The sequence below is a fragment of the Heterodontus francisci genome, chromosome 18, assembly GCF_036365525.1.
Source record: "Heterodontus francisci isolate sHetFra1 chromosome 18, sHetFra1.hap1, whole genome shotgun sequence".
NCBI lineage: Eukaryota > Metazoa > Chordata > Chondrichthyes > Heterodontiformes > Heterodontidae > Heterodontus > Heterodontus francisci.
The window spans coordinates 84,095,998-84,239,843 of NC_090388.1; the positions used below are offsets into that span (position 1 = coordinate 84,095,998).

At 44.7% G+C, this 143,846-nt stretch overlaps 2 protein-coding genes across 2 annotated transcripts; one reads left to right on the forward strand and one right to left on the reverse strand.

Annotated features, from left to right (window-relative positions):
• The first annotated feature begins 4,365 nt into the window (after positions 1-4,365).
• Positions 4,366-12,153, forward strand: LOC137379369 (polycystin family receptor for egg jelly-like). The gene has a single exon (XM_068050072.1). It carries the CDS (start codon positions 4,366-4,368, stop codon positions 12,151-12,153), a length of 7,788 nt encoding a protein of 2,595 aa, XP_067906173.1.
• Positions 12,154-47,699: 35,546 nt separating this feature from the next.
• LOC137379754 (aldo-keto reductase family 1 member B1-like) lies at positions 47,700-97,575 on the reverse strand. The gene is made up of 10 exons (XM_068051079.1): positions 97,437-97,575; positions 94,847-95,014; positions 94,469-94,585; positions 78,727-78,804; positions 78,311-78,433; positions 78,042-78,148; positions 65,112-65,193; positions 62,632-62,715; positions 62,179-62,261; positions 47,700-48,020 (listed from the first exon to the last, which is right to left on the reverse strand). The coding sequence occupies exons 1-10, from the start codon at positions 97,494-97,496 to the stop codon at positions 47,978-47,980; spliced, it is 945 nt and encodes a 314-aa protein (XP_067907180.1). The 5' UTR covers positions 97,497-97,575; the 3' UTR covers positions 47,700-47,977.
• Positions 97,576-143,846: the final 46,271 nt, after the last annotated feature.

Sequence of the window (143,846 nt, forward strand, 5' to 3'; positions counted from 1 at the left end):
TTGAGTGTTTTGTGTGTGTTTGAGTGTTTGTGGGTGTTTGTGTTTGTGGTGAGTGTGTGTGAGGTGAGTGTATTTGTGGTGAGTGTGTGTGAGTTGAGTGTTTTGTGTGTGTTTGAGTGTTTGTGGTGTGTTTGTGTTTGTGGTGAGTGTGTTTGAGTGGTGAGTGTGTTTGTGGTGAGTGTGTGTGAGTTGAGTGTCTTTGTGTGGTGAGTATGTGTGGGTTGAGTGTGTTTGTTTGTGGTGAGTGTGTTTGTGGTGAGTGTGTGTGAGGTGAGTGTCTGTGAGCTGAGTGTGTTTGTGTGGTGAGTGTGTGTAGGTGAGTGTATTTCTGGTGAGTGTGTGTGAGGTGAGTGTGTTTGAGCGGTGATTGTGTGTGAGGTGAGTGTGTTTGTGGTGAGTGTGTGTGAGTTGAGTGTGTTTGTAGTGAGTGTGTTTGTGGTGAGTGTGTTTGAGGTGAGTGTGTGTGTAGTGAGTGTGTGTGAGTTGAGTGTGTTTGAGGTGAGTGTGTGTGTAGTGAGTGTGTGTGAGTTGAGTGTGTTTGAGGTGACTGTGTGTGAGTTGAGTGTTTTGTGTGTGTTTGAGTGTTTGTGGGTGTTTGTGTTTGTGGTGAGTGTGTGTGAGGTGAGTGTATTTGTGGTGAGTGTGTGTGAGTTGAGTGTTTTGTGTGTGTTTGAGTGTTTGTGGTGTGTTTGTCTTTGTGGTGAGTGTGTTTGAGTGGTGAGTGTGTTTGTGGTGAGTGTGTGTGAGGTGAGTGTGTTTGTGTGGTGAGTATGTGTGGGTTGAGTGTGTTTGTTTGTGGTGAGTGTGTTTGTGGTGAGTGTGTGTGAGGTGAGTGTGTGTGAGGTGAGTGTCTGTGAGCTGAGTGTGTTTGTGTGGTGAGTGTGTGTAGGTGAGTGTATTTCTGGTGAGTGTGTGTGAGGTGAGTGTGTTTGAGCGGTGATTGTGTGTGAGGTGAGTGTGTTTGTGGTGAGTGTGTGTGAGTTGAGTGTGTGAGGTGAGTGTGTGTGAGGTGAGTGTGTTTGTGGAGAGTGTGTTTGTGGCGACCGTGTGTGAGATGAGTGTGTGTGAGTTGAGTGTGTTTATGGTGTGTGAGGTGAGTGTGTGTGACTTGAGTGTGTTTGTAGTGAGTGTGTGTGAGTTGAGTGTGTTTGTAGTGAGTGTGTTTGAGGTGAGTGTGTTTGAGGTGAGTGTGTTTGTGGTTAGTGTGTGTGAGGTGAGTGTGTTTGAGATGAGTGTGTGTGTAGTGAGTGTGTGTGAGTTGAGTGTGTTTGAGGTGAGTGTGTGAGGTGAGTATGTTTGCGCTGAGTGTGTTTGAGGTGAGTGTGTGAGGTGAGTGTGTTTGTAGTGAGTGTGTGTGAGGTGAGTGTGTGTGAGGTGAGTATGTTTGTAGTGAGTGTGTGTGAGGTGTGTGTGTTTGTAGTGAGTGTGCGTGAGTTGAATGTGTTTGTAGTGAGTGTGTTTGAGGTGAGTGTGTGTGCGGTGAGTGTGTGTGAGGTGAGTGTGTTTATAGTGAGTGTGTTTGAGGTGAGTGTGTTTGTAGTGAGTGTGTGTGAGTTGAATGTGTTTGTAGTGAGTGTGTGTGAGGTGAGTGTGTGTGAGGTGAGTGTGTTTGAGGTGAGTGTGTGTGAGGTGAGTGTGTGATGTGAGTGTGTTTGTAGTGAGTGTGTTTGAGGTGAGTGTGTTTGTAGTGAGTGTGTGTGAGTTGAATGTGTTTGTAGTGAGTGTGTGTGAGGTGAGTGTGTGTGAGGTGAGTGCGTTTGAGGTGAGTGTGTTTGAGGTGAGTGTGTTTGTAGTGAGTGTGTGAGTTGAATGTGTTTGTAGTGAGTGTGTTTGAGGTGAGTGTGTGTGAGGTGAGTGTGTTTGTAGTGAGTGTGTGTGAGTTGAATGTGTTTGTAGTGAGTGTGTTTGAAGTGAGTGTGTGTGAGGTGAGTGTGTTTGAGGTGAGTGTGTGTGAGGTGAGTGTGTGTGAGGTGAGTGTGTTTGTAGTGAGTGTGTTTGTAGTGAGTGTGTTTGAGGTGTGTGTTTGAGGTGAGTGTGTTTGTAGTGAGTGTGTTTGAGGTGAGTGTGTGTGAGGTGAGTGTGTTTGAGGTGAGTGTGTTTGTAGTGAGTGTGTTTGTAGTGAGTGTGTTTGAGGTGAGTGTGTGTGAGGTGAGTGTGTTTGAGGTGTGTGTGTGAGGTGAGTGTGTGTGAGGTGAGTGTGTTTGTAGTGAGTGTGTTTGAGGTGAGTGTGTTTGTAGTGAGTGTGTTTGAGGTGAGTGTGTGTGAGGTGAGTGTGTTTGAAGTGAGTGTGTGTGAGCTGAATGTGTTTGTAGTGAGTGTGTGTGAGTTGAATGTGTTTGTAGTGAGTGTGTTTGAGGTGAGTGTGTGTGAGGTGAGTGTGTTTGTAGTGAGTGTGTGTGAGTTGAATGTGTTTGTAGTGAGTGTGTTTGAGGTGAGTGTGTTTGTAGTGAGTGTGTTTGAGGTGAGTGTGTGTGAGGTGAGTGTGTGTGAGGTGAGTGTGTTTGTAGTGAGTGTGTGTGAGTTGAATGTGTTTGTAGTGAGTGTGTGTGAGGTGAGTGTGTGTGAGGTGAGTGTGTGTGAGGTGAGTGTGTTTGAGGTGTGCGTTTGAGGTGAGTGTGTTTGTAGTGAGTGTGTTTGAGGTGAGTGTGTGTGAGGTGAGTGTGTTTGAGGTGAGTGTGTGTGAGGTGAGTGTGTTTGAGGTGTGCGTTTGAGGTGAGTGTGTTTGTAGTGAGTGTGTTTGAGGTGAGTGTGTGTGAGGTGAGTGTGTTTGAGGTGAGTGTGTTTGTAGTGAGTGTGTTTGTAGTGAGTGTGTTTGAGGTGAGTGTGTGTGAGATGAGTGTGTTTGAGGTGTGTGTGAGGTGAGTGTGTGTGAGGTGAGTGTGTTTGTAGTGAGTGTGTTTGAGGTGAGTGTGTTTGTAGTGAGTGTGTTTGAGGTGAGTGTGTGAGGTGAGTGTGTTTGAGGTGAGTGTGTGTGAGTTGAATGTGTTTGTAGTGAGTGTGTGTGAGTTGAATGTGTTTGTAGTGAGTGTATTTGAGGTGAGTGTGTGTGAGGTGAGTGTGTTTGTAGTGAGTGTGTGTGAGTTGAATGTGTTTGTAGTGAGTGTGTTTGAGGTGAGTGTGTTTGTAGTGAGTGTGTTTGAGGTGAGTGTGTTTGTCGTGAGTGTGTGTGAGGTGAGTGTGTGCGGTGAGTGTGTGTGAGGTGAGTGTGTTTGAGGTGAGTGTGTGTGAGGTGAGTGTGTTTGAGGTGAGTGTGTGTGAGGTGAGTGTGTGTGAGGTGAGTGTGTTTGTAGTGAGTGTGTTTGAGGTGAGTGTGTTTGAGGTGAGTGTGTTTGTAGTGAGTGTGTGTGAGGTGAGTGTGTTTGTAGTGAGTGTGTTTGAGGTGAGTGTGTTTGAGGTGAGTGTGTTTGTCGTGAGTGTGTGTGAGGTGAGTGTGTTTGAGGTGAGTGTGTGTGAGGTGAGTGTGTTTGAGGTGAGTGTGTTTGTAGTGAGTGTGTGTGATGTGAGTGTGTTTGAGGTGAGTGTGTGTGAGGTGAGTGTGTGTGAGGTGAGTGTGTTTGTAGTGAGTGTGTTTAAGGTGAGTGTGTTTGAGGTGAGTGTGTTTGTAGTGAGTGTGTTTGAGGTGAGTGTGTTTAAGGTGAGAGTGTTTGTAGTGAGTGTGTTTGAGGTGAGTGTGTTTGAGGTGAGTGTGTTTGTAGTGAGTGTGTGTGAGGTGAGTGTGTGTGAGGTGAGTGTGTTTGAGGTGAGTGTGTTTGTAGTGAGTGTGTGTGAGGTGAGTGTGTGTGAGGTGAGTGTGTTTGAGGTGAGTGTGTTTGTAGTGAGTGTGTGTGAGGTGAGTGTGTGTGAGGTGAGTGTGTTTAAGGTGAGTGTGTGTGAGGTGAGTGTGTTTGTAGTGAGTGTTTGAGGTGAGTGTGTGTGAGGTGAGTGTGTTTGTAGTGAGTGTTTGAGGTGAGTGTGTGTGAGGTGAGTGTGTTTGTAGTGAGTGTTTGAGGTGAGTGTGTGTGAGGTGAGTGTGTTTGTAGTGAGTGTTTGAGGTGAGTGTGTGTGAGGTGAGTGTGTTTGTAGTGAGTGTGTGTGAGGTGAGTGTGTGTGAGGTGAGTGTGTTTGTAGTGAGTGTGTGTGAGGTGAGTGTGTTTGTAGTGAGTGTGTTTGTAGTGAGTGTGGGTTTCATCTGAGTTGGTCCGCGCCCCAAAGCCCCGTTTCGGATGTGGAGGGCGGGGAATGTTCCCCCCTCCGCCCGGGAGTTCCAGCCTGGATTCCGTGATCGTGGTGTCACTGAGCCCGCGACTGGAGCTCGGTATCGGCTGACGGTTTGCTTCAAACTGTTGGCGGTCACGGAGTCAGCGCCTGCCCCCTGACCCAGCTGCCATGCTCCTTCTCTGGCTCTGGCTGGTGGCAGTGGCCGCTCAGTCGGCTCCGGCTCCCCCCGTCGTCCTGGACTGTGAGCTGGGGGTGCGGCACAGGTGGGACTCGCCGCTGCGCTACACCTGCCTGTGGCAAAGTCCGCTGGAGCTCCAGTACCGAACTAGTCCGAACATCAGCACCACGGGAACAGCACCAACCCTCAGATGGTTCATCAACCAGCGCCTGGTGCAAACTTCGACGCAACGGGCAGGGAAGCAGAGTCTGCCCGGGGTACTCCCTGACTCAACAATCACCCTGAAATACCACTCTGCCGCCTGCCCCAACTGCCACTACCAGAATGTGACCGTCCGCATCACCCAGCTGAGGATCCTGTTCTTCATTCTCCACCCTAACCGAGCCAAGGTCCTCTTTCAGGACGTGGAGCTGGCCTGGTGTGCCAATCTGATCAGCACAATGTGGATCTACAGCGTGACCTGTAATGGTGGGACTCCTAATTCCACAACCCTATCTTCTAGCAAGGTGGCCCAGATTGATAGTGGGAGTTACCCAAAGGGTAAGGAGGCAGCGTGCTCCCAGGATTACCATTATGTGTTCAAGGTGCAGTACTCTCAGGTTGGCATCTACTCCTGCAACCTGGATGTCATCAACGGCCCCCCCTCCTCTCACCAGGTCTCCTTTGAGGTAAAGGCGGCAATGCTGCACCTCCTCAGCGCCCAGTCTCCTACCATCCATCAGAGGCTGAGGCTGGTCATACCGTGGCGCCTATGGGCGAAGGATGACATCCTCTCCTATCAGCTGGCTGCCAACCCAGCCAGCCAGAGTAGCTGGACTTTGTCCTACCACCCCAACGCCATTGCATGTGTGCTCTGCCCCTGCACCTGGCCCCGGAGGAATGAATGTATCACACAGGTGCTTCTGAAGGTGAGCAAGATGGCTCTCAGGACCATCACTGGCACCATCACTTTTCACAGGGGGACTGTGCATTTTGTGCATCACGGGAGGCTCATCTCGCTAACTCCAAATGCCACCATGTTAGGAACAGCCTTCTACTACATCAGTTCAAGCAATCAGCTCTACTATTCCAAGATAGATGCTCCTCCTGGAAGCCATAGGCATTTGCTTTTCATCCGAGCTACTGAAATCAGCCACCTCTTTCTAATAGATTATAGCAGCCCCAAGGAGTATACTCTTACCATCCAACTCTACTTGAACCTAAAAGGGACTATTTACAATTCGTTAAATGACCTGAATGTCAGTCTCTCCCTGTTTAATAGTGGTCCCACAGATGTAGGTCTCATGGTTAATGTAGTCTGGTTCATTCCCCTCCAGCACCCTGCCATGCAGTGTGCCTGGAGATTTGAACTGACTGTTGGCACCATGGTCACCTTGCATGATTACAGCCAGCAGGTTGTGGATGCGCAGAGCTACATCCCGGACATCCAGCTGACCTTTGACCCTAAGCTGTATTCAGGCTTCTTGGTCAGGGTGACTTGCTCGACAGCTGGTGAGATGGTGCTCTATCTTCAAGCGAGTTTAGGGAGTTACAATCCTGCTATGCAGAACTCAGTTCTGTTCTGTTCCCTGGCTCATTGCCGTTTACCCTTACCAACCATACAGAGTCCACCTCCTCCCGATACCACCATCCGCACCACCAGAAGCTCCCATCTCAATGTTTACGGAAATGCTGGCTTAAACTGTGATAATATTGTATCGGTAGCTGTCTCCTGGAATATCTATGCAGTTGCAGACAACTATTCAAAGCCAAACTGGGTCCACAGTGTACCGCTCCTGCCCAGTGTACGGACCAGCACAGCCACCCTACATCTCCCTGCACTCAGCCTGGACTATGGGTTCTATCATTTTGTTTTCAATGTGACCATCTCCACTGCAGATCCTGCCCTACCGTACCTCAACAACTCATGCCATGCCGTGGTCGAGGTTACTAAGAGTGAACTGGTGGCAGTGATTGCTGGGGGCTCTTATAGGAGTGTGAGCGTGGAGGACACCGTCGAACTGGATGCTTCTATGAGTGCTGACCCTGACTCGCTCGATCCGCACCTTGGACTAAACATCTCTTGGTACTGCACAATGAAATTCTCAGATTACAATACCATGACTCTCTCCAACAACCAGTACTGCCATCCTGGGAACCCTGGTCTGAAATGGAATTCTGCTACACCTGACACCTTGGTCATCCCTCCCCACTTGCTGATCCTCAAAAAGCACTTCTACTTCCGAGTTGTAATTCAGAAAGACACAAGAACCAGTTACTTTGACCAAACCATTTCAGTGCTCCATGGCTTTGTGCCACAGATGTTGATAAATTGCATTGAGAACTGCCAGAAGACCCTGATCCCAACAGATCGCTTCACCTTGAACGGGACTTGCTCCAATTGCCCAGTCTCCAGTGAGTTGAAGTATCATTGGAGACTGCTTTCAGGGAACGCTGTTTCAGAAGTCAGTTTCAACTGGGCATCTGATAGTTCCACAGGAAACTCTCTGTCTCATGTGTCATTTAACCCCTTCTCCTTTGTACACTTTACTGAAGGATGGTATACATTGGAATTGAGAGTAACCACTTCCAGTGGTGCCGATAGCCTCACCCGGTACAACTTCTACATCAACTTGCCTCCAAAGTCCGGACATTGCATTATCACCCCAAAACATGGCTGGGCCCTTCAGACCAAATTCACCTTGATATGTTTGAAATTCCAGGACAGAGATCTCCCCCTCAGTTATAAGGCGACTGCACAAACCTACTACCCAACTGGCCATATAGACAGTCTGAAGCACAACCTTCTGGGTACAATTGTATATTTCGGATACAAGCCCAAGTCTCCACCCTTTCTCCTGCCAGTGGGCAGTGTCTCAGGCCATCACTTTCTGGTTATTGTAGTGCTGGTGTTTGATGGTCATGGTACCTACACAAGGGTGAACCTAAAGGTCAAAGTGTATGATCACCCAGTTGACCTGAACCAAACGTCTATGGTGGACCAGCTGTCAGGCTTTGTTGAAGGAAAGATGGCACCCTTGACAATCCTGCTACACGAGACAGACTACCTGAAAGCAAGCCAGCTGCTCTATGAGGTTGCTTCCTTGCTGAATAGTAACAGTTTCACGGGTCGGGAGAAGGCCAAGGTTGATAAACTCCGTGAAACTCTTGTCAATATCTCTGCCAGCATTCCGGTTACATCCCCCAAGCTTATCAATCAAATATCTGCCTCAATCTTTGAAGCAGCACAGGTAAAGAACCAATTCAACCAACAGGCCCAGCATCTTGCTGCCACAAAGTTGGTGGAACTTTCTTCTGTTCTGCTGAATTACAGTAGTGAAGACATGATTTTCTCTGAAAGCACTGAGCAGTTGGCCTGCAGCATTCTGACTGCAACCTCCAATGTGATGGCTGCCTTTTCTTCCCAGTTCCCAAGCCAAGGCACAGAGGCAGGCATCCCACTAACCAAAGAGCAGAAGTATGTGGCAGCTGACATCTTCCCCAGCCTGAGAACTTTAACAGAAGCAGTATCTCGCAGCAAAGTCCCAGGACAAAAGGATACCTTGATGCAGACCAAGCAATGGGAAATAACCGTAAAGAAATCTGAGAAATACAAGCTTGAGGATTCCTATCTTGCCGATCTTGATTGTGTTAATTGCATTTACCCAGTGATCACAAAGGGTGGTGGAGCCATTGGATCCAGACAGCCAGTGTCCTCTGCAGTTTATAGGTTTGAAGAGAATCCTTTTCCATGGCTTGGGAAAGCATCGCACATAGCAACAGATGTCACTGGCTTCCACATGTCCACCCTGGATAGCAGTGGAGGTGTGCACAGCTTGGCCCCCAAGCAAATAGAGACATTTATGACTAGGAGAGACATTGTGTCCTCCAAACCCATCAAATTGGCTAAAGACCCTAAACGAAGAGGTGTGATCAGAGGGCAGATCAAGATTGCAATAAACTCCATCCCATTTCAAGAAGTCTTCGTCCAGTTAACTGTAGACCTGGACCCAATTTTCACAGTTAGCATCTACTCGGGGAAGGGTGATGCTGGCCAAGCTCCAGTTCAGAAACATATAGTCCCACAGTGCTATACAGCACTATCTTTACAAAAAGGCCACCATGTGCAGGATCCTTACGTCATCAGAATTCCAACCAACCTGTTCCAGAAGAATGCAACTGACCCAAAGGGCAGCAGTTACATCACTATTATTGTTGAGACAGAGTACTCGAGGCCTTACCTAGTCATTAACGCAGGGCTCAATGTTTCTGTTTTTGCTGTAAACTGTCTGACTTACCAAGGGATGTCCCACAATTGGGATTCTACTGACTGCACGATGGGTCCTCTTACGAACAGCAGGAAAATACACTGTATTTGCAACAATGTCAAGGGTCAGATCATCAAGAGGGCTCTGAGCCTGAACTTCCCCTGGTTCCTGACTGCCAGTGTCTTGGTGTTGCCCGAGGTCATTGATCTGTCTGAATTTGAAGAACAGATTGGAACCTTGCCGAGAAATCTAGTGACACTGATTACAGTTCTGACCATTTTCCTCATCTACTTCCTATTGCTCTGGTGGGCATGGAAAAAACGAGAAAGTGACAAGAAGAAAATCATCATTCTTCCCGACAATGACCCCTGTGATGCCGCTTGCTACTTGGTGACCCTTTACACGGGGGGCCGATTTGATGCTGGAACGACTGCCGATGTTTTTCTGACCCTGATCAGCAAATCTGTGGAGTGCGAAGTTCGCCTTCTGCATCATCCAGAGCATCAGACGTTCAAAAGAAATAGTGTGGACACCTTCCTACTCACCACCAATGATGATCTAGGGGAGCTCACACTCATCAGGGTCTGGCATAATAATGTAGGACACTCACCCTCCTGGTATCTCAGCAGGGTGAAAGTGCAAAATGTACTAACCAAGCAGCTCTGGCATTTTTTCTGTAGAAAGTGGTTATGTACCATGAAAGGTGATGGCCTGTTGCACAGGACATTCTCTGTCACTGACCCTGATGTCCTGCTGAGTAGGCAGGATGTCTTCCTCATTGAAACATCCAGCAAGATTGAGAAAGAACACTTATGGTTCTCTGTCTTCGCCTTCAATATTGACCAGTCCTTTACCAGAATTCAGAGATTGTCCTGCTGTTTAGCCATGTTGTTATCCAGTTTGCTGCTTAGCATAATGCTGTTCCAAAAAGAGAAACATGAGGACTATAAGCACAGACTAATAAGATCTTTGGTGATTGGGGTTGAAAGTGCATTGGTGATGGTGCCAGTGGAAATGTTAATATCCAATCTGTTTATATTTGCACAGAGGAAAAACATCTCTTTAACAATAAAAGAAGACCCAGAACTTGATAGCAACTTAACTGAGAATCACGACTCAAAGCCAAATAACTGGAAGGAGAGATTGAAAGACTGGTATCTGATGGACAAACCGGCCAGTGAGGCTGAAGAAAGTTCGAAAGAAGTGGCAGAGACACCAGACCATGACCATTATAATCGTTTATCCTTCCTGGCGGGTCTGGAGAACATTCAGGACCCCTCGACAAAAGGGAATGATAACTGTACAATCCCACAGTCTGTGGCAGATCAAATTACCAAGGAGGAAAGCATCGAGAAAGTAAATAGAAGGAAGAAGAAAGTTACAATTAAAGTCAAACCAATGAAACAACCTCGTCAACTTAGACCTTTAAGATACAAGGAGACACAAGGCAGATCTGTCAAATCCTCCAAAAATGTAGGCCTGACAAACAAGTCAAGGGTTATACTGTCTCGGTGTCTCTTGTACCTTGCTTGGTGTCTTGTGTGGCTATTATCAGCTGTGTCAGCAGTGTTTATAGTACTGTATGGGCTTTCATATGGTGTTGAAACCTCCTGGCTATGGCTCATGGCCTCTGTCATTTCGTTCTTCCAGGGTGTCTTTCTGCTGCAACCTCTGAAGATCATGGCCTTCTCTGGTCTCTTTGCCTTAAGACGTAGACGTGCCCGAGATATGAGCTGGTCCACGGGGATTCAGGTGCTGGAGATTAATGCTGCCCACCTTCCCAAGAATGACAGCGACTGCCTCCGGTCAGAAGCCCAGGTTAGGAAGCAGTATAGACCGCTAGAGGGTGACGAGTTAATATTGGCCAAGAGAAAAGGGGCCATCAGACACCGCGCCTTTGTGTTTTGCAGGGGATTCCTGTTGCACCTTGTTTTCCTTGGACTCCTGCTGTACTTAGTACGCTCCACAGACTATAAGAACTCTTACTATTACTATCGCATCATTCAGGATAAATTTTCTGAGAACCTGGAGCAGGTTAACACTGTCCATGAGTTCTACACCTGGATGGATATCACTTTCTTGCCCTTGATACATGAAGACGCAAATACAGCCTTTCTCTCTTACACCAACTCCAAAGTCCTGGGCCTGCCAAGGATGCGGCAGGTCAGATCCAAACAAAGGTCAGTAGATTGCTTTGGGCAGGGCATCATCATGGCCACCATTCTGGGCAAGAAGAGATGCCTACCCTTGTTTGATATCCGTCGACAGGACATGAGGAATTACAATGGCTCCTGGGAGCATCCCATTGGAAATGTCCTAGTAAAGGACCAATTAGATTACACAGGATGGGTGTATGAAACTATAGATTCCCCTTGGTTTTACCACTCACGTGGGGTATATCACGTGTATCCACTGGGGGGCTACTCCCTTTACTTCTCGCCAAAAAGCTTGCATAATTCAACAATAAGACTACTGGACCTCCAGAACAAGAGCTGGATCGAGAGGAGCACCTGGGCTGTCATCATTGAAACCACCATCTACAATGTAAACGTTGATTTATTCAGTACCGTCTCACTGCTCTTGGAGCCAAACCCTCTTGGTGTGGTCAGCAAGAAGTTGGTGGTGAAGCCCTTCACCCTCAGGCTCTTTGAGAGGGGAGAAACAAACTGGATCTTCATCAGTGTCCTTGTCATCCTTTTCTTCATCATATTTGGCATAGATGAGTGTATGAAAATGAAACGGAAAGGTTACAGCTACTTCCAGAAAGTCAAAAACATTGCCAGCTTGGTGATGATGGTGCTCCTGCTGATGGCCATAATTCTTTATGTGGCCAAGTTCATATTGTCACAACATATGCTAAACTTCTACAAGAACCATCCAAACACCTTCATCGCTTTCCATGTCATTTCCGCCTTGGATCAACAACTCCGGATCAATGTTGCATTCTTAATTTTTGTTGCCGTACTGAAGTTGCTCCAGTACACACGGTTCCTTTTCGATGTGCGCTTGGCTCAAAATGCCATTTATGTAAGCTTTCCTGCTATCTGCTCCCTGATTCTAATAATAGCAGTATACTCCCTTATTTTTCTGTCATTTGGCTACCTGCTATTTGGACAATTTGACAAGAATTTCAATACCTTTATCCATGCAGCACAGACCGTTGTATCCTACCAAACAGGGGACTTTAATGACACAGAGTTTCCCTACAACAGGATTATTGGTGGCATCTACATGGCATCCTTTCTCTTTATTATGCACTGTATCCTGTTAAACCTTTTCGAATCAGTGGTCATTTGGTCCTATGGAGACGTGAGACAGTTCGTCCATGAGAAGCCATCTAAAGAGGCGGATGTGGCCACCTTTGTAGTACAGGAATGCAAGCGTGTCTGGTACTCATTGTGGAGAAAAACACCACCAAAAGATGGGAACAAGATTCTGACAACTTTGTTTTATGGACGGGGTTCTGAACGTACTTATGGGTTAAAGCAAAAGAAAGTGAAAGGGAAGAAGATGAGCTACCTAGTTATCTGACTATTCAGATCTATTGGTTATGAATCTTCAAAATGAACGTAATCGTAAAAGAGAAGGAAAGCCTTTTGCTACAAAGTTCCTGCCCAATGTGTGATTTATTATCAAGAAGGTTTTGCTTTGATATGGGCTTTTCCCCAATTGTATTCATGACAAAAAGCTAGTTTCTGCTTAAGACTAAATCTTGCACACTTATATGTGCTGTGTGTGGTTTAGTGTGTCCAGATTTAGCTCCTAAGTACACTGGAGATGATACAGGATAACAACCACATTCTCACATCTGTTCCAAAGGGTGTAGAATACCACAGTTGGATCAATGTGCGCAGGCTACAAGTATAAGTCAGATTTATTTAGGCTAATTAATACACAGAAGTCAAATGGTACCACTTCAAATTTTTGTCCAATTTTCCCATAAAAGATGCAATTGTCTCAAGTACTTCCTGTGGCAAATCATCCCATGCTCCACTGACCCTCTGTAAAATGACATTTATCCTAACCTCTCTCCTGAATAATTTAAGTCAGTAATCCTTTGCCATTGAGACCCTGACTAAGAGGAAGAGTCTATATTTGCTCTATAAAAACTCTTCATAACTTTAACATCTTTAGTCTTTTCTGCTAAGTGGAATAGTCCCAGTATCTCAAGCCTCTCCTTATAACTACAGTTTCCCATCCCTGGCATTGTCCTGATGAATTGGCACTGTGCACTCTCTACGGCATAATGCCATTTCTATAACAAAACAACTGAGAAGGCACATATTACTCTAACTGTGGCCTAACTTGTACAAATTTATCGGTACCTTGTTCTCTATGCTCCTATTTCTAAGATTATTTGTTGTATGTTTGATAGGCTGTAATTGGCCAACATTGAAGGTACCAGAGAGGTAACTGGACTTTTTCTAATTGATTCATTGGGGTAATGTTAACTTTTGTTGATAAGTTATACAGGAGACATTGCATCAATTGCCTGTTGTACACTCCTGTGGGAAAGAGAATTGACTGGCGTGTACAATTGGCACTCATTGTAATATCACCCATTTAACTTTTTGGTAAAAGTTACAATTACCCCAATGTTTCTAATGTGACAACCAAGCTGACAAAAATGTAGTATTCCCATATATCAATATCTGATTGGTTGTTTTTTTAACAATAGAAACACTGAAGCAATCAGAAAATTGGGAGAAAGACTCTAGTATTAACCAATCAGAAAGATCACCTCTGAACCTATAATTAAATATTGACAAGGGACATAGAAAATGATCCATAGATAGATAGACAGACAGACAGACAGACAGACAGACAGACAAGGTGTATTAGGCTGATAGTATTTCGCTATTCCTTTTCTTGTTTCATACCAATAAGGTTTTTTAAGATGCACCTATTATATCACTCCACTTGGCACATTCTATTATCCAGAGAGTATGTCCTGAGTTGTCAGATTGTGACTTGTGATATACATTGCCATTGTTAGTATAGACAATACATAAACCTACAGCTTCAACAACAGCCTGGTATGATAACACCAACATTACCAGAGCTTGCCCCAATCCTAAGCAGTATTCAATAATGCAAAGCATTTCTTTAATGGTTCTGTGCCTATCTGAACTAAATGTGAATTCATGTTTCTTCTGCTCATGAAGCAAAATGTTGGAAACTCACAAAATGACACAATGTTCTACTCTATATATTTTATAATTAAAACTTTTACAACAATAATAATTAGTTTAAGCTAATTTGGCAGGGAGATGCACACCAGAATGAAAATTAGGGAGAAAAAACAATGTGCACAGAGGACTGGAAGAGACAAATAACACTAGAGTAAAGAAATGGGTAGGATCAGACGGGGGAAATGTGAGGCAATCTAACATGAATCTGGTGGGAAAGGAATTCCTGAAATGTGTACAAGAGAACTTTCTTGATCAGTATGTTTCCAGCCCAATGAGGAAGGAAGCAGTACTAGGTATATTTCACAGAATCACAGAATCACAGAATTGTTACAGCATAGAAGGAAGCCATTTGGTCCATTGTGTCCACACCGGCTCTCCAAAAGACAAATTCACTTCGTTCCATTCCATTGCCTTCTCCATAAAAGGTGATCTTGTGGAGGCAGAGGGCATGGCTGAGGTACTAAATGAATACTTTGCATCTGTCTTCACTACAGAAGAGGATGCTGTCAATGTCACAGTAAAGGACGAGGTAGTGGCAGTACTGGATAGGATAAAAATAGAGGAGGTGCTTAAAAGCTTGGCAATGCTCAAAGTAGAAAAATCACCAGGTCTAGATGGAATGCATCCTAGGTTACTGAGGGAAGTAAGGGTGGAAATTGCAGAAGCTCTGGCCACAGTCTTACAAACTTTCCCTTAGAGAACTGGAGGATTGCACATGTTAAACCCATGTTCAAAATAGGGAGAGGGATAAACCAAGCAACTAAAAGCTAGTCAGCCTAATGTTGATGGTGGGAAAAAATTTAGAGACATTAATCTGGGACTAAATGAATTGAGAATTGGAGAAGCATGGGCTAATAACTGAAACATCATGGATTTTCTAAAGGCAAATTGTTTTTGACTAACTTCATTGAGTTCTTTGATGAAGCAATGGATTGTGTTGATGAAGGTAGTGCAGTTGATTTATGTATCTCCTATCTCCCTTCATGCCCTCTCTGAGCACATCTTGACTATGAGACCCACCTCTTGTTTCTCTCGATTCTATTCCCACTAAACATCTGATCACCTAACTTCCCCTCCTGGTCCCCATGTTACCTGATACTGTAAATGGTTCTCTCTCTTGAGGTGTTGTCCCTATCTCCCTTAAATCTGTTGTCATTACCCCTCTCCTCAACAAACCAATCTTTGCAAACTACCGTCCCATCTCCAACCTCCATTTCCTCTCCAAAGTCCTTGAACGTGTTGATGCCTTCCAAATCTGTTCCCATCTTTCCCAGAACTCCATGTTTGAATCCCTCCAAACAGGTTTCTATTCCTGCCATAGTACCAGCTCTTACCAAAGTCACAAATGTGACTGTGACAAAGATAAACTTTCCCTCCTCATCCTTATTGCCCTGTCTGCAGCCTTTGACGCAGTTGACCACATCATCCTCCTCCAACACCTCTCCACTCTCGTCCAGCTGGGTGGGACTGCTCTCACCTGGTTCCATTCTTATCAATCTAATCAGGGCTCCCTCACGGTGACCTCTGGTGTCCCTCAAGGATCTATCCTTGGCCCCCTCCTATTTCTCATCTGCATGCTGTCCCTTGGTGACATCATCCAAAAGCACAATATTAGTTTTCACATATACACTAATGACACTCAGCTCTACCTTACCATCACTTCTCTCAACTCTTCTACTGTTGCAAAGCTATCAGACTGCTTATTTGAAATCCAGTACTGGATGAGCAGAAATTTCCTCCTTTTAAATATTGGGAAGACCAAAGCCATTGTTTTTGGTCCCCGCTCCAAACTCTCTTCCCTTGCTACCAACTCAATCCCTCTCCCAGGCCATAGTCTGATAGTAAGCCAGTCTGTTCGTAACCTTGGTGTCACATTTGACCTTGAGATAAGCTTCTGACCACATATTTGTGCCATCGCTGAGACTGCCTATTTCCACCTCTGTAACATGGCTCGACTTCACCTCTGTCTCTTCTCATCTTCTGCTGAAACCCTCATTCATGCCTTCATTGCCCCTAGACCTGACTATCCCAACACACATATGGCTGGTCTCCCACATTCTACTCTTCATAAACTTGTGGGCATCCAAAACTCTGCTGTCTGTGTCTTAACTCATACCAGGTCCCATTCCCCTATCACCCTGAGCTCACTGACCTACATTGGCTCTCGTTCACGCAACATCTTGATTTTAAAGTTCTCATCCTTGTTTTCAAATCCCTCCATGGCCTTGTCCCATCCCTATCTATGTACTCTCCAAGATAACTGCACTGCTCTAATTCTGGCCTCTTGCGCATCCCTGATTTTAATCACTCCACCATTGGTACCGCGCTTTCAGTTGCCTAGGCCCCAAAATCTGGATACCCTTCCTACATCTCTCTGCCTCACTTCCTACTTTAAGACACTCCTTATAACATATCTCTTCAACCCAGCTTTTGGTCATCTGACCTAATATCTCCTTTGGAGGATCAGCATCATATTTTGTTTTGTAATGCTCCTGTAAAGCACCTTGGGATGTTTTATTGCATTAAAGGTGCTATATAAATATAAGTTGTTGTTGTTGTCCTGACTTTCAAACCTTTTTTGATAAAGTCCTTTATCATAGACGTATGAGGAGGCCGTGACGTAGTGGTAAAGTCACTGGACTAGTAATCCAGAGACCCAGGGTATTGCTCTGGGGTCATGGGTTCAAATTCCACCACAGCAGATGGTGAAATTTGAATTCAATTAATAAATCTGGAATTAAAAGCCAGTCTAATGGTGACCATGAAACCATTGTCAATTGTTGTAAAAACCCATCTGGTTCACTAATGTCCTTTAGGGAAGGAAATCTGCTGTCCTTACCTGGTCTGGCCTACATGAGACTCCAGATCCACAGCAATATGGTTGACTCTTACATGCCCTCTGAAATGGTTGAGTAAGCCACTCAATTTCTCAAGGGCAAATAGGGATGGGCAACAAATGCTGGCCGAGTCAATGACGCCCACATCCCATGAACAAATAATAAAAAAGTATTAGAAAAATTAAAATGGATGGGTATTAAAGAGGTATTAGAAGGTATGAATTAGCTAAGGGACAGAAATCAGAGAGTAGTGGTGGACAGTTGCTATTCAGACTGAAGGGAAGTATACTGTGGTTCCCCCACGGGTCAGTGTTGAGGCCATTGCTTTTTTTGTATGCTTTAATGACCCAAACTTGGGTATACGGGCATAATTTCAAAGTTTGCAGATGACAAGAAACTCATAAATGTAGTAAACAATGAGGATGACTAACACACATCAGGAAGAAAGAGATAGACTGGTGAAATGGGCAGATACTTGCCAATGAAATTTAATGCAGAGAAGTGTGGAGTGATGTATTTTGATGGAAGAATGAGAAGAGACAATATGAACCAAATTGCACAATTTAAAAGGGGGTGAAAGAACAAAGAGACCTGGGGGTGTAAGTACACAAATCTTTGATGGTGGCTGGACAAGTTGAGCAGATTGTTAAAAATGTATATGGGATCCTGGGCTTATAAAATAGAGAAATAGAGTCCAAAAGCAAGGACGTTATGAAGAACCTTCCTAAAAAAACCTAGTTAGGTCTCAATTGGGGTATTGTTTTCAATTTAAGGCCTTGGAGAGGGTGCAGAGGAGATTTACCAGAATTATACCAGGGATGAGGGACTTCAGTTATGTTTGAGAGACTGGAGAAGCTGGGGCTGTTCTCCTTAGAGCAGAGAAGGGTAAGGGGAAATTCAATGGAGCTGTTCAAAATCATGAAGGGTTTTGAAAGGGTAAATAAAACGAGAATTGTTTTCACTGGCAGAAGAGTTGATAATGAAAGGACACGGATTTAAGAACGAGGGGAGAAAGAAAATTGCACAGTGAGCTGTTGAGATCTGGAATGCACTACCTGAAAGTGTGGTGAAAACTAATTCAATGATAACTTTCAAAGGGAATTGGATAAATACTTAAAGGGAAAAATATTACAAGGCTATAGGGAAAGACCAGGGGAGTGGGACTAATTGGATAGCCCTACCAAAGAGCTGGCACAGGCTTGATGGGCTGAATGGCCTCCTACACTGCTGTATCATTCGATGATTCTATGATAAATAGTTGTTTGGTAGTACAGAACTTGAGTATTGCTGTAAACAAAAACATTTTGCCGAAGCTTTTTGTTTCGCACTCATCAGGAGAATTCGCAAGAATACCAACATAAGGAAAAGCAATAAATTTATACTATATGAGAAGAGAGTGCTGAATGGTTGGCAAGTGGATTCTGATTGGTGGAGACATTGCCATGGAAAATGCACCAGTTTACGGTGACTGACAGTTAACTGCCAAGCTTTGTTTAAAATTTAAATCAGGCAGCTTGACTCTGATTGGTCCTGGCGTTGCCCTGAGGAATGAACCAGCGAATGGCTGTCACTTATTTTGTTTACCTGCAATGTGTATACGTGTTCTTTCTGTCTGCAAAGAACAGGGCCTGTGTATTAATATATGTAGCTTCCAGTACGCGCAAATGCGCCACACTGCGAGCCTGACTGACAATCTTAACTTGGTTGTCAACGTAATTCTTAGCACACTGAGGATTATTTAGCAAATGTTGTTCAATCATGGAATCACATCTAACGTTAGACACTGTGTTTTGAGTTTTGCATGCACGGGCTGGTTAGGTATGGTCTGTATCTTGACTGTTGCGAACAGCGGAATGGAAATGTTGTGTGTTACGATCCGCCAGTTGTTGGGACTGTTACGAACAGGTAGTTAATCTTTTTTTTCTCTCAGAACAAATTTCCCTGTTTTTCCAACCACCTGTCTGTTAATAGATTAGTGATTGAATTTCCTTCCCCCCTTAAGCTCTGATAATAAGCAACTACTACAACAATACAGTTAGAGTTAAATCAAAGAATTAGAGTTTATTTACACATTCTTAAACTTGGGGAGGTGTTTAACTTCGCCAAGCACGCTTACAAATATTCAGAGAAAGGTTAAAAGCATAAAAGGCAAGGACATATACTAAATAGAACTATAAACTAACATGAATTTCAGTTAAAACTAGTGTCCATTTAGATTATCAAAAAAAGTCCAAAAATTGGAGGTCACCGACTAGAAATGCTGAATAGGGGAGGAGCTGTTGGAAATATCTCTTCTCTTCCAAATTTCTTCTTCTTTGCACTCTCAGATATAAATGGAGGTAGCTTAATTTTGCTGAAGTCACTTTTTTCTTAGATGGAGAGGTAGCTAGCAGAAAGCAGGGTTTCTTGCTATTTGTGCAGACTGTGTCTTTAATCTTCTTTGCTGTTTGCAGTCTGGGTCTTTCATTTGCTGGCTTCTTGCAGACTGTGTCTTAGGGAGAGATGTGCATCTTCAGGCCGCTGGGTTCATCGGAACCAAAGGCAGCTGTGTATTGGAAACAGGCTGTACCCTCAAACTGTTACAGTTTAAAGTTCAGGGAGATTGGATAGGGGTTACCTGGGTCCTAAAACTATACCCTTTCAAGTTGTTGTCCCACCTGACCTCTCTCCTCCATTTTGACAATTGGAACACAGAAGTAAAAACATAAACATGATGTATAAAATGGCAGTTGACATTAATACTCAAATGCTCAAAACACAATTTACAAGGGAAATCTTTTCTGTTAGTAACAGGGACGTACAGCCTACATACCTAGCATCACACTGGCATTGAAATTCATATATCACATTACTCATTTGTGCGTCTTTTTGGCTTGACGGTAGCATCCTGTTTGTGGCAAACACCACACATGTTGCTACTGCATAGTAGCAGTGTGAAACTGTTGGCTTCACCTGTTGTTCAAATTTTTGGGATACATTACCCTTCCAGGGTAATCTGAGGCAGACTGGGTACACTTCAAAAAGAACGGCCTTAGTCCCGTTCATAAGTTTGTGCGATATACAGCGAGAATTGATCTGATCAGGTAGCCAGTGTCATGCCTTTGATTTTTAAAAATTCTTTCATGCGGATGTGGGCGTTGCTGGCATTTATTGCCAATCCCTAAATTCCCTTGAGAAGGTGGTGGTGGGTTGCCTTCTTACACCGCTGCAGTCCATGTGGGGAAGGTACACCCAGATTGCTGTTAGGAAGGGAGTTCCAGGATTTTGACCCAGTGACAGTGAAGGAACAGTGATATAGTTCTAAGTCAGGTAGTGGTGTTCCTATGCATCTGCTGCTCTTGTCCTTCTAGGTGGTAGAGGACGTGGGTTTGGAAGGTGCTGCAGTGCATCTTGTAGATGGTATACACTGCTGCCACTGCACGTCGGTGGTGGAGGGAGTGAATGCTTGTGAATGGGCTGCCTTGTCCTGGATGGTATCAAGCTTCTTAAGTGTTGTTGGAGCTACACCCATCCAGGCAAGTGGAGAGTATTCCATCACACTCCTGACTTGTGCCTTGTAGATGGTGGACAAGCTTTGGGGAGTCAGGAGGTGAGTTACTCACCGCAGGATTCCTAGCTTCTGACCTGCTGTTGTAGCCCATGGTATTTATATGGCTACTGCAGTTCAGTTTCTGGTCAATGGTAACCGCTAGGGTGTTGGTAGTGGGGGATTCAGTGATCATAATGTCATTGGAAGATGGTTAGATTCTCTCTTGTTTGAGATGGTCATTGCTTGCCACTTATCAGCCTAAGCCTGGATATTGTCCAGGTTTTGCTGCATTTCTACATGGACTGCTTCAGTATCTGAGGAGTCGCAAATGGTGCTGAACATTGTGCAATCATCAGCGAACATCCCCACTTCTGACCTTATGAATGAAGGAAGGTCATTGATGAAGCAGCTGAAGGTGGTTGGGCCTAGGACACTACCCTGAGGAACTCCTGCAGTAATATCTTGGAGCATCAATCCTGGATGGTTGACCTCCAACAACCACAACCATCTTCCTTTGCGCTAAGTACATCTGCAACCAGTGGAGAGTTTTCCCCCTGACTCCAATTTTACTAGGGCTGTTTGATGCCATACTCGGTCAAATGCTGCCATTATGTCAAGGGCAGTCACTCTCACCTCACCTCTTTTGTCCATGTTTGAACTAAGGTTGTAATGGGGTCAGGAGCTGAATGGCCCTGGTGGTATGCAAACTGAGCATCAGTGAGCAGGTTATTGCTAAGCAAGTGCCACCTAATAGCACTGTCGATGACACCTTCCATCACTTTACTGATGATCGAGAGTAGACTGATGGGGTGCTAGTTGGCTGGGTTGGATTTATTTATTTTTATTTCGAGATACAGCACTGAAACAGGCCCTTCGGCCCACCGAGTCTGTGCCGACCAACAAGCACCCATTTATACTAATCCTACATTAACCCTATATTCTCTACCTCATCCCTACCACTCTCCTACCACCACTAGGGGCAATTTACAATGGCCAATTTGCCTATCAACCTGCAAGTCTTTGGCTGTGGGAGGAAACCAGAGCACCCGGAGGAAACGCATGCAGACACAGGGAGAACTTGCAAACTCTGCACAGAGTACCCAGAACTGAACCCAGGTTGCTGGAGCTGTGAGGCTGCGGTGCTAACCACTGTGCCAACCTTTTGTTCTGTTTTTTTTGTACAGGATATACCTGGGCAATTATCCACATTGTCGGGTAGATGCCAGTGTTGTACTGGAACAGCTTGGCTAGGGGCACGGCAAGATCTGGAACATAGGTGTTCAGTACTATTGCCGGAATGTTGTCAGACCCCATAGCCTTTGCAGTATCCAGTGCCTTCAGTCATTTCTTGATATCACGCGGAGTGAATCGAATTGGCTGAAGTCTGGCATCTGTGATGCTGAAGACTTCAGGAGGAGGCCGAGATGGATCATCCACTCAGCCCTTCTGGCTGAAGATTGTTGCAAATGCTTCTGCCTTATCTTTTGCACTAACGTGCTGGGCTCCCCCATCATTGAGGATGGGGATATTTATGGAGCCACCTCCTCCAGTTAGTTGTTTAATTGTCCACCACCATTCACGACTGGATGTGGCAGGACTGCAGAGCTTTGATCTGATCTGTTGGTTGTGCAATTGCTTAGCTCTGTCTATTGCATGCTGCTTACAGGGTTTGACACATAAGTAGTCCTGTGTTCTAGATTCACCAGGTTGAATTTTATGATATGCCTGGTGCTGGTCCTGGCTTGCCCTCCTGCACACTTCATTGAACCAGGGTTGATGACCTGGCTTGATGGTAATGGTAGAGTGGGGGATATGCCGGGCCATGAGGTTACAGACTGTAGTTGAGTACAATTCTGCTGCTGATGGCCCACAGCACCTCCTGGATGCCCAGTTTTGTATTGCTTGATCTGTTTGAAATCTATCCCATTTAGCTTGGTGGTGATGCCACACAACACGATGGCGAGTATCCTAAATGTGAAGACGGGCCAATCAGAGGCCGTTCAGCTTCAGAGGAGCAGCAGGCTGCAGTAAAGGGTAAGTAACTGAGAGGTGACTTCAACATGCCACTTTTTAAAAACTTAAAAATTAAAAAAATACAAAAAGCAGCCAGGTCACCAGTGTGGAGGGAAAGGCCCCCCCCCCCCCCCCCGCACCCAGGCAGACTTGCTTTGGGAAATTGGAGGCTGACTAGAAAATCCCAGTCGTCCTACTAAATTCCTACTTAACAAGGCTCTTAACGGGCCTAATTCCTGCCTGCCTCATGGGGACGGGTGGCTGGAACATTGCCTCTGTTCCTGATCTTGCCGGTGCCTGAAAATTCAATCCCAGGACGAGATAAGCTTCATGGAAATGGCTGCGTTGCAATGGATAGGGTTTTCTATGGGAAATCTCTCCATTTGTACTCTGATTTGCAGGTTTGAATGTTGAGATCCATTTTCAATCCATATTTCAGTAGTTCAACTGACGGTGTATTGTGACCTTTAACCTGCACTCCGGGGCCAAGCAACTGTCGGGCCTTGGGACAGACAAAGAAGCAGGTTGGCTGCAGTCAGGTACTTGATGTCAAATGAAAAAGAACAAACATGCCCATCAATTATTCTCTTAGATATTTGTAATAAGGGTTAAGAACAACTTGCCATTTTTCAGTGGCACCTGATAAACACAATGGAATCCCAGTGTAAGGCCTCGCAGCATTTTCCCCATATGCCCAAAACTTACAAACCTCGAAATTACATGGGATTTTCTAGAAGTTGCCTGCCACAAATCCAGTGGGAGACCAGCAAGAAGGTGGAGATCCTGTTATAGTCTTCTAAGGAGGGGAACCTTTGTCCTAAAGGTGAACATGTTCCCACCATGGGATTGGGCTCCAGGTCAGTCAAGCAGCCTGAACCGCTGAAGAAAATATATATCTTTTACTGTTATTTTTTAATAGGACAGCCCCTTGCTCAGAAGTCTGAAGGAGTGATGCCAAAGTGGGCATTGCCTGGGCATATCTTCCCCTCTCCCCCTCCACCCCCACAATGATTTAGTGAAGGCTGAAGTTTCTGGCACCAGAGATGGACCTGAAGTTGGTTCTTGTGCCTGCCTGCCTCATTTTAATGGGGTACTGTTATGACCAGTTGAGAAGGAGTCATGGGGTTCCCTCTCAGCCTTTGCTTAGTTTAACCGCAACAGGGTTTAATTTTAGAACACTGTTTTTAGCTCCCTCCCCCCGCCGCCTCAGTGAATCCTTGTTCACTGTTCCAATTGTAAGCTAAATAAATCAGACAGGTTTCCTTAGATTTAAACAAGGTGGAAGTTTATTCATCTTAAACTTTAAACCAGTTAACGACTACGAATATGCTACGTGACCACGCTAGCATGCATACGCGATAAACACATATGCAGATAGAGACAGAAAAAGTAGAAAAGAATAAAGGGGAAAAGTTTGAGGCAATAGCTGGGTTATAATTACAGTCCTTTAAGTTCAATGTGGAGTTTTTGGTTGCCGGTAAGTCCTGCAATTCGTTGGGGCCCAGTGCACGCTTCAACTTGTTTCAATGTCAGAGTGTGTTCCCTCTTATCTTCTGTAGGTCCAGTGGCTTGGGAGAAAGCAAGAGAAAGACAGCCAGGAGAGAGGCTTCCTTGTTCCAGCTTCAGTTGCAAACTCTGAAGTCTGAATTCACACTGTCCTGTGTCTCATTCAAAAGCCTGACCAGCTGGTTAGTCATGTGACCAGCTAGTTTAACCAGTCCTGTCTTTGTGGATTGTATTATCTTAGCAGTCCCTGGAATACGCTTCCTTACACCTTCGATGTCTGGCATTCAAAATCCATTTGGGTTAATTGGCCCTGGGAGGAGTTATTTGACTCCACAAGCACCGTCAAATGTTCTCCAGTCAAAGGTCTGGTGATCTCTTTAACAAGTCATTTCTTCACTCCAGCAATAGTTTAAAATCAATGTTCATATGACAAAATTAATATGCCTCATTCTTGTCAGGTGGGGATCTGCATGACACCTCCATACCCAGTAGAATGAAATGAGATTTTTTTTTAAAAGAGCATTTCATTAAAAGGGACTAGAGATAAGATAAGGACAGGAAAACACACATGCATCTCTCTCATTCATTCAGAACCCTAACAATTGTTACAGCCTTTTTTTTCTTGGTAGCAGTGCTGCTTTAAACGGCCCTTTTAGGCATCCTAATAAACCTGTGGTTTTTGGGGTGTTTTTTTTCAGTTTACACATTTCTATGACTGCCGACGGTCTCTTTGTTCTTTGTTGAGGTCTGCAGGCGGAGCGTTAGATTTAATTAGCCCTAGGTTGAAGTTCTGTTCAGGGGCAGCGGCAGTAGGCGGTTCCACTCTGAACTCTCTTTCAGTGCTTTGATGAGTCATGCAATGGCTTTTCACCCTAGGAGATGGCTGGTTCTCTTTCTCCCTGATTGTGGGTGGGGGTGGGGGCAGGGAAATTCCTGCTAATCTTCCCTTTGTCCTCTGGGACACTCTTGCTTGCAAGTATTTGTCCAGCTTCTGCTGCACTCCCCTGCAGCATTTCAACTAGGTGAGGCCTCACCCTCATGGTTTCTCTGCCCTCTGTAGGACTTTCTTTGTCTCTGCTGGTTCCTGTAAATTCTGTTAGCAACTCTGGTGGGGTGCTTCTACTGTCTTCATTTACATAGGATGATGTGGGGTCTAACTTTTCAAATATTTCAGGGTTGGCTGACCGACAGTAAGAGTTTTCATCCGGGAATTTTCACACACTTCCTTTAACCTGCCTTCATGGGCCCTTTTTCCCCGTTCCATTCTAACCTGCTATCAGCCTTGTGCCCGTCTGTCCCCTTTTGTTCTCAGGGCGGCACAGTGGCGCAGTGGTTAGCACTGCAGCCTCATAGCTCCAGGGACCCGGGTTCGATTCTGGGTACTGCCTGTGTGGAGTTTGCAAGTTCTCCCTGTGTCTGCGTGGGTTTTCTCCGGGTGCTCCGGTTTCCTCCCACAAGCCAAAAGACTTGCAGGTTGATAGGTAAATTGGCCATTATAAATTGTCACTAGTATAGGTAGGTGGTAGGGAAATATAGGGACAGGTGGCGATGTTTGGTAGGAATATGGGATTAGTGTAGGATTAGTATAAATGGGTGGTTGATGGTCGGCACAGACTCGGTGGGCCGAAGGGCCTGTTTCAGTGCTGTATCTCTAATCTAATCTAATCTAATCAGGAGTCACTTACCCTCTACTGGAGGGTCCTCCTAATACCAATACAGGACTTAGGGGTGCAGGCTTCACTATAGGTTGGGGTTTCCCTTCAACCTGGCACATGTGGCAACTCCTGCAGTACCCCACCACATCTTTGTGGAGTTTTGGCCAGTCAAACTGCTGTCTAATGTAGGCTTTCGTTTTTTGCATACTGACATGTACAGCCACTGCAATCTCATGGGCCATTGTTACTATTTCTCTTCGGTACCTCTGTGGCACCACTAACTGGTGATCCACTGCCCAATCCTTGCTGTCAGGTCTGCGAGGAGAACTCCACTTCCTCATCAGTACCTCATCCTTTAAATAATAGCAATCAGGGACTCCCTCTGCTTCAATTTCAGACTGGGCAGCCTGTGCTAACTCAGTACTGGGTCGGCTCGCTGAGCCTCAGCTAGGGGAACTCCATTTCACTCATGCCCTGGGTCTTCTAACTTTCCAAGGAAGATCTCGGACAGTCAAACCTCATGGTCATCTGCCTGCAGTGCCAATTCAGTCTCCTCTGGGGGAGCTGGTTTGATCCTGGCCCAATTCACTAGACATGCAGGGGGACTGCAGGGAACCGTCTCCTGTCACTGCCCTGTCTCTCTGACCTCCTGCAGTCTCTCTTTCACTACTGGGGACGCTACCACCTTCGCCCACACCAGATCATTACTGAGGAGCAGGTCAACCCATTCCGCAGGCCAACTAGGGACAATCCCTAAGGTCACTGGTCCCGAAACTAGGTGTCACTTCAAGTGCACCCAATGTAAAGGTATAGTCAAACACTGCCCTGCAATACCATTCACCACCATTCTGGTACTTACTGCATTCTCTGGGGAAAAGTTCAGGCCTTTTCCCGGTAAAAGGGATCTAGTGGTCCCTTTGTCCCTGAGGATTACTATGGGCTTGCTTGCCTCACTTGAGGGGTATGGTGTTTCTCTCCCTTCAGGCACAAAACCCTGATAACCTTCAGGAATCCTATTAAATTTTCCTACACTTGCAGCAGTAAGCTTCCTGGGTCTCACTGTTACTGTAGTTAAAGCCACAGCTTGTTCAGCTGTGCTTTCCATCAGGGTCCGTTCTTCACTCAGCGGATGTACACTGATTAACCCTACAGGTTTTCCCTTTAGTTTCCAACAGTCAGCTCTTAAATGCCCTGCTTTATTACAATGGAAGCACACAGGTCTCTGGGTCTCACTCCTACTTACAGCACCTTCCTTTTTGACTGGACGAGGGCCCCCTGTGTCTCCTGCTTTTCTTTCCCTCCCAGGACTTCTTGGCCTTCTGTCACCTTCCCACCCTTTGTCCTTTTCGGATTTGTGGGGGTGATTAGGAAAGGTTTTTCCCTGGGAAACTGACTTATAAATGAAAGCAAACTCATCAGCCAGGACTGCTGCATGCTGGGCTCTATGAACCTTCTGCTCCTCTACATGTGTCTTTATGGAAAGTGGGAGAGAGATTTTAAATTCCTCTAGAAAGATTACTTCTCTGAGATTTTCAGCGCTGAGCTGCACTTTAAGAGCCCCCCAGTCACTGGTCAAAAGCCAGCTGCTAATTTCTCTCAACTCCAGGTAAGTTCAATCAGCTTGTTACTTGAGGATTCTAAACTTTTGGCGATAGGTTTCCAGTACTAGCTCATACACCCTGGGATAGCATTTTTTGTCAGTTCATAATCCAATGAACTCTCATCTGGCAACATGGAATAAACCTCATGGGCTTTTCCTACTAATTTTCTCTATATCAGCAGAGTCCAAGCCTCAGTTGGCCACTTTAACTGCCTTGCCAGTTTTTCAAAAGACACAAAAAACGTTTCCACGTCTCCCTCATTGAATTTTGGGATCAGTTGGGAGAGTTTTAACAAGTCTGTACCCAGCCCTCAATTACTCTCCTCCATTTTGGCCATGCTTTCACTGGAGTTACTCTGTCACACCCTAGTTAACTCGAGCCTCCTCAGCTCTCTCTCTTCGCATTCTTTCTTGAAGTTTGTTTTTCGTTCTCTCTCCTGTCTCTTTCTTTCTCCTCTCTTCTTTCTCTCTCTCCTGTCCCTCTCTTTCTCTTTCCCTTTCCCTAGCTTCTAATTCAAGTTTTTTCTGTCCAATTGTATCTTTGCTAACAATACCCTGTCTGGGTCTGCTTCTAACTCTGTTTCTGCTTCTTCAGATTCAAGGGAAAAATGGTTGGCCACTAGCCTTAGGAGTTCAGACTTCCTAGCCTTGCCACATACAGTGATCCCACACTGCTGAGCCATTTTTCTCAACTCCTCCATAGACAGTGCTTTTAACTTATCCCAAGTTACTTCACCCTGGCCTGGGGAGCCACTAGCTTCAGTCACAGACATGTTAGTATTCAATCACACACAACCACAAGAAAACCTGAAAGAAAAACAAGAAATGCTGGAAATACTCAGCAGGTCTGGCAGCATCTGTGGAGAGAGAAGCAGAGTTAACATTTCAGGTCAGTGACCCTTCATCAGAACCTGTATTGAAATCTTTTCCCTTTTTGTTATGGATCAGTTTGACTTCCCATTACCAATTTCTCGTTTGGCTGTGCGTCAAATCCATGATGCTGGTCCCCAAATTTCTGTTACGACCAGATGAGAAGGGGTCTAGGGGTTTCCTCTCAACCTTTGCCTGGTTTAATCGTAACAGGGTTTAATTTTAGAAACACTGTGTTTTTACCTCCCCCTTAGTGAATCCTTGTTAACTGCTCCAATTGTAAGGCAAAAAAATTAGACAGGTTTCCTTAGATTCAAACAAGAAAGGTGGAAGTTTATTAATCTTAATTCTAATCCGGTTAACTACTCCAAATATGTGACGCAACCATGCTAGTATGCAAACCCGATAAACACACGCAGATAGAGACAGAAAAAGTAGAAAAGAATAAAGGGGAGATGTTTGAGGCAATAGCTGTGTTATAATTGCAGTCCTTTAAGTTCAATGTGGAGTCTTTGGTGGCCAGTAAGTCCTGCAATTCGTTAGGGCCCAGTGCACGCTTCAACTTGTTTCAATGTCGGAGAGTTTTCTCGCTTGAGGTTTATGGCTTGGCCATGTGAGCCGCATGGAAGATGGCAGGATCCCCAAAGACACATTGTACAGTGAGCTCGCCACTGGTATCAGACCCACCGGCTGTCCATGTCTCCGCTTTAAAGATGTCTGCAAACGCGACATGAAGTCCTGTGACATTGATCACAAGTCGTGGGAGTCAGTTGCCAGCGTTCGCCAGAGCTGGCGGGCAGCCATAAAGGCGGGGCTAAAGTGTGGCGACTCGAAAAGACTTAGCAGCTGGCAGGAAAAAAGACAGAAGCGCAAGGGGAGAGTCAACTGTGTAACAGCCGCGACAAACAAATTTTTCTGCAGCACCTGTGGAAGAGCCTGTCACTCTAGAATTGGCCTTTATAGCCACTCCAGGCGCTGCTCCACAAACCACGGACCACCTCCAGGCGCTTACCCATTGTCTCTCGAGATAAGGAGGCCAAAGAAGAAATTGCAGTCCTTTAAGTTCAATGTGGAGTCTTTGGTTGCCAGTAAGTCCTGCAATTCGTTAGGGCCCAGTGCACGCTTCAACCTGTTTCAATGTCGGAGAGTTTTCTCACTTGAGGTTTATGTGTCTTCCGTGGGTCCGGTGGCTTGGGAGAAAGCGAGAGAAAGACAGCCAGGAGAGAGGCTTCCTTGTTCCAGCTTCAAATGCTAGTCTCAATTCAAACTGTCCTGTGTCTCATTCAAAAGCCTGGACCAGCTGGTTAGTCATCTGACCAGCTGGTTTAACCAGTCCTGTCTTTGTGGATTGTATCATCTTAGCAGTCCCTGGAATATGCTTCCTGACACCTTCAATGTCTGGCGAACAAAATCCATTTGGGTTCATTGGCCCAGGGAATAGTTCTTTGACTCCACAAGCACCGTCTCTTAGTATGCAAATGTCCTCCAGTGAAAGGGCTGGTGATCTCTTTAACAAGTCATTTCTTCACTCCAGCAACAGTTTAAAATCAATGTTCATATGACAAAATTAATATGCCCCAGCGGACCTGCAAGGAGACAGGCACCGGCGAGCAGGAGTTCCAGCAGTTTAAAAGAGACATACTGTCACACACTCTCACAGGGACAGCGAGAGAGTTCCACGACTGATATCACAGTTCAGAAAGTGATGCGTTGCAAGGGGAGGCAGCTGATTGGTGAGTAGGAACAGGTGGGTATTTCTACCCATTTTTACTACTTTCAATAGCTGAAGTAAAAGTAAAGGTAGGGAATTTAGATTGTAGTAGGTAGTGTTTGGAGTAGAATAAAGGTCCCTATCGTAATTAGTACTCTAAATTAAAGGGAGTAACTAAGGAGCTTAATCTAAGGCTAAGTCATGGCAGGAGAGCTCAGCCCGTGGCATGCTTCTCCTGCGTTATGTGGGAAATCAGGGACACTTCCAGTGTCCTTGGCGACCATGTGTGCAGGAAGTGTGTCCAGCTGCAGCTACTAGCTGACCGCATTGCGCAGCTGGAGCTGCGAATGGACTCACTGTGGAGCATCCATGATGCTGGGGGCATCATGGATAGCACGTTTCACGAAGTGATCACACCGCAGGTAATGGCTGCAGAGGCAGAAAAGGGATGGGTGACCACCAGGCGTAGTAGGCGCAGGCTGGTAGTGCAGGGGTCCCCTGTGGCCATCCCTCTCTCAGACAGATATACCGCTTTGGATACTGTTGGGGGGATGACTTCCCAGGGGAAAGCAGCAACAACCAAGATCGTGGCACCATGGATGGCTCTGCTGCACAGGAGGGGATGAAAAAGAGTGGAAGAGCCATACTGATAGGGGGTTTAATTGTAAGGGGAACTGACAGGCGTTTCTGTGGCCGCAAACAAGACTCCAGGATGGTATGTTGCCTCCCTGGTGCTAGAGTCAAGGATGTCTTGGAGTGGCTGCAAGACATTCTGAAAGGAGATGGTGAACAGTCAGAGGTTATGGTACACATTGGTACCAACGACATAGGTAGAAAGAGGGATGAGGTCCTGCAACAAGAATTTAGGGAGCTAGGTAGAAGATTAAAAAGCAGGACATCAAAGGTTGTAATCTCTGGATTACTCGCAGTGCCACATGCTAGTGAGTATAGGAACAGGAGGATAGAGCAGATGAATGTGTGACTGAGGAGGTAGTGCAGGAGGGAAGGCTTTAGTTTCCTGGATTACTGGGTCTGTTTCTAGCATAGGTGGGACCTGTACAAGTTGGACGGGTTACACCTGAACTGGAACAGGACCAACATCCTTGCTAGGAGGTTTGCTAGTGCTGTTGTGGGGGGTTTAAACTAATTTGGCAGGGGGATGGGATACAGAGTGGAGTTACAGTAGGGGATGATGCACAGTCAAATGTAGAAGAGAAACTGAGTCAGTCTGGAAGGCAGAGCAAATATAGACCTGTTAAGGCACAAGTGAAAAATGCAAGGCTGGATTGCATCTATTTTAATGCAAGGAGTCTTACTAATAAGGCAAATGAATTTAGGTCATAGTGGAAGCACACGGGATTATGATATTATTGCTATCACAGAGACATGGTGGAGGGAGGGGCAGGACTGGCAGCTCAATATTCCAGGGTACAGAATCTTCAGGCATGACAGGGGAGGGGGTAAAAGAAGAGGTGGCATTGCACTGTTGATCAAGGAGTCAACTGCTGCAGTAAGGAGGGGATATCTTAGAAGGTTCCTCAAATGAGGCCACATGGGCAGAGCTTAAAAACAAAAAGGGGGCAGTCACTTGGCTGGGAGTGTACTACAGGCTGCCAAACAGGCAGCGAGAGATAGAGGAGCAGATATGTAGGCAAATCTCAGAGAGGTATAAAAATAATAAGGTAATAATAGTAGGGAATTTCAACTTCCCCAATATCAATTGGGATAGTCTTAGGGCAAAAGGCTTAAAGGGGGCGTAATTCTTGAAATGCATACAGGAGAGCTTTTTGAGCCAATACATAGAAAGTCCGACAAGAGAAGGGGCAGTACTGGACCTAATCCTAGGGAATGAAGCCAGACAAGTGGTAGAAGTGTCAGTGGGGGAACATTTCAGGGATAGTGACCATAACTCTGTAAGATTTAAGATAGTTATGGAAAAGGACAAAGATGGACCGAAAATAAAGGCACTGAATTATGGGCAGGACAATTTTAAGACGATAAAACAGGATCTGGCCAAAGTGGACTGGGAGCAGCTACTTGTAGGAAAGTCGACATCAGATCAGTGGGAGTCATTCAAAAAGGAAATAGTGAGAGTTCAGAGCTAACATGTACCTGTTAAGGTGAAGGGTAGGACCAACAAGTCCAGGAAACCCTGGATGTCAAGGGATATAGAGGATTGGATCAGGAAAAAAAAGGAGGCTTATGGCAGATTCAGAGTGCTGAAAACAGCGGACACACTAGAGGAGTATAGAAAGTGTAGGGGAGGTACTTAAAAAAGTAATTAGGAGAGCAAAGAGGGGACATGAAAAAACACTGGCAGGCGAGATAAAGGAAAATCCTAAGGCATTTTATAAGTATATTAAGGGCAAGAGGAAAACCAGGGAAAGAGTAGGACCCATTAGGGACCAAAGTGGCAATCTGTGTGTGGAGCCGGAGGATATAGGTGAGGTTTTAAATGATTACTTTTCATCTGTGTTCACTATGGAGAAGGATGATGTAGGTGTAGAGATCAGGGAGGGGGATTGTGATATACTTGAACATATTAGCATTGAAAGGGAGGAAGTATTATCTGTTTTAGTGGCTTAAAAGTGGATAAATCTCCAGGCCCAGATGAGATGTATCCCAGGCTGTGATGTGAGGCAAGGGAGCAAATAGCAGGGGCTCTGACACAAATTTTCAAATCCTCTCTGGCCACAGGAGACTTACCAGAGGACTAGAGGACAGCGAATGTGGTATCATTACTTAAGAAGGGTAGCAAGGATAAACCAGGTAATTACAGGCCGGTGAGTCTAACATCAGTGGTAGGGAAACAATTGGAAAAAATTCTGAGGGACAGAATTAATCTCCACTTAGAGAGGCAGGGATTAATCAGGGATAGTCAACATGGCTTTGTCAGGGGGAGATTGTGTCTGACAAACTTGATTGAATCTTTTGAGGAGATGACTAGATGTGTAGATGAGAGTAAAGTAGTTGATGTAGTCTACATGGACTTCAGTAAGGCTTTTGATAAGGTCCCGCATGGGAGAGTGGTTAAGAAGGTCAGAGCCCATGGGATCCAGCGCAATTTGGCAAATTGGATCCAAAATTGGCTTAGTGGCAGGAGGCAGAGGGTGATACTCGAGGGTTGTTTTTGTGAGTGGAAGCCTGTGACCAGTGGTGTACCGCAGGGATGGGTGCTGGGACCCTAGCTGTTTGTAGTGTAAATTAATGATTTAGACATGAATATAGGAGGTATGATTAATAAGTTCGCAGATGACATGAAAATTTGTGGTGTCGTAAATAATGAGGAAGAAAGTCTTGGATTACAGGACGATATCGATGGGCTGGTAAGATGGGCAGAGCTGTGGCAAATGGAATTTAATCCTGACAAGTGTGAGGTGATGCATTTTCGGAGGACTAACAAGGCAAGGGAATATACAATGGATGGTAGGACCCTAGGAAGTACAGAGGATCAGAGGGACCTTGGTGCACTTGTCCATACATCACTGAAGGCAGCAGCACAGGTAGATAAGGTGGTTAGGAAGGCATATGGGATACTTGCCTTTATTAGCCGAGGCATAGAATATAAGAGCAGGGAGGTTATGATGGAGCTGTATAAAATATTAGGCCACAGCTGGAGTATTGTGTACAGTTCTGGGCACCACACTATAGGAAGGATGTGATTGCACTGGAGAAGGTGCAGAGGAGATTCACCAGGATGTTGCCTGAGCTGGAGCATTTCAGCTATGAAGAGAAACTGAAAAGGCTAGGGTTGTTTTCCTTAGAACAGAGAAGGCTGAGGGGAGATATGATTGAGGTATACAAAATTATGAGGGGCATTGATAGGTTAGATAGGAAGAAACTTTTTCCCTGAGTGTGGTGGGTGGGGGGGGGGGGGGGAAGAGGGGGGGTCAATAACCAGGGGCCATAGATTTAAGGTAAGGGGTAGGAGGTTTAGAGGGGACTTGAGAAACAATTTTTTCACCCAGAGGGTGGTTGGGATCTGGAACACACTGCCTGAAGAGGGTGATAGAGGCTGGAACCCTCACAACATTTAAGAAGTATTTAGATGAGCACTTGAAACGCCACAGTATACAAAGCTACAGGCCAAGTGCTGGAAAATGGGATTCGAATAGTTAGGTGCTTGATGGCTGGCACAGACACGATGGGCCGAAGGGACAGTTTCTGTGCTGTATAACTCTATGACTCTTGAAAGGTGGGGTCTGCACGACAGGTGCTCTCCTACTAACCTTAGAATCTCCATTAGTGTGAGTGTTAAAGGGGCAACAGAGGGCAAAATCCCAAAGTAACCATCAACATAAGGTCTCAAAGGATTTCAGCTCCAATGTTTTTGAATGTTTAGTTTGGAAACCAATGGGTTAGAAAGCTCAAAGTGAGCAGTGAGTAGTCATTTCACCTTGGAGCTAAACTGATGATAGACCATATCATTGGGCTGAGAAATTAGTATAACATCTGAGACTGAGACGGTAGAACATCTGGCTCCAGTTTTCCACTGCACTTGGCTCAGAGCCTTAAACTTTGGGCATATTAGGAATGGGTGTCCATCCCACAACCTTCCACCTACTGTTTGGAAATGGTTGGAAAACCATGGGAGTACCACTGTAATTTGCCAATGTTTTTCTAATATCACCTCCCAATGGGCAAGGTTCCGAGGAAAAAGCACTCAAGTGAAAACAGTTCTTAACTGAAGCCAAATGTTCCATTGCTCTCCCAGCCACAAATGTTTGAAATATTTTACTGATTTACCAACCCAACGATGTGGCCCTTATTGAACACAGCAACAACTTGCAATAAAAACAGAAATTTCTGCAAATGCTCAGCAGGCCAGGCAGCATCGGTGCAGAGAGAAACAGAGTTAAAGGGCTGGATTTTGTGTTTGGGGTTGGGACCGCGATATTGGAACCATTTCTTGGTCCTGACCCTGCTCTAGGAGGAATGCATCTGTCCGTGACAGTTTAGATAAGAGTGACCAATGCACAACCCTGTGGCGATGAAGTCCCATCATCACACTGAGGATACCCTCCATTGTGTTGTGTGGCACTACCACCATGCTAAATGGGATAGATTCATAACAGATCTGGCAGCTCAAAACTGGGCATCCATATGTGTTCTGGTGCATCAGCAGCAACAGAATTGTATTCAACCACAATCTGTATAAAAGTGGGCCATCTTACAGTGTTGACTTTGTTTGCACTTGAGTCTTGACTTGGATTGCATTAGAGTGCTAAAGTGGAAGTTTTGTGACTGAGGGTAATTAAGGGTTAATTTTATTTTAAGTCCAGTGTGTCTTTTATTTAGCAGATTAACTTAACAGTTGCTATTTGGGTTGGAGAAGGTGAGTTTTAGACTAGCTTTAAACAGAGTTCACTCAGGCTCTGCTTGCAGCTGCACCTTGTTAATTAGAGAATTGGCTGAAACCAGTTTTCAAGGGCTAGAGTCAGTCAGTATAAAAGTGGGCCATCTTACAGTGCTGACTTGGGTTGCATTAGAGTGCTAAAGTGGAAGTTTTGTGACTGAGGAAGTTCGGTAGGGAGGGAGGCACTCCTTTCATTTCCTCCCTGTCCTCAGAGTGAGGGGAGCCAAGAGTTTCCAAAGAGCACAGCTGACTGGTGAGTAAGCCTGGTGGCTAGTTTTCAAACTGGATTGAATTGTAAGTCATTGTTTTAGCAAGACTTAGTTGTTTTTTTTTAAATTATAATAGTCTTCTAAAGTTTTAAATTTTAAGGGTTTAGTCATGGTGGTTTGCTCCTCTTGCTGCATGTGGGAATCCGGGAACATTTCCAGTCCCCAGGACCAGCATGTATGCAGGAAGTGTGTCCAGCTGCAGCTCCTGCAAGCTCGGAATTTGGAGCTGGAATGGTGGCTGGAAACACTGTGGAGCATCCGCAAGTATGAGAGCATTGTGGATAGCATGTACAGAGAGGTGGTCACACTGCAGCTGAAGGGACTTGAGGAACGAAGGGAATGGGTGACCACCAGGCAGTCCAAGAGAATCAGGCAGGTAGTTCAGGAGTCCCCTGGGGTCCCGCTGGCAAATCGGTATTCCATTTTGGAGGCTGATGAGGGAGTGCGGACAGAGCCAAGCTTCTGGTACCACAAGCAGCCTGTCTGCATAGGAAGGGGGAAAGAGAGGAAGAGCAATAGTAATAGGGGATTCTATATTTAGGGGAACAGATAGGCGCTATTGTAGCCGTCAATGTGACTCCAGGATGGTGCGTTGCCTCCCTGGTGCCAGGATCCAGGATGTCACTGAATGACTGCAGGGCATCCTGAAGGGGGAGGGTGATGAGGCAGAGGTCATGGTACATGTTGGCACCAATGACATAGTTAGAAAGACGGATGAGGTCTTGCATCAAGAACTCAACATCCTGGGAAATAGAATCTTCAGGCGAGACAGAGGAGGGGGCATTGCAATATTAGTTAAGGAGTCAGTTACTGCAGTAAGGAGAGATGATATCTTGGAGGGGGCATCAAATGAAGCTTTATGAGTAGAGTTTAGGAATAAAAAAGGGACAGCCACATTGCTAGGTGTTTATTATAGACCCCCAGATAGTCAGCGGGAAATTGAGGAGCTAATATGTGCGCAATTTGCAGAGGTGTGTAAAAATAATAGGGTAATTATCTTGGGTGATTTCAACTTTCCCAACATTAATTGGGATAGTCATCGTGTTAAGGGCTGAGATGGAGTGGAGTTCTTAAAATGTATACAGGAGAACTTTTTAGCTCAATATATAGAGGATCCAACAAGGGAGGGTGCAGTGCTGGACCTAATTCTGGGGAATGAAGCCGGACAGGTGGTTGATGTGTTTATGGGGGAGCATTTTGGTGATAGTGACCACAACATTGTAAAATTTAAGCTTGTTGTGGAGAAAGCAATAGACAAGTTGCAAAAAAAAGGTTTTGGATTGGGGGAGAGCGAATTTTAGTAAAATAAGGCAGGATCTGGCCAAGGTAGACTGGAAAGAGTTACTTGTCGGGAAATCTACAGAAGAGCAGTGGGAGGCATTCAAAAAGGAAATGGGGAGGGTACAGGCCCAACATGTTCCCTCTAGGGTAATAGGTAGGAGCAACAAGCCCAGAGAACCATGGATGACCAGAAACATTCAGGGTACGATGAGAAGGAAAAGAGAGGCTTTTATCAAATACAAGGAGAGCAAATCAATGGAAGCATTAGTGGAGTACAGAAAGTGTAGGATGGAGCTTAAGAAAGCAATTAGGAGAGCAAAGAGGGGATATGAGAAAGCTCTGGCTGGTAAAAGTGGGGAAAATCCCAAGATATTCTATAAGTATGTCAATGGGAAGAGGATAACCAGGGGAAGAGTAGGACCCATTAAGGACCAAGGGGGAAATTTGTGGGTGGAGCCAGAGGTCATTGTTAGGGTGTTGAACAAATACTTCACATCTGTCTTCAGCCAAGAGAATGAGGATGTAGATATGGAATGCAGAGAGAGAGACTGTGAGGTTCTTGAGCAAATTATCATAGGGAGTGACAAGGTATTGGAGGTTCTGGAAGGCTTAAAAGTGGACAAATCTCCAGGTCTGGACGATTTTGTCCCAGGATGCTGTGGGAGGCGAGGGTGGAGATTGCAGGGGCTCTGACCCTAATTTTTAATTCCTCTCTGGCCACGAGGGTGGTTCCAGAGGACTGGAGAACAGCTAATGTGGTCCCACTATTTAAGAAAGGTTGTAGAGATAAGCCAGGGAACTACAGACCAGTGAGTCTCACGTTAGGGTAGGGAAACTATTGGAGAAAATTATGAAGGAGAGAATCTATCTCCACTTGGAGAGGTAAAATTTGATTAGGAATAGTCAGCATAGCTTTGTCAGAGGGAGGCCATGCCTAACAAATTTGATTGAATTTTTTGAGCACGTGACCAGGTGTTGATGAGGGTAGTGCAGTTGATGTAGTTTACATGGATTTCAGCAAAGCCTTTGACAAGGTCCCACATAGGAGACTTATCAAGAAAGCAAATGCACATGGGATAAAAGGTAACTTGATAAGGTGGATTCAAAATTGGCTTAGCTGTAGGAGACCGAGTGATGTCAGACGGCTGTTTTAGTGACTGGAAGCCAGTGTCCAGTGGCGTACCACAGGGATCTGTGCTGGGTCCCCTATTGTTTGTCATTTATATAAACGACATAGATGACTATGTGGGGGGTAGGATCAGTAAATTCGCAGATGACACAAAGATTGGCTGAGTGGTTAACAGTGAGGTGGAGTGTCTTAGGTTACAGGAAGATATAGACGGGATGGTCAAATGGGCAGAAAAGTGGCAGATTGAATTTAATGCTGAAAAGTGTGAGGTGATACACTTTGGAAGGAGTAATGTGACACGGAAGTATTCAGTGAATGGCCTGACACTGGGAAGTTCCGAGGAACAAAGGGATCTTGGCGTGTTTGTCCATAGATCTCTGAAGGCAGGTTAATAGGGTGGTGAAGAAGGCATATGGGACACTTGCCTTTATCAATCGAGGCATAGATTACAAAAGCAGGGAGGTCATGTTGGAGTTGTACAGAACTTTGGTAAGGCCACAGCTGGAGTACTGTGTGCAATTCTGGTCGCCACATTATAGGAAGGATGTGATTGCATTGGAGGGGGTGCAGAGGCGATTCACCAGGATGTTGCCTGGGATGGAATATTTAAGCTATGAAGAGAGGTTGGATAGGCTTGGGTTGTTTTCACTGGAGCAGAGAAGACTGAGGGGTGACCTGATCAAGGTGTACAAGATTATGAGGGGCATGGACAGGGTGGATAGGGAGCAGCTGTTCCCCTTAGTTGAAGGGTCAGTTACGAGGGGTCACAAGTTTAAGGTAAGGGGCAGGAGGTTTAAGGGGGATTTGAGGAAGAACTTTTTAACCCAGAGGGTGGTGACGGTCTGGAATGCCCTGCCTGGGAGGATGGTAGAGGTGGGCTGCCTCACATCCTTTAAAAAGTACCTGGATGAGCACTTGGCACGTCATAACATTCAAGGCTATGGACCAAGTGCTGGCAAATGGGATTAGATAGACAGGTCAGGTGTCTTTAATGCATCAGTGCAGACTCGATGGGCTGAAGGGCCTCTTCTGCACTGTGTTATTCTGTGATTCTGTAACCTCATGGCCTGGCATATCCCCCACTCTACCATTACCATCAAGTCAGGAGACCAACCCTGGTTCAATGAAAAGTGCAGGAGGGCATGCCAGGAGCAACACCAAGCATACCTCAAAATGAGGTCAGTCTGGTGAAGCTACAACACAGGACTATCTGCATGCCAAACAGCGTAAGCAGCATGTGATAGACAGAGCTTCGCGATCGCACAGCCAATGGATCAGATCAAAGCTCTGCAGTCCTGTTACATCCAGTCATGAATGGTGGTGGACAATTAAACAGGAGGAGGAGGCTCCATAAATATCCCCATCCTCAACGATGGGGGAGCCCAGCACATCAGTGCAAAAGATAAGGCTGAAGCATTTGCAACCATCTTCAGCCAGAAGTGCAGAGTTGATGATCCATCTCGGCCTCTTCCTGAAGTCCCCAGTATCACAGATGCCAGTCTTCAGCCAATCCGATTCATTCCGCGTGATATCAAGAAACGACTGAGTGCACTGGTTGCTGCAAAGGATATAGACCCTGACAACATCCCGGCAATAGTGCTGAAGACCTGTGCTCAAGAACTAGCCATGCCCATAGCCAAGCTGTTCCAGTACAACTACAACACTGGCATCTATCTGACAATGTGGAAAATTGCCCAGGTATGTCCTGTACATAAAAATCAGGACAAATCCAATCCAGCCAATTACTGTCCTATCAACCTCCTTTCAATCAACAGCAAAGTGATGGAAGGTGCTGTCGACATTGCTATCAAGCGGCATTTACTCAGCAACAACGTGATCACTGACACTCAGTTTGGGTTCTGCCAGGTCATGTCAATTCCTGATCTCATTACAGCCTTGGTCCAAACATGGACAAAAGAACTGAACACAAGAGGTGAGGTAAGAGTGACTGCCCTTGACATCAAGGCAGCATTTGACCGAGTATGGCATCAAGGAGCCCCAGCAAAACTGGAGTCAATGGGAATAGGGGGAAAAACTTTCCACTGGTTGGAGTTATAACTTGAAAAAAGGAAGATAGTTGTGGTTTTTGAAGGCCCAGGACATCACTACAGGAGTTCCTCAGGGTAGTGTCCTCGGCCCAACCATCTTCAGCTGCTTCATCAATGACCTTCCTTCCAACATAAGGTCAGAAGTGGGGATGTTCACTGATGATTGCACAATGTTCAGCACCATTTGCAACTCCTCAGATACTGAAGCAGTCCATGTCCAGATGCAGCAAGACTTGGACAGCATCCAGTCTTGAGCTGATAAGTGGTAAGTAACATTCGTGCCACACAAGTGCTAGGCAATGATCACCTACAACGAGAGAATCTCCCCTTGATATTCAATGGCATTACGATCGCTGAATCCCCTACTATCAACATCCTTGAGGTTACCATTGACCAGAAATTGAACTGGACCAACTATATAAATACTGTGGTTACAAGAGCAGGTCAGAGACTGGGAATTCTGAGGCAAGTAATTCACCTTCTCACTCCCCAATGCATGTACAAGGCACAAATAAGGAATGTGATGGAATACTCTCCACTTGCCTGGATGGGTGCGGCTCCAACAACACAAGAAGCTCGGCACCATTCAGGACAAAGCAGCCCGCTTGATTGACATCCCATCCACAACCTTCAACGTTCACTCCCTCCGCAGTGTGTACTATCTACAAGGTGCACGGCAGCAACTCGCCAACGCTCCTTTGACAGCGCCTTCCAAACCTGCGACCTCTACCAACAAGAAGGACAAGGGCAACAGACGCATGGGAACAGCACCACCTGCAAGTTCCCCTCCAAGTCACACATCATCCTGACTGGGAACTATATCGCCATTCCTTCAGTTTCTGGATCAAAATCCTGGAACTCCCTTCCTAACAGCAGTGTGGGTATACCTACAGCACATGGACTGCAGCGATTCAAGAAGGCAGCTCATCACCTTCTCAAGGACAATTAGGGATGGGCAACAAATGCTGGCTTGGCCAGTGATGCCCACATCCCATTCAAGAATGAATAAGAGAAAAAAAAATGTAGTCACAGCCCACGATTTTCTGAGGTTGACATCTCATTGGCTGGTGGGGCGGGGTTTGGCAGCCAATTAGCAGTGGTGAACGTGGGATAGAGGCAGGATACTGAAGTGCAGGCCCAATTTAAAGTCATGTCGCAGCCATTATTGTGGCAGCTCTCTCGCAAATCAATGGAAAGCAAAAGTCATCAGGAGGAGAGATAGAGGGCTGGCATCCCTGGTATGGCTGGCCCACAGTTTACTGATGCAGCCCTTCAGGTGATGTTGCAAGCAGTAAATGAGAGGCAAGGGGTCTTTTTCCCGGAGGGTGAAAGAAGAAGGCCACCAGCCAAACTAAACAGACCAGGCTAGATATGACAGAACATGTAAACAGCTGCAGTGCTGTCTGGAGGACCTGGGTACAGTGCCTCAAAGGCTTAATCACCTTCTTTGCTTTGGCAAGGTGAGTGAAATGTGACACTCGGATGACAGGCCTCCAGGTCTGCAGCCACCAGCAGACACACCAGCTGACTGAATAGCACTCGGGTGAAACGTGTCTGGATCAGATGTGCCCTGGAGTTCACACCATCCTGGTGATTGTTTTGACTCTTGAGCCAGACCTGTGGCTGCTGTTCTGCTGTACATCCTGCTCCTCCTCTTCCTCCTCCCCTCCTCCAATGAACTGTGTCCATCCAGCGCTTCACCCTCACTTGTTATGGAGAGCACAGTAGATCACCACAATGTGAGACCTTGCAGGAGCATATTGCAGAGTGGTCCAGGCACTGGAACTGCATCTTCAGAAGCCTGATGGCCTGCTTGATGGTTGTCTTTGTGAACAGATGGCTTTGGTTGTTGCGCTCTGTGGTTCCGTCTTAGGGTCACGCAAAGGGGTGAGTAGCCACCTCTTCAAGGGATATCCGTTGTCCCCTAGAATCTATCCATGCAGCTTTGGTGGTGACGTGACGAGCTGTGGCACCCTGGACAGCCGGAGGATGTATGAATCATGGCAGCTATCAGGAGAGTGAGCGCACACATACATAAAGCACTTGTTGTGGTCGCAGATCAGCTGACCATTGAGGGGGAGGAAGCCTGCCCTGTTGATGAATCTCACTGGCAGTTTACTCAGCGCCTTTTTTTTTTTAGATTAGAGATACAGCACTGAAACAGGCCCTTCGGCCCACCGAGTCTGTGCCGAACATCAACCACCCATTTAGACTAATCCTACACTAATCCCATATTCCCACCAAACATCCCCACTTGTCCCTATATTTCCCTACCACCTACCTATACTAGTGACAATTTATAATGGCCAATTTACCTATCAACCTGCAAGTCTTTTGGCTTGTGGGAGGAAACCGGAGCACCCGGAGGAAACCCACGCAGACACAGGGAGAACTTGCAAACTCCACACAGGCAGTACCCAGAATCGAACCCGGGTCCCTGGAGCTGTGAGGCTGCGGTGCTAACCACTGCGCCACTGTGCCGCCCCAATGATGGCCCCTTGATGGCCACATGAGTGCAATTGATGCCCTGCACCTGGGGGGATGCTGCGATGGAGGAGAATCCCACTGTACTTTGTGTCTGAAATTGCATGAACTGCCCAGCTCTCGCGTAGGGCATCAGTGACCTGTGAGATGCAATGATGTGCTGCAACTTGAGAGACACCACCAAAGTGCTGATCCTTAGAACGAGCCAGAAGCGAAAATGTTCAAGGCCAGTAACTTTAGCTGCTACTGGCAGGGCATGGTGAGCAGTACTGCAAGGTCTGAGGTCTTCCTCGATGAGGGAACATATCTCAGTTACCATGTGTCTAGGTAGGCACAGTCTCTTGTGGCACTAATTCTCTGACATGTCCAGGTAGCTTCTTCTGCAGTACACTCAATGCTGAGGGTATGGCATCTGTTGATTTCCTGCCCCTCGTTCCTCTCCTCTGCCCTCCTCATGCCCAGTGCTCTGCATTTGCTCTTGCGGATGTTGTTCCCCATCGCTACTTGTCCCTTTCTCCAAGTACTGTAATCCCATGTCGGCTGCACTCAATGATTACCGTACTTCCCCTGTGATGGCCCCATAATCCCTGGAAGGTCACATTCCTCTCCAGTGCCCGGGTCATGATGCAGCTGTACAAAACTCTGGTGAGGCCGCACCTTGAGTATTGCGTGCAGTTTTGGTCACCGCATTATAGGAAGGATGTGGAAGCTTTGGAAAGGGTGCAGAGGAGATTTACTAGGATGTTGCCTGGTATGGAGGGAAGGTCTTACGAGGAAAGGCTGAGGGACTTGGGGTTGTTTTCGTTAGAGAGGAGGAGGAGAGGTGACTTAATAGAGACATACAAGATAATCAGAGGGTTAGATAGGGTGGATAGTGAGAGTCTTTTTCCTCGGATGATGATGGCAAACACGAGGGGACATAGCTTTAAGTTGAGGGGTGAAAGATATAAGACAGATGTCAGAGGTAGTTTCTTTACGCAGAGAGTAGGGGCGTGGAACGCCCTGCCTGCAACAGTAGTAGACTCGCCAACTTTAAGGGCATTTAAGTGGTCATTGAATAGACATATGGATGAAAATGGAATAGTGTAGGTCAGATGGTCGGCGCAACATCAAGGGCCAAAGGGCCTGTACTGCACTGTAATGTTCTTAAAAAAAAAAATCACTTGCTCCGCTAACTCTGCTCACCCAATGGGACCTGCGTGCCAATGGATGAGTGCCTCTCTCAGCTGTGTACCCTTTTATGGCCCAGCTACTTGAATGGCTCGGCCATAACTGGCTCCCCACTGTGTTGCTACCTCCTGCTACTTGGACTGTTCCAGATCTGTTGTGTTAACCTGTGGCTCCCCACAAACTGTCAGTCAACTGACCCGTGGCAAGCTGACAACAAGCTCATTAACACTCTGAAATGGCCATTGATCTCAATCGGGCAGGTTGTGGGCTCCTAAGCAAAATCACTGACCATCAGAACAGCAACGGCAAACCAGCACGACAGCCAGTGGCACGTAATTATGTGCCAACCACCTCCATTCCTGTCCCCATATTGGGGCGAAAATCCTGCTCATCATTTCAGGTTGATGACCTTTCATTGAGACCATTCTGATCTGAAACGCCAACTCTGTTTCTCTTTGCACAAATGTTGCCTGACCTGCTGAGTATTTCCTGCATTTTGTGTGTTTATTTTAGATTTCCAGCATCTGCAGTAATTGCTTTTGTAACAGCAACTTGCATTTATGTAGAGCTTCTCATGCAATCAAACGTCCTAAAGCACTAGGCAGAGACGAAAATGACAGACAGTAGATTGGAGAAGTTGGGGTAATAACTGACAGGAAAATAAAAGAGATAAGTTACTTAAGATAAGGCTTTTGAAGAAATATACAAAAGTTGCAATTTGGAAACAGATTGTTTGATCCAACCAATCCACGTCAGTGTTTTCTCTCCACACAAACTAATAGGCTGAATCATATTTTCCCTTCCTTCAACCCCTTTTTCCTTCATTCACCTATTGTGGGGGTCGTGGCGAGGGCACCACAAAATGCCTCTGGGAGAGGCCCGCCACAGGCCTCGACGCTGGGAAGGCCCAGCCCGATATTGCCAGTGGCGGCAAGGCATAGTGGCTGCCCCACCCCTGCTTGGTGACTGGAGCAAAATTTAAATATTTTAATTAATTACCCCCTCCCGCAGTCCAGTCAGGAGTAATATTGCTGCTGGTGGCCAGCACTCACCTGCCTTTGGTACCCGTCTGGGGATCTGATGCAGGACACTGGTGGGGAGGCACCGATCCCTGTGGTACACCAGTGGTCACAGGCTTCCACTCTCTAAAACAACCCTCAACCATCACCCTCTGCCTCCTGCCACTAAGCCAATTTGCTAAATTGCTCTGGATCTCATGGGCTCTTACCTTCTTAACCAATCTCCCATGCGGGACCTTATCAAAAGCCTTACTGAAGTCCATGTAGACCAAACCACCCTCCTCCTCTTCTGTCCAACTGTGTGGGGCTTCCCTTGCCTGGTTCCATTCCTCTCTATTCAATCGTAGCAAGAGAATCACCTACAATGGTTTCTCTTCCCAGTTCCACAGCGCTACTTCTGGAGACCTCAAGAATCTATCATTCGTCCCCTCCCATTTCTCATCTACATGAGCCAGGAGAATCACCTGCAATGGCTTCTCTTCCCACTCCTCAAATTACATCATCTGAAAACACATGAGGTTGATGACATCCAGCTCTCTACCACCTCGCCTCAACCCCTCCACTGCTTCTGATTTGTTATGCTGCTTGTATGACATTCAGCATCAGATAAGCAAACTTTTCTCCCCAACTAAATATTGGGGAGACTGACACCCTTGCACTAAATTTTCCCGACATTGTGGGGGCATTTAAACCACTTTTGGGTCCCGAACCTGCACAGGGCATAGGTGCACCGACAGATGAAATCTTCCAGGAGGTGGCCAATTAAGGACGGAAGATAGGTTGCTGAGGCAGGAAGCCTAATAGGGCCTGCAGCATTGGACAGAGAGCAGCCCCACTGGCTGAGGCGGGCACTGCTGAGACAGGAAGATGATCATGAGAGCGCATCAACGTAGATATGCACTCTGACGCCTTGTTCAAATGTTAGATTGAAGGAGCCCACAGCAGGTAAGGTCAACGGTGTGGAGGGGTTGCCCTTCCACATGACTGGTGTTGGACATGGTCATAACCTTTTGTCTTGGGTAGCACATTTGCTGGACCATGGAGCCTCCAGATCCGATGGCCCACAGGCCTGCAGCAGGAAGGCTGCCTCTGGAGAACTGGCATGCTCCCCACATGGTGGGGGGACTTCTTTGACGATAGGAAGGTAACCATCGCCACCCAAAAATGTCCCCAATTTGTGCCCTTCAGTGGAGCAATTGGCTGCTAACTTTCTTCCCCACCTGCTCCTGAGTTATAGAGTCATTTCTGGTATAAAAGAGGTCATTCAGCCCATTGAGTGCAAGCTGGCTCTCCACAGAGCTATCCAGTCAGTCCCACTCCCCCGCTCAATCCCTGCAAGTTTATTTCCTTCAAGTGGCCATCTATTTACAGCACAGAAGGCGGCCATTCAGCCCGTGGTATTCGTGCCGGGCGAACAAACTATGCCCAATTTAATCCCACCTCCTAGCACCTAGTTCATAGCCTTGCAGGTTACAGCATTTCAGGTGCATGTCCAGGTACCTTTTAAAAGAATTGAGGGTTTCTGCCTCCAACTCCATTCCTGGCAATGAATTCCAGACACCCACCACTCTCTGGGTGAAAAGGTTTTTCCTCATAACCCATCTAATCCTTCTACCAATTACCTTAAATCGGTGCCCCTTGCTAGGGGAAACAGGTCCTTCCTGTCGTCTCTATCTAGGTCCCTCATAATTTTGTACACCTCTATTAAGTCACCCTTCAGCCTCAACTGTTCTAAGGAAAACAACCCTAGCCGATCCAATCTTTCCTCATAGCTGCAATTTTCTCCTCTGTACTCTCTCCAGAGCAATTATGTACTTTCTGTAATGTGGTGACCAGAACTACACGCAATACTCCAACTGTGGCCTAACCAGCGTTTTATACAGTTCCAGCATTACATCCCTGCTTTTGAATTCTATACCTTGGCCAATAAAGGAAAGCATTCTACACCACTATCTACCTGTCCTACCACCTTCAGGGCCCTGTGGACATGTACTCCAAGGTTTCTCACTACTTCTACCCCCCTCAATATCCTCCCATTTATTGTGTATTCCCTCACTTTATCTGCCCTTCCCAAATGCATTACCTCACACTTATCTGGATTGAATTCCATTTGCCACTTTTTCACCCACTCAACCAAACCATTGATATCTTTCTGGAGTCTATGGCTATCCTCTTCACTATCAACTACACGGCCAATTTTTGTGTCGTCAGCAAATTTCCCAATCAAGCCTCCCATATTTAAGTCCAAATCATTAATATATACCACAAACAGCAAGGGATCCAACACTGAGCCCTGTGGAGCGCCACTGGAAACAGCTTTCCATTCGCAAAAACATCTGTTGATTACTGCCCTTTGTTTCCTGTCACTGAGCCAATTCTGGATCCAACCTGCCACATTCCCCTGTATCCCATGGGCTTTCATTTTACTGACCAGTCTGCCATGCGGGACCTTGTCAAATGCCTTACTAAAATCCATATAGACCACATCCACCGCACTACCCTCATCAATTCTTCTTGTCACTTCCTCAAAAACTCAACTAAGTTAGTAAGGCAAAACCTTCCCTTAACAAATCTATGTTGACTATCCCTGATTAATCAGTGTCTAAGTGGCAGTTTATCCTGTCCCTCAGAATAGATTCCAACAATTTACCCACCACTGAGGTCAGACTGGCCAGCCTATAATTATTTGGCCTATCCTTCGCACCCTTTTTAACCAATGGTAAAACGTTCACAGACCTCCATCATCTGGTACCTCATCTGTATCAGTGAGGATCTGAAGATATCCTCAGCGCATCTGCTATTTCCTCCCTGGCTTCCTTGAACAACGTGGGATGCAATCCATCCAGCCCTGGTGATTTATCCACTTTCAAGGATGTCAGACCCTCTAGTACGTCCTCTCTCATTATGCTTATCGTATCTAATATTTCACACTCCTCTTTAATTACAACGTCTGCATCAACCCTCTCCTTTATGAAGACAGAGACAAAAAAACTCTAAGAATCCTGCCCACATCTTCTGCATCCACACACAAGTTCCCTTGTACATCTGATAGGCCCTACCCTTTCCTTAGTCTTTGCCCTTCAATTTTAAGACACATGACAAAGATCTGCTCAATTTATGCTGGCTTAGAGCCAATAAAAAACCTCAGAACTTTATCTGAATCTTTATCCTTCAAGCTTCAAAACTCCTGTTATCAGTTTCTGAAATCAATCAAGCCCATTAGTAAAAGTACAAATGGAATAAAACACAAAACAAAAAATTAAAATATTTAAAATAAAGAAAAGGTCAATTTTCTAAGCTGACGCCAACAGCAGGAACTTCAAGTGCCAAATATCCATATCAGAAAATTGTGGGCAATATGACAGCAGTGTCCAGATCTGCACAGCAAGACTTGAGGCATCCCACTAGGATTGGAAAATTGCATCTAAAATGTTTATTTGCATGATGGACATATGCAGAGAATTCAAGTCATTTCTAAAATACACCACCATACAGTTACAGAAGTAGAGTGTTTCTGTTGTTCATCATGAACACGATCAGAAAATTCAGGGACCTTCTAAAATATATCACCATATAGTTAAAGGAGGAGTGCTTCAGTTGTTTTACGAGGTGTCAGATTGATACAAATAGAGAAGTCACAAATCTTCAGATACACAGGACCAGGATGTCCCACTTGAAGTACAGGTTTAATGTTCTTCTTTGAAAGGGTAGTCCTTGTGCTTAATACACCTAAATATATAAAAATAAAGAAAACAAAGTTAGAGGTAGGTCTAATAGGGGATTCTGCCCTCAGTGGTGGGCAAATATTACACTTGCACTTGTCCAAAGACTTTCAATGGGTTTTTGCACTGGAAGTTCCCGTTTGCCAAGCATCCAAAAAGCACAGCATCCTCTATAGGGCATTTGGGACTGGTGTGAACAGGACAAGCAACTGTATCTCTTATCCAATCATACTGAAAAGTCTTTAATGATCAGCACAAAGTCAGAACCAGGAAGTAGTAGCTAGAATACAAAATTCAATGACAAATCAGCTACAGAAAGTGAAATAAAGTTGGAGTGAAAGATGGGATTGAAAGAACAAGAGACAAAGGAATATTTTTTAAAAATTTCAGTTTTTTAAAATCTCCAAAAAAAATTACAATCACATTTTAGTAGCAAAGAGGTAGCTTGGTAATGACTGTTGAAAGGGTACTTACACTGGAATGGACAAGCTGAACCTTTTTTTTTCTTTCCAAAGTGATTGCTGACAACGCACCGGCCCATAACGCAACACTGACGTCAGAGTACGCCAAGCTGCGCACATGTGCAGCTACATCTTGCCAGGACTTAGTGGCGCATGCGCGGGATGACATCATCGCGCTGCACCAGATCTATCATCATGCACGCGCGACAAAGCATCATTGGGTATCCAGCCCCTCACTCGGCTGGAGGAAGAGGCTGAATGGGAGACTTTGAGGCTGGAGCTCGATCCCTGTCACTCGCTCCCCCCCCACTAGCCGCTCTCCCCCCTCGGCAACTCGCTCCAGGCCTTGGCACCTCCTCCCACACCTCTAGCCAATTGTTCCTCGCTTCCCGCCACCTCACTCTGCGCCACCCTCCTCCAGCCACTAGCTCCAGGCGGCGCCGCTTCCCTCCTCTTGGCCACTTGCTCCTACGTCACCCCTTGCGGCCAGTCTTGCTTCTTCGGGCGGCACGTGGAGACTGACGAAATGTGGCAGCGAGTGGGCAAGAGGGGAGAAGCAGTGCGGCCTGGAGCTAGCGGCTGAAGGGCAGTTGCGGGAAGCAAGACAGCAACCGGAGAGTGGGATGGTGCGAAGCAGGGAACAATCGGCCAGTGAAGTGGCGGGGGGGGGGGGGGGGGGGGGGGCGGGAGCAGCGAGGTCTGGAGCTAGCGGCTGAGGGGAGGTGGGGGGGGGGGGGGGGGGAGAAGCGGTCGTTGGGGAGGAGGGGGGAGAAAGCGAGTTGCCGAGGGTGGAAAGCAGTCAGTGGGGTGGGAGCTAGTAGCTGCATTCGGGTGAAATCAGTCCTAGTCAGTCATATCAATGAATCACAATAACAAATTTGCAGCACATTTTGTACTCTGCCTGATTTTCTTTTCCATCCATCGGGGTGCCAATTCACTATCTTCCAATGGAAATTCAATCATAAAATTCCTTTTGTATTTAATATGATTACTGGAATATTAAATAGATCTGAGAATTAGTTATCCTATAACTACATACGAGCATATTACTGGGCTTCCATCCAACTTAATGTAAGGTTAGTTTGTGAAAACCATCTCGCCGTAAGCAATTCCTGTGATAAATTGAGCAGCTCCATCTTTAATCCTGGTAGCTGCCTGAACATTGCAGACACTGATGTTCCAGTTGAAGAGCCTGCATTTGCACATGTGCAAGTACCGTACCACCTAATGGTTGCGTTGTCAACAAACTCTGCTTTTTTATTTAGTGAATTTAGTGCATATTTTTTTTTTATTTTATAGTGCATATTCAGCTAAACTTCACGCGTTCAATGCATTTGAATAGTTGAGTCTCCTGGCGAGAGGCAGTTATTGCGCAACTACTGGAGGATCAGGACATCTCAGACAGCAACTGCCTTATTTCTGTATTTAACTATGCATGTGAGGTCACTGGAAGTTGCTGTTGGATTTCCAAAGACAACGGTAAACTTCCCCATTACTTCTAACAGCAAAATCAAGCCCATAATTTTTTTTGCGACAGTTGCAACTTCCTCCTCGATTCGGTGGATGCATTCATACTCCCTCCTACTGTGCTGAGCCATGCACACCACAGCAGTGCCAGGCATACCTTTTGTATGCTTAGTTTGTTGATCTCAATTAGGGGAGAAAAAAAATAGGAGTGTAGTAAGTGGTTTTAGCAAACAGGAGAGAGAAGAATGGACCTAATACGGGTTACTACCTACTTGCTAAACTGTTAATTGTGTCAATGGTGTGATTATATGAAGGTGAAGGGTGTTAATTGGGGTTTTAGTTGAGCACTTATAAGCAGACACTCACTAAGACTAGTGGAGGTTTTGAGTGAGAAGATCCACGTTTGAAATCTTTTTACTTTGCATAATAAATGTGAAACTGAGTAAATATAAGCTCCAGCATTATCCTTCCATAACAGACTTTCTGGAATTTTACATGGTAACAGATGATGGTTACCCAAAGCTGAATGTTGGAAAATAGGACTTTTTTGGGGATAGAAAACTAAAATCTCAAGGGCTATAGTGGAAAATATGAAAGAAAGCAAGTGCAAATTGTCAGAGTATGATTACCCTCTAATGTTCTCAAAGTCTGAACCATATGACCAGTGGAAGAATAAAGTGGATATGGGTTACATTTCTACCAAACAGGAAACAAGGTATGGCTTTGGTGTTGTCACTTACTACCAAAAGTAAAATCAGAAGTAAAGTGCTTTCTGAACTGGATGCTCGTCCCTTGGATACTAATGAAGGATTGGATCTTCTGTTCGAAATCTTGGATAAAATTTACAAGAAAGATGACTTATTGAACGTGTACGAGGCATGGTCAGACTTTGATAGATTTCAGAAAACAGATAGTTATTCAATAGAGGAATATATCACAGACTTTAACAGACTGTATAAAAGATTCAGAAAATTCAATTTGGAGATCCCTGGTTCAGTGCTAGCTTTTAAATTGCTAGATTGGGCTAGGTTGTCACATATGGACAGGCTCCTGGTTCTAACTGGGGTTCGGTTCTTGGACAAAGACCCCCTGTTGGAGAAAATGTCTGTGGCCTTAAAGAAAATTCCTGGGGAAACTGTCATTTCCCACAGTCCTGGTAGAATAAGGTGGGCACTCTGCAGTGACACAAAGAATGGAGGACTCAATATTCACTAGATTTGGAAATAATCCAGATACTGGAAGCAGGCCTAAGTACAATGGAAGAGTTAAAGACAGGAGGAATGAGGATGAAAGCATCTTTAGCAGGTCTGAATATTACAGGGGAAGACAGAATTGGAACAGCAATCAGTGGCAAATGAATCCTAGGAATGCCCAAGGAACAGTTAACAGGTGCTTCAGATGTGACTCAGTATTATTATGCAATGAATTGCCCTAAGTGGAGGAACAGAGTCTTCGAAATATCACACAATGCAGAGAATTGAGGCAGAAGAGGGAGATACTGATGGATCTGAATTAATTGTACTAGTCACAAGGAGTTTTAGTCCTGTGATGAATGTGTTGGTTGCAGATTTGTTCAATTGTGCAGTACTGGATAGTGCTTGTCGGTCAACAGTATGTGGAACTGGTTGGTTACAATGTTCTCTGGGTTTACTCAGTAGTGAGGATCGACGCAAGGTTAAGGAATATAAATGTACGACCAGCTTTAGGTTTGGCGATAACACATTGAAATCACTGAAGAGAGTTGTAATCGCATGTAAAATAGCTGGGGTAAGTCACTTTATCAGTACTGATGTAGTCTCCAGTGAGATACTTTTACCGTTGAGTAAGCCTTCAATGAAAAAGGCACAGATGAAACTTGATAAGGAACATGATAAAGTAATTGTTTTTGGGAAGCCAATGAACTTGCACTTTAGCCAGTCAAGGCATTATTTTATACCCTTAACAAAACCTGATATTTCTCGTCAGTGTTAGAGAAGTGTTGATGACATCAGGCATCATGAATCAGAGATAAAAGACAAATTGTCTTAAAGTTACACAGACAATTTGCACACTCTTCTTGTCAGAGATTAAAATCCCTACTAAAGGATCCAGATGTGATTATGAGGATAATAGATTAGTGAAAAGTGTGAAATTTGTAAAAAAGTATCTGACACCACGACGTCCTATTGTCAGCCTTCCATTGTCACGTGACTAACTAGGTAGTTGCCATGGATTTAAAGGAATGGGCCAAAGACAAGAGTCACAGAGATACAGCACTGAAACAAGCCCTTCGGTCCACCGAGTCTATGCCGACCATCAACCACCTATTTATACAAATCCTACATTAATCCCATATTCCCTACCACATCCCCAACTTCCCTCAATTCTCCTACTACCTACCTACATTAGGGGAAATTTACAATGGCCAATTTACCTATCAACCTGCAAGTCTTTGGCTGTGGGAAGAAACAGGAGCACCCAGTGGAAACCGACACGGTCAGAGGGAGAACTTGCAAACTCCGCACAGGCAGTACCCAGAACTGAACCCGGGTCGCTGGAGCTGTGAGGCTGCGGTGCTAACCACTGTGAGAAGAATATTTTCATTCTACATTTTATAGACCTAACAACTAGATTTAGTCTTTCTACAATAATAAATATTAAGGACAAAAGGGTGATTATGGACAAAATTATGGAGAAATGGATCGGGACTGGGCTTGGGGCACCAGTTAAGTTTCTGACTGAATGGAAGGGAATTTGCCAATGATTAGTTCAGAAATAAATGTGAAATCGTGAACATTATGGTTATGAACACTGCAGCTGAAAGTACTTTCAGCAATGGGCTTTGTGAAAGGAATCACACAGTGGTTGATGAAATGTTACATAAAATCTTAGCTGACCACCCAAGCTGCAAGCTGACAACTGCCCTGGCAAGGGTGGTTCATGCAAAGAATTCACTTCAAATGATTGCAGGATATAGTCCCTCTCAATTGGTCTATGGGCAGAATCCCAAATTGCAGATGCAGGGTGTTATTTGGGGTTTTAGTTGAGCACTTATAAATAGATACTAAGATGGACGGCACACTGGCACAGCGCCTAGCACCACAGCCTCAGCTCCAGCGACCTAGGTTCGGTTCTGGGTACTGTCTGTGCAGAGTTTGCAAGTTCTCCCTGTGACTGCGTGGGTTTCCCCCAGGTGCTCCGGTTTCCTCCCACATGCCAAAGACTTGCGGGTTGATAGGTAAATTGGTCTTTGTAAAAATTGCCCCTAGTGTAGGTAGGAGGTAGAAGAATTGAGGGAAGGTGGGGATGTGAGAGGGGAAAATGGGATTAATGTAGGATTAGTATAAATGGATGGCTGTTGGTCGGCACTGACTCGGTGGGTCGAAGGGCCTGTTTCAGTGCTATAACTCTCTATGACTATGACTCTAAGACTGCTGGAAGTTTTGAGTGAGGAACTCCATGTCTGTAATCCTTTTATTCTGCACAATAAATGTGAAACGGAGTAAATATCAGCTCCAGCATTATGCTTCCATAACAAGCTTTCTGGAATTTAACACTACTGATCCAAGAATGTGCTGTGGAAATATGGTAGAGGATGAAGAGATACTGAATTAGCGAGAGGGTAGAAAATTAGATTAGTAACTAGTTTGAAAGAAGGAACACAAGAGTTGGAGTTAAGAGCAGTTTCTTGAGTGGTTGGTGGATAGTGTGTCTCAGGGTTCTGTTTTGGGACCACTTCTGTTGACTGTGTACATCAATAATTTAGATATAGGGCTCAAGAGAATATTGTGAAAATTTGCAGATGATAAAATAGGTGATATCTCCCGAGAACCAAAAAGGAAGCTGCAAAGTGATTCAAGATGGCAAAATGGGCAAAAAAGTGACAGATGGAATTCAGTGTCAGTAAATGAGCTGGTACATTTTCTTTATTAAAAGAAGTAATTAAATTTGGACGAGGGGAAGGTTGGTGATGTGAAAACAGAGGGATTGTTGGATCACAAGACATTATTACCAGCACCTTAAGCAGAATGTTTAATGGCTATAACTAAGTTATATAAGTTATGGCAAGTACAGAATATAAACAAAGATGTAATGGTGACTATATAAAATCTCAGTAAGACCATAGTTGGAGTGCTGTATGCAGCTTTGGGCTCCACACTGTATGAAGGATATTGAGTTAATGGAAAGAGAACAGCACAGATCCCAAGCAGCATCCCAGTGAATGAGGGGAAAAAAGGCTTGAAAAATAGGACCATTTCTGTAAAAGCAGGAGTAGATTAATGGCGATTTAGGCATTTTAAAGCTATGCAGGGACAGGATAAAGTAGACAGAAACAGATCATTTCCATTGAGGGGTGGGAAAGGGAAAATAGATATGATTAAAACATGAGATTAAGTTAGAGAACAGGAGAAACTTTTTGAATCACACAAGTGGGTTGTAAAGTTGTGGAATACACTTCCATTGCCCTATTACAAAAACAGGAGTACAACATTTTGCCCCTCAAGCCTGTTCCGCCATTCAAATCAAATCATGATTGAAATGTGCTCAAGCACCACCATGGAGGATTTTATAAAAATTGGAAAATGCGGGAAACAGCAAGTCTGGCAGCATCTGTGATGAAAGAAACATTTAACGTTTCAGGTCAATGGTCTTCAAAAGAACTGCAAGGTGTCAGAGATGAACAAATTTTAAACAAGTGAAGGGCCAGAGAAGAAGGGGGATGAGAGGGGTGGGTCTGAAATGGGGAAAGGTCTGTGATAAGGTGGAAGCAGGTGCGATTAAATAACAAAAGTGATGGTGTTAGACAAAGAGGTGATAATGAGACAGGAATAGAAACAGAGCATTGGTGAGGCCCCACCTGGGAGTACTATGTGCAGACTGGTCTCCTTACCCAAGGAAGGATATTCTTGCCCTAAAGGGCGTGCATTGAAGGTTCACTAGATTGGTATAAAAAGATTGGCATCAGTGGAGAGAGAAAGCTGACATTTCCAGTTGGATAAGAATCAGTATTTCCAGGACTTTGGTTTTTATTTCAAATTTCCATCACCTGCTGTATTTTGCTTTTATTTTACTGGACTGTACAGACTCTGCCTGGTCAGCATCCCCAGCATTCTTGCTTTGATTTCAGATTTTCAACTCCTGCAGGATTAAGCTTTGGTCGTCATTTCAGTTCAGATAAGTGACTGAAGGAAAGGGAAATGTAAACAGACTGGGCATGTCAAACTAGGACCACTGTTCGCATGGAGAATAAATACAAATACAAACTAGTTTCCATGGTGCAATTTCTGTGATTTTACATAGAAAAACTTTGGTGTGATGTCCTGCTTCCTCCTTCCTTCCCCCTCCCCTGACCACCAGTTCCCCAACAACTGGAGAGTGACTATTTGGTTCAGATGTTAGATAGTGTTGCTCAATGCTTACTCAATATAGTGGCAGATGCTTTGATGTGTGGGAAGACAAGTTACTTTAATTCTATGCCAGGACAATCTAGATGGGCTGGTCAGGGGGGGGGGGGGGGGTGGAGAGGGTCAGTATAATTTTCTTTGATATTCTACCTCAGGATTCAACTAAAATGAAATCTAATGACCGCAGGTGACACTACCATGATCTTTTCTCAATATACTTGTGGGACTTTGTACCACAGAAGAACAAATGTTTGGTGCTAAAATCAAAAGAAATATCTGGGAGTATATGTAAAACTAAATTTCAAAAATCCACTGTTTACAGACCATTCAGAATTTTTCAATTTATTGAGCTAATCCCCTTCAATGCACTCTCTTTCCTTTCTAAAGGTGTTGACTCATTGCTGTGGTAAACAGTTGTCTGGGCACAAGTAACCTTGCAATATCCCAGTTAAGCCTGCAAGCTATTCTTGTACTAGAGGCATCACAGATAATCCTGTCCTTCACAGTCACTGACTAGCTGTCAAGAATGGATGATTTTTCTACCTCAGTGTAACCCTGGAGCACTTAAACCAATTGCAGCATCATCTGTTTGTGATCATCTAATTGTGCAGGCTGGAGAAAAATAAATGGAAGGCATGGAAAGGTGTCCCCAAACCACCCCCATCCCGGTTCATGGACACGTCCCTAGAGGTAATTCTGGAAGCAAGCCAGGGAGGACAGAGGACAGCAGGAGGCAGCCAGAAAGCCTCAAACAGGCTTGGCTTGAGGAAACTGGGGCGGCTAACAGCTGGACTGTGGTGCAGAGGACCTGGATCCAGCGCTGTAAACAGTTCAATGCCTGGCAAAGCGAGTGGCCTGCAAATCGCACTCTCAATTCCTTAGCAGTCTTCTGCATAGCAATCGCTGACCAACACTCCTTTCTACCACACCGATTCCCTTCTTCCCAACTCTTCAAATCCCATCTCAACAGACAGCCTGGTGTCCTCTCAGTTAATTCCTTGCATTCATCTCTTTTTTTTTCATTGTAGAAGAGAGCCCTGGCTCACTGCCAGGACAGATTGAGAACCAAGGGTGGAGCTGCATTTATGATCATCCTGACAGTGATGGAGGAAGAAGCCCTGGAGATCAGCAGGGTAGCAGCAGTGCAGGCTGTAGCTGATTGAGAGATGGGGGTGGTCCAGAAGCCTAGTGACAGCATTAGATATCTCACTCCCACTTGGCACTGAACTGTCACTCACATTGAGCCAATGTCACCAATACATTAACTGTCATGACCTGCATGATGCCAAGTTGGAACCCAATTTCACCTATTTACAGCCCTAACTCATCTCTTTCATCAAATGCAAGTGCGTTGCTGCCCAGCTGGATACAGATGATGCGGAGTCTTTGGGGTGCGGTCATACACTAAAGGTGCACTTGTGGAGCAGCAACAGGAAATGTGAGCAGTCAGAATTTCCAGAGGCAGGGGGCACTCTTGTGCAGAAGATGGAGGAGCACATCTCTACCATGATTGCGGTGATATCTCATGTTTAAGCTCATGTCACCTTCACCGAGACAAAATCGTGGTTAACCTCACAGCGAGTCATATGCAGCAGGCCAAGGAGTGGATCTTAGCCCACAATGGACTGCACACTATGGCTTCCACTTTGCAAAGCTTTAATCAAAGAATCACCTTGATGGCTAACACCACACTCAACTGCAGCTAAGTAATCCCCCGCTCTTGATTAGCAGCGAAATGCAGGGAGGCATTGAGAGGGAAGATAGAGAAAGGGATGATAGTGGAGGATCTTGTCAAGGTGGCCCCACTTCATGGCCTTGTCTTCTACCCCCAGAATAGCACAAGCTGCATTCTGCCCTTGCAGGGATGCAGGTGGGCAATCTTTGGCAAGGACTCTCAAGACTCCAAAACCCAGAGGATGTACACCACTAGCATCACGTGTCAGAATTGGAAAATGAGCAGCTTGCCTCCAGCTCTGCTGAAGCCACTGGACAGCACCACAAGTGAAAGAGGGTGCAATAATGGTCTTAGTTACACAAAGGGAGCTGCTTATTACACTAATTTCATCATAAACAATGTTTATTTCAAAGAAGGCATGATTTTCTGTGACTCAATTGTCATGGCATCATTTTTGCTCTACCCCTGGAAGGTGAATGAACACAGACACATTGATGAGGATACAAGACTCTGAATGTAATGGGTGGATGGCTGTCTGAAGCAAGGAGTTTTGCTGCTGCTGCAGGTGGGGGGGGGGGGGGGGGGGGGGGGGGGAAGTGGAAGGGTTGTTTGCACAGGGTTCAGCATGGGTTGAGTGCAATTCTGCAAGCACTGTTCTCAATTGAAACATGCCTGGGTGATGAAATCACAAGCACCTACGTGCCAATAACACTTTAAGATGTTTCCTTCCTCCAAAGACATTAGGTTCTCTCCACCTTCCTCTAGTGCCATCTCCAGTCCTCTATGCAGTACTAATGGCGTGAGCAGCACACCCCTACTATCCTGCATACCCTTCCCCGGCCACAAGGGCGCCTACTGATTTGTCAATGCAACTGAACCTCCATTTCACCAAGCCAATGGTTTGCTGTATTCTGGCTCTGGTGATAAGACGGCTCCTGTGCCTCGGTGATGGGGTTAGTCACTGGGATCACTAGTTAGGCCTCGAGTGGGAAATCTTGTCCCCCAGAAGACAACTGCTGAAGCTCTCTGGTGGAGAGAACAGCTGTGGAACCAAAGATTACTGATTACTTCAAATTGACTGTTCAACTGGCTGTAGATTATACCTATGTGACAATCAAAGCATCAGAACAATGACCTGGGCCTCTGGAAATCCTGCAATGGAGACAAAGCCAACAGCCCTCTGGGTTGTGGGCTGCAGATTGCAAGATTCTTCATATTTCAGGAGCTGAAGCCAGAATGAACTGGCTGCAAAGAAATTGAGGGCTGTGGTCACCTTGATAGCCATGGCCAATGGGTGGCCATATGCTCCTACTTCCCTTCGATCTTCTTCCAAGGGGATGCAGAGGTCTGCAAGCACCTGCTGACAGAGCCAGAGCCTATGGAGGTACTGATGCTCAGAGGAATCGGGAAGATTACAGATCCTGTGCTGAGGAGATCACCTCCTTTGACATGCAACCCTTTGCCCATCCTCTCTGCTTCATCCAGCTGCAAGGGGCTGTGGAAAATGCTACAGTTGCTGCTACTCCTAGAGTTGCAGTCCATGCTGCAGTGGCTGCTGAGTTGAAGGATGCTGCACATCTCCCTCAGAGGGCCAAACAACTGCAAAATATATGGACCCCATCACACAGGGAAATTCATAGGCGATAAGGTGACTTGTTCTTCAGGTATCAAAAGTACTTAATAATTGGCACTACATTGTTGTCCCTGCTCAGCATAGTGGGGAAAGTCTTTGCTCGAGTCGCTTTAAACAGGCTCCAGAAGCTGGCCGAGCGCGTCTACCCTGAGGTACAGTGTGGCTTTCGTGCAGAGAGATCGACCATGGACATGCTGTTCTCCCTTCGTCAGGTACAGGAGAAATGCCGCGAACAACAGATGCCCCTCTACGTTGCTTTCATTGATCTCACCAAAGCCTTTGACCTCGTCAGCAAACGTGGTCTCTTCAGACTACTAGAAAAGATCAGATGTCCACCAAAGCTACTAAGTATCATCACCTCATTCCATGACAATATGAAAGGCACAATTCAGCATAGCGGCACCTCATCAGACCCCTTTCCTATCCTGAGTGGCGTGAAACAGGGCTGTGTTCTCGCACCTACACTTTTGGGATTTTCTTCTCCCTGCTGCTCTCACATGCGTTCAAGTCTTCAGAAGAAGGAATTTTCCTCCACACAAGATCAGGGGGCAGGTTGTTCAACCTTGCCCGTCTAAGAGCGAAGACCAAAGTACGGAAAGTCCTCATCAGGGAACTCCTCTTTGCTGACGATGCTGCTTTAACATCTCACACAGAAGAGTGTCTGCAGAGTCTCATTGACAGGTTTGCGGCTGCCTGCAACGAATTTGGCCTAACCATCAGCCTCAAAAAAACAAACATCATGGGACAGGACGTCAGAAATGCTCCATCCATCAATATCAGCACCCACACTCTGGAAGTGGTTCAAGAGTTCACCTACCGAGGCTCAACTATCACCAGTAACCTGTCTCTCGATGCAGAAATCAACAAGCGCATGGGAAAGGCTTCCACTGCTATGTCCAGACTGGCCAAGAGAGTGTGGGAAAATGGCGCAGTGACATGGAACACAAAAGTCCGAGTGTATCAAGCCTGGGTCCTCAGTACCTTGCTCTACGGCAGCGAGGCCTGGACAACGTATGTCAGCCAAGAGTGACGTCTCAATTCATTCCATCTTCGCTGCCTCCAGAGAATCCTTGGCATCAGGTGGCAGGACCGTACCTCCAATACAGAAGTCCTTGAGGCGGCCAACATCCCCAGCTCATACACACTACTGGGTCAGCAGCGCTCGAGATGGCTTGGCCATGTGAGCCGCATGGAAGATGGCAGGATCCCCAAAGACACATTGTACAGCGAGCTCGCCACTGCTATCAGACTCACTGGCCATCCATGTCTCCGCTTTAAAGACGTCTGCAAACACAACATGAGGTCCTGTGACATTGATCACAAGTCGTAGCAGTCAGTTGCCAGCGATCGCCAGAGCTGGCGGGCAGCCATAAAGGCGGGGCTAAAGTGTGGCGAGTCGAAGAGACTTAGCAGTTGGCAGGAAAAAAGACAGAAGCGCAAGGGGACAGCCAACTGTGTAACAGTCCCAACAAACAATTTGTTCTGCAACAACTGTGGAAGAGCCTGTCACTCTAACATTGGCCTTTATAGACACTCCAGGCGCTGCTCCACAAACCACTGACCACCTCTAGGCACTTACCCATTGTCTCTTGAGACAAGGAGGCCAAAGAAGAAGAACATTGTTGCCCCCATATAAACTGATCAGGCTAAAGGATGTCAGTGCAATGTGGCTGAGCTCAGGCTTGCCAGTGTCAATCCTTGTACTGCTATCAGGTAAGATTCAGTCGTCCATGACTTCTCACTGTGCACTCTCCTTCTCCAACTACCAGGTTACAAACACAAGGCAGAACCAGTGTGCTGTTGGGAAAGAAGGAATCCATTGGTAGACTCGCTCTTAAAATGCCTTAAGTACTTCAAATGGCTCCTGCCAGATCAATGGAGGTTCCCCACTGCACTCACAACCTATCCTGAGAAAGTGGGAAGAGGGAGAGATCACATCAGGATCCCAACCTGAAAATACTTTTTGGAATCTTGCCACCCACTAGCCCCTGAACTCACCTCTAACAGCCTGGGAAAGCTCCTCCCAAAATATTTGTTCAATGTCTCTGCCATTTCCTCATTCCCCCATGATAATTTACCCTGTTTTTGCCTCTAAGGGACCAACATTTATTTTAGCTACTCTCTCTTTTGTATACATGTAAAAGCTCTTAGAATCTGTCAAAAAACCCTATATGCCAAATGAGAAATATTAATTTCATCGACTGGAAACTTACTTTGAGACTTTTAATGGGAAAAATCCTACAAATTACTTTAAAAAAAAAACTAGCAGCCAAGATGGCCACTGCAATTTGCATATGAAATACCAGGAGATTGAACTGGAGACAAAAAGTCGAACAAGAAGCCCAGCCAGGACAACGGCTTGCTCCAAGTGATTGAATTACCTAAAATGGCTTCATTAGCACAACAGTCAAGGCCATCCTCTCACACTGACTTTGGAAGAGCCAACCCCTTCCAAGTGTGAATGGGTATCCTGGGGCATGTAGAACCTTGAATTTCATTAGAAAATTCCAGAAAACCTCCTTAGAAACAAAGGGGATTGAGAGAACCATGTGACTATCTGTTCATCTCTGAAGAAACCAAGAGCTGTTGCACAGACAGAGACAAAGTAGTAGCAGAGTGTACAGCAGCAGAAAGCTGTGTGCTTCTTTTCCTCTCTCACCAGAAAACATCAAGTTTGAAAACCATCTGCGACTGGGGGACCCTCCATGCCTGCAGACAGCTGAAGATAGCCAACTGCAATTCTGTCTTCAATCAAACCCTGAGCAAAGCAGGCCAACCAAGTGCACTTTGACCAGCAAGGACTTCAAAAATACAGCTTCATAGAGTCAGAGTTATACAGCACTGAAACAGGCCTTTCGGCCCATCGTGTACACGCTGGCCATCAAGCACCTGTCTATTCTAATCCAATTTTCCAGCACTTGGCCCGTGGCCTTGTATGCTATGGCATTTCAAGTGCTCATATGGATACTTCTTAAATGTTGATAGGGTTCCTTCCTCTACCACCCCTTCAGGCAGTGTGTTCCAGATTCCAACCACCCTCTGGGTGAAAACATTTTCCTCAAATCCCCTCTAAACAGTGAGCAAGTACCTCATTGATCAAAGTCAAGGGTTGAGGTTTCTTCATCACTACGTCCCCATATCTGCCCAATTCGTACTCACACCCTCCTGTCTCGGATTGTTGACCAACTTAAGTTTTACTTAACCGACAGGACATTACTGCCTCCTGGAACAAAACGTCCAGGTAACTCTCCCCTCCCCTTGATGCCTCGCAATGTCTGCAGCTCGGACCCCAGCTCAACATTTCTGCACCGCAGTTTCTCGAGCTATAACCACTTAACCCAGATATTACAATGCTCTCCAACTACTGGAGGTAAAACAAAAATAAAAAGCAGCAGCTCCTTCATCCTCTGCACAGCATTCCCTCTTGCAACAAATTCCTGACTTTAACATTTATAGGAAGCACTCAATCTGTGATTACTCTGTGCTCCACACTCATCATAATTCAAAAAAAATGAGAATATATCAATTTGTTAATCACAACTCACCAAAGCAGTGGGCAGCATCGCCAGTTCTTGTTGAAGCTGAGGATGGTCCTCATCTCCTCATCACTCAACTGAAAATTAAATACCTGCAATACAAACATATGTTTATAATGTCACACCAAACCTACAGAAGCATGGTGAAGTACCATACTACAACCATTATATGGGAGCAAGCACAAAGGATCTTTTAATTGGTCACCCATTTAAAAAAAAAATCAGACATATCTAGTAGAGCTAGTAAGCACCTTGGTTTTCAATACAGGCATCCCAAGATGGCCAGAATTGGTTTTTTTTTAAATCCAAAATTTCTCTTCTCTTCAATGCAATTAGCATTTCTTCATTCTGTACCAGCGCTAAGTAGGTACCGTCCAACAAATCTCAGTCACTCTGTACCCGCTATCTTGTTGAACTTAAAAGATTTTAAGATCACCCCACCACCACCATCCCCTCACCTACCTGAAAGTTTCCCTGAATATGTTTTGGGGTAACAGATTTTGGAATTACAATCACACCTCTCTGAATCTGGAACCGGATCAAGACCTGAAACAAAAATCCCACACACTTAGTACAAATACTTTTTTCTACAAAATTTTCCACAAAAACTGGGGGATAGTTACATTGATTCGTGGAGACTTTATTGCAGGCTTGTTGCTAAGGGACATCTCTAGTGGGGTGAAACATCTGCTCACCCTGTTGGGGCCCAGAGCCTGGCCAAGAGAACTGGCATATGGGAAGTGGAATTCCACACTGGGAAGTGACAGAAAAAAATATTTGTTGCAGCAAGCCCCTTCTGCAGAAGAGGCAGCTGTCAACCTGTGTGCGCGAATAGTTTTCTCCTGCTGAGGGGGCCTGTGTATGGAATTTGCATAGACCCTTTTCTATTCAACCTAATATTCTCTTCTGCAAAAAAGGTAGAATGCTGGGATCTAACTGGCAACTAGTGCTCAAATCAGGAAAGTGGCAGAAAATGTTCGAGGTAATGTTTCCTCCATGGTGTAATATACATCCATATGCCCAAATATGGTTAATTTTGCACAGCCAGAATTATTCTCTGGAAAATGACAACCCGACTCAAGTCCCTGGTGAGACAGAGGCAGAAAGCCTCTATCTCTTACATGGCACAAGAACCACCCAAAGAGGTGTTCACATAGCAGGAAATCTGGTGGCTGCTACACTAGCACAGTGGTGCAGTGGTTAGCACAGCAGCCTCACAGCTCCAGCGACCAGTGTTCAATTCTGGGTACTGCCTGTGCAGAGTTTGTAAGTTCTCCCTGTGACTGCGTGGGTTTTCGGCGGGTGCTCCTGTTTCCTCCCACAGCCAAAGACTTGCAGGTTGATAGGTAAATTGGCCATTATAAATTGTCCCTAGTATTGGTAGGGGAATTGTGGGGATGTGGTAAGAATATGGGATTAATGTAGGATTAGTATAAATGGGTGGTTGATGGTCGGCACAGACTCGGTGGGCCAAAAGGCCTGTTTCAGTGCTGTATCTCTTAATAAAAATAAATAAAATAATAAAAGGAACAGAGGTTAAATGGCAAATTATTCCACTCCTTTCCAGAGATCAGTAAAAAAAAAAAAAAGTACCTGCTTAAATTGTTTGGGTGCTGGAGGATAGACAAACAATAACATTCACCCATACAGACTGTCAAGTTGGTAAGCAATGATGGCATCCTGGTCTTCAGTACAGTGCAATGTATAAACAATAAAACGATCAGCAAGATCAAAAATGAAGTCACACTACAGCTCGAAATGAAAAAAAAAGCACTGTAAGCACCAAGAAGCAGATTTCTATTTACTGAATCAAACAAATCACAGAGCAGGCATATACCCACTTGGTGTTTGGATCATTCATTCAATCTCAGAATCCTTTGTCCGCGCTCTTCCCTACAACTCAAGTTTAAATTTTTAAATGCCATCACATCAGAATTGACCATTAGGTGCAAAGGGTCCAACTTAAAACAACAGGAACATGTAGTAGTCCAAAGTCATAAAATAGATTCAACCTTTAAAAACATACAATATATAGAAGCAACCATACAAAGCTGAAAAAGAGTTTACACTAATTTGATGCAAGATTAGACAATATCTTCATCCATGCTGGGGGATTTAAGTTTAAAATGTTGAAGTTTTATGGTGTCTGGAACCTGAACGTGAAGGGGACATTCTTTTGAATTAGAAGTATTGCAGCTTGTGTTGCTGAATAATTTTAATTAATAGTAAAATAAAATACCTCCAAACTGATTTTTAGTCATAAGAACATATGAAATAAGAGCAGGAGTAGGTTACTTGATCCTTCGAGCCTGGTCCACCATTCAGAAAGATCCTGGTTGGTTGATCTTCTACCTCAACTCCACCTTCATAGCCCTGAATTCCTTTTGTACCCATCAAAAAAATCTAACAACCTCTAACATGAATATACTTAATGACTGAGCACTCAGAACTCTCTGGGTTGAAGAATTGCAAAGACTTACAACCCTTTGAGTGAAGAAATTTCTCTTCATCTCATTCCTAAGTAGCCGACCCCTTATACTGAGACTGTGACCCTTAGGTCCAGGCTCCCCAGCCAGGAGAACCATCTTCCCAACATCTACCCTGCCAAGTCCCTTAAGAATTTTATATGATTCAGTTAGATCACCTCTCACTCTTCTAAACTCTATGGAATACAGGCTTAGACTAATCAATCTATCGTCGTAGAACAAACCCCTTAGCCCAGTCCCTTACAGGTTAGTGTAATAAAGTAAGCCGGAAGTAGCATAGCAAATTGCAGAAAATACAGTCTAAGCACTTGAAACGTTACTGTAAGAAAATGAATCAAATAAAGTTAATAGTAATTGAATTATTTAATGCCAAAGTTAAGAGCATAGACTACAGCTATGGTTACTGTACTCACACCAGAATCTCTCACTGCTGCAGATTTAACAGTGAGCCCCTACCTGTGCTACTGTTTTTCCATGTAGTTCAGCTATAACCTTGAGTTTAGGATCCTCAAGGAGTTTAGGTTCACCTGCTTTCGCCCTAGAATAACGAAAGGAAACTAAATTACTTAAGTTTGCAATTTACCGGGAATTAAAACTTTAACATGATTTCCAATTGGGAATCCATGATGGACACAGCCCTGGTTGACGATGAGCAATCTGCAAGTAGACATTCATTGCTGCTCCGAAAACACCATGAAGAGGTGTACACCCACACAGCTTATAAAGAGATACCACCTCTGCACAAAAGTACAACTGAGACTGGAAATCTGCAGCATGGGATTCTGAGAAGAAACTTTCCACTTAACCATATTCCGTTCTGTTCCCAAGGATTTGCATTTACAGCAGTGGTGGGCATAGGAGTGATCACAATAGATTGCTCCAAAAACAAATACAGTGCAAAAGTTGGGAATTCACTGCAGAGCGTGAAGAGGGTGAATACTGCGGATGCTGGAAATCTGAAATGATCCAACGAGATTCGAGACAGAGACATCGGCTGCAGATGCATTCGCTCAGGGCAGTCTCGCCGTCCACAAATCCCCACATACTGCAGTCCAGACACACAACCTGCTGTGCCATATCTTAGTCTAGATTTCTTATATCTACTTTTGCTTTCCTTTTCGACGCACTAACACACTGGACAAAAATGTTAAGTACAAATGTCACCTGCCCCACAGATGGCAGAGTCAGTAGTTCACGCATCAGACTCGTTAGCCATGTTTGAGCTCACTGAACCAGAGTGGAAAGAAGTCATCCTTAGTCCCAAAGGATTGCCCAAGAAGAAGAAAGAGTAAGGGGAAGACAAGTGAGATGGAAATCGAAGCTCCGCAGAACCACATCCTATTCAACAGCTACAATGTATTTCCTAACTGTGAGGATAAGGATGAAGACAGTCGAAGGACAGACCAATGCTTCTTGGAGCAGGAGGATGTCCAAAACGGACAGGAGGAGAGGAAGCAAAATGGGGTAGTTGTGGCAGGTTCAATAATTAGGGAAACAGATGGAATCCTTTATAAAACAGGATCGAAAGTCCCACATATGTTGGCTACCTGGTGCCAGGATGAGGGACAGCTTGAACCAAACTGAAAGGATGTTGGAGAGGGGGTGGATCCAGTCATTGTGATCCATGTTGGAACCAACACATCAGTAAGAGGTCCTGTTTAGACAGTACTAGGACTTAAAGCATAGGACCTCAAGCATTCTAATCGCTGGATTATCACCTTAGCCATGAGCAAACTGCTGTAGCGATAAGACGATTATGGAGGTGAGCATCTGGCTGAGGAAGTGGTATGGGAAAGAGGGGTTCTACTTCATGGGATATTGACATCAATTCTCAGACAGTAAGGAACTCTATCTTTGGAACAGACTTCGCCTGAATCAGGCTAGGAGCAGCAAAGGGGTAGGACTCGTGCAAATGGTAACAGTAATACCAAAAAACAAATGAAAGGGAAGCGAGATTGGTTCAGAAGATAAGAGCCCATGGGATCCAGGGCAATTTGGCAAACGGGATCCAAATTTGGCTTAGTGGCAGGAGGCAGAGGGTGATGGTCGAGGGTTGTTTTTGCGAGTGGAAGCCTGTGACCAGTGGTGTACCGCAGGGATCGGTCCTGGGACCCTTGCTATTTGTAGTGTACATTAATGATTTAGACGTGAATATAGGAGGCATGATCAATAAGTTCCCAGATACAATGGATGGTAGGACCCTAGGAAGTACAGAGGGTCAGAGACACTTTGGTGTACTTGTCCATAGATCACTGAAGGCAGTAGCACAGGTAAATAAGGTGGTTAAGGAAGGCATATAGGATACTTGCCTTTATTAGCCGATGCATAGAATGTAAGAGCAGGGAGTTTATGATGGAGCTGTACAAAATGCTAGTTGGGCCACAGCTGGAGTACTGTGTACAGTTCTGGTTGCCACACTATAGGAAGGATGTGATTGCACTGCAGAGGGTACAGAGGAGATTCACCAGGATGTTGCCTGGGCTGGAGCATTTCAGCTATCATGTTTTTAGCTCTGGATAGGCGAAGGTTGTTTTCCTTAGAGCAGAGAAGGCTGAGGGGGGACCTGATTGAGGTATACAAAATTAAGAGGGGCATAGATAGGAAGAAACTTTTTCCCTTAGTGGAGCTGTCAATAACCAGGGGGCATAGATTTAAGGGGCAGGAGGTTTAGAGGGGATGTGAAGAAACAAATTTTCACCCAGAGGGTGGTTGGAGTCTGGAACACCACTGCCTGAAGGGGTGGTAGAGGCAGGAACCCTCACAACATTTAAGAAGTATTTAGATGAGCACTTGAAACGCCATAGCATACAAAGCTACGGGCCAAGTGCTGGAAAATGGGATTAGAATAGATAGATGCTTGATGGACGGCACAGATATGATGGGCCAAAGGGCCTATTATCAGTGCTGTATAACTCTATGACTCTAATTTGTGACTAAGGAAAATATATAGAAAGGAGGGAGCCAGAGAAGGAGTAGCTTTAATGTTTAAGGATGAAACCACTTCAATAAGAGACGATATAACAAGAAAGAAGTGGGTAGTGGAGACTTTATTGGTAGAATTAAGAAACAGAAAAGGCTTTAAGACTATAGTAGGAGTTATGTATAGGCCTCCTGGTAGGAGCTGTGAAAAGGGGAAATTGCATAAATGTAAAGATTAGACAAACACATAGCAAAGGTAATGTGGTTTTAATAGAGGATTTTAACTTTCATAGAAGCAGACTGACATGTCAAAAGGTGGTGGATTTTTTTAAGTGTCCAGGATAGTTTTCTGCAACAAAGTGTCCTAGAAACACCAAGGAAGCATGCCATATTAGATTTAATATGGAACAATGGGCCAGGTTTAGTTGACAGGCTAACGGTGCATGAATACATATCTAACAGCGATCATATGATCAAACTCAACGAGTGCTTGAAAAGGTAGAAAAGCAAAAACAGCTAAGATTCTTAGGTAATGCTGACTTCAATGCAATGAGACAGACTGTGCACAGTAAACTGGGCAAATCTGTTCATAAGTAACATGACAGATCAGTGGGAGGTGTTCATAGAATTTAATATGGTTCAGAACATGTTTATACGCCTAAGGGGCAACAGCACTACTTGCCAGAAAAAAAACAGCATTGACAACTAAAGATGTAAGAGACAATATATAACTAAAAGAAAAATCGTTCAAAAAAGACAATAGCAGATCCTGGCAAATAGGCAAGATTCAAAGAGCAGCAAAGGGTGACAAAACAGATAGAATGGCTATAAAAAAGTATGAAAATATGGCATATCAAAATCAACAAATTCTTTTATTATGTTAGGAAGTAGAGAGTGGTCAGGAGCAATGTGGGGTCCCTGAAAACTAATAATGGTATTGCCATTGAAAATAAGAAAACAGCGGACATGTTGAATAATCACTGTGTCAACATTTAGAGGATAAGGTCAACATACAGACATCCCAACAAAACTAATATTCAATCAGAGACAAGGACTCACCAAAATTAACATAAGTGAAATAGCAGTAATGAAGAAAACAATGGCACTAGAGTGGCAAATTTCCAGGACCAGATGGTTTCCATTCCAGGATTTTAAAGTAGGTGAAAAGCATTGTCGATGCCCTAACTATAATATTCCAAAATTCCCTTGATTCAGGCACTGTTTCTCCAACTGGAAAATTGTGCACAAGACACTCCGCTATCTAGGAAAGGAGAGGGAGGAAAACCAGGGAATTGTAGACTGGTTAGCCTAATAACCAATACAAAAGCAAAATACTATAGATGTTGGAAATCTGAAATAAAAACAGAAAATACTGGAAATACTCAGCAGGTCTGGCAGTATCTGTGGAGCAAAAAGCAGAGTTAATGTTTTAGCTCAATGTTCTGTAGAAAGGTCATCGACCTGAAACGTTAACACTGTTTCTGTCTCCACATATGTTGCCTGACCTGCTGAGTATTTCCAGTATTTTCTGCCTTTGTTTTAGCCTAATAACTGTTGTTTGGAAATTACTGGAGTCTATAATTAAAGCTAGAATGCCTGAACACCTTGAAAATTTTCAGCTGGTCAGAGAACTGACATGGATTTGTAAAGGTAGGTCCTGCCTGATGAACCTGATTAGTTACCTTCAAAAAAATTCAAAGTAGTGAATAGGGAATGTCTGTGCATGTTATTTATATAGACTTCGAGAAAGCATTTGAAAAAGCTCCTCATAAGAGACTGTTAGCTAAACTATGCACTGTACTTATTAACAGCTTAGATGATGGGATAGGATAGACAACCCCATATCCAAATTTGTCAATGACAGATAGGTGACTCTGTAAGCAATGTAGTTGGAAACATAAAATTACCAAGAGATATTGATAGATTACATGAATGGGCAAAACTGTGGCAAATCCATTTCAATGCAGACAAATGGGAAGTCATCCACTTTGGACCAAAAAGGAAAAAATAAAGGGTACTTTCTAAATGATCAAAAGCTAGAAACAGTGGAGGTCCAAAAGAGATTTGTGAATCCAGATATATAGATTAAAATGTCATGAACAGGTACTGAAAAAATAAAGGTAATGGAATGCTGGCCTTTATAACTAGGGGACTAGAATAAAGGGGGTAGAAGTCTTCCTTTAGCTATACAAAGCCTTGGTCATACTACACCTGGAGTATTGTGAGCAGCTCCGGGCACCGCACTTTCTGAAGAATATACTGGCCTTGGAAGGCATGCAGTCTATGTTTACCGAACGATATCTGGACTCTAAGGAATAAATTACAAGATTACACACCTGAGATTGCATTCCCTGGAATTTAGAAAGTTAAGGGATGATTTGATCAAAGTAGATAGATAGAGAGAAACTATTTTCTGCTGGTTGGGGAATTAGGGCTGAGAGTGTGGTGGAGAAAAACAATGTGGGAGTGGAATATTCTAAAAATTAGAACCACTTTTCAGGAGTGAAATTAGGAAACACTTCCACACACGAAAGGAAGTAGAAGTTAGGAACTCTTCTGAAAATGGCAACTGATGCTGGGTCAATTGCAAATTTAAATCAGAGATTGATAGATTTTTGTTATACAAAAGTATTAAGGGATATGGAGCAAAGGTGGATATATGGAGTTAGTTGCAGATCAGCCATAATCTTATTGAATGATGGAACAGGTTTGAGGGGCTAACTGACCAACTTCTATTCCTATCACATGAACTACATACTTGATCATAAAATGGGTAAAGCACAGAAGGTGGTCATTCAGCTTGTTGCATCCGTGCCAGCTCTCTAACAGCAATTCAGCTAGTCCCACTCTCCCAACTTTTTCTCCATAGCTCTGCATATTTCCTCTCTTCATGTGCTTATCCAATTACCTTTTGAAAGCCATGACTGACTCGGTCACCATTCTCTCAGGCAGTGCATTCCAGATCCTAACCATGCTTTGTATAAAGAAGGTTTTTCCTCACGTCGCCTTTGTTTCTTCTGTCATTCACCTTAAATCGGTGTCCTTGGATTCCCGATCCTTCCATCAATGGAAATATCTACTTTGTTCAGCCCCCTCATGATTTTGAACACCTGTCAAATTTCCTCTCAACCTTCTCTTCCCCAAGGAGAACAGCCCCAGCTTTGGCAAGCTACCACGTAACTGAAGTCCCTTATCCCTGGAATCATTCTTATAAATCTTTTTTTTGCAACCTCTCCAATGCCTTCTCAAAGTGTGGTGCCCAGAATTGGGCACAATATTTCAGTTGAGCTCAAGCCGGTATTTTATTGAAGGTTTACCATAATTTCCTTGCTTTTGTACACTATACCTCTGCTTATAAAACCCAGGATCCTATATGCTTCCTTAACCACTTTCTCAACCTGCCCTGCCACTTTCAACAATTTGTGCACATATACCCCCAGGTCCCTCTGCTCCTGCACCCATTTGAAATTGTATTCTTTATTTTACATTGCTTCTCCTCATTCTTCCTACCAAAATGCACACTTCTCTGCATTAAATTGTATTTGCCATGTGCCCACCCATTCCATCAGCCTGTCTGTGTCCTCTTGAAGCCTATCACTCTCCTCCTCACAGTTCCCTATACTCTTAAGTTTTGTGTCATTTGCAAATTTTGAAATTTTGCTATGCACACCCAAGTCCAGGTCATTTTGACGAAGTAGTGGTCCAATACCAACCCCTGGGGAACCCCACTGTACAGCTTCCTCCAGTCTGAAAAAAATAACCATTCACCACTACTGTTGCCTGCCACTCAGCTAACTTTGTATCCATATAACTGACATGGGCGGAAAGTGGGATGAGGTCCTGCAAGCAGATTTTAAGAAGCTACAAAAGGAACTCGCAAGCAGAACCTCAAAAGTACCAATCTCCGAATTACTCCCTGTGCCAGACACTATTGAGTATACAGAGGATAGAGAAGATGAATACATGGCTGGAGAGGCGATACGAGAAAGGGCTTTAGATTCCTAGAACATTGGGACAGATTCTGGGAGATACCGAACTTGTACAGGTTGGGCCCAATGCCCTTGCAGGGTGGCTTGCTATTGCTACCGGGGAGGGTTGAACTAACTTGGCAAGAGGATGGGATTCACGATGCAACACTGGACAGACAGGAAAAACAAGGTGCACAAAGATTCGGGAGAGACAGATAGCACTAGAGCAAGAAATACACTGCAGCCCCACTGTAAGGTAGTCCTATAAAGTGCACAATCTGGTATAAAGTAAGGCTGGCTTGGACCCTAAAATTTGACTGACTTCAGGGATCAAAGTTTTCAGGAAAAGCCAAGAGGGTTACAAGTACTATTTTTGGTTGAAAACTTTCAGGAAGAATCAACATCCTTTAATTTATTTTGTTGTCTATTATTTAAACTGGAGTGCTGATGACATCAAAAGAATCAGGACTTGGAGGAGTGACTGAACCCAGCAATATAAAAAGGAGCTGAAATAATACCTGAAGAGTTATTAGCTCAGTGAGTTTATGCAAAGAGCAGCTGGGGCTGTTTCAGTTAAAACAGAGGAAATTACAGGGTGATAGTTATATAAAATTGCGAAGGGATGAGATAGTGTAGACAGAAACAGTCTGCTTCCAGTAATTTAGGGGTTTATAATGAGGAACATGGATAAAAGATTCAATGAAAGAGAGTTGAGAGAGTAGCAGAAACTTTTTTTAAAAAAACGTAGAGGTTGTGGAATGTACGCAGTGACTGAAACAGAGATAACATTTTAAGACTAGATGAGATATATAGTTCAAGAAAAGGGGAAGGAAGTCAAGGTAAGGAAACAAGGTGAACACATGGAATTAGGACTCTTCCTAGCTGAAGCTAAACCCAGAAAAATAACTTTTGTAAACATTCACTCTTCAGTAGTAAGACCCACTCTTCAAACACCTCCTTCCATTTGACAACTGTCATCCATGCCAGAGGTAGGGCACAGAGGTAACATTTCTAACAACTTCATTGAACTTCCTTTGACTTCATCTTAAGAGGGAAGAAAAAACTGACTGGTGTAAGCAACACAATTTATTCATGGCTGATATAATGCAGCCTCAGGATCTAGCCCCCTTGGACCACGCTGCAGCTGAACTTCAGTGCGGTTAGGTATTAGGTGGGGTCAGAGAAAGAGGGAATGCAAGAAGGCCTAAATTGGCTTTACTATGCATATATGTGAACGTACAGAGTGTGGTAAATAATTTAGTGGAGATGCTAGTGTAATGTTAATGGACTAGTCCAGAGGCCCAGACTAATGCCCTGTGGACATGGGTTCAAATCCCACCACAGTAACTGGTGGAATTTAAATTCAATTAATGTAATTACTTAATAAAAATCTGGAATTGAAAGCTAGTTTCAGTAATGGTGCCAAGGAACTATCAATTTTTGTAAAAACTCATCTGGTTCACTCATGTCCTTTAGGGAAGGAAATCTGCTATCCATACCTGGTCTGGCCTACATGCGAGTCCAGACCCACAGCAATGTGGCTGACTCTTAACTGCCCTCTGAAATGGCCTAGCAAGTCATTCAGTTGTCAAGGACAATGAATGAGAGATGGGCAACAAATGCTGGCCTTGCCAGTAACACCCACATCCCATGAAAGAATATAAAAACAGGTTGGTGAGCTGCAGGCGCAGGTATCCATCCATGTGGGAATGCTTGAATATCACTCTTGTAAAAATACAGTAAAGCCAATGACATTAGGAATTCAGACTCTTACTACCATATATTTATTGTCCAATTGCTCAGAATAAGCTGCATTTATCTCCCATAATGGAGAAAGTATGCCAGCATATGAAAGTAGTCATTTTGTTTATGACAAACAAAATCAGCAGTTTTACAATAATGAGATAAATAGGACTTGAGAGGGATGCAGTCAGAATCAAAGTCAGAGATCATTCAGTTAGAATTAAGAACAATTACATTCCTGGGTGGTCTAGAAGATGAATGCTTCAATAAACTATCCTGGAAACAATGCGTTGTGGAACCAACTAGGGATAAAGCTATTTTAGATCTAGTATTGTGTAATGAAGCAGGGTTAATTAGAAATGTCATAGTAAAAGATCCACTGGGAAATGGTGATCATAATATCATTGAATCCCATGTTAAGTTTGAAAGTGACATACTCCAATCACAAACAAGAACCTTGAGCTTAAACTTAGCCAATTACATAGGTATGAGGGGAAAACTGGCCAAGATAATTTGGATAAACAGACTAAAAGGTATGGCAGTAAATGAACAGTGGGAAACCTTTAAAGAAACAACTCAAAATGTTCAACAAAAATACATTTCTTTGAAAAACAAAAACTCAGCAAGAAAGGCCCATCCATGGCTCACTTAGGAAGTTTAGATTGAAAGAGGCTTACAAAGTTGCAAAACAGAAAGTAGCAAACCTGAGGATTGGGCATGTTTTAGAAACCAAAGGGCCACCAAAAGTTGATTAAAAAAAAAGGAACAGAATGAGAGTAAACGAACCAGTAATACAAAAAAAAACAAGCTACAAGAGCTTTTGTAGGTAAAGTAAACATTGGTCCCTTAGAAGTAATGACAGGAGAAATTATCATGGGGAATGAGGAAATGGCAGAGACATTGAACAAATATTTGTGTCTGTCTTCACAGTGGAAGACACAAATTCCAAACCAGAAATAGACAGTAACCTAGGGGCTAATTAGAGGAAATTAATATCAGCAGAGATAAAGTATTGGAGAAACTTAAAGGAATAAAATCTGACAAATCCCCGGGTCATGATCGTCTACACCCTAGGGTTCTAAAAGGGATAGCTGCAGATATAGTGGATGCGCTAGCTATTTTCCAAAATTCCTCTTATTTGGGAACGGTCCCATCAGACTGAAGTTGGCAACCGTTACACTGCTTTTCAAGAAAGGAGGGACAGAGAAAACTGAGCTACAGACCAGTTAGCCTAACAGTTGTCATTGGGAAAATGCTAGAATCTATTAAGGATGTCTTAACATTGCACTTAGAAAAGCACAGTATGATTAGAACAAGTCAACGTGGTTTTACTAAAGGGAAATCCTGTTTGACAAATGAGATTTTTTGAGGATGTAACGAGTAGTGAGATAAAAGCGAACCAATAGATGCAGTATACTTGGATTTCCAAAAGGCATTCGATGAGGAGCCACACAATAGGCAAGATAAGGGCGCATGGAGTTGGAGGCAATATATTAGCATGGATAGAGGATAGGTTAGCGGACAGAAAGCAAAGGGTGGGCATAAATGGGGCATTTTCAAATTGGCAGGCAGTGAATAGGGGAGTAAGGATCAGTGCTGGGGCCTCAGCTATTTACAATCTATACTAATGACTTAGATGGAGAGACAGAGAGTAATGCATAGAACCATTGAAAAGTTACAGCACAGAAGGAAGTCATTCAGCCCATCGTGTCTGCACCGGCTAATTAAAAAAAAAAACTAGCAGCCCAATCTAATCCCACCTTCCAGCACCTGGCCCGTAACCTTGCAGGTTACAGCACTTCAGGTGTATGTCTAGGTACCTTGTAAAACAAGTTGAGGGTTTCTGTCTCCACCATCGATCCGGGCAGTGAATTCCAGACACCCACCACCCTCTGGGTCAAAATGTTTTTCCTCATATCTCCTCTAATCCTTCCACCAATCACCTTAAATCTGTGCCCCCTGGTAATTGACCTCTCCGCCACGAGAAAACAGGTCCTTTCTGTCTTCTCTATCTAGGCGCCTCATAATTTTGTACACTTCAATTAAGTCATCCCTCAGCCTCCTCTGTTCTAAGTAAAACAACCCCAGCCCATCCAATCTTTCCTCATAGCTCCAACTTTCAAGCCCTGACAACATTCTTGTAAACCTCCTCAGTACGCTCTCCAGAGCAATTATGTCATTCCTGTAATGTGGTGACCAGAACTGTACACAATACTCCAGCTGTGGCCTAACCAGCAATTTGTACAAAGATACTTACATATATGATGATACAATGGTAGATAAGCTGTGGGCAGGACACAGAGGCTGCAAATAGATGTAGACACTTTAAGTGAGCGAGCAACAAGATGGTAGATGGAGTATAATGTAGAGAAATGTGAAGTTATTCACTGGTTGTAAGAATAGAAAAGCAGAATATTTAAGAGGTGAGAAACATACAAGTGTTGATGTTTAAAGAGACTTTTGTGTTCTTGTATAAGGAATGCAGAGAGTCAGCATTCAGATACAGCAAGCAATTAGGAAGGCAAATGTCACGTTGGCCTCAATTGCAAGGGGACTGGAGTACAGGAATAAGGAAGTCTTGCTACAATTGTGCAGGCTCTTGGTAAGACATCTGGACTATGTAAATTATGTACAATTTTCATCTCCACATTTAAGAAAGGATGTACTTGCATAGGAGGTGGTACAGCGAAGGTTCACTAAATTGGTCCCTGGGATGAGGCGGTTGCCTATGATGAGACGCTGAGTAAATTGGGCCTATATTCTCTGGAGTTTAGAAGAATGAGAGGTGATCTTATTGAAACATACTAGATCCTGAAGGGGCTGGACAGCATAGACACAAAGATGGTTTCCGCTGCTCAGGGAAATCTAAAACACAGGGCACAGTCTCAGGATAAGGGGCCGATCATTTAGGACTGAGATGAGGAGAAATTACTTCACTCAAAGGGTTGTGAATCTTTGGAATTCTACCCCAGAGGGTTGTGGATCTGGCATAGACAGATTTTTGGCCTCAGGGAATCAAGGGATATGGCGGGTGGGTGGACAAGTGGAATAGAAGTCTAACATCAGCCATGATTGTATTGAATGGTGGATCAGGCTCAATGAGCCACATGGTTGGCTCCTGTTCCTATTTCTTGTGTTCAAAGAGTAGTAAGAAGATAGAAGAGAAAATTTTCAGGCAAGGTACAGAAAGATAGAAGAACTACATAGTAGTGATAATGGGGTCTTCAATTAAATAGAAACAGGAGTACACCATACTGCAATTCGAGCCTGCTCCGCCATTCATTATGATCATGGCTGATCATCCAACTCAGTAACCTGTTTCCACTTTCGCCCCAAATCCCTCGATCCCTTTAAACCCAAGAGCTATATCTAACTCCTTCTTGAAAACATACAATGTTTTCGCCTCAACTGCTTTCTGTGGTAGCAAATTCCACAGGTTCACCACTCTCTGGGTGAAGAAATTTCTCCTCATCTCAGTCCTGAAAGGTTTACCCCGTATCCTTAGACTATGACCCCTGGTTCTGGACTCCCCCACCATCAGGAATATCCTTCCTGCATCTACCCTGTCAAGTCCTGTTAAAATTTTAGAGGTTTCTATGAGATTGCCCCCTCACTCTTCTGGACTCCAGCAAATATAATCCTAACCGACTCAATCTCTCCTCATACGTCAGTCCCGCCATCCCAGGAATCAGTCTGGTAAACCTTCGCTGCACTCCCTCTACAGCAAGATCATCCTTCCTCAGATAAGGAGACCAAAGTTGTACACAATATTCCAGGTGTGGACTCACCAAGACCCTGCAGAATTGCAGCAAGACATCTTAACATAGATTGGGATAAGAAATATAAAGAGCAAAAGGCGGGGAGCCTTTCCTGAAACGTGTACAAGAGAACGTTCTTGATCAGTGTGCATCTCCAGAAATGGGACAAATGGACCATGTTTCAGTGGGACAGCATTTGGGAAACAGTGATCATAATGTCATCAGGTTTACAGAGTTATAGAAAAGGACAAAGAACAAACGAAGTGTAAAAATACTTAACTGGAGGAGCAACAACTTCAAATGAGTTGAAAAAGGATCTGACCCAAGTACATTGGAAACAAAAATTGGTAGGTCAACAGTAACTGAATAATGGGGGACCGTCAAAGAAGAAATGGCTCAGGTACAGAGCAGACATATTCCTATGAGGTGGAAAGGAAAAGCATCCAAAGCTAAAGAACTGGAGAATGAGAACAAATTAGTGGCTAGCATAAAAAGTCTTTTATAAACATTAATAGTCAAAAAGGTAGTCAAAGGAAGATTGAGGCCAATTAGGGACCAAAAAGATTATATTCTTGTGGATGCAGAGATCTTGGCTAATTAACTAAAGGAATACTTTTTAATCCGCCTTTACTATAGGAGAAAATCTGCCAAAGTGTCAATAAAGGTCCACGCAATATTTCGTTAGCATAACAAAGTGAAAGCACACTCCTCAGGGGTGTAAACGATACAAGTTGAGTCAAGGAAGTTGGAAACATCAAGTACAGTGGTTTTGCCTCTCTATTCTGAAGGAATCCATAAACATTAAATAAAGCACAGGACTCCCGTCACCCATCCACCAGACCAATCTCCTTGGCAAACACACCAGCAACAGATCCCAGAACTGGAAAATGTACAACGAGATGCACGTTTTTTTAAGATATACATTATCCAGGGTCTTCAAGCTAGATTAGCAGTTTTAGCAGAATAGGTGCAGGTTAATGAATTAGTATATCAGATACCATGGTCTATCTGGAGATCCAAGTGGGCTATAGGCAGTCACAGCGATGCCTTTTGAACAGCAGTAAGAAATCAGATCGACTTGAGTCAGGTAAGGGTGACATTCAATCTATTAAAGCAAGCAGAACAGAAAAGAAAATATCAATATCAAAATTCAATAGGGCACTGAACTAGTGCCAATTTCTTTGTGAAATGTCATTAAATGCCATATGAAAAACAGTAGTAAAACTCTAGAATCTCATGATTACAAAATAACAGATCTAGACATCACCTGGCTGACTGCAGGTTTATGCTTCAAGTTTGGTTTATTTAGGATCCGGTCAATCTGCTCACAGTTAAAGTTGGACACTCCTATAGCTTTAACCATTCCAGCATCAACCAATTCTTCCATAGCCTGCAAAGGAAAAATAATGTTGCTCCTAAAATTAAGCGAATTAACGCCAGATTAACATAAGGACTATCCAGAATGCAGTGACATTTAGTGTAACTGAAGTCACTAGAGCAGCCAAGCAGGGAGGGGAATAAATTTATAAAAAGTTCAAAGTGAGCTTCAAACAAAAAAGCATCTCTATAGACAATCTTTCCATTTAAAATTACTTGAGAAATTATAAACGTGATTAATTTTGGAAGGCTGAACTTTCATCTAAAATGAAACCAAAGAATTAAGTCAAACTCACAAACACTTACCTCCCAGGTGTCGACAAAATCTGTGTCACTTGGTATTATCAACCCATTCTCATCCAAAGGTGTATTCTCATCACCAGCCTTGAAAGATATTTGTTAGAAGTTATTTTTAAAACCATGTTCCTGAAGCCTACAGCAGAATAGAGGTGCTAGAGAAGCAACAAAAGACATGGCTGAGTTTGCTAAGTGAGATATGGCAGAAGTTGGTGAATGGAAGACAAGATTTAGTAAATAATGATTTAAAAAACTCGCCAATCTATATTGCATAAGCACATACATCCAGTCCATAAATCTTACTTCATGTAAAACTTCTCAGCATGGATGCCCGGAGAAAATATTGGGTCTCACTAAGTTTACCCCAGATATTACAAAAGGTAAAAAAGCACACTCTGGTTTATTGAGGTACAAGCTTTCTATGCTTCTTCTGACCTTCCATTGCTGTTTCCTATGCTGCTTCATAGCGTTCACCTCCTCAGCCCATATCCCAACATCTACCTGTTCCCACACCATTCTTCCATAGCTCCTTCTCCACCCTCCATTACCAAAGTAGCCACTTGCTAACTACAAAAATTGCATTGCCTTTTTAGACAAGTGGGGCTTAAGCACTAGATGAATAAATAATAAACCAGGCTTTTGAGGACCCCATGAGCTTTCAGGGCCTGTGCTACTTCAAGTGGGAAATGGATAATTCCAGCTCTCAAAAGTGGCACTGGATTGCAAATCAAACAATAGCAGACAAGCAAAAAAATCAATTATATAGGTCATGGTACTGTAGTTTATTTTCCTCTAGAGAATATGTGGTGAGTCTTTAAGACTGGAAAAGGAGCCGTACTGCTTTAAGAACCAGCAAGCCTCAGGAGTTAGAGAAAATGCATTTTGGTTGCCGTTGGATACAACCATAAGGAGAGGGAACCAAGCAGCTTCAGAGAATACATCCTGGTTACCCGGCAACAGCCATTTAGGGACCCAGGACTGGAAAGACAATGTTACAATTCAATTTTGAACTGGCTTTTTTTTAGTTGAAGACAGTCTGTTGTAAGAGAACACAGACAGACAGTCAGTTGTTGTTAGCACCTGAAAGAAGAGCTCTCAGCCATTTAAACTGAAGGAAGAGAATTTTGTCTGTTTAATTATTATCTCAAAATTTAAAAAAAAATCAAGCCAAAATGGAGATCTCTGGTAATTTAAACTGAAGGAAGGGAAGTTAGACTGTGACAATCTTTTATCCCTCAAAAACTCTGAAGTCAGATTGATGCTATTGGAAGTGTTTGCAAGTGGGAGCCTAAATTGTAGTTCCAGTGTACAGGATGTTGAGAGTAGTGAGGTCAGGGATAAGGTTACAAGGCGCAAGAGGGCACTGGCAAGCAAGAACCTGGTTTAAAGTGTGTCTACTTCAACGCCAGGAGCATCCGGAATAAGGTGGGTGAGCTTGCAGCATGGGTTGGTACCTGGGATCTCGATGTAGTGGCCATTTCGGAGACATGGGTAGAGCAGGGGCAGGAATGGATGTTGCAGGTTCCGGGATTTAGATGTTTCAGTAAGAACAGAGAAGATGGTAAAAGAGGGGGGGGGGGGTGTGGCATTGTTAATCAAGGAGAGTACTACAGCAACAGAAAGGACATTTGAGGACTCGTCTACTGAGGTAGTATGGGCCGAGGTTAGAAACATGAGAGGTGAGGTCACCCTGTTGGGAGTCTTTTATAGACCTCCAAATAGTTCCAGAGATGTAGAGGAAAGGATAGCGAAGATGATTCTCGACAGGGGCGTGAGTAACAGGGTAGTTGTTATGGGGGACTTTAACTTTCCAAATATCGACTGGAAATACTATAGTTCGAGTACTTTAGATGGGTCAGTTTTTGTCCAGTGTGTGCAGGAGGGTTTTCTGACACAGGATGTAGACAGGCCAACCAGGGGCGATGCCACATTGGATTTGGTACTGGGTAATGAACCCGGACAGGTGTTAGATTTAGATGTAGGTGAGCACTTTGGTGATAGTGATCACAATTCGGTTAGGTTTACCTTAGCGATGGGCAGGGACAGGTATATTCCGCAGGGCAAGAATTATAGCTGGGGGAAAGGAAATTATGATGCGATTAGGCAAGATTTAGGATGCGTAGGATGGGGAAGGAAACTGCAGGGGATGGGAACAATCGAAATGTGGAGCTTATTTAAAGAGCAGCTACTGCGTGTCCTTGATAAGTATGTACCTGTGAGGCAGGGAGGAAGTTGTCGAGCGAGGGAGCCATGGTTTACTAAAGAAGTTGAAGCGCTTGTCAAGAAGAAGAAGGCTTATGTTAGGATGAGACGTGAAGGCTCAGTTAGGGCGCTTGAGAGTTGCAAGCTAGCCAGGAAGGATCTAAAGGGAGAGCTAAGAGGAGCAAGGAGAGGACACGAGAAGTCATTGGCGGATAGGATCAGGGAAAACCCTAAGGCTTTCTATAGGTATATCAGGAATAAAAGAATGACTAGAGTTAGATTAGGGCCAATCAAGGATAGTAGTGGGAAGTTGTGTGTGGAATCAGAGGAGATAGGGGAAGTGTTAAATGAATATTTTGCGTCAGTATTTACAGTAGAGAAAGAAAATGTTGTCAAGGAGAATACTGAGATTCAGGCTACTAGGCCAGATGGGATTGAGGTTCACAAGGAGGAGGTGTTATCAATTTTGGAAAGTGTGAAAATAGATTAGTCCCCTGGGCCAGATGGGATTTATCCTAGGATTCTCTGGGAAGCTAGGGAGGAGATTGCAGAGCCTTTGTCCTTGATCTTTATGTCGTCATTGTCGACAGGAATAGTGCCGGAAGACTGGAGGATAGCAAATGTTGTCCCCTTGTTCAAGAAGGGGAGTAGAGACAGCCCTGGTAATTATAGACCTGTGAGCCTTACTTCGGTTGTGGGTAAAATGTTGGAAAGGGTTATAAGAGACAGGATGTATAATCATCTTAAGAATAAGTTCATTAGCGATCGTCAGCACGGTTTTGAGACGGGTAGGTCGTGCCTCACAAACCTTATTGAGTTTTTCGAGAAGGTGACCAAACAGGTGGATGAGGGTAAAGCAGTGGATGCGGTGTATATGGATTTCAGTAAGGCGTTTGATAAGGTTCCCCACGGTAGGCTATTGCAGAAAATACGGAAGTATGGGGTTGAAGGTGATTTAGAGCTTTGGATCAGAAATTGGCTAGCTAAAAGAAGACAGAGAGTGGTGGTTGATGGCAAATGTTCATCCTGGAGTTTAGTTACTAGTGGTGTACCGCAAGGATCTGTTTTGGGGCCACTGCTGTTTGTCATTTTTATAAATGACCTGGAAGAGGGTGCAGAAGGGTGGGTTAGTAAATTTGCAGATGACACTAAGGTCGGTGGAGTTGTGGATAGTGCCGAAGGATGTTGTAGGGTACAGAGGGACATAGATAGGCTGCAGAGCTGGGCTGAGAGATGGCAAATGGAGTTTAATGCGGAAAAGTGCGAGGTGATTCACTTTGGAAGGAGTAACAGGAATGCAGAGTACTGGGCTAATGGGAAGATTCTTGGTAGTGTAGATGAACAGAGAGATCTTGGTGTCCAGGTGCATAAATCCCTGAAGGTTGCTACCCAGGTTAATAGGGCTGTTAAGAAGGCATATGGTGTGTTAGCTTTTATTAGTAGCGGGATCGAGTTTCGGAGCCACGAGGTTATGCTGCAGCTGTACAAAACTCTGGTGAGACCGCACCTAGAGTATTGCATGCAGTTCTGGTCACCGCATTATAGGAAGGATGTGGAAGCTATGGAAAGGGTGCAGAGGAGATTTACTAGGATGTTGCCTGGTATGGAGGGAAGGTCTTATGAGGAAAGGCTGAGGGACTTGAGGTTGTTTTCATTGGAGAGGAGGAGGAGGAGGAGGAGGTGACTTAATAGAGACATATAAGATAATCAGAGGGTTAGATAGGGTGGATAGTGAGAGTCTTTTTCCTCGGATGGTGATGGCAAACATGAGGGGACATAGCTTTTTTAAGTTGAGGGGTGATAGATATAGGACAGATGTCAGAGGTAGTTTCTTTACTCAGAGAGTAGTAGGGGCATGGAACGCCCTGCCTGCAACAGTAGTAGACTCGCCAACTTTAAGGGCATTTAAGTGGTCATTGGATAGACATATGGATTAAAATGGAATAGTGTAGGTCAGATGGTTTCACAGGTCGGCGCAACATCGAGGGCCGAAGGGCCGGTACTGCACTGTAATGTTCTAATTCTCAAAAAGTTGTTAATTGTTGAAATCCATCGCTGAAGGAAGGAAGGCATCAGTTACTGCTGGAATTAAACTATGGACTGTTCCACTGTGGAGGAACTTTTTTTCCCCATCAGACGGCTGTGAGGACTTCAAGCAACGCTGGGCTGTAAATTTGCAAGGACTCTTTTTTGTATTTTAAATGTTGTTTTTATTTTCATAGTGTTTAAGAATTTAGTTTTTCTAATTAAACAGTTAATTTGCTGATTTAAAGACACCTAGTTTGGTTAGCCTCATTCAGAGGTTAATAGATCGTACAATTTGGCTGGGGCTTTCTTTAATTTGGACAGTTTGAAATGATATGTTAATTCAATCCTGTCCCTCCACAGATTGCCTAACAGTGCGTTTCTCCCACCACAATCCAAATCGCATATTTTGATGGGGGCTTTGCCCTGAACAAATACAAACAGTGGCAGCCACAAAATAGTTAATTAAATAAATAAGCCCTAAATTGATGCACTACAGCTGAAGACGGAACATGCACACAATTTATCTAAACACCACCAGATACATCAATTTAGAACTCCACAAGGATGGTCTAATAGCTATGGTAGAATACTAGCAACCGAAAGGTCAGGAGTTCAAACCCCATACAAGTTCTTCTCTAAATTTGTCATCTTTCCTCCCTTACCATATATGAACATAATGAAATAGGAGCAGGCTATTTGGCCCTTCAAGCTTGCTCTGCCATTCAACAGGATCACGACTGATCTTCTACCTCAACTCCACCCTCCCACACTTTCCACATATTCCTGAATTCCTTCAGTATTTTAAATGATAACACAGGAGGGCATCCGTGCCTGTGTCCACTCTTTTAAAGAGCTATACAGCTAGTCCCACCCCCCAGGGCTTTCCCCATAGAATCACAAATGTTTTCATCCAATTTCTTCCACCACTCCTTTACGCAGTGCATTTCCAGATCATTGTAACTCACTGCATACATTTGCTCCCTTATGTTGCCTTTGGTTCTTTTGTAAATTATCTTAAATCTGTGTCCTTTTGTTACGAACTCGCCTGCTGCTAAACATAGAAAACGGGAGCACATCATTCAGCCCTTCGAGCCTGCTCCGCCATTCATTATGATCAGCAAACTCAGTAACCTGTTCCCACTTTCGCCCCATATCCTCTGATCCCTTTAAACCCAATAGCTAGATCTAACTCCTTCTTGAAAACATACAATGTTTTCGCCTCAACTGCTTTCTGTGGTAGTGAATTCCATAGGTTCACCACTCTCGGTGAATAAATTTCTCCTCATCTCAGTCCTGAGTGGTTTACCCCATATCCTTAGACTATGACCCCTGGTTCTGGACTCCCCCACCATCAGGAACATCCTTCCTGCACAAGTTCCGTTAGAATTTTATAGGTTTCTATGAGATCCCCCCCTCACTCTTCTGAACTCCAGCGAATATAATCCTAACCGACTCAATCTCTCCTCGTACGTCAGTCCCGCCATCCAAGGAATCAGTCTGGTAAACTTTTGCTGCATTCCCTCTATAGCAAGAGCATCCTTCCTCAGATAAGGAGACCAAAACTGCACACAATATTCTAGGTGTGGACTCACCAAGGCCCAGTATAATTGCAGCAAGACATCCCTGCTCCTGTACTCGAATCCTCTCACTATGAAGGCCAACATACCATTTGCCTTTTTTAACGCCTATTGGACCTGCATTCTTACCTTCAGTGACTGGTGTACAAGAACACCCAGGTCTCATTGCATATTCCCCTCTCTCATTTTATAGCCGTTCAGATAATAATCTGCCTTCCTGTTTTTGCAACCAAAGTGGATAACCTCACATTTATCCACATTATACTGCATCTGCCATGAATTTGCCCACTCACTCAACTTGTCCACATCACCCTGAAGCCTCTCTGCAGCCTCCTCACAACTCACCCTCCCACCCAGTTTTGTATCATCTGCAAATTTGGAGATATTACATTTAGTTCCCTCATCTAAATTATTAATATATATTGTGAATAGCTGGGGGCCTAGCACCGATCCCTGCAGTACCCCACTAGTCACTGCCTGCCATTCGGAAAAAGAGCCATTTATCACTACTCTTTGTTTCCTGTCTGCCAACCAAATTTTCTGTCCATCGCAATACACTATCCCCTATCCCATGCGCTTTAATTTTACACGCTAATCTCTTATGTGGGACTTTGTTGAAAGTCTTCTGAAAGTCCAAATAAACCACATCCACTGGCTCCCCCTCATCAACGCTAATTATTGTAGATTTGTCAAGCGTGATTTCCCTTTCGTAAATTCATGCTGACTCTGCCCGATTCTACCACTTTCTCTAAGTGCTCGGCTATTAAATCTTTGATAATGGACTCTAGAATTTTCCCCACTACCGACGTCAGGCTGACTGGTCTATAATTCCCTGCTTTCTCTCTACCTCCCTTTTTAAATAGTGGGGTTACATTAGCTACCCTCCAATCTGTAGGAACTGTTCCAGATTCTATAAAATCTTGCAAGATGACCACCAATGCATCCACTATTTCTAGGGCCACTTCCTTAAGTACTCTGGGATGCAGACCATCAGGCCCTGGGGATTTATCGGCCTTCAATCCCATCAATTTCCCCAACACCATTTCTCTACTAATACTGATTTCCTTCAGTTCTTCTCTCTCACTAAGCCCTGTGTTCCCCAACATTTCTGGTATGATATTTGTGTCCTCCTTTGTGAAGACAGAACCAAAGTATGCATTTAGTTGGTCAAACATTTCTTTGTTCCCCATAATAAATGCCCCTGTTTCTGACTGTAAAGGACCTACATTTGTCTTCACCAATATTTTTCTCTTCACATACCTATAGAAACTTTTACAGTCAGTTTTTACATTCCCTGCAAGCTTGCTCTCGTACTCTATTTTCCCCTTTTTAATGAATCTCTTGGTCCTCCTGTGCTGAATTCTAAACTGCTCCCAATCCTCAGGTCTGTTCTTTTTTCTGGCAAATTTATCTGCCTCTTCCTTGGATCTAATGCTATCTCTAATTTCCCTTGTAAGCCATGGTTTGGCTACCTTTCCTCTTTTACTTTTGCACCAGACAGGAACTAACAATTGTTGCAGTTCATCCATGCGCTCTTTGAATGTTTGCCATTGCCTTTCCACCATTGTCCCATCAAGTAACGTTTCCCAATCCATCATAGCCAACTCGCGTCTCATACCTTCGTAGTTTCCTTTACTAAGATTCAGGACCCTAGTCTCAGAATCAACTATGTCACTCTCTGTCTTGATGAAGAATTCTATCGTATTACGGTCGCTCATCCCCAAGGGGTCTCACACAACTAGATCATCAATTATTCCTCTCTCATTACACAATACCCAGTCTAGGATGGCCTGTTCTCTAGTTGGTTCCTCAACGTATTGGTCCAGAAAACCATCTTGTATACACTCCAAGAATTCCTCCTCTATGGCATTGTGACTAAATTGATTTTCCCAATCTATATGCAGATTAAACTCACCCATAATTACAGTTGCTCCTTTATCGCATGCGTCTATAATTTCCTGTTTAATGCCATTCCCAACATCACTACAGTTTGGGGGTCTATATACAACCCCCCTTAGTGTTTCTCAGCCCTACCCATACAGATTCCACATCGTCAGAGCTAATATTTTTCCTCACTATTACGTTAATTTCCTCTTTAATCTGCAATGCAACTCCATCGCCTTTTGCTTTTTGTCTGTCCTTCCTAACTACTGAATACCCCGGATGTTCATTTCCCACCCTGATCACTTTGCAGCCATGTCTTCATAATCCCTACTATATCACACCCATTTACATATATTTGCACGATTAATTCATCCACTTTATTGCGAATGCTCCACGCGTTCAGGCACAAAATCTTAAATCTTGTCTTTTTAACATTATTTGTCCCCTTCCCACTATTTTTCACTGCGGCCCTGTTTGATTCTGGCCCTTGATTTCTCTACCCATCACTTTTCTTATTTCCCTTACTGTCTTTTGTTCTGGTCTATGATTCCCCCCTCCTCTGACTCCTTGCAAAGGTTCCCATCCCCCTGCCATTTTAGTTTAAACCCTCCCCAACCACTCTAGCAAATACACCCCCTAGGACATGTCCTGTCTAGGTGTAACCCATCCAATTTGTACTGTCCCTACTTCCCCCAGAACTGGTCCCAATGTCCCAGGAATCTAAAACTCTCCCCCCTCCCCTGAGATCACTACCTTTGAGGTCCTACTTTTCAACTTTCTTCCTAACTCCCTAGATTCTGCTTTTACGACTGCATCCATTTTTTTAAAAAATACAAACGTTGTTTGTACCAACATGTACCACGACCATTAGCTGTTCACCCTCCCCCTTCATAATGTCCTGTAACCGCTCTGAGACATCCTTGACTCTCGCACCAGGGAGGCAACATACCATCCTGGAGTCTCTTTTGTGGCCACAGATATGCCTATCTACTCCCCTTACAATTGAATCTCCTATAACTATTGCATTGCCACACTTTTTACTCCTCCCCTGTGCAGCAGAGCCAACCAGGTGCAATGAATTGGGCTGTTGCTGCTTTGCCGAGAGGCCACTCCCCCAACAGTATCCAAATCAGTATATCTGTTTTGCAGGGTAATAGCCACAGGAGATTCCTGCACTGCCTGCCTAGTCCTCTTGCTCTGCCTGGTGGTCACCCATTCCCTTCTTGCCTGTGGGGTCTGAGCCTGCGGTGTGACCACTTCTCTATACATGCTATCCACGATACTCTCCGCCTCATGGATGCTCCACAGTGTCCCCAGCTGCCGCTCCAGCTCCGAAACCCAGGCTTCCAGGAGCTGCAGCTGGAGGCACTTCCTGCACACATGCTGGTCCTGGACACTCGAATTGTCCCTGGCTTCCCACATAGAGCACAAGGAGCACACCATGGCTTTGAGCTCTCCTGCCATGACTTAACCCTTTAAGTTAAACCTTTTGGAAGATCTTAAGATCAAATATCAATTACTCCTGGGCCCTTCTTCCCTGGTCCTCGTTACTACAGAACTCCCTAAAAAACACTACTTACTATATATGAAAATAAACTAAACCTTTCTTACCTTAGATACTTACCCAGCTATTTAGAGCTATTCCCTAACAGCAGTGACTCGCCAACCAATCACCTTGCAGCTTTCCTGTGACGTCACTGTTGGCTTTTTTGTCAAAACTCCAGCGCGCCTGAAGAGGTCCGACTGCTCTCCGCTCCTGAAGGTAAGTGAAGGCCCCAAGCCTTGCACTGAATTTATCCACTCCCGGTTCTGGTTGTTTCCACACAGGTCCCACTGCTCTCCGCTCCTGAAGGCGAGTCTGCTAGAAACAATTTCTCCTTATTCACTCATTCAAATTCATTCATAATTTGAACACCTTCATTAAATCTCCTCTTGACCTTCTTTCTCCAAGGAGAACACCAGCTTCTCCAGTCACAGCATAACTGAAGTCATTCATCCTTGGTATATCCATTGAATCTCTTTCTGCACTCTACCCAATACCTTGACATACTTCCTAAAGTGTGGTCGCCTGAATTGGCCATAATACTCCAGCTATAATCACCAAAGAAAGTTTGTAGAATCAAAATGGTTACAGGGTAGAAGGTGGTCATTTGACCCATCGCATCCATGCTGGCAGTCTGTAAGAGTAACCCAGCTAATCCCACTCCCCAGCCATTTGCCCGCAGCTCTACAATTTATTTTTCCCATTCTGGTGCTCTCCAATTCCCTTTTGAAAGCCATGATTGAATCCACCTCCACCACACTCTTAGGCAGTGCATTCCAACTCCTAACCCCTCGCTGTGTACAAAAGTTTTTCATGTCACCATTGGTTCTTTTGCCAGTCACCTTGCATCAGTATCTTTGGGTTCTCAATCATGCTGCCAATGGAAGGTTTCTCCCAATCTACTCTGTCCAGCCCCCTCATGATTTTGAGAACCTCTATCAAATCTCCTTTCAACCTTCCCCATGGAGAATAACCCCAGCTTCTCCAATCTATTCATGTCACTGAAGTCCCTCAATCCTGCAATCATTCTTGTAAGTTTTTCCTGCACCCTCTCCAAATCCTTCACATCCTTCCTAAAGTGCTGCCCAGAACTGGACACAATACTTCAGTTCAAGCCGAACCAGTATTGCGTAAACGCTCACCATAACTTACTTGCTTTTGTACTCTATACCTCTAATTATAAAGCTCCCCGGAATCCCATATGCATCATTTGTCACTTTCTCAATTTGCCCTGCCACCTTCAATGATTTGTACACATATAACCCACGTTCCTCTGTATCCTTTATTTTATATTTTCATTCTGCCTACCAAATTGTATCACTTCACACTTCTCTGCATTAAATTTCATCTGCCACGTGTCTGCCCATTCCTCCAGCCTATGTCCTCTTGAAGTCAATCACTCTCTTCCTCACAGTTCACAATGCTTCCAATTTTAACATAACTTGCTTGCTTTTGTACTCTGTGCCTCTATTCATAAAAAGGCATATGCGATTCTTGCTTTAACCAGTCTTCTCAACGCATCCCGTCATCCTCAGTCTTGTGTACGTACACACCCGTGACTCAGTTTCTGCACCCCCTTTAAAGTTGTACTGTTTTGATCATATTGACTCTCATTCTTGCTACCAAAATGAATTACTTTACAACTTGCTGCATCAAATGTTACCTGCCATGTGTCTGCCCATTTCACCAGTCTGTCAATGTTCTTCATAAGTCTGTTATTGTCCTCCTCACTGTCTCTGCTGCCCTCTTCCCCCAACTTCAACATGCTGGCCAAAACCTCTCTTCCCATGGTCTTATTACCCCATTTCTGCTATGTCTCCCCATCCCTGACCAAACAGATAATTACTAGAGGCTTTCCAAATTCAATGCATTGTTTCCTTCATTTTGGGGAAGGAGGGGCAGGGGAGAAAAGTAGTAAATTAAATTTTTTTTTTAAAAAACAGCCTGGCCCTCTGTCTCAAACAACTCCAATTTATGGATGGGCTACGAGGTACCTTGCCCCCACCCCTCCAGAATTGCAAATTGCCTAAATCAATGCTAGCAGTAGCCATTTCCTTGGCTTGAGCTGCTCTTTAGCTACAACGGAGGTTGAAATTGCTCTACCCATCACTTATGCAATGCAATTACCTTGTGGGAGAGCAGCGGACCTGTGGGAAGAACACAAGAGCGAGGAGTGGATAAATACAGCCCAAGGATCGCGGTCTAGAGCACTTACCTTCCGGGAGAGCAGCAGAGAGGAGTCCAGGCGTGCCGGAGTTTGAAAGCAAACTGAGCAGTGACGTCACAGGAAAACTGCAAGGTGATTGGTTGCTGAGTAACTACTGTTCGGGAGTAATTCCAAACAGTTGGGTTAGTGCACCAGTGTTAGGGTGCGTGTGTAAATAGCTTAATAGTAAAGGAATAAGTGAGTAGCTGCTTTTTTTTTTTTGAGTAAGGTTTATTTTAACTAGTGAACTGTATTGATTTTTAGTAGGATTTATCAGTACTAGTAAAGTTTTTATTAATAATTCTAAGTTGTGGTATTGGTAAGGTTTTTTTTTTTAAAGCAGTAGCAAAGGGTCAACTAATAAAGAAAGAAATGGCAGGGTTGCTTCAACCTCAAAAGTGCACCTCTTGTGCTATGTGGGAGCTACAGGATGCTTCCCGTATCCTGGAGAACCATTTGTGCAGGAAGCGTCATCAACTGAAGCAGCTTGAGCTCTGGTTTTTGGAACCCGAGTGGCAGGCAGGGTCAAGGGATGTCACTGAGCGGCTGCAGAGCATCCTGAAGGGGGAAGGTGAACAGCCAGCAGTCATGGTCCACATCAGAACCAAGGACATAGGTAGAAAGAGGGATGTAGTCTTGCAGTCAGAATTTAGGGAGCTAGGTAAGAAATTACCAAGCAGGACCTCAAAAGTAGTTATCTCCGCATTACTCCCAGTGCCACGCGCAAGTGAGTATAGGAATAGAAGGATAAGATAGATGAATGCATGGCTGGAAAGATGGTGCAGGAGGGAGGGCTTCAGATTCCTGGAATATTGGGACCAGCTCTCAGGGAGATGGGACCTGTACAGGTCCAACGGGTTGCACCTGAACAGAGCTGGGACTGAGTTCCTTGCGGAACGTTTTGCTCGTGCTGTTGGGGAGGGTTAAAACTAGTTTGGCACGGGGATGGGGACCTGAGAATAGACTCAACTGAGACAAAATCAGAAATGAAAATGGAAGGCAGAAAATTAATGGATGAGTCTGGAAGACAGAAGAAACAAGAGTTAGAAAAGAAGAGAGGTTTGCAGCGCTCAAGGGTATCTATTTCAATGCAAGGAGTATGACAAATAAAGCAGATGAGCTGAGGGCACAGATAGACTCGTGGCAGTACGATATAGCTATTGCAGAAACATGGCTCAAGGAAGGACAGGACTGGCAGCTCAACATTCCTGGTTACAGGGTTTTCAGACATAATAGGGAGGGGGATAAGAAAGGAGGGGGAAGTGTCAATTTTGGTGAAGGAAATCATTACAGCTGTGAGAAGGGATGATATTTTGGAGGGTTCATCAAATGAGGCCATATGGATTGAGCTAAGGAACAAAAAAAGGGGAAATCACATTGCTGGAACTATAGACCCCCAATAAGTCAGAGGGAGATAGATGAGTAACTATGCAGGCAAATCGAGAAGTGCAAGAACAACAGGACAGTAATAATGGGATAATTAAAATCCCCTAATATGAACTGGGATAGTTTTAGAGCAGAATTCTTGAGGTGCATTCAGGAAAACTTTTTTGTCCAGTATATAGCAAGTCCTTAGTTTTAGGAAATGAAGATGGGCAGGTGGAAGCAATGGCAGTGGGAGGGCATTTTGGTAGTAGGAATCATAATTCAGTCAGTTTTAGCATAATTATGGAAAAGGACAGAGATAGAACAGCAAATAGAGTTCTCAATTGCGGCAAGGCCAATTTTACTAAACTAAGGAGTGATTTAGTAAAAATGGACTGGAAATAGCTACTTGAAGGTAAATCAGTGTCAGAACAGTGGGAGACATTCAAAGGGGAGATTCAAGGGGTTCAGGGTAAACATATTCCCACAAAGAAAGTGAGGCGGCCAAATCTAGAGCCCCATGGATGTCAAGTAGCCTATAAAAAGGTAAGAAAAGGAAAGCTTATGTCCGACACCGAGAACTCAATTCTACAGAATTGCAGTGCAGTGGTTAGCACCGCAGCCTCACAGCTCCAACGACCCAATTCTGAGTACTGCCTGTGTGGAGTTTGCAAGTTCTCCCTGTGTCTGCGTGGGTTTCCTCCGGGTGCTCCGGTTTCCTCCCACAGCCAAAAGACTTGCAGGTTGATAGGTAAATTGGCCATTATAAATTGTCCCTAGTATAAGTAGGTGGTAGGGGAATATAGGGACAAGTGAGGATGTGGTAGGAATATGGGATTAGTATAAATGGGTGGTTAATGGTCGGCACAGACTCGGTGGGCCGAAGGGCCTGTTTCAGTGCTGTATCTCTAAATCAAAAAAATCAAATCAGAAAGCTGTGAGGAGTATAGAAAGTGGAGGGGTGAAATCAAAAAGGAAATTAGGAAAGCAAAGACAGAGCATGAAAGAATATTAGCAATAAAAATCAAGGTGCGCCCAAAGATGTTTTATCAATACATTAAGAGTAAGAGGATAACTAAAGGAGAAAGTGAGGTAGAAGATATTCGTATGGTTCTTAATCAATACTTTGCATCTGTCTTCACAAAAGAGGGGCACAATGCAGATATTGTAGTTAAGGAGGAAGAGTGTGAACTTTTCAATGTGATCAACATCGGGAGAAAGGAAGTATTAATGGGATTAACACCCTTGAAAGTTGATAAACCACCAGGGCCAGATGAAATGTATCCTAGACTGTTAAAAGAAACAAGAGAGGAAATAGCAGAGGGTCTGACCATCATTTTCCAGTCCTCACTGGGTACACGTATGGTGCCGGGGAATTGAAGAAATGCTCATGTTATACCTCTGTTTAAAAAAGGGAGCGAAGGATAAACCGAATAATTACAGGCCAGTTAGTCTAACCTCAGTAGTGGACAAATATTTGGAATCTATTCTGAGAGACAGGATAAACGGTCTCTTAGAAAGGCACAGGTTAATCAACGGTAGTCGGCATGGATTTGTTAAGGGAAGATCTTGTTTGACCAACTTGATCGAACATTTTTGAAGTAACAAGGAAGATAGATGAGGGTAGTGCAGATGATGTGGTCTACATGGATTTTAGCAGGCTTTTGACAAGGTCCCACATGCCAGACTAGTTAAAAAAAAATCCCACGGGATCCAAGAAAATGCAGCAAGGTGGATACAAAATTGGCTCAGTGGCAGGAAACAAAGGGTAATTGTTGGCAGCTGTTTTAGTGACTGGAGGGCTGTTTCCAGTGACGTTCCGCAGGGCTCAGTACTGGGTCCCCTGCTTTTTGTGGTGTATATTAACAATTTGGACGTAAATGTAGGGGGCAGCATCAAGAAGTTTGTGGACGACACTAAGATTGGCCGTGTGATAGATAGCGAGGCGGATAGCTGTAGGCTGAAGAAAGATATTGATGGTCTGGTCAGATGGGCAAAATGTAGCAAATGGAATTCAACTTAGAGAAGCGTGAGGTGATGCAATTGGGAAGGTCAAACAAGGCAAAGGAATATACAATTAACAGGAAAATACTGAAAAGTATAGAGGAAGTAAGGAACCTTACAGTGTATGTCCACAGATTCCTGAAGGTAGCAGGACAGGTTGATAAGGTGGTTAAGAAGGCAAATGGAATTCTTTCCTTTATTAGCTGAGGTGTAGACTACAAGAGCAGGGAGTTATGCTGGAACTATATAACTCATTGGTTAGGTCACAACTTGAGTACTGTGTGTAGTTCTGGTCACCTCATTGCAGAAAGGATGTAATTGCACGAGAGAGGGTACAGAGGAGATTTACGAGGATGTTGCCAGGACTGGAAAAATGCAGCTATGAGGAAAGATCAGATAGGCTGGTGTTGATCCCCTTGGAACAGGGAAGGCTAAGGGGAGATCTGATTGAAATGTACAAGATTTTGAGGGGCCTAGATAGAGGGGAGGTGAAGGATTTATTCACCTTAGCAGAGAGGTCAGTGATGAGGGGGCACAGATTTAAAGTGATTGGTAGAAAAATTAGAGGGGAGATGAGGAAAATCTTTTTCAAATCAGAGGGTGGTGATGGTCTGAAACTCACTGCCTGAAAGGGTAGTTGAGGATGAAACCCTCAACCCATTCAAAAGGCGTCTCCATATGCACCTTAAGTGCTGTAAGCTGCAGGACTACGGACCAAATGCTGGAAGGTGGGACTAGAATAGGAGGATCATTTTCCAGCCAGCACAGACATGATGGGCCAAGTGACCTCTATCTGTGCCTTAAACTTTCTATGATTCTAATGTTCCCTGCACTTCAAAAATCAAATCAGTGCTCTAAACAATCCAGTGAACAAATGATTATTTGACAGTGTAAGGAAATTAAGAGAAAGATGTACTAAAAGGTCCTATTTAGACACATTACCTTGAATCCCATGGGCCAGTGAATAAGGTAGAGGTCCAGATAATCCAGTTTCAGGTCAGATAGGGTGGTACAACAGGCCGCCTTCACCTGATCTTTTGCATGAAAGGTGCTCCACAGCTAATAGGGCAATGGAAACTAGCATTAGCATGACTTCCAATATTAATGCATTAAAAATTGCACTTTTGAGCTGATATGGCACATGCCCCATCAGACAATCCATTTCTCTTTTTGGAGTGTGGAATTCCTCTAATAGATGGCAATAATTTGCAGACAGTTAAAAGGGCTCCAAGAGTTCAATTGTGGTAAATCAAATACATTCTTTCACTTCCTTTCGCAAAATAAATGCACTTCCCTTCCTTTCAAAACTCTCCACTTTACCTTACTGACAATGAAGAGGTCTTTACGCTTTACAAACCCCTCCTTAATCTTCTGCTGTATGGCATCACCCACTTCCTTCTCATTCTCATAAACGTATGCACCATCAATGTGACGATACCCTGTAGCAATTGCCTCCTTCACTGCTGCAGTCACTTTACCTGGCGGGGACTGAACAAAGTAAGATGCTCATCAAAACAAAATCAAAAGCTTGTGTGGAGCAATTTTATGTGAATTATTGTCACCAATCCCAATGCACCAACCCTTCCTATCACATCACTAACATCCCTCTTTCGCAGAATGTTTACTCACACTCAGCACTCATATCACCACTCTTTGCAAACATGCATCGCTCTGTTCACAAGTCCCTAACTCAGATTGTATCCCTAACTCCCATCTTTGCTCATCTATCATCTTTACTCTCCCTGTGCTGCATAACCAATACCGCTGACCTATACCCACTCACACAGCCGATACCCCTGCCCCATAACCACACACATAGCCGATACCCCTGCCCCATACCAACACACATAGCCGATACCCCTGCCCCATCCCACCCCACCCCACCTACATAGCAGATGCCCCTATAATAAAAGCAAAATACTGCAGATGCTGGAAATCAGAAATAAAAACAAGAAATTCTGGAAATACTCAGCAGGCCTGGCAGCATCTGTGGAGAGAGAAGCAGAGTTAACGGTTCAGGTCAGTGACCCTTCATCAGAACTGACAAATATTAGAAATGTAAAAGGTTTTAAGCAAGTAAAGCAGGGGTGGGGCAAGAGATACCAAAAGAGATGTTGATAGGACAAGGTCACAGAGAATAACTGACCAGAAGGTCATGGAACAAAGGCAAACGGTATGTTAATAGTGTGGTGAAAGACAAAGCCTGTCCTGGGATTGCTGCAGTGTTCCAGCGAACATCAACGCGAGCTCGACGAACAGTATCTCATTTACCGATTAGGCACACTACAGCCTGCCGGACTGTATATTGAGTTCAATGATTTCAGAGCATGACGTCACCTCCCCCCCCACCCCCTTTTTATGATTAGTTATTTTTTCTTTTTTATATGGTTATTTTATTTTAGTTTTTTTTTTAAAGTTTGTCTCTACTGTGCCTTCCCACTATTTCTGTTTTAATGTGTGTGCTTGGTGTGCTTTGTACTTTACAGTCAATTCACACCCTCTCTGTACTAACGCTTTTTCTTTCAGCACACCATTAACATATCGTTTGCCTTTGTTCCATAACCTTCTGGTCAGTTATTCTCTGTGACCTTGTCCTATCAACATCTCTTTTGGTATCTCTTGCCCCACCCCTGCTTTCTTGCTTAAAACCTTTTAAATTTCTAATATTTGTCAGTTCTGAAGAAGGGTCAATGACCCTTTAACGTTAACTCTGCTTCTTTTCCAGCATTTCTTGTTTTTATTATCGCCGATACCCCTTCCCCAGGCCCACCCACATGGCCGATACCCCTTCCCCAGGCCCACCCACATGGCCGATACCCCTTCCCCAGGCCCACCCACATGGCCGATACCCCTTCCCCAGGCCCACCCACATGGCCGATACCCCTTCCCCAGGCCCACCCACATGGCCGATACCCCTTCCCCAGGCCCACCCACATGGCCGATACCCCTTCCCCAGGCCCACCCACATGGCCGATACCCCTTCCCCAGGCCCACCCACATGGCCGATACCCCTTCCCCAGGCCCACCCACATGGCCGATACCCCTTCCCCAGGCCCACCCACATGGCAGATACCCCTTCCCCACGCCCACCCACATGGCAGATACCCCTTCCCCACACCCACCCACATGGCAGATACCCCTTCCCCACACCCACCCACATGGCAGATACCCCTTCCCCACACCCACCCACATGGCAGATACCCCTTCCCCACACCCACCCACATGGCAGATACCCCTTCCCCACACCCACCCACATGGCAGATACCCCTTCCCCACACCCACCCACATGGCAGATACCCCTTCCCCACACGGCAGATACCCCTTCCCCACACCCACCCACATGGCAGATACCCCTTCCCCACACCCACCCACATGGCAGATACCCCTTCCCCACACCCACCCACATGGCAGATACCCCTTCCCCACACCCACCCACATGGCAGATACCCCTTCCCCACACCCACCCACATGGCAGATACCCCTTCCCCACACCCACCCACATGGCAGATACCCCTTCCCCACACCCACCCACATGGCAGATACCCCTTCCCCACACCCACCCACATGGCAGATACCCCTTCCCCACACCCACCCACACCGCAGATACCCCTTCCCCACACCCACCCACACCGCAGATACCCCTTCCCCACACCCACCCACACCGCAGATACCCCTGCCCGATATTCACCGGCGTACGATACCCGTATTTCCCCATTTCTTAACCCTTCCCCTCGCTATAGTTCGAGCTTGCGGAAGGAGAAGGGCAAAAGATGCCGATCGCTCCCACACCAGCACTGAACACGGGCCAGGAGCCAGTGCAGCAGGCTGCATCGCCACTACTAACAAAACATTCCTCCTCCCCGCCCGCCCCACGGAGCCGCCCGAGCCCGGCGATGGCGGCTTCACTCACTTTCCATGTCCCCAGGCCAAGGATGGGCATGCAGTCTCCAGTGTTAAGAGTAACAGACATATCTCCAACTGATGGAAAGTTCCAGACTTTTCGGCTCGCGTGTTGCTGTTGCTGTTTTAAATCAGATGAGAACCGCGAGCTGCTCACTGGGCGGGGCATGAAGCCGAGCTGCTCCTCTGATTGGCCCGGAGGCAATGTCAGTCAAACCCTGGTTAGGAGCCCCGCCCCTTCCTTGTGCGTCTGCGCGGTGCTGCGATGTAACATCAATCAGTCTGGGCATGGAGGTTTGGGTTCAAGTTCGCAGTCCAGAGGCTTCAGCACAGAGTCTAGGCTGGTCCTCCCATTGCAGTACTCAGGGAATGCTATACTGTGAGACCAGACATTAAACTGAGACTGTAAAAAACTATTATTCGAATAGCAGGAGAGACTCTGTGCCCTGGCCAATATTCAATCCTCAGCCAACATCATAAAAGCAAATTATCTGTTTTTTAATAGAAACAAATGTTGAGCAAACTAGCGAGAGAAATAGAGTCAATGTTTCAGGTCGATGAACTCTCATCAGAACTTATCTGGTTATTATGTAATTGCTTTTTATGGGAGCTGCTATGTTTCCCTCACTAACAGTGACTACTCTTGTACTCATCAGCTGTGAAGCTCTTTGGAAAGTCCTAAGGTTGTGAAAGGCACTATATTAATCTAAGTTTTTTTCTTCCCCGAACAAGAACAAACTGGAACAGTCTATGGAATGAGCCAAGAACTGTCAGTTTTGAAATGTCTAGATAATCCCAAACTGAACTATTGCCAAATTAAGGGATTATTTGGCCTGACACAGCATTAAATTTCTGATCCACCAACATCACCTTCATGTTCACTTTCATTGCAGTGAAGTAAATACTCTATTGGGTATCGAGAACTGTGAAGCAGATGCCGGCACAGTGGCGCAGTGGTTAGCGGTGCAGTGGTTAGCACCGCAGCCTCACAGTTCCAGGGACCCGGGTTCAATTCCGGGTACTGCCTGTGAGGAGTTTGCAAGTTCTCCCTGTGACCGCATGGGTTTTCACCGGGTGCACTGGTTTCCTCCCACAGCCAAAGACTTGTAGGTGATAGGTAAATTGGCTGTTGTAAATTGCCCCTAGTGTAGGTAGGTGGTAGGGAATATGGGATTACTGTAGGGGTAGTATAAATGGGTGGTTGTTGGTCGGCACAGACTCGGTGGGCCGAAGGGCCTGTTTCAGTGCTGTATCCCTAAATAAATAAACAAAAAGCAAGTAAGATTCTGTTATTGTCAAATAAATTGAGTTCTGAGCTCCAGAAGTCATGCTGGAGTTGTATATTTCTCCAATCGGACCACAACTGCATGTAGTTCTCTTTGACATATCAGGGTCATTTAGAACTTAGAGGTGGAGAGGGCAGCCATTCTAATTCCTGGTGTTGGACAGATGATAAGTCTCTAAATGAGATGGCTGAGAGCACGGGATAAACACAGCCAAACCTCAGCTATACCTCTAGATAGTTAGCATGGCAAGAGAGCGCAGGCTCAGACTTGTTAAGGCAGAAGCCAAAAAGTATTTACTTTTACAATAAGGGTGATCAACAGACTGCATTGGTTGTTGGATAGCTGAGGAAAACTGGAATCATGGAACAGACAGGTAGATGCTGTAATGAGAGGCTAGTACAGTTAATTGTATGGAAAGTTGAGACAAATGAGCCCAAGAGTCATCTTCATCTAAACTAATCTTATGACTGGCATGAAGCATGCAGATCCAGACTAGCACAATAAAAGTGTCCAGCACTTCTTTAAATACGGCAAATACAAGGTGCCTTAACATTTATTTGCTACCAACCCCTTGTAATCCAGAAGACATGAAGAGTTAACCACATACTGTGGGATCATCTTGAGGGTCTGCTGCTGGGATTGGCTAAGGTAGCCATCCATAGGTCCAGATAGAACACAGCCTGTGAGGGTGGTTGCTCAAGCTGCTTGCCTTTCTTCCCATGGCTTTATCCGTGCCCTGTTGACTCTGGAGAAGGAGCACCCGCTATCTGCTAGTTTGCTTGAGGCCTTCCACAACTGGTGGGCACCGCAGGGACAGAAGTATATAGTAGATTTGGGTCACTGATCTCATTTACTGTTTGTGAGATCTTGCTGATCACAAATTGGCTTCTGGATTTGCCAATGTAACAGCAGCAACTACATTTCAAAAGTTCTTTGTTAGTTGGAAATAGCTTCGGGAAGTATATAAATTTATGTTCATTCTTTCCACAATATTGTAAACTATATTTCTCATTTTTCCAACTCACCCTGTGTTTTCGTTTGACTTTGTTCCACGTCTTCTTTCCTGCTTAGCATCACATGTAAATTTTAAATTCAGTGGCTATTCATGGCTGAGGGGAGATTATTCCCCTGGGGCAAAGGTTTGCTGGTTGAAGAATTTGGGCACAGCTAGCGAGAAAAACAACAGGGAATTAAAGCAAGTATACAATGGCCAAAAACTTTTAATAATCAACTGAGCAACAAGCTGCAGATTCTGGAAACCTGAACCATAAACAGAATGCTGGAACCTCAACAGGTCAGGCAGCAGCTGTGGAGAGAAATGAATAAATGAGCAATAAAAACAAGAAATTCTGGAAGTACTCAGCTGGTCTGGCAGCATCTGTGGAGAGAGAAGCAGAGTTAACGTTTTAGGTCAGTGGAAGGTAGCATCATCAGAGCAGATGCGTCGGAGACGGAGAAACTGGGAGAATGGAATGGAGTCCTTACAGGAGGCAGGGTAGGAAGAAGTGTAGTCGAGGTAGCTGTGGGAGTCAATGGACTTATAATGACTATTAGTAGACAGCCTATCCCCAGAGATGGAGATAGAGAAGTCAAGGAAGGGAAGGGAAGTGTCGGAAATGGACCATGTAAAGGTGAGAGAAGGATGGAAATTAGAAGCAAAGTTGATAACGTTTTCCAGTTCGGGGCAGGAGCAGGAAATGGCACCGATACAGTCATCAACGCACCAGAAAAAGAGTTAGGGGAGGGGGCCTGAGTAGGACTGGAACAAGGAATGTTTGACCTATCCCACAAAAAGACAGGCATAGTTGTTCAATGTGATGATGCAACCTTCCACGACAGAGCTTCTGATATGTCTACGTTTTTCCTCAACCAAGGATTCCTCCCCACTGTGGCTGACAGGAGCCTCAACCGTGTCCGGCCCATTTCCTGCACCTCTACCCTCACCCCTTCCCCTCCCTCCCAGAACTGTGACAGGGTTCCCCTTGTCCTCACTTTCCACCCCACCATCCTCCACATCCAAAGGATCATACTCTCCCATTTCTGCCACGTCCAGCGTGATGCCGCTTCCAAACGCATCTTCCCCTCTCCTCCCGTCAGAATTCTGAAGGGATCGTTCCCTCTGCGACACCCTGGTCCACTCCTCCATTACCCCCACCACCTCGTCCACTTCCCACGGCACCTTCCCAAACAATTGCAGGAGGTGTAATACCTGCTCACTTACCTCCTCTCTCCTCACTATCCCAGGCCCCAAACACTCCTTTCAGGTGAAGCAGCGATTTACTTATACTTCTTTCAATGTAGTATACTGTATTCGCTGCTCACAATGTGGTCTCCTCTACACTGGGGAGACCAAACACAGATTGGGTGACCGCTTTGCGGAACACCTCTGCTCAGTCCGAAAGCATGACCCCGAGCTTCTGGTTGCTAGCCATTTCAACACACACCCCTGCTCTCATACTCACATCTCTGTCCTGGGGTTGCTGCAGTGTTCTAGTGAACATCAATGCAAGCTCGAGGAACAGCATCTCATTTATCAATTAGGCACACTACAGCCCGTCAGACTGAACACTGAGTTCAATAATTTCAGAGCATGATGGGCCCCCTTTCTATTCTTATTTTTTGTTATTTTTTTCTTTCTATTTTTTATTTGTTTATTTTATTTTAGCTTGTTTAGTTTGTTTCTACTCTGCCTACCCACTGTTTTTTTCATGTTTGTGCTTTGGGCCAGGGCTGTTCATTTTTCAGTCCATTAACACCCTATCTGTACTAATGCTTTGTCTTTCAATACACCATTAACATACCGTTTGCCTTTGCTCCATGACCTTCTGGTCAGTTATTCTCAGAGACCTTGTCCTATCACACCTTCTCTTTTGTTATCTCTTGCCCCACACCTACTTTATTTGCTTAAAACTATTACATTTCTAATACTTGCTAGTTCTGACAAAGGGTCACTGACCTGAAACGTTAACTTTGCTTCTCTCTCCACTGATGCTGCCAGACCTGTTGAGTATTTCCAGCATTTCTTGTTTCTATTTCTGATTTCCAGCATCTGCAGTATTTTCCTTTTATATGAATAAATTAGCAGTTCAGATGTAGGCCCTTCTTTAGAACTTGGGAGGGGGGTTATAAATCGCATTTAAAATGAAACAGATTATACACACTTACACTTCAATACATACACCAATATACAGACCAACACATACACTCCAACACACAACACACACCAACATATACACACTCCAACACAAACACGCCAAATACATAGCAGCACATACACTCCAAGACACCCACACGCACATATACATCACACACATATACACCTACACTCCAACAAACACATGTACAACAGCACATACACTCCAAGAAGCACGCATACTCCAGCACAACAGTAGAAGATGCCTGTGTGTCGTTCTTTTAATGTGGGGAGGTCATTGCACGTCGGTCATCACATAGTCATGGCATAATGGGGCATTGGTGTAATGCCAAGGAGGTTCCAAGATGATTGGTGGCCAGGCTCTGCTGTAAGACATTAGCACAGTCAGTGCATGGTCATACGCAAGCATTTATGCGGTCATGATGACAGAGGATATTTACATCCCCTGTGTTTCCCTCCCCATGGCAGTACCCTCCGTTCTACATGCACCCAGATGTATCCTCCACCCACAGCCTCCACCCCTCCCCTAGACATCCTCACCCTCCAACAGGATCCCAGTCCTCACCCAGCCCTCCAAGTTTCCCCACCCCTAAGTCCTTTGCTTTCAGAAAGGTTTGGCGGCCGTGCTTCCTACTCTCCCGTCCTCCTCTCCCCGCAGATCCCAGAAACTCCGCCCACCTGTTTCCCCGCCGCCCCCCCCCACCCCGTAAGGGGGGCTATCAGGATCGCCAGGACCAATGTGCACAAATCTTGAAAGTTGCAGGACCAGTTGAGAAGGCTGTAAAAAGTGTACAGTGTCTTTGGATTTATTAATAGAAGAATAGAGTGCAAAAGCAAGGAAGTTGTGCTAAACCTTTATTAAAACGCAGGTTAGGCCTCAGCTACAGTATTGTTTTCAATGCTAGGTGGGAAAAATACGCAAACAAATCAGGGAAATGAGTAAAAACATAGAATAATAAAAATGTGGGATTTCAACTATGACACAATGAATTGGCCAGAAGAAGTAGGTAAAGGGAATAAGGGAAATTATATTCCTGCTGTGTGTACAGGACTCTTATCTAAATCAATATGTAAGAAGCCCAACAAGGGAGGATTAGGTATTGGATCTATTAATGGGGAATGAACCAGAACAGATAAGAGAACTAAAATTAGTGGAACATCTAGGCATTAGTGACCATAACAAAATACACTTTAAGATAATAATTGAGAAGCACATAAGCATGACAAAGATGAAGTTATTGTATTGGAGAAAAGCTGAATTTGAGGGGCTGAAAATAGAACTTGAGAAAACAAAATCGACAACACTACTGGCAAACAACGATGTCGAACAACAATGGGGAACATTTAAAATGGTGTTCAACAGAGTGCAGGAAAAATACATTCTTCTAAAAAGCAAGAACATACCATACAATAATGAAACAGCATGGACAATTAAAGACAAGGAAAAAATTGATGGTAAGGGAAGTTGCTCTAGCCATAGTCCCATCAACATCTCTTGCCATTAAAGAGAGATAGTTGAGAGTTACCACTCCTCAAGCATGGAGTAAGGTGAGAAGGCAGGCCTCCATGGGCTACCACAGCCAGTATGGGGATCGAGCCTATGTTGTTGGTAACCTTTCTGCATTACATTCTATCCATCTAGCCAATTGAGCTAGCCAACCCCTTGGCTAAGGAAGGATGAATACATGAAATTCATGGACAGCAGGGGAAAGCAAGGCAAGGGAGCATAAGATGCCAGGAGAGAAATTTAAAAAGGCAAAGAGGAACTAGGAAATTAAATTATCAAGAAACATAAAATAGTAAAATATTCTGCAGGCACAAAAATAAAAAAAAAGGAAAGGGAGAAAAGAATGGGAATAGGGCCATTAAGGCACGAGTAGGATAAAACCACAGGCAACACTAGTGAAATGGCAGAAGTATTAAATAATTACTTTGCTTCAGTATTTATCAGGGAGACATATCAAGTGGACATGACATCAGAAGATGAGATTAGAAATGATATAACTATATTTAAAAAAGAGGAGAAATATTTAATAAATTAATCAAACTCAAAGAGGTCAAACGTCCTGGGCCAGATGGATTGCATCCACTCATTCTAAAAGAATCTAGGGAAGAGATAGCAGAGGCACTATTACATATTCTTAAGAATTCATTAGAAAAAGTGTAGTGCCAGAGGATTGGTGGAGACCCATATTTAAGAATGGAGATAGAACATAGCCAATAGCTATAGACCAGTTAGCTTAACATTGGTAGTTGGAAAATAATGGAATCCCTACTAAAGGTGAAAACAGAAAAAACATCTGTAAACCAATAATATAATGAATAATCATCATGGATTTCAAAAAGGAAAATCGTGCTTGACAAACCTTATTGAATTCTTTGAAGAGGCAACAGAGGGAGTGGACAAGGGGAATTCAGTAGATACAATATATCTGGATCTCCAAAAGGCCTTTGATGAAGTATCACATAAAAGACTAATGAATAAGGTCAGAGCATGGAGAATCAGGGGAGAAGTAGCAGAATGGATAGCTAGCTGACTGCAAGACAGAAAGCAGAGAGCAGAGGTAAAGGATAGTTATCCAAAGTGGCAGTAGATAGATTGTGGGATCCCACAAGGACAATGCTGGGACCATTTATATTATGGATTTAGACTTTCATAATCATAAGATCATAAGAACTAGGAGCAGGAGTAGGCCGTCCAGCCCCTCGAGCCTGCTCCGCCATTCAATAAGATCATGGCTGATCTTTTCGTGGACTCAGATCCACTTACCCGCGCTCCCACCGTATCCCTTAATTCCTTTATTGTTCAAAAAGATATCTACCTTAGCTTTAAAGACGTTTACTGAAGAAGCGTCAACTACTTCACTGGGCAAGGAATTCCATAGATTAACAACCCTCTGGGTGAAGAAGTTCCTTCTTAATTCAGTCCAAAATCTGCTCCCTCTAATCTTGAGGCTATGTCCTCTTGTTCTAGCTTCACCTGCCAGTGGAAACATCCTCTCTACTTGTATCTTATCTATTCCCTTAATGATTTTATATGTTTCTATAAGATCCCCCCTCATTCTTCTGAACGCCAATGAATATAATCCCAATCTACTCAGTCTCTCCTCATAAGCCAACCCCCTCAACTCCGGAATCAACCTAGTGAACCTCCTCTGCACCCTCTCCAGTGCCAGTATATCCTTTCTCAAGTAAGGAGACCAAAACTGCACACAGTACTCCAGGTGCGGCCTCACCAGTACCTTATACAGCTGCAACATAACCTCTCTGCTTTTAAACTCAATCCTTTTAGCAATGAAGGACAAAATTCCATTTTCCTTCCTAATTACTTGCTGTACCTGCAGACCAACCTTCTGCGATTCATGCACAAGGGCACCCAGGTCCCTCTGCATAGCAGCATGCTGCAACTTTTTACCATTCAAGTAATAATCCTTTTTCCTGTTACTCCTACCGAAATGAATGACTTCACATTTATTAACATTGTATTCCATCTGCCAGACCTTTGCCCACTCACTCAATGTATCTATGTTCCTCTGGAAAGTTTCACAGTCATCTGCACACTTTGCTCTGCCACTCATCTTAGTGTCATCTGCAAACTTTGACACCCTACACGTGGTCCCCAACTCCAAATCATCTATATGAATTGTAAATAATTGCGGTCCCAACACCGATCCCTGAGGCACACCACTAGTGACTGATTGCCAACCAGAATAGCACTCCTTTATCCCCACTCTCTGCTTCCTGTTCATCAACCAATCCTCTATCCATGCTAATACTTTACCCCTGACACCATGCATCCTTATCTTATGCAGCAGCCTCTTGTGCGGCACCTTGTCGAAGGCCTTTTGGAAATCGAGGTACACCACATCCACTGGATCCCCATTGTCCACCTTGCTCGTAATGTCATCATAGAATTCCAAAAGATTTGTCAAGCATGACCTGCCCTTCATGAACCCATGCTGCGTCTGCCCAACGGGACAAAATGGAATCAAAAACACATTTTCTAAATTTCAGGATGGCACCAAATTGGGAGCGATAATCAACATTAAGGGAGACTGCAATAAATTACAAGACGACATCAATAAAATTGCCAAATGGACATATAATTGGCAAATGAATTTCAACAAAGAAAAGTGTGACTAATTACATTTTGGTAAGAAAAATAAGGAGATTGCATAGTTCTTGGAAAATAAGAGTGTAACTGGTTGGGCTGCATGACCTTTTTTCTGTACAGTATATTGTATGCAATTCTATGTAAGCTGGGTTTAATCACTTTAGAGCAGAGAAGGTTATGAGGAGATTTGATATAGGTGTTTAAAATTATGAGTGGCTTTAATGGGATAAATAAAGAGGAACTGTTTCCAGTGGCATAAGGGTCGGTAATCAGAGTATAGAAATTCAAGGTGATTGGCAAAAGAACCAGAGGTGACCTGAGTAAACATTTGTTTACACAGCAAGTTGTTGTGATCTGGAATGCACTGCCTGAAAGTGCAGTGGAAGCAGATTCAAAAATAACTTTCAAAAGAGATAAATAATTGTAAGAAAACAATTACAGGGCTACGAGGAGTGGGATTAATTGATAGGTCTGCAAAAGAGCAGGTACAGGCACAATGGCCGAATGGCCTCCTTCAGTGCTGTATTATTCCATGATTCTGTAGAACATGCTGATGCACCCACACCAACAAACACAGACACATCAACAAACACTTCCATACACCCATAATATTATGGACGCTAGCCTTTGTAATATGATTTTGTTTTTAAAACATTGTGATTTTCAAAGGTTTAAGATGGAGTCCGGAAGGTCAGGTGACCTCACATCCACTCTGCTAAAGAACAAGACAGATCAAAGACATTTTTTGAAAAGAAAAAGACTGCAGGGCTAATACTTGAAGAACAATGGGTTTCGCCCTCCCAGACTTTCAGGTCCTAAAACAAGGAGTCAGTGATACTGAAGATGCAAATGTACCAAGTAGCTGTTAACACCTCAGAACAATGGAAAGCCCAGGTGGCTCTGTGAAACCAGACTTCTGGACTTTGCATATTGGAACAGGACAAAAGCCATTGATGTGTGATTCTAGACCAATTTAACAAATTTAACAAATTTTCTGAAGGCAGGCAGGCTGCGATAAGAGAAACCAGCAGATGTGCCCTCAAGGCAGACTGAGAGAAGGAAAGCCAACGGCTGCAGCCTCAAGAGAGAGAGGAGCACCTGCTCTCAGAAGCCAGATACAATAAAAGGCTGCAAAGACTTGAACCTGTTTTGAAAGTTGAAGCTTGCGGAGAAGTAGAAGACCAACAGGATCACCAGGAATCACCTTATTCACGGTCATACAGGTTGGAAGTGCTCAGCGAAGTGAGCCAAGAGGACATTGATTTTTGATAAGGTCTGGGAGATCCAACCCATTGCTACTGTGAGAAGTTTGGGACTTTGAACCTCAAAGGAGTTCACCATCAGAAGGACCATGTAACGTATAAATGTGGTGTGAGGTTTTCAGGTATTTTATAAGTAAAGAAAATACCTTTCTTTGTAAACTGGGGTATCAGCTACTTACAAAGTATTATTTAGTTAATGGGGATTTCTTTTAGTGTAGTTGTTATAATAAAAATCTTAAAAAGCGAAATCTTGTGTAATTCTTTAAATTGGTCTGGGGATTCATATTTTGTATTTTAATATTAACAGTCTCATTGAGGTCTTAACAAATTGCGGACTCATCTGGGCTATGAATTCAGAGGCTGTAAAAGTGGTACGTTGGAATTTGCTAGAATTTAAATAAACAAGATTTCACAACTTCGTTGCTATACTGCAGGAAAAGTCAGCATGCCTCCTTTTATTGCTCAAGCCTTTGCGGAGAGAAAAGATTTGACTCTCAATGATTTAACACAGGTAACAGTGGATGTGTTAATGGCTATAGCAGAACAAGCGAGGGGTAGTTTAAAATCAAAAGCTAAAAAGGCAGAAATTATCAAAGTGCTGGCTCAGCATTTTAACCTTGAGGAAGAAGAGGGGGATCCTGGAAGCTCTCAGATTGAGTTAGTTTGAACTCAGTTACAAATGAGGCAACAGGAAAAGAAGATAGAGAAAAAGGCAAACAATTTCAACCTGCACTGAGAAAATTTGAATTTGAGGAGAAAGAAAAAGAGTTATAAAATGAAAGAGAAACCAAGAAATTTGCACTGGTCAAGGAAAAGCTTAGCTTATGTGAACAGCAAGGTTTGAAGATGAATTTAATTAAACTCCTTGTTTTGATTTGGCAAGGAATATTCGCTTAGTGCCTAAATTCAGTGAGGAAGGAATGTTGAAATGTACTTTGTGTCCTTTGAAAAAATTGCTACAAAGTTGCAATGGCCAAAGGAGAGTTGGACAATTTTATCGCAAAGTATGTTAGTGGGAAAACTGTTAGCGATATATTCAACACTTTTAGAGGAAGAGTCAAGTTATTATGAAGTGGTTAAAACTGAAATTCTCAATGCTTATGAGTTGGTAACAGAAGCTTACAGACAAAAATTCAGGAATTTAATAAAGGAACAGGGTCAGACATTTATGGAATTTGCTAGAGAGAAAGAAATGATATTAGATCATCAGTATTGGTCCATGAAAATTGAACAAAACTTTGAAAACCTTAGGGAAGTATCCCTAATGAAGGAATTTGAAAATAGTATCCCTTCAGGAATAAGGCCCCACCTGGAAGAACATAAAGTTGGTAAAGTAAGAAATATCGCAGAAATGGCAGCTGATTATGAATTGGCCCACAAAAGCAGTAGTTACAGGCCCCAATGTGGAAACTTTCAAAGAAGTTGGAAAGATAGGAGAATGGATATTGAGAATAGATTCAGTTTTAGTGAGAGAAAGGCAACCCTCAGAATGGTTAAAAAAAGGATAGTCAATGTCTGGTGATCAAAATCCATTGTAGGTTGAATGTGTCAGGGAATGGTCCTTTTGTCTCCACAATCACTGTCTGTTAGTATGCAAATGTTTGTCAGCTAAGTGTCTGGCAGCCCTCATTACAGGCCTACTCTTCTTCCCAGCAAGTTTAAAATCAATGTTCATATGACAAAATTAATATGCATCATTCTTGGCAGGTGGGGGTTATTTATCCATTCCATTGCATAAGGTTAATTTGTAATGTGATTTAGTCACCAGTCAGGTGACAGTGGGAATAGTCCTGGATTTGCATATTGAAGGGGTGGATTTGTTGCTTGGGAGTGACTCAGCTGGGGATAAGGTACTGGCATTTCCAGTTGTTTTGGCAAAGCCAGTTGAAGTTGCTGAAACTGAAGTCTTGCAGGAGGAACTTCCTGGAATGCTCCCAGATTATGATAAGATCCCAGGCTCATAAGATTAAGCAAGATGAGAAGGATTCAATTGTTGTGGAGGACAGTTTAGTTGGCTGAGACATTTTTCAAGGATTTGGATGGGGATGTTGGTGGAAAAGGCTCCAAGGTTAGCAATGGCGAATTGTTTAGCAGATCATTTTTGATTGAGGCACACCAGGCAGACCCTGACTTAAGAAATTTGTCTCAGATGGCGTGTTCTGAGGCAAAAGCTGAAAAGGTCCTTGAGTGCTATTATATTAAGAATGACATTCCAATGAGAAATTGGAAACCTCCCCAGAGGCCCGGTGGTGAGGATTGCTCTATAGTTCATCAGGTTGATGTTCCCCTGGGTTACCATAGTGAGATTTTAAGAAGGCTGCACAGCACCATACTGGCAGGAAGAGTCTGTTCTGTTGATGTGTGAAGCTGGGAGCACTCTGATGATGTCGGTGCTGGGCTGCATTGTCAGGGGTCACTTCGTTTTGAGAATTGCCGATGAGATCCCAGTGGCAGGGCATGTGGGTATTCAAAAGACTTAGCCAAGCATAAGACAGTATTTTTATTGGCCAGGCTTGCATAATGATGTGGTTGAATTTTGCAGAACGTGCCTTACATGTCAGGTATTTGGGAAGTCATACCTGTTTCTGACGAACCGTTTAGTAGGATTCTTGTGGATTGTGTTGGGCCCTTATCCAAAACTAGATCAGGTCACAAATTTCATGGATTTGTCCACTAGGTTTCCAGAGGCAATACCTTTTAAAACAATCATAACAAAAGATGTGATTAAGGGGTTAATTCAGTTTTTCACTAAAGAAAGAAATTCAGTTCGGGATATTTCAAGAGGTCATGAGTAATTTGGGGCTGAGGCAGCTCAAATCATTTGCTTATTACCTGCAGTCACCAGATGCTTTGGAAAAGTATCAAAAACCCTAAAAAGTATGATGCTTATTGTTTTGAGTATCCTTATGATTAGGATAGGAGGGTATCATTTTTACTTTGCCACCAGGGTCACACTGAATGAGTCCACTGGTGTCAATCCATTTACATTGGTCTATGGGCATGAGGTTAGGGGTCCTCTCAAACACATTAAGGAGAGAATTTTAGTACAGGAAGAGGAAATTACCCTCTTAGATTATGTATCAGAATTTTGAGACTCATAAAAGCTTGTGAGGTGGCCAGTAAACACCTCAAGATTTCTCAGCAAGTGATGAAAACCCAACTGGATAGAACAGTTAAGACACACAGTTTGCATCCTGGAGACGAGGTGTTAGTTTTGTTGCCTTTGCCTGGGGAAGCATTGAAAGCTAGGTTCAGTGGATCTTACTTCATGAAGAGGGACTTAGTGAGGTAAACTACTTGGTTAGTACCCCAGACAGATGGAAAAGTCAAAGAGTATGTCATGTGAATATGTTGACAAGGTAGTATTACCGTGAATCTTGTCAGCCAGTAAATATATGTCAAATGACAGAAGAGGAGATTAAGGATAGCGTTACTTTTGAGTACTGTTACACAGGTTCCAGCCCCTCGGTATACTATGCTGGGAGGGCCTTACAAAGTGGCTTTCCCCATTGATCCTTTGCAGCAGCTGCCCCAGCTTTAGTGCATTCCTCAGCATGTAGCCTTGGACCTTGGAATGTGCCAGTCTGCAACACTCAGTTGTGGACAACTCTTTGCACTGGAACACCAGCAAGTTTCGGGCAGACCAAAGAGCGCCTTTCACCGAGTTGATGGTCCTCCAGCAGAAGTTGATGTTTATCTCGGTGTGCGTCCCTGGGAACAGCCTATAGAGCACTGAGTCCTGTGTTGTGGAGCTGCTTGGGATAAACCTCGACAAAAACTGCTGCATCTCTTTCTAGTTCTAATTTGCAAAGGCACGTTCCAGAAGGAGGTGGACGATAGTCTCTTCTCCACTGCAGCTGCCTTGAGAGCAGCATGTGGAGGCGGTGAGACTCCAGGCATGCAGGAAGGATCTGATAGGTATGGCCCTTCTCATTGCCAGCCAAGCTACGTCATGGTGCTTGTTTGAAAGTTCTAGTGATAAGGCATTCTGTCAAATGAGTTTTACAGTCTGCTCGGGGAACCATCTGACAGGGTCCACCATCTCCTTTTCCCACAGGGCCTCGAGGACCTTATGTGCAGATGACTGCCTGATGGACTTGTGGTCAAAGGTGTTTTTCTGCACAAATTTTTCCACAAGGGACTGGTGGTGCGGGACAGTCCAACTGAATGGAACATTCCACAATAATGCGGCCAGACACATCCTTCACAACACCAGGGACAGATAGAACCTCAGTGATACTTGGTATTTGCGCACCAGGGGCCTACGCACAGCTTGATGCAACCACAGACAAAGGTGGCCATCAGAATGAGGTTAACATTGGGTACTTTTTTTTCCCTTTATCTGGAGGTTTGAACCGTGTCCTTGTGGACACATTTGATTTTCGATCTCCAGATAATGCGGAAGATTGCTCGGGTGGCTGCCAAGGCGCAGGAGTGGGGTATGGGCCAGACCTGCGCCACATACAGCAACACTGAGAGTGCTTTGCATCTGATGACCAGGTTGTTACCTGCAATGGAGAGGGAGCGTTGTTCCCACATGACCAGTTTCCATCTCACCATGGCTGCTCGCTCCTTCCAGTTTTTGACGCGTGACCCAGCACCTCTGAATCATATCCCCAGCACTTACAGGTAGTCTGACCTGACGGTAAAGGGGACAAAGGATCGGTCAGCTTAGTTCCCAAAGAACATGGCCTCGTTCAAGCTGCGATTTACTTTGGCTCTCGAGACCATTTTGAACTGGTCTTTGTCAGCTTGTCCAGAGTTCGCGGTTTGTCCAGACTCTCCCAAATACTGTCATCTAAGACCTCTGTGATAGAGGACAGGAAGGACTTGGAGGCCGTGCTGTCCATGGACTTCACGTCGTTCAGCCGGCATAAAAGGATTTGCTGATCCTTGGTATGTCAGACTGCGATGATGCTACCGAGCCATCCTGTTCCTTCAGGCTGCTGATCACAGAGCTCTCTCTGTGTACCTTTTGGAAGAAGAAACACGAGCATGTCTCATCCTGTTCCATGGTGCGGACTCTGGACCGGATGATGATCTTGGAGGCCTCCGCAGCAAAGAGCGAGGCCTGCTGGCTCTTCACCTCTTAGAGATCATCCTTGAGCTCAACCCCCATCAACTGCACCAGGAGCAGATTCTGCATGCTTTTCTGGAGTTGGGACATTTCCCTCTGGCTGTCTAATGCCCTCTGAACCCATTTGAGGATGAAGAACCTCTTGAGGTTTAGCTTGATCGCTTCCCACCCAGTGAGTCAGGGACTCAAAGAGGGGCTTCACAGTTCTCAAACCTTTGTAATCCCTTTTCAGCACCTCAATATTTTCTGGGCCAGCAGTTTCATGTTCAGCTTCCATGTCCCCCTGCCAACCCGCTGGTCTTCCTGTATGTGACAGTTTACCAGTAAGAGGCAGTGGTCAGAGAAGAACACTGGTTTGACATCGGTGGATCTGACTGTGAATGCATGGGACACAAACAGGAAGTCAATCCCGCCAGGTCTTGACCAGGTGCATCTCTACACTGCACTCCGTCTGCAGGGTTGCTGAAGATATTCTGCAGCTTAGAATCTTTTACTGTTTCCATCAGGAGTCTGGACATGGCGTCCATTTGACTGTCAGCCCTGCTGGATCGTCCAGCTGCATCAAAAATGAAATTGAGGTCACCACCTGGAAATGTGGAAGTGAGCAGAAAGGCATGGCACTATGCTTAATGGGAAATATAGCCAAGTTAGGAATAGTAGCTTTGCTAAGCTTTGATTTTAAGTAGCAGAAACCACAATGAAATAGTTAAAAGTAAAGGCAGAGCGTGTGAGACTGTAAAGACTAGCCGACACTGGTAATTGCCAGGACATCTGTTCTTTATGGCCTGATTGTGTGACTCCCTGTGGTTTGGAACAAATGGACTCCTGTGAATCAAATGATGTCCATCCCTGTGTGAGTGATAAGGAGTGCTACGCCCCTCTTATCTTTGTGAACTGCCACTGCTTGATGTAGCTGCACACTGCACAAAACACTCAGGAATGTACACCTAATAGAGATAGCAGGATGCGCCGCAATTACTTGTCACAAGGTAGAGACAGACTCATGATCCATGTAGGGAGTGAGACCAGCATGGTTATTGATGATTCCTATGCTCTTGTTAATTAGCTTGCTTGTCCGCTTTGTTTTATCTTGCTGGTACAAAACAATATTTTATTAATAACAAGTATGTATTGAGAATGGAGTGTATTGTAACCACAGTAACAGATGTACTGCATGTCACCACGTGGGTGAAGTCGAATTGTACCGCACTGATTGGTTAAACAAGGAGGTGTAGAGTGAATCCTAATGTATAAACAGTAGTACCTGTATCACAAACTTTACTTACTCTGAGGGGGGGACCCGACAGACTCTGGTGGAGTCAGTGCCGCTGTTCTCAGAGTAAGTCCGCTGGCGACTGCGCAAATAAAGTAATTGATTTTACCTACACATCCGACTCGGTATATTTACTGAACCAGACTGAAGGCAAAAAGAACTCAGATTTACATTTTGGTGTCAGAAGTGGGATCTCAACAGACGACCGCCGATCATCAGCGAAATCAGAATCAGACTAGTCTTGGACGGAGAGAGAGGAAATGGGCCCCCGATGTGAGTAGTTGATATATGACCATGTCGGTTTTCCTCTGTCCCATAGTCCGATAAAAGTTTGATCACTCGCTGATGGTCAGGTAAGATCGTCTGGACGAGATCAACGATCAGTCTGGCGGTTTTGAAATACAAGGGTCAGTCGATGTAGGTACGACATAGGTCGTTATAGAATGACTAAATTTAGGTGTTAGTTAAGTTTTTGGGGCGGCGATCCTGTTAGTTATGTTTGGGGCGGCGACCCTGTTAGATAGGTTTTTTGGGGCGGTGACCCTGTTAGTTAAGCTTTTGGGGCGGTGACCCTGTTAGTTAAGTTTTTGGGGCGGTGACCCTGTTAGTTAAGCTTTTTTTGAGGCGGCGACCCTGTTGGTTTAGTTAAGTTTGGGACGGCGACCCTGTTAGTTTATTTGGGGCGGTGACCCTGTTAGTTATGTTTGGGGCGGCGACCCTGTTAGTTTAGTTTATTTGGGGCGGTGACCCTGTTAGTTTATTTGGGAAGGTGACCCTGTTAGTTTATTTGGGGCGGCGACCCTGTTAGTTAAGTTTATTTGGGGCGGTGACCCTGTTAGTTCAGTTTATTTGGGGCGGTGACCCTGTTAGTTTAGTTTATTTGGGGCGGTGACCCTGTTAGTTTAGTTTATTTGGGGCGGTGACCCTGTTAGTTTATTTGGGAAGGTGACCCTGTTAGTTTATTTGGGGCGGCGACCCTGTTAGTTAAGTTTATTTGGGGCGGTGACCCTGTTAGTTCAGTTTATTTGGGGCGGTGACCCTGTTAGTTTAGTTTATTTGGGGCGGTGACCCTGTTAGTTTAGTTTATTTGGGGCGGTGACCCTGTTAGTTTATTTGGGAAGGTGACCCTGTTAGTTTATTTGGGGCGGCGACCCTGTTAGTTAAGTTTATTTGGGGCGGTGACCCTGTTAGTTCAGTTTATTTGGGCGGCGACCCTGTTAGTTAAGTTAATTTGGGGCGGTGACCCTGTTAGTTATGTTTATTTGGGGCGGTGACCCTGTTAGTTTATTTGGGGCGGTGACCCTGTTAGTATATTTGGGGCGGCGACACTGTTAGTTAAGTTTATTTGGGGCGGTGACCCTGTTAGTTATGTTTATTTGAGGCGGTGACCCTGTTAGTTTATTTGGGGCGGTGACCCTGTTAGTTTAGTTTATTTGGGGCGGTGACCCTGTTAGTTATGTTTATTTGGGGCGGTGACCCTGTTAGTTTATTTGGGGCGGCGACCCTGTTAGTTTAGTTTATTTGGGACGTGACCCTGTTAGTTTAGTTTTTTTGGGGCGGTGACCTTGTTAGTTTAGTTTATTTGGGGCGGCGACCCTGTTAGTTTAGTTTTTTTGGGGCGGTGACCCTGTTAGTTTAGTTTATTTGGGGCGGCGACCCTGTTAGTTTAGTTTTTTTGGGGCGGTGACCCTGTTAGTTTAGTTTATTTGAGGCGGTGACCCTGTTAGTTTAGTTTTTTTGGGGCGGTGACCCTGTTAGTTTAGTTTTTTTGGGGCGGTGACCCTGTTAGTTTAGTTTATTTGGGGCGGCGACCCTGTTAGTTTAGTTTTTTTGGGGCGGTGACCCTGTTAGTTTAGTTTATTTGGGGCGGCGACCCTGTTAGTTTAGTTTTTTTGGGGCGGTGACCCTGTTAGTTTAGTTTATTTGAGGCGGTGACCCTGTTAGTTTATTTGAGGCGGTGACCCTGTTAGTTTAGTTTTTTTGAGGCGGTGACCCTGTTAGTTTAGTTTATTTGGGGCGGTGACCCTGTTAGTTTAGTTTTTTTGGGGCGGCGACCCTGTTAGTTTATTTGGGGCGGTGACCCTGTTAGTTTAGTTTATTTGTGGCGGTGACCCTGTTAGTTTAGTTTATTTGGGGCGGTGACCTTGTTACTTTAGTTTATTTGAGGCGGTGACCCTGTTAGTTCAGTTTATTTGGGGCGGTGACCCTGTTAGTTTTGTTTATTTGGGGCGGCGACCCTGTTAGTTTATTTGAGGCGGTGACCCTGTTTGTTTATTTGAGGCGGTGTCCCTGTTAGTTTAGTTTATTTGAGGCGGTGACCCTGTTAGTTAAGTTTATTTGAGGCGGTGACCCTGTTAGTTAAGTTTATTTGGGACGTGACCCTGTTAGTTTATTTGGGGCGGTGACCCTGTTAGTTTAGTTTATTTGGGGCGGTGACCCTGTTAGTTTATTTGAGGCGGTGACCCTGTTAGTTAAGTTTATTTGGGACGTGACCCTGTTAGTTTATTTGGGGCTGCGACCCTTTTAGTTTAGTTTATTTGAGGCGGTGACCCTGTTAGTTTAGTTTATTTGGGGCGGTGACCCTGTTAGTTTAGTTTATTTGGGGCGGTGACCCTGTTAGTTTATTTGGGGCGGTGACCCTGTTAGTTTAGTTTATTTGGGGCGGCGACCCTGTTAGTTTATTTGGGGCGGTGACCCTGCTAGTTTAGCTTATTTGGGGCGGTGACCCTGTTAGTTTAGTTTATTTGGGGCGGTGACCCTGTTAGTTTAATTTATTTGGGGCGGTGACCCTGTTAGTTTTGTTTATTTGGGGCGGTGACCCTGTTAGTTTAATTTATTTGGGGCGGTGACCCAGTTAGTTTAGTTTATTTGGGGCGGTGACCCTGTTAGTTTAGTTTAATTGGGGCGGCGACTCTGTTAGTTTATTTGGGGCGGTGACCCTGTTAGTTTAGTTTATTTGGGGCGGTGACCCTGTTAGTTTAGTTTATTTGGGGCGCTGACCCTGTTAGTTTATTTGGGGCGGTGACCCTGTTAGTTTTGTTTATTTGGGGCGCTGACCCTGTTAGTTTAGTTTATTTGGGGCGGTTACCCTGTTAGTTTATTTGGGGCGGTGACCCTGTTAGTCAAGTTTATTTGGGGTGCTGACCCTGTTAGTTTTGTTTATTTGGGGCGCTGACCCTGTTAGTTTAGTTTATTTGGGGCGGTGACGCTGTTAGTTTAGTTTATTTGGGGCGGCGACCCTGTTAGTTTATTTGGGGCGGCGACTCTGTTAGTTTATTTGGGACGGTGACCCTGTTAGTTTAGTTTATTTGGGGCGGTGACCCTGTTAGTTTAGTTTATTTGGGGCGGTGACCCTGTTAGTTTAGTTTATTTGGGGCGGTGACCCTGTTAGTTTTGTTTATTTGGGGCGCTGACCCTGTTAGTTTAGTTTATTTGGGGCGGTTACCCTGTTAGTTTATTTGGGGCGGTGACCCTGTTAGTCAAGTTTATTTGGGGTGCTGACCCTGTTAGTTTTGTTTATTTGGGGCGCTGACCCTGTTAGTTTTGTTTATTTGGGGCGCTGACCCTGTTAGTTTAGTTTATTTGGGGCGGTGACCCTGTTAGTTTAGTTTATTTGGGGCGGTGACCCTGTTAGTTTAGTTTATTTGGGGCGGTGACCCTGTTAGTTTTGTTTATTTGGGGCGGTGACCCAGTTAGTTTAGTTTATTTGGGGCGGTGACCCTGTTAGTTTTGTTTATTTGGGGCGATGACCCAGTTAGTTTTGTTTATTTGGGGCGGCGACCCTGTTTGTTTTGTTTATTTGGGGCGGTGACCCAGTTAGTTTTGTTTATTTGGGGCGGCGACCCTGTTTGTTTATTTGGGACGGTGACCCTGTTAGTTTAGTTTATTTGGGGCGGTGACCCAGTTAGTTTAGTTTATTTGGGGCGGTGACCCTGTTAGTTTATTTGGGGCGGTTACCCTGTTAGTTTAGTTTATTTGGGGCGGCGACCCTGTTAGTTTAGTTTATTTGGGGCGGTGACCCTGTTAGTTTATTTGGGGCGGCGACCCTGTTAGTTTAGTTTATTTGGGGCGGTGACCCTGTTAGTTTATTTGGGGCGGCGACCCTGTTAGTTTAGTTTATTTGGGGCGGCGACCCTGTTTAGATTATTTGGGGCGGCGACCCTGTTAGTTTAGTTTATTTGGGGCGGTGACCCTGTTAGTTTAGTTTATTTGGGGCGGTGACCCTGTTAGTTTTGTTTATTTGGGGCGGTGACCCAGTTAGTTTAGTTTATTTGGGGCGGTGACCCTGTTAGTTTAGTTCATTTGGGGCGGTGGCCCTGTTAGTTTATTTGGGGCGGTGACCCTGTTAGTTTAGTTTATTTGAGGCGGTGACCCTGTTAGTTTAGTTCATTTGGGGCGATGACCCTGTTAGTTCAGTTCTTTTTGGGTCGGTGACCCTGTTAGTTTAGTTTATTTGGGGCGTGAACCCTGTTAGTTTAGTTTTTTTGGGTCGGTGACCCTGTTAGTTTAGTTTATTTGGGGCGGTGACCCTGTTTGTTTATTTGAGGCGGTGTCCCTGTTAGTTTAGTTTATTTGAGGCGGTGACCCTGTTAGTTAAGTTTATTTGAGGCGGTGACCCTGTTAGTTAAGTTTATTTGGGACATGACCCTGTTAGTTTATTTGGGGCGGTGACCCTGTTAGTTTAGTTTATTTGGGGCGGTGACCCTGTTAGTTTATTTGAGGCGGTGACCCTGTAAGTTAAGTTTATTTGGGACGTGACCCTGTTAGTTTATTTGGGGCTGCGACCCTTTTAGTTTAGTTTATTTGAGGCGGTGACCCTGTTAGTTTAGTTTATTTGGGGCGGTGACCCTGTTAGTTTAGTTTATTTGGGGCGGTGACCCTGTTAGTTTATTTGGGGCGGTGACCCTGTTAGTTTAGTTTATTTGGGGCGGTGACCCTGTTAGTTTAGTTTATTTGGGGCGTGAACCCTGTTAGTTTAGTTTTTTTGGGTCGGTGACCCTGTTAGTTTAGTTTATTTGGGGCGGTGACCCTGTTTGTTTATTTGAGGCGGTGTCCCTGTTAGTTTAGTTTATTTGGGGCGGTGACCCTGTTAGTTTAGTTTATTTGGGGCGGCGACCCTGTTAGTTTATTTGGGGCGGTGACCCTGTTAGTTTAGTTTATTTGGGGCGGTGACCCTGTTAGTTTAGTTTATTTGGGGCGGTGACCCTGTTAGTTTAATTTATTTGGGGCGGTGACCCTGTTAGTTTTGTTTATTTGGGGCGGTGACCCTGTTAGTTTAATTTATTTGGGGCGGTGACCCAGTTAGTTTAGTTTATTTGGGGTGGTGACCCTGTTAGTTTAGTTTAATTGGGGCGGTGACCCTGTTAGTTTTGTTTATTTGGGGCGGTGACCCTGTTAGTTTATTTGGGGCGGTGACCCAGTTAGTTTTGTTTATTTGGGGCGCTGACCCAGTTAGTTTAGTTTATTTGGGGCGGTTACCCTGTTAGTTTATTTGGGGCGGTGACCCAGTTAGTTTTGTTTATTTGGGGCGCTGACCCAGTTAGTTTAGTTTATTTGGGGCGGTTACCCTGTTAGTTTATTTGAGGCGGTGACCCTGTTAGTTTAGTTTATTTGGGGCGGTGACGCTGTTAGTTTAGTTTATTTGGGGCGGCGACCCTGTTAGTTTATTTGGGGCGGCGACCCTGTTAGTTTAGTTTATTTGGGGCGGTGACCCAGTTAGTTTTGTTTATTTGGGGCGGTGACCCAGTTAGTTTAGTTTATTTGGGGCGGTGACCCAGTTAGTTTAGTTTATTTGGGACGGTGACCCAGTTAGTTTAGTTTATTTGGGGCGGTGACGCTGTTAGTTTATTTGGGGCGGCGACCCTGTTAGTTTTGTTTATTTGGGGCGGTGACCCAGTTAGTTTAGTTTATTTGGGGCGGTGACGCTGTTAGTTTATTTGGGGCGGCGACCCTGTTAGTTTAGTTTATTTGGGGCGGTGACGCTGTTAGTTTATTTGGGGCGGCGACCCTGTTAGTTTAGTTTATTTGGGGCGGTGACCCTGTTAGTTTATTTGGGGCGGCGACCCTGTTAGTTTAGTTTATTTGGGGCGGCGACCCTGTTTAGATTATTTGGGGCGGCGACCCTGTTAGTTTAGTTTATTTGGGGCGGCGACCCTGTTAGTTTATTTGGGGTGGTGACCCTGTTAGTTTAGTTTATTTGGGGCGGTGACCCTGTTAGTTTAGTTCATTTGGGGCGGTGGCCCTGTTAGTTTATTTGGGGCGGCGACCGTTAGTTTAGTTTTTTTGGGGCGGTGACCCTGTTAGTTTAGTTTTTTTGGGGCGGTGACCCTGTTAGTTAAGTTTATTTTGGGCGGTGACCCTGTTAGTTTTGTTTATTTGAGGCGGTGACCCTGTTAGTTTAGTTTATTTGAGGCGGTGACCCTGTTAGTTTAGTTTATTTGAGGCGGTGACCCTGTTAGTTTAGTTTTTTTGAGGCGGTGACCCTGTTAGTTTAGTTTATTTTGGGCGGTGACCCTGTTAGTTTAGTTTATTTGAGGCGGTGACCCTGTTAGTTTTGTTTATTTGAGGCGGTGACCCTGTTAGTTTAGTTTATTTGAGGCGGTGACCCTGTTAGTTTTGTTTATTTGAGGCGGTGACCGTTAGTTTAGTTTATTTGGGGCGGTGACCCTGTTAGTTTAGTTTATTTGGGGCGGTGACCCTGTTAGTTTAGTTTATTTGGGGCGGTGACCCTGTTAGTTTTGTTTATTTGGGGCGGTGACCCTGTTAGTTTAGTTTATTTGGGGCAGTGACCCTGTTAGTTTAGTTTTTCTGAGGCGGTGACCCTGTTAGTTTATTTGAGGCGGTGACCCTGTTAGTTTAGTTTATTTGGGGCGTTGACCCAGTTAGTTTGGTTTTTTTGGGGCGGTGACCCTGTTAGTTTAGTTTTTTTGGGGCGGCGACCCTGTTAGTTTAGTTTTTTTGGGGCGGTGACCCTGTTAGTTTAGTTTATTTGGGGCGTTGACCCAGTTAGTTTGGTTTTTTTGGGGCGGTGACCCTGTTAGTTTAGTTTTTTTGGGGCGGCGACCCTGTTAGTTTAGTTTATTTGGGGCGGTGACCCTGTTAGTTTAGTTTTTTTGAGGCGGTGACCCTGTTAGTTAAATTTTGGGACGGTGACCCTGTTAGTTAAGTTTATTTGGGACGTGACCCTGTTAGTTTATTTGGGGCGGTGACCCTGTTAGTTTAGTTTATTTGGGGCGGTGACCCTGTTAGTTTATTTGAGGCGGTGACCCTGTTAGTTAAGTTTATTTGGGACGTGACCCTGTTAGTTTATTTGGGGCTGCGACCCTTTTAGTTTAGTTTATTTGAGGCGGTGACCCTGTTAGTTTAGTTTATTTGGGGCGGTGACCCTGTTAGTTTAGTTTATTTGGGGCGGTGACCCTGTTAGTTTATTTGGGGCGGTGACCCTGTTAGTTTAGTTTATTTGGGGCGGCGACCCTGTTAGTTTATTTGGGGCGGTGACCCTGTTAGTTTAGTTTATTTGGGGCGGTGACCCTGTTAGTTTAGTTTATTTGGGGCGGTGACCCTGTTAGTTTAATTTATTTGGGGCGGTGACCCTGTTAGTTTTGTTTATTTGGGGCGGTGACCCTGTTAGTTTAATTTATTTGGGGCGGTGACCCAGTTAGTTTAGTTTATTTGGGGCGGTGACCCTGTTAGTTTAGTTTAATTGGGGCGGCGACTCTGTTAGTTTATTTGGGGCGGTGACCCTGTTAGTTTAGTTTATTTGGGGCGGTGACCCTGTTAGTTTAGTTTATTTGGGGCGCTGACCCTGTTAGTTTATTTGGGGCGCTGACCCTGTTAGTTTAGTTTATTTGGGGCGGTGACGCTGTTAGTTTAGTTTATTTGGGGCGGCGACCCTGTTAGTTTATTTGGGGCGGCGACTCTGTTAGTTTATTTGGGACGGTGACCCTGTTAGTTTAGTTTATTTGGGGCGGTGACCCTGTTAGTTTAGTTTATTTGGGGCGGTGACCCTGTTAGTTTAGTTTATTTGGGGCGGTGACCCTGTTAGTTTTGTTTATTTGGGGCGCTGACCCTGTTAGTTTAGTTTATTTGGGGCGGTTACCCTGTTAGTTTATTTGGGGCGGTGACCCTGTTAGTCAAGTTTATTTGGGGCGCTGACCCTGTTAGTTTAGTTTATTTGGGTCTTGACGCTGTTAGTTTAGTTTATTTGGGGCGGTGACCCTGTTAGTTTAGTTTATTTGGGTCTTGACGCTGTTAGTTTAGTTTATTTGGGGCGGTGACCCTGTTAGTTTAGTTTGTTTGAGGCGGTGACCCTGTTAGTTTAGTTTATTTGGGGCGGTGACCCTGTTAGTTTAGTTTATTTGTGGCGGTGACCCTGTTAGTTTAGTTTTTTTGGGGCGGTGACCCTGTTAGTTTAGTTTATTTGGGGCGGTGACCCTGTTAGTTTTGTTTATTTGGGGCGGTGACCCAGTTAGTTTAGTTTATTTGGGGCGGTGACCCTGTTAGTTTTGTTTATTTGGGGCGGTGACCCTGTTAGTTTAGTTTTTTTGGGGCGGCGACCCTGTTAGTTTAGTTTTTTTGGGGCGGTGACCCTGTTAGTTTAGTTTATTTGGGGCGTTGACCCAGTTAGTTTGGTTTTTTTGGGGCGGTGACCCTGTTAGTTTAGTTTTTTTGGGGCGGCGACCCTGTTAGTTTAGTTTTTTTGAGGCGGTGACCCTGTTAGTTAAATTTTGGGACGGTGACCCTGTTAGTTAAGTTTATTTGGGACGTGACCCTGTTAGTTTATTTGGGGCGGTGACCCTGTTAGTTTAGTTTATTTGGGGCGGTGACCCTGTTAGTTTATTTGAGGCGGTGACCCTGTTAGTTAAGTTTATTTGGGACGTGACCCTGTTAGTTTATTTGGGGCTGCGACCCTTTTAGTTTAGTTTATTTGAGGCGGTGACCCTGTTAGTTTAGTTTATTTGGGGCGGTGACCCTGTTAGTTTAGTTTATTTGGGGCGGTGACCCTGTTAGTTTATTTGGGGCGGTGACCCTGTTAGTTTAGTTTATTTGGGGCGGCGACCCTGTTAGTTTATTTGGGGCGGTGACCCTGTTAGTTTAGTTTATTTGGGGCGGTGACCCTGTTAGTTTAGTTTATTTGGGGCGGTGACCCTGTTAGTTTAATTTATTTGGGGCGGTGACCCTGTTAGTTTTGTTTATTTGGGGCGGTGACCCTGTTAGTTTAATTTATTTGGGGCGGTGACCCAGTTAGTTTAGTTTATTTGGGGCGGTGACCCTGTTAGTTTAGTTTAATTGGGGCGGCGACTCTGTTAGTTTATTTGGGGCGGTGACCCTGTTAGTTTAGTTTATTTGGGGCGGTGACCCTGTTAGTTTAGTTTATTTGGGGCGCTGACCCTGTTAGTTTATTTGGGGCGGTGACCCTGTTAGTTTTGTTTATTTGGGTCGCTGACCCTGTTAGTTTAGTTTATTTGGGGCGGTTACCCTGTTAGTTTATTTGGGGCGGTGACCCTGTTAGTCAAGTTTATTTGGGGTGCTGACCCTGTTAGTTTTGTTTATTTGGGGCGCTGACCCTGTTAGTTTAGTTTATTTGGGGCGGTGACGCTGTTAGTTTAGTTTATTTGGGGCGGCGACCCTGTTAGTTTATTTGGGGCGGCGACTCTGTTAGTTTATTTGGGACGGTGACCCTGTTAGTTTAGTTTATTTGGGGCGGTGACCCTGTTAGTTTAGTTTATTTGGGGCGGTGACCCTGTTAGTTTAGTTTATTTGGGGCGGTGACCCTGTTAGTTTTGTTTATTTGGGGCGCTGACCCTGTTAGTTTAGTTTATTTGGGGCGGTTACCCTGTTAGTTTATTTGGGGCGGTGACCCTGTTAGTCAAGTTTATTTGGGGTGCTGACCCTGTTAGTTTTGTTTATTTGGGGCGCTGACCCTGTTAGTTTTGTTTATTTGGGGCGCTGACCCTGTTAGTTTAGTTTATTTGGGGCGGTGACGCTGTTAGTTTAGTTTATTTGGGGCGGTGACCCTGTTAGTTTAGTTTATTTGGGGCGGTGACCCTGTTAGTTTTGTTTATTTGGGGCGGTGACCCAGTTAGTTTAGTTTATTTGGGGCGGTGACCCTGTTAGTTTTGTTTATTTGGGGCGATGACCCAGTTAGTTTTGTTTATTTGGGGCGGCGACCCTGTTTGTTTTGTTTATTTGGGGCGGTGACCCAGTTAGTTTTGTTTATTTGGGGCGGCGACCCTGTTAGTTTAGTTTATTTGGGGCGGTGACCCTGTTAGTTTTGTTTATTTGGGGCGGTGACCCTGTTAGTTTTGTTTATTTGGGGCGGTGACCCAGTTAGTTTAGTTTATTTGGGGCGGTGACCCTGTTAGTTTATTTGGGGCGGTTACCCTGTTAGTTTAGTTTATTTGGGGCGGTGACCCTGTTAGTTTATTTGGGGCGGTTACCCTGTTAGTTTAGTTTATTTGGGGCGGCGACCCTGTTTAGTTTATTTGGGGCGGTGACCCTGTTAGTTTATTTGGGGCGGTGACCCTGTTAGTTTAGTTTATTTGGGGCGGTGACCCAGTTAGTTTAGTTTATTTGGGGCGGTGACCCTGTTAGTTTAGTTCATTTGGGGCGGTGGCCCTGTTAGTTTATTTGGGGCGGTTACCCTGTTAGTTTAGTTTATTTGAGGCGGTGACCCTGTTAGTTTAGTTCATTTGGGGCGATGACCCTGTTAGTTTAGTTTATTTGGGGCGGTGACCCTGTTAGTTTATTTGGGGCGGTGACCCTGTTAGTTTAGTTTATTTGGGGCGGTGACCCAGTTAGTTTAGTTTATTTGGGGCGGTGACCCTGTTAGTTTAGTTCATTTGGGGCGGTGGCCCTGTTAGTTTATTTGGGGCGGTTACCCTGTTAGTTTAGTTTATTTGAGGCGGTGACCCTGTTAGTTTAGTTCATTTGGGGCGATGACCCTGTTAGTTCAGTTCTTTTTGGGTCGGTGACCCTGTTAGTTTAGTTTATTTGGGGCGTGAACCCTGTTAGTTTAGTTTTTTTGGGTCGGTGACCCTGTTAGTTTAGTTTATTTGGGGCGGTGACCCTGTTTGTTTATTTGAGGCGGTGTCCCTGTTAGTTTAGTTTATTTGAGGCGGTGACCCTGTTAGTTAAGTTTATTTGAGGCGGTGACCCTGTTAGTTAAGTTTATTTGGGACATGACCCTGTTAGTTTATTTGGGGCGGTGACCCTGTTAGTTTAGTTTATTTGGGGCGGTGACCCTGTTAGTTTATTTGAGGCGGTGACCCTGTTAGTTAAGTTTATTTGGGACGTGACCCTGTTAGTTTATTTGGGGCTGCGACCCTTTTAGTTTAGTTTATTTGAGGCGGTGACCCTGTTAGTTTAGTTTATTTGGGGCGGTGACCCTGTTAGTTTAGTTTATTTGGGGCGGTGACCCTGTTAGTTTATTTGGGGCGGTGACCCTGTTAGCTTAGTTTATTTGGGGCGTTGACCCAGTTAGTTTAGTTTATTTGGGGCGTGAACCCTGTTAGTTTAGTTTTTTTGGGTCGGTGACCCTGTTAGTTTAGTTTATTTGGGGCGGTGACCCTGTTTGTTTATTTGAGGCGGTGTCCCTGTTAGTTTAGTTTATTTGGGGCGGTGACCCTGTTAGTTTAGTTTATTTGGGGCGGCGACCCTGTTAGTTTATTTGGGGCGGTGACCCTGTTAGTTTAGTTTATTTGGGGCGGTGACCCTGTTAGTTTAGTTTATTTGGGGCGGTGACCCTGTTTGTTTATTTGAGGCGGTGTCCCTGTTAGTTTAGTTTATTTGAGGCGGTGACCCTGTTAGTTAAGTTTATTTGAGGCGGTGACCCTGTTAGTTAAGTTTATTTGGGACATGACCCTGTTAGTTTATTTGGGGCGGTGACCCTGTTAGTTTAGTTTATTAGGGGCGGTGACCCTGTTAGTTTATTTGAGGCGGTGACCCTGTTAGTTAAGTTTATTTGGGACGTGACCCTGTTAGTTTATTTGGGGCTGCGACCCTTTTAGTTTAGTTTATTTGAGGCGGTGACCCTGTTAGTTTAGTTTATTTGGGGCGGTGACCCTGTTAGTTTAGTTTATTTGGGGCGGTGACCCTGTTAGTTTATTTGGGGCGGTGACCCTGTTAGCTTAGTTTATTTGGGGCGTTGACCCAGTTAGTTTAGTTTATTTGGGGCGTGAACCCTGTTAGTTTAGTTTTTTTGGGTCGGTGACCCTGTTAGTTTAGTTTATTTGGGGCGGTGACCCTGTTTGTTTATTTGAGGCGGTGTCCCTGTTAGTTTAGTTTATTTGGGGCGGTGACCCTGTTAGTTTAGTTTATTTGGGGCGGTGACCCTGTTAGTTTAGTTTATTTGGGGCGGTGACCCTGTTAGTTTAGTTTATTTGGGGCGGTGACCCTGTTTGTTTATTTGAGGCGGTGTCCCTGTTAGTTTAGTTTATTTGGGGCGGTGACCCTGTTAGTTTAGTTTATTTGGGGCGGTGACCCTGTTAGTTTAGTTTATTTGGGGCGGTGACCCTGTTAGTTTAGTTTATTTGGGGCGGTGACCCTGTTAGTTTAATTTATTTGGGGCGGTGACCCTGTTAGTTTAGTTTATTTGGGGCGGTGACCCTGTTAGTTTAATTTATTTGGGGCGGTGACCCAGTTAGTTTAGTTTATTTGGGGTGGTGACCCTGTTAGTTTAGTTTAATTGGGGCGGTGACCCTGTTAGTTTTGTTTATTTGGGGCGGTGACCCTGTTAGTTTATTTGGGGCGGTGACCCTGTTAGTTTAGTTTATTTGGGGCGCTGACCCTGTTAGTTTATTTGGGGCGGTGACCCAGTTAGTTTTGTTTATTTGGGGCGCTGACCCAGTTAGTTTAGTTTATTTGGGGCAGTTACCCTGTTAGTTTATTTGGGGCGCTGATCCTGTTAGTTTAGTTTATTTGGGGCGGTTACCCTGTTAGTTTATTTGGGGCGGTGACCCTGTTAGTTTTGTTTATTTGGGGCGCTGACCCTGTTAGTTTAGTTTATTTGGGGCGGTGACGCTGTTAGTTTAGTTTATTTGGGGCGGCGACCCTGTTAGTTTATTTGGGGCGGCGACTCTGTTAGTTTATTTGGGGCGGCGACCCTGTTTGTTTATTTGGGACGGTGACCCTGTTAGTTTAGTTTATTTGGGGCGGTGACCCTGTTAGTTTTGTTTATTTGGGGCGGTGACCCAGTTAGTTTAGTTTATTTGGGGCGGTGACCCTGTTAGTTTATTTGGGGCGGTTACCCTGTTAGTTTAGTTTATTTGGGGCGGTGACCCTGTTAGTTTTGTTTATTTGGGGCGGTGACCCAGTTAGTTTAGTTTATTTGGGGCGGTGACCCTGTTAGTTTATTTGGGGCGGCGACCCTGTTAGTTTAGTTTATTTGGGGCGGCGACCCTGTTTAGATTATTTGGGGCGGCGACCCTGTTAGTTTAGTTTATTTGGGGCGGCGACCCTGTTAGTTTATTTGGGGTGGTGACCCTGTTAGTTTAGTTTATTTGGGGCGGTGACCCTGTTAGTTTAGTTTATTTGGGGCGGTGACCCTGTTAGTTTAGTTCATTTGGGGCGGTGGCCCTGTTAGTTTATTTGGGGCGGTGACCCTGTTAGTTTAGTTTATTTGGGGCGGTGACCCTGTTAGTTTAGTTCATTTGGGGCGGTGACCCAGTTAGTTTAGTTTATTTGGGGCAGTTACCCTGTTAGTTTATTTGGGGCGCTGATCCTGTTAGTTTAGTTTATTTGGGGCGGCGACCCTGTTAGTTTATTTGGGGTGGTGACCCTGTTAGTTTAGTTTATTTGGGGCGGCGACCCTGTTTAGATTATTTGGGGCGGCGACCCTGTTAGTTTAGTTTATTTGGGGCGGTGACCCTGTTAGTTTAGTTCATTTGGGGCGGTGACCCTGTTAGTTTATTTGGGGCGGTGACCGTTAGTTTAGTTTTTTTGGGGCGGTGACCCTGTTAGTTTAGTTTTTTTGGGGCGGTGACCCTGTTAGTTAAGTTTATTTTGGGCGGTGACCCTGTTAGTTTTGTTTATTTGAGGCGGTGACCCTGTTAGTTTAGTTCATTTGGGGCGGTGACCCTGTTAGTTTATTTGGGGCGGCGACCGTTAGTTTAGTTTTTTTGGGGCGGTGACCCTGTTAGTTTAGTTTTTTTGGGGCGGTGACCCTGTTAGTTAAGTTTATTTTGGGCGGTGACCCTGTTAGTTTTGTTTATTTGAGGCGGTGACCCTGTTAGTTTAGTTTATTTGAGGCGGTGACCCTGTTAGTTTAGTTTATTTGAGGCGGTGACCCTGTTAGTTTAGTTTTTTTGAGGCGGTGACCCTGTTAGTTTAGTTTATTTTGGGCGGTGACCCTGTTAGTTTTGTTTATTTGAGGCGGTGACCGTTAGTTTAGTTTATTTGGGGCGGTGACCCTGTTAGTTTAGTTTATTTGGGGCGGTGACCCTGTTAGTTTAGTTTATTTGGGGCGGTGACCCTGTTAGTTTTGTTTATTTGGGGCGGTGACCCTGTTAGTTTAGTTTATTTGGGGCGGCGACCGTTAGTTTAGTTTTTTTGGGGCGGTGACCCTGTTAGTTTAGTTTATTTGGGGCAGTGACCCTGTTAGTTTAGTTTTTCTGAGGCGGTGACCCTGTTAGTTTATTTGAGGCGGTGACCCTGTTAGTTTAGTTTACTTGGGGCGGTGACCCTGTTAGTTTTGTTTATTTGGGGCGTTGACCCAGTTAGTTTGGTTTTTTTGGGGCGGTGACCCTGTTAGTTTAGTTTTTTTGGGGCGGTGACCCTGTTAGTTTAGTTTTTTTGGGGCGGTGACCCTGTTAGTTTAGTTTATTTGGGGCGTTGACCCAGTTAGTTTAGTTTATTTGGGGCGGTGACCCTGTTAGTTTAGTTTTTTTGGGGCGGCGACCCTGTTAGTTTAGTTTTTTTGAGGCGGTGACCCTGTTAGTTAAATTTTGGGACGGTGACCCTGTTAGTTTAGTTTATTTGGGGCGGTGACCCTGTTAGTTTTGTTTATTTGGGGCGATGACCCAGTTAGTTTTGTTTATTTGGGGCGGCGACCCTGTTTGTTTTGTTTATTTGGGGCGGTGACCCAGTTAGTTTTGTTTATTTGGGGCGGTGACCCTGTTAGTTTATTTGGGGCGGTTACCCTGTTAGTTTAGTTTATTTGGGGCGGCGACCCTGTTAGTTTAGTTTATTTGGGGCGGTGACCCTGTTAGTTTATTTGGGGCGGCGACCCTGTTAGTTTAGTTTATTTGGGGCGGCGACCCTGTTAGTTTATTTGGGGCGGCGACCCTGTTAGTTTAGTTTATTTGGGGCGGTGACCCAGTTAGTTTTGTTTATTTGGGGCGGTGACCCTGTTAGTTTTGTTTATTTGGGGCGGTGACCCAGTTAGTTTAGTTTATTTGGGGCGGTGACCCTGTTAGTTTATTTGGGGCGGTTACCCTGTTAGTTTAGTTTATTTGGGGCGGCGACCCTGTTAGTTTAGTTTATTTGGGGCGGTGACCCTGTTAGTTTATTTGGGGCGGCGACCCTGTTTGTTTTGTTTATTTGGGGCGGTGACCCAGTTAGTTTTGTTTATTTGGGGCGGTGACCCTGTTAGTTTTGTTTATTTGGGGCGGTGACCCAGTTAGTTTAGTTTATTTGGGGCGGTGACCCTGTTAGTTTATTTGGGGCGGTGACCCTGTTAGTTTTGTTTATTTGGGGCGGTGACCCTGTTAGTTTTGTTTATTTGGGGCGGTGACCCAGTTAGTTTAGTTTATTTGGGGCGGTGACCCTGTTAGTTTATTTGAGGCGGCGACCCTGTTTGTTTTGTTTATTTGGGGCGGTGACCCAGTTAGTTTTGTTTATTTGGGGCGGTGACCCTGTTAGTTTATTTGGGGCGGCGACCCTGTTTGTTTTGTTTATTTGGGGCGGTGACCCAGTTAGTTTTGTTTATTTGGGGCGGTGACCCTGTTAGTTTTGTTTATTTGGGGCGGTGACCCAGTTAGTTTAGTTTATTTGGGGCGGTGACCCTGTTAGTTTATTTGGGGCGGTGACCCTGTTAGTTTAGTTTATTTGGGGCGGCGACCCTGTTAGTTTAGTTTATTTGGGGCGGCGACCCTGTTAGTTTATTTGGGGCGGTGACCCTGTTAGTTTAGTTTATTTGAGGCGGTGACCCTGTTAGTTTAGTTTATTTGGGGCGGTGACCCTGTTAGTTTATTTGGGGCGGCGACCCTGTTAGTTTATTTGGGGCGGTTACCCTGTTAGTTTATTTGGGGCGGTTACCCTGTTAGTTTAGTTTATTTGGGGCGGCGACCCTGTTAGTTTAGTTTATTTGGGGCGGTGACCCTGTTAGTTTATTTGGGGCGGTTACCCTGTTAGTTTAGTTTATTTGGGGCGGCGACCCTGTTAGTTTAGTTTATTTGGGGCGGCGACCCTGTTAGTTTAGTTTATTTGGGGCGGCGACCCTGTTAGTTTATTTGGGGCGGTGACCCTGTTAGTTTAGTTTATTTGAGGCGGTGACCCTGTTAGTTTATTTGGGGCGGCGACCCTGTTAGTTTAGTTTATTTGGGGCGGTGACCCTGTTAGTTTATTTGGGGCGGCGACCCTGTTAGTTTAGTTTATTTGGGGCGGTGACCCTGTTAGTTTATTTGGGGCGGCGACCCTGTTAGTTTAGTTTATTTGGGGCGGTGACCCTGTTAGTTTATTTGGGGCGGTGACCCTGTTAGTTTATTTGGGGCGGCGACCCTGTTAGTTTAGTTTATTTGGGGCGGTGACCCTGTTAGTTTATTTGGGGCGGCGACCCTGTTAGTTTAGTTTATTTGGGGCGGTGACCCTGTTAGTTTATTTGGGGCGGTGACCCTGTTAGTTTATTTGGGGCGGCGACCCTGTTAGTTTAGTTTATTTGGGGCGGTGACCCTGTTAGTTTAGTTCATTTGGGGCGGTGGCCCTGTTAGTTTAGTTTATTTGAGGCGGTGACCCTGTTAGTTTATTTGGGGCGGTGACCCTGTTAGTTTAGTTCATTTGGGTCGGTGACCCTGTTAGTTTAGTTTATTTGGGGCGGTGACCCTGTTAGTTTAGTTTATTTCGGGCGGTGACCCTGTTAGTTTAGTTTATTTGGGGCGGCGACCCTGTTTAGATTATTTGAAGTGGCGACCCTGTTAGTTTAGTTTATTTGGGGCGGTGACCCTGTTAGTTTAGTTCATTTGGGGCGGTGACCCTGTTAGTTTATTTGAGGCGGTGACCCTGTTAGTTTAGTTCATTTGGGGCGGTGGCCCTGTTAGTTTAGTTTATTTGAGGCGGTGACCCTGTTAGTTTATTTGGGGCGGTGACCCTGTTAGTTTAGTTCATTTGGGTCGGTGACCCTGTTAGTTTAGTTTATTTGGGGCGGTGACCCTGTTAGTTTAGTTCATTTGGGGCGGTGACCCTGTTAGTTTATTTGAGGCGGTGACCCTGTTAGTTTAGTTCATTTGGGGCGGTGGCCCTGTTAGTTTAGTTTATTTGAGGCGGTGACCCTGTTAGTTTATTTGGGGCGGTGACCCTGTTAGTTTAGTTCATTTGGGTCGGTGACCCTGTTAGTTTAGTTTATTTGGGGCGGTGACCCTGTTAGTTTAGTTTATTTGGGGCGGCGACCCTGTTTAGATTATTTGAAGCGGCGACCCTGTTAGTTTAGTTTATTTGGGGCGGTGACCCTGTTAGTTTAGTTCATTTGGGGCGGTGACCCTGTTAGTTTATTTGAGGCGGTGACCCTGTTAGTTTAGTTTATTTGAGGCGGTGACCCTGTTAGTTTATTTGGGGCGGTGACCCTGTTAGTTTAGTTCATTTGGGTCGGTGACCCTGTTAGTTTAGTTTATTTGGGGCGGTGACCCTGTTAGTTTAGTTTATTTGGGGCGGTGACCCTGTTAGTTTATTTGGGGCGGCGACCCTGTTAGTTTAGTTTATTTGGGGCGGCGACCCTGTTTAGATTATTTGAAGCGGCGACCCTGTTAGTTTAGTTTATTTGGGGCGGTTACCCTGTTTAGATTATTTGAAGCGGCGACCCTGTTAGTTTAGTTTATTTGGGGCGGTTACCCTGTTTAGATTATTTGAAGCGGCGACCCTGTTAGTTTAGTTTATTTGGGGCGGTGACCCTGTTAGTTTAGTTTATTTGGGGCGGTGACCCTGTTAGTTTATTTGGGGCGGCGACCCTGTTTAGATTATTTGAAGCGGCGACCCTGTTAGTTTAGTTTATTTGGGGCGGTTACCCTGTTTAGATTATTTGAAGCGGCGACCCTGTTAGTTTAGTTTATTTGGGGCGGTGACCCTGTTAGTTTATTTGGGGCGGCGACCCTGTTTAGATTATTTGAAGCGGCGACCCTGTTAGTTTAGTTTATTTGGGGCGGCGACCCTGTTTAGATTATTTGAAGCGGCGACCCTGTTAGTTTAGTTTATTTGGGGCGGTGGCCCTGTTAGTTTATTTGGGGCGGTTACCCTGTTTAGATTATTTGAAGCGGTGACCCTGTTAGTTTAGTTCATTTGGGGCGGTGGCCCTGTTAGTTTATTTGAGGCGGTGACCCTGTTAGTTTAGTTTACTTGGGGCGGTGACCCTGTTAGTTTTGTTTATTTGGGGCGTTGACCCAGTTAGTTTGGTTTTTTTGGGGCGGCGACCCTGTTAGTTTAGTTTTTTTGGGGCGGCGACCCTGTTAGTTTTGTTTATTTGGGGCGTTGACCCAGTTAGTTTGGTTTTTTTGGGGCGGTGACCCTGTTAGTTTAGTTTTTTTGGGGCGGTGACCCTGTTAGTTTAGTTTTTTTGGGGCGGTGACCCTGTTAGTTTAGTTTATTTGGGGCGTTGACCCTGTTAGTTTAGTTTTTTTGGGGCGGCGACCCTGTTAGTTTAGTTTATTTGGGGCGGTGACCCTGTTAGTTTAGTTTTTTTGGGGCGGCGACCCTGTTAGTTTAGTTTTTTTGAGGCGGTGACCCTGTTAGTTAAATTTTGGGACGGTGACCCTGTTAGTTTAGTTTATTTGGGGCGGTGACCCTGTTAGTTTTGTTTATTTGGGGCGGTGACCCTGTTAGTTTAGTTTATTTGGGGCGGTGACCCTGTTAGTTTAGTTTTTTTGGGGCGGCGACCCTGTTAGTTTAGTTTTTTTGGGGCGGTGACCCTGTTAGTTTAGTTTATTTGGGGCGGTGACCCTGTTAGTTTAGTTTTTTTGGGGCGGCGACCCTGTTAGTTTAGTTTTTTTGGGGCGGCGACCCTGTTAGTTTAGTTTATTTGGGGCGGTGACCCTGTTAGTTTAGTTTTTTTGGGGCGGCGACCCTGTTAGTTTAGTTTTTTTGGGGCGGCGACCCTGTTAGTTTAGTTTATTTGGGGCGGTGACCCTGTTAGTTTAGTTTATTTGGGGCGGCGACCCTGTTAGTTTAGTTTATTTGGGGCGGTGACCCTGTTAGTTTAGTTTATTTGGGGCGGTGACCCTGTTAGTTTAGTTTTTTTGGGGCGGCGACCCTGTTAGTTTAGTTTTTTTGAGGCGGTGACCCTGTTAGTTAAATTTTGGGACGGTGACCCTGTTAGTTTAGTTTATTTGGGGCGGTGACCCTGTTAGTTTAGTTTTTTTGAGGCGGTGACCCTGTTAGTTAAATTTTGGGACGGTGACCCTGTTAGTTTTGTTTATTTGGGGCGGTGACCCTGTTAGTTTAGTTTATTTGGGGCGGCGACCCTGTTTAGATTATTTGAAGCGGTGACCCTGTTAGTTTAGTTCATTTGGGGCGGTGGCCCTGTTAGTTTATTTGGGGCGGTTACCCTGTTAGTTTAGTTTATTTGAGGCGGTGACCCTGTTAGTTTAGTTCATTTGGGGCGATGACCCTGTTAGTTCAGTTCTTTTTGGGTCGGTGACCCTGTTAGTTTAGTTTATTTGGGGCGGTGACCCTGTTAGTTTAGTTTATTTGGGGCGGCGACCCTGTTTAGATTATTTGAAGCGGTGACCCTGTTAGTTTAGTTCATTTGGGGCGGTGGCCCTGTTAGTTTAGTTTATTTGGGGCGATGACCCAGTTAGTTTAGTTTATTTGGGGCGGCGACCCTGTTTAGATTATTTGAAGCGGTGACCCTGTTAGTTTAGTTCATTTGGGGCGGTGGCCCTGTTAGTTTATTTGGGGCGGTTACCCTGTTAGTTTAGTTTATTTGAGGCGGTGACCCTGTTAGTTTAGTTCATTTGGGGCGATGACCCTGTTAGTTCAGTTCTTTTTGGGTCGGTGACCCTGTTAGTTTAGTTTATTTGGGGCGGTGACCCTGTTAGTTTAGTTTATTTGGGGCGGTGACCCTGTTAGTTTAGTTCATTTGGGGCGGTGACCCTGTTAGTTTAGTTCATTTGGGGCGATGACCCAGTTAGTTTAGTTTATTTGGGGCGGCGACCCTGTTTAGATTATTTGAAGCGGTGACCCTGTTAGTTTAGTTCATTTGGGGCGGTGGCCCTGTTAGTTTATTTGGGGCGGTTACCCTGTTAGTTTAGTTTATTTGAGGCGGTGACCCTGTTAGTTTAGTTCATTTGGGGCGATGACCCTGTTAGTTCAGTTCTTTTTGGGTCGGTGACCCTGTTAGTTTAGTTTATTTGGGGCGGTGACCCTGTTAGTTTAGTTTATTTGGGGCGGTGACCCTGTTAGTTTAGTTCATTTGGGGCGGTGACCCTGTTAGTTTAGTTCATTTGGGGCGGTGACCCTGTTAGTTTAGTTTATTTGGGGCGGTGACCCTGTTAGTTTAGTTTATTTGGGGCGGCGACCCTGTTAGTTTAGTTTATTTGGGGCGGTGACCCTGTTAGTTTAGTTTATTTGAGGCGGTGACCCTGTTAGTTTAGTTCATTTGGGGCGGCGACCCTGTTAGTTTAGTTTTTTTGGGGCGGTGACCCTGTTAGTTAAGTTTATTTTGGGCGGTGACCCTGTTAGTTTTGTTTATTTGAGGCGGTGACCCTGTTAGTTTAGTTTTTTTGAGGCGGTGACCCTGTTAGTTTAGTTTATTTTGGGCGGCGACCGTTAGTTTAGTTTATTTGGGGCAGTGACCCTGTTAGTTTAGTTTTTCTGAGGCGGTGACCCTGTTAGTTTTGTTTATTTGAGGCGGTGACCCTGTTAGTTTTGTTTATTTGAGGCGGTGACCCTGTTAGTTTAGTTTATTTGGGGCGGCGACCGTTAGTTTAGTTTATTTGGGGCAGTGACCCTGTTAGTTTAGTTTTTCTGAGGCGGTGACCCTGTTAGTTTATTTGGGGCGGTGACCCTGTTAGTTTAGTTTACTTGGGGCGGTGACCCTGTTAGTTTAGTTTATTTGGGGCGGTGACCCTGTTAGTTTAGTTTTTTTGGGGCGGTGACCCTGTTAGTTTAGTTTATTTGGGGTGGTGACCCAGTTAGTTTGGTTTTTTTGGGGCGGTGACCCTGTTAGTTTAGTTTCTTTGGGGCGGCGACCCTGTTAGTTTAGTTTTTTTGGGGCGGTGACCCTGTTAGTTTAGTTTATTTGGGGTGGTGACCCAGTTAGTTTGGTTTTTTTGGGGCGGTGACCCTGTTAGTTTAGTTTCTTTGGGGCGGTGACCCTGTTAGTTTAGTTTATTTGGGGCGTTGACCCAGTTAGTTTGGTTTTTTTGGGGCGGCGACCCTGTTAGTTTAGTTTATTTGGGGCGTTGACCCAGTTAGTTTGGTTTTTTTGGGGCGGTGACCCTGTTAGTTTAGTTTATTTGGGGCGGCGACTCTGTTAGTTTAGTTTATTTGGGGCGGCGACCGTTAGTTTAGTTTTTTTGGGGCGGTGACCCTGTTAGTTTAGTTTATTTGAGGCGGTGACCCTGTTAGTTTAGTTTACTTGGGGCGGTGACCCTGTTAGTTTAGTTTATTTGAGGCGGTGACCCTGTTAGTTTAGTTTACTTGGGGCGGTGACCCTGTTAGTTTAGTTTACTTGGGGCGGTGACCCTGTTAGTTTAGTTTATTTGAGGCGGTGACCCTGTTAGTTTAGATTATTTGGGGCGGTGACCCTGTTAGTTTAGTTTATTTGAGGCGGTGACCCTGTTAGTTTAGTTTACTTGGGGCGGTGACCCTGTTAGTTTAGTTTATTTGGGGCGTTGACCCTGTTAGTTAAGTTCTGGGGCGGTGACCCTGTTAGTTTAGTTTATTTGGGGCGGTGACCCTGTTAGTTTAGTTTTTTTGGGGCGGCGACCCTGTTAGTTTAGTTTTTTTGGGCCGGTGACCCTGTTAGTTAAGTTTTGGGGCGGTGACCCTGTTAGTTTAGTTTATTTGGGGCGGTGACCCTGTTAGTTTAGTTTATTTGGGGCAGTGACCCTGTTAGTTTAGTTTTTCTGAGGCGGTGACCCTGTTAGTTTATTTGAGGCGGTGACCCTGTTAGTTTAGTTTACTTGGGGCGGTGACCCTGTTAGTTTAGTTTATTTGGGGCGTTGACCCAGTTAGTTTGGTTTTTTTGGGGCGGTGACCCTGTTAGTTTAGTTTTTTTGGGGCGGCGACCCTGTTAGTTTAGTTTATTTGGGGCGTTGACCCAGTTAGTTTGGTTTTTTTGGGGCGGTGACCCTGTTAGTTTAGTTTTTTTGGGGCGGCGACCCTGTTAGTTTAGTTTTTTTGGGGCGGCGACCCTGTTAGTTTAGTTTTTTTGGGGCGGCGACCCTGTTAGTTTAGTTTATTTGGGGCGTTGACCCAGTTAGTTTGGTTTTTTTGGGGCGGCGACCCTGTTAGTTTAGTTTATTTGGGGCGTTGACCCAGTTAGTTTGGTTTTTTTGAGGCGGTGACCCTGTTAGTTTAGTTTTTTTGGGGCGGCGACCCTGTTAGTTTAGTTTATTTGGGGCGTTGACCCAGTTAGTTTGGTTTTATTGGGGCGGTGACCCTGTTAGTTTAGTTTTTTTGGGGCGGCGACCCTGTTAGTTTAGTTTTTTTGGGGCGTTGACCCTGTTAGTTTAGTTTTTTTGGGGCGGCGACCCTGTTAGTTTAGTTTATTTGGGGCGTTGACCCAGTTAGTTTGGTTTTTTTGGGGCGGTGACCCTGTTAGTTTAGTTTATTTGGGGCGTTGACCCAGTTAGTTTGGTTTTTTTGGGGCGGTGACCCTGTTAGTTTAGTTTATTTGGGGCGGCGACTCTGTTAGTTTAGTTTATTTGGGGCGGCGACCGTTAGTTTAGTTTTTTTGGGGCGGTGACCCTGTTAGTTTAGATTATTTGGGGCGGTGACCCTGTTAGTTTATTTGAGGCGGTGACCCTGTTAGTTTAGTTTACTTGGGGCGGTGACCCTGTTAGTTTAGTTTATTTGGGGCGTTGACCCTGTTAGTTAAGTTTTGGGGCGGTGACCCTGTTAGTTTAGTTTATTTGGGGCGGTGACCCTGTTAGTTTAGTTTTTTTGGGCCGGTGACCCTGTTAGTTAAGTTTTGGGGCGGTGACCCTGTTAGTTTAGTTTATTTGGGGCGGTGACCCTGTTAGTTTAGTTTTGGGGCGGTGACCCTGTTAGTTTAGTTTTTTTGGGCCGGTGACCCTGTTAGTTAAGTTTTGGGGCGGTGACCCTGTTAGTTTAGTTTATTTGGGGCGGTGACCCTGTTAGTTTAGTTTTGGGGCGGTGACCCTGTTAGTTTAGTTTATTTGGGGCGGCGACCCTGTTTAGATTATTTGGGGCGGCGACCCTGTTAGTTTATTTGGGGCGGTGACCCTGTTAGTTTAGTTTATTTGGGGCGGTGACCCAGTTAGTTTAGTTTATTTGGGGCGGTGACCCTGTTAGTTTAGTTCATTTGGGGCGGTGGCCCTGTTAGTTTATTTGGGGCGGTTACCCTGTTAGTTTAGTTTATTTGAGGCGGTGACCCTGTTAGTTTAGTTCATTTGGGGCGATGACCCTGTTAGTTCAGTTCTTTTTGGGTCGGTGACCCTGTTAGTTTAGTTTATTTGGGGCGGTGACCCTGTTTGTTTATTTGAGGCGGTGTCCCTGTTAGTTTAGTTTATTTGAGGCGGTGACCCTGTTAGTTTAGTTTTTTTGGGTCGGTGACCCTGTTAGTTTAGTTTATTTGGGGCGGTGACCCTGTTTGTTTATTTGAGGCGGTGTCCCTGTTAGTTTAGTTTATTTGAGGCGGTGACCCTGTTAGTTAAGTTTATTTGAGGCGGTGACCCTGTTAGTTAAGTTTATTTGGGACATGACCCTGTTAGTTTATTTGGGGCGGTTACCCTGTTAGTTTAGTTTATTTGGGGCGGTGACCCTGTTAGTTTATTTGAGGCGGTGACCCTGTTAGTTAAGTTTATTTGGGACGTGACCCTGTTAGTTTATTTGGGGCTGCGACCCTTTTAGTTTAGTTTATTTGAGGCGGTGACCCTGTTAGTTTAGTTTATTTGGGGCGGTGACCCTGTTAGTTTAGTTTATTTGGGGCGGTGACCCTGTTAGTTTATTTGGGGCGGTGACCCTGTTAGTTTAGTTTATTTGGGGCGGTGACCCTGTTAGTTTAGTTTATTTGGGGCGTGAACCCTGTTAGTTTAGTTTTTTTGGGTCGGTGACCCTGTTAGTTTAGTTTATTTGGGGCGGTGACCCTGTTTGTTTATTTGAGGCGGTGTCCCTGTTAGTTTAGTTTATTTGGGGCAGTGACCCTGTTAGTTTAGTTTATTTGGGGCGGCGACCCTGTTAGTTTATTTGGGGCGGTGACCCTGTTAGTTTAGTTTATTTGGGGCGGTGACCCTGTTAGTTTAATTTATTTGGGGCGGTGACCCTGTTAGTTTTGTTTATTTGGGGCGGTGACCCTGTTAGTTTAATTTATTTGGGGCGGTGACCCAGTTAGTTTAGTTTATTTGGGGTGGTGACCCTGTTAGTTTAGTTTAATTGGGGCGGTGACCCTGTTAGTTTTGTTTATTTGGGGCGGTGACCCTGTTAGTTTATTTGGGGCGGTGACCCTGTTAGTTTAGTTTATTTGGGGCGCTGACCCTGTTAGTTTATTTGGGGCGGTGACCCTGTTAGTTTTGTTTATTTGGGGCGCTGACCCAGTTAGTTTAGTTTATTTGGGGCGGTTACCCTGTTAGTTTATTTGGGGCGCTGACCCTGTTAGTTTAGTTTATTTGGGGCGGTTACCCTGTTAGTTTATTTGGGGCGGTGACCCTGTTAGTTTTGTTTATTTGGGGCGCTGACCCTGTTAGTTTAGTTTATTTGGGGCGGTGACGCTGTTAGTTTAGTTTATTTGGGGCGGCGACTCTGTTAGTTTATTTGGGGCGGCGACCCTGTTTGTTTATTTGGGACGGTGACCCTGTTAGTTTAGTTTATTTGGGGCGGTGACCCTGTTAGTTTTGTTTATTTGGGGCGGTGACCCAGTTAGTTTAGTTTATTTGGGGCGGTGACCCTGTTAGTTTATTTGGGGCGGTTACCCTGTTAGTTTAGTTTATTTGGGGCGGTGACCCTGTTAGTTTATTTGTGGCGGTGACCCTGTTAGTTTTGTTTATTTGAGGCGGTGACCCTGTTAGTTTAGTTTATTTGGGGTGGTGACCCTGTTAGTTTAGTTTATTTGGGGCGGTGACCCTGTTAGTTTAGTTCATTTGGGGCGGTGACCCTGTTAGTTTATTTGGGGCGGCGACCGTTAGTTTAGTTTTTTTGGGGCGGTGACCCTGTTAGTTTAGTTTTTTTGGGGCGGTGACCCTGTTAGTTAAGTTTATTTTGGGCGGTGACCCTGTTAGTTTTGTTTATTTGAGGCGGTGACCCTGTTAGTTTAGTTTTTTTGAGGCGGTGACCCTGTTAGTTTAGTTTATTTTGGGCGGTGACCCTGTTAGTTTTGTTTATTTGAGGCGGTGACCCTGTTAGTTTAGTTTATTTGGGGCGGCGACCGTTAGTTTAGTTTTTTTGGGGCGGTGACCCTGTTAGTTTAGTTTATTTGGGGCAGTGACCCTGTTAGTTTAGTTTTTCTGAGGCGGTGACCCTGTTAGTTTAGTTTATTTGAGGCGGTGACCCTGTTAGTTTAGTTTACTTGGGGCGGTGACCCTGTTAGTTTAGTTTATTTGGGGCGTTGACCCAGTTAGTTTGGTTTTTTTGGGGCGGTGACCCTGTTAGTTTAGTTTATTTGAGGCGGTGACCCTGTTAGTTTAGTTTATTTGGGGCGTTGACCCAGTTAGTTTGGTTTTTTTGGGGCGGTGACCCTGTTAGTTTAGTTTTTTTGGGGCGGCGACCCTGTTAGTTTAGTTTTTTTGGGGCGGTGACCCTGTTAGTTTAGTTTTTTTGGGGCGGCGACCCTGTTAGTTTAGTTTTTTTGGGGCGGCGACCCTGTTAGTTTAGTTTATTTGGGGCGTTGACCCAGTTAGTTTGGTTTTTTTGGGGCGGCGACCCTGTTAGTTTAGTTTATTTGGGGCGGTGACCCTGTTAGTTTAGTTTTTTTGGGGCGGCGACCCTGTTAGTTTAGTTTTTTTGAGGCGGTGACCCTGTTAGTTTAGTTTTGGGGCGGTGACCCTGTTAGTTCAGTTTTGGGGCGGTGACCCTGTTAGTTTAGTTTATTTGGGGCGGTGACCCTGTTAGTTAAGTTTTGGGACGGTGACCCTGTTAGTTTAGTTTATTTGGGGCGGTGACCCTGTTAGTTTAGTTTTGGGGCGGTGACCCTGTTAGTTTAGTTTATTTGGGGCGGTGACCCTGTTAGTTTAGTTTTGGGGCGGTGACCCTGTTAGTTTAGTTTTTTTGGGGCGGTGACCATGTTAGTTTAGTTTATTTGGGGCGGTGACCCTGTTAGTTTAGTTTTGGGGCGGTGACCCTGTTAGTTTAGTTGATTTGGGGCGGCGACCGTTAGTTTAGTTTTTTTGGGGCGGTGACCATGTTAGTTTAGATTATTTGGGGCGGTGACCCTGTTAGTTTATTTGAGGCGGTGACCCTGTTAGTTTAGTTTTGGGGCGGCGACCCTGTTAGTTTAGTTGATTTGGGGCGGCGACCGTTAGTTTAGTTTTTTTGGGGCGGTGACCATGTTAGTTTAGATTATTTGGGGCGGTGACCCTGTTAGTTTATTTGAGGCGGTGACCCTGTTAGTTTAGTTTACTTGGGGCGGTGACCCTGTTAGTTTAGTTTATTTGGGGCGTTGACCCTGTTAGTTAAGTTTTGGGGCGGTGACCCTGTTAGTTTAGTTTATTTGGGGCGGTGACCCTGTTAGTTTAGTTTTTTTGGGCCGGTGACCCTGTTAGTTAAGTTTTGGGGCTGTGACCCTGTTAGTTTAGTTTATTTGGGGCGGTGACCCTGTTAGTTTAGTTTTGGGGCGGTGACCCTGTTAGTTCAGTTTTGGGGCGGTGACCCTGTTAGTTTAGTTTAGTTTTGGGGCGGTGACCCTGTTAGTTAAGTGTTGGGGCGGCGACCCTGTTAGTTAAGTTTTGGGGCGGCGACCCTGTTAGTTTAGTTTTTTTGGGGCGGCGAACCTGTTAGTTTAGTTTTTTGGGGCGGCGAACCTGTTTGTTTAGTTTTTTTGGGGCGGTGACCCTGTTCGTTTAGTTTAGTTTTGGGGCGGTGACCCTGTTAGTTAAGTGTTGGGGCGGTGACCCTGTTAGTTTAGTTTAGTTTTGGGGCGGTGACCCTGTTAGTTAAGTGTTGGGGCGGCGACCCTGTTAGTTAAGTTTTGGGGCGGCGACCCTGTTAGTTTAGTTTATTTGGGGCGGCGACCGTTAGTTTAGTTTTTTTGGGGCGGTGACCATGTTAGTTTAGATTATTTGGGGCGGTGACCCTGTTAGTTTATTTGAGGCGGTGACCCTGTTAGTTTAGTTTACTTGGGGCGGTGACCCTGTTAGTTTAGTTTATTTGGGGCGTTGACCCTGTTAGTTAAGTTTTGGGGCGGTGACCCTGTTAGTTTAGTTTATTTGGGGCGGTGACCCTGTTAGTTTAGTTTTTTTGGGGCGGCGACCCTGTTAGTTTAGTTTTTTTGGGCCGGTGACCCTGTTAGTTAAGTTTTGGGGCGGTGACCCTGTTAGTTTAGTTTATTTGGGGCGGTGACCCTGTTAGTTTAGTTTTGGGGCGGTGACCCTGTTAGTTCAGTTTTGGGGCGGTGACCCTGTTAGTTTAGTTTAGTTTTGGGGCGGTGACCCTGTTAGTTAAGTGTTGGGGCAGCGACCCTGTTAGTTAAGTTTTGGGGCGGCGACCCTGTTAGTTTAGTTTTTTTGGGGCGGCGAACCTGTTAGTTTAGTTTTATGGGGCGGCGAACCTGTTTGTTTAGTTTTTTTGGGGCGGTGACCCTGTTAGTTTAGTTTAGTTTTGGGGCGGTGACCCTGTTAGTTAAGTGTTGGGGCGGCGACCCTGTTAGTTAAGTTTTGGGGCGGCGACCCTGTTAGTTTAGTTTTTTTGGGGCGGCGAACCTGTTAGTTTAGTTTTTTTGGGGCGGCGAACCTGTTAGTTTAGTTTTTTTGGGGCGGTGACCCTGGTAGTTTAGTTTATTTGGAGCGGTGACCCTGTTAGTTTAGTTTATTTGGGGCGGTGACCCTGTTAGTTTATTTGGGGCGGTGACCCTGTTAGTTTATTTGAGGCGGTGACCCTGTTAGTTTATTAGGGGCAGTGACCCTGTTAGTTTAGTTTATTTGGGGCGGTGACCCTGTTAGTTTTTTTGGGGCGGTGACCCTGTTAGTTTATTAGGGGCAGTGACCCTGTTAGTTTAGTTTATTTGGGGCGGTGACCCTGTTAGTTTTTTTGGGGCGGTGACCCTGTTAGTTTAGTTTATTTGGGGCGGTGACCCTGTTAGTTTAGTTTATTTGGGGCGGCGACCGTTAGTTTAGTTTTTTTGGGGCGGTGACCCTGTTAGTTTAGTTTATTTGGGGCAGTGACCCTGTTAGTTTAGTTTTTTTGAGGCGGTGACCCTGTTAGTTTATTTGAGGCGGTGACCCTGTGCGTTTAGTTTACTTGGGGCGGTGACCCTGTTAGTTTAGTTTATTTGGGGCGTTGACCCAGTTAGTTTGGTTTTTTTGGGGCGGTGACCCTGTTAGTTTAGTTTATTTGGGGCGGCGACCCTGTTAGTTTAGTTTTGGGGCGGTGACCCTGTTAGTTAAGTTTTTTTGGGGCGGTGACCCTGTTAGTTAAGTTTTGGGGCGGTGACCCTGTTAGTTTAGTTTTGGGGCGGTGACCCTGTTAGTTAAGTTTTTTTGGGGCGGTGACCCTGTTAGTTAAGTTTTGGGGCGGTGACCCTGTTAGTTTAGTTGATTTGGGGCGGTGACCCTGTTAGTTTAGTTTTGGGGCGGTGACCCTGTTAGTTTAGTTGATTTGGGGCGGTGACCCTGTTAGTTAAGTTTTGGGGCGGTGACCCTGTTAGTTTAGTTGATTTGGGGCGGTGACCCTGTTAGTTTAGTTTTGGGGCGGTGACCCTGTTAGTTTCGTTGATTTGGGGCGGTGACCCTGTTAGTTAAGTTTTGGGGCGGCGACTCTGTTAGTTAAGTTTTTTTGGGGCGGTGACCCTGTTAGTTTAGTTTATTTGAGGCGGTGACCCTGTTAGTTTAGTTTTGGGGCGGTGACCCTGTTAGTTTAGTTTATTTGAGGCGGTGACCCTGTTAGTTTAGTTTTTTTGGGGCGGTGACCCTGTTAGTTAAGTTTTGGGGCGGCGACCCTGTTAGTTTAGTTTATTTGGGGCGGCGACTCTGTTAGTTAAGTTTTTTTGGGGCGGTGACCCTGTTAGTTTAGTTTATTTGGGGCGGCGACTCTGTTAGTTAAGTTTTTTTGGGGCGGTGACCCTGTTAGTTTAGTTTATTTGAGGCGGTGACCCTGTTAGTTTAGTTTTTTTGAGGCGGTGACCCTGTTAGTTTAGTTTGTTTGAGGCGGTGACCCTGTTAGTTTAGTTTATTTGAGGCGGTGACCCTGTTAGTTTAGTTTATTTGGGGCGGTGACCCTGTTAGCTTAGTTTATTTGGGGCGTTGACCCAGTTAGTTTGGTTTATTTGAGGCGGTGACCCTGTTAGTTTATTTGAGGCGGTGACCCTGTTAGTTTAGTTTACTTGGGGCGGTGACCCTGTTAACTTAGTTTATTTGGGGCGTTGACCCAGTTAGTTTGGTTTTTTTGAGGCGGTGAACCTGTTAGTTTAGTTTTTTTGGGCCGGTGAGCCTGTTGTTAAGTTTTGGGGCGGTGACCCTGTTAGTTTAGTTTTGGGGCGGTGACCCTGTTAGTTCAGTTTTGGGGCGGTGACCCTGTTAGTTTAGTTTTTTTGAGGCGGTGACCCTGTTAGTTTAGTTTTTTTGAGGCGGCGACCCTGTTAGTTTAGTTTATTTGAGGCGGTGAACCTGTTAGCTTAGTTTATTTGGGGCGTTGACCCAGTTAGTTTGGTTTTTTTGAGGCGGTGACCCTGTTAGTTTATTTGAGGCGGTGACCCTGTTAGTTTAGTTTACTTGGGGCGGTGA

Bases quoted from the DNA above. Each gene is read 5' to 3' on its own strand.
- LOC137379369 (XM_068050072.1), top strand. From the start codon at position 4,366: ATGCTCCTTCTCTGGCTCTGGCTGGTGGCAGTGGCCGCTCAGTCGGCT.
- LOC137379754 (XM_068051079.1), bottom strand. From the start codon at position 97,496: ATGTCTGTTACTCTTAACACTGGAGACTGCATGCCCATCCTTGGCCTG. The intron at 94,586-94,846 runs GTAAAGTGGAGA...TTGCCCTATTAG, and splicing joins ACCTCTTCATTGTCAGTAAG to CTGTGGAGCACCTTTCATGC. The intron at 48,021-62,178 runs GTGAGTTGTGAT...TTATATATTTAG, and splicing joins CGATGCTGCCCACTGCTTTG to GTGTATTAAGCACAAGGACT.